Source organism: Aethalodelphis obliquidens, unplaced genomic scaffold (genome assembly GCF_003676395.1).
Source record: "Aethalodelphis obliquidens isolate GAN/ISIS:26980383/991018 unplaced genomic scaffold, ASM367639v1 scaffold1, whole genome shotgun sequence".
NCBI classification, from domain to species: domain Eukaryota; kingdom Metazoa; phylum Chordata; class Mammalia; order Artiodactyla; family Delphinidae; genus Aethalodelphis; species Aethalodelphis obliquidens.
Window position 1 is genome coordinate 82,812,691 of NW_020837945.1, and position 142,052 is coordinate 82,954,742.

The window sequence follows — 142,052 nt, forward strand, 5'->3', positions numbered from 1 at the left end:
CCTCTGTCCCGAAAGGCTCACACTCTGATGAAGAAGGCAAACACACAGTTACAGTAGGCTAGGATGACGGCTGCATTACAGGAATATCATGGATATTATAAAAGCTTTTAACTGAGACCTTTTAGGAGGGGTACCTAACCTGGTGGTTGAAGGGTGGTGCCGTTTAAGTGGAGTCCTAAATGGGAGCTAAGCAGTAAAGAGGAAGATGTTTCAAGCAGAGGGATCAGCTCATCAAAAAATGAAGAGCTAGAGGGACTAAGGAAAGGCTAAGTAGGTGTGCATTTGTTTTTTTCTCTTAGTTAATATTTGTCAAGCACTTACTATTGGCCAGGCACTGCACTAAGCATGCATCACCTCCTTGAATGATTAAAATAGCCCAAGAGACAAGCACTATTATTATCTTACAGGTGAGGAAATCAAAGCCCAGACAAGGTAAGTTGCTCATGATAAGCTAGTAAAGTGGTAGAGCCAGGATGTTGAACTCAGATGATCTACCCTCAGAACACTTGAACCTTTGTTTTTAAACTACTACCATAGACAATAAAATTTCCTTAATGTTTATTTCCTGGTTTATTTCTCTTTGATTTTCCCTAAATCTCTTTTTTTTTCTGAATCTTTTTAAAAATTGAGGGGCTTTCCTGGTGGTCCAGTGGTTAAGATTCCACGCTTCCACTGCAGGGGGCACAGGTTTGATCCCTGGTTGGGGAACTTAGATCCTGCAAGCTGCTCAGCACGGCCATAAAAAAAAAATTATAAATAAATAAATAAATAGAGATATTATTGACGTATACCAATATATTAGTTTTAGGTGTACAATATAATGATTTGATATATGTATATATTGTGAAATGATTACCACAGTAAGTTTAGCTAATATCCAATTAAATTTCCTAAATCTCTTAATATACCTCCTTTTGAAAATTCCCGTCAGTCTTGGCTGACCTCAAAAGAAAGGGACAGGTGGAGAAACAGGTGTAGAGTGGGAGACCTAGTGCCAAGCCAGTGGGCAAAGGTGGGAGCTGGTGGGGCCCAGGCAGAGAATGGGACAGGACAGGTGGTTGAGTCTAGAGCCCACATTTACCTCTTGAGCCAGTGAGAGACCCTGGGAGTGACTCTCTTTCTATCACAGGCCCTGGCACACAGTAGGTGTCCAATAAATGTTGGCTGACTCAGTTACAGGGATGATGTGAGAAAACTCACTGGCTCTGTTAGTGGAATAGACCCTATTTTCTAATCTCTGTGTGGAGCAGGCCGCTGGGCCACTGAGGTCCCTGTCCAGGATACCTCTCACCTTGGCCACCACCAACCTAGCCTGTAGGTTGCTTCTCCTCTGATCTGGCCCAGGACGGAGGATTGAACTTGTCCCCCCCAGGTCAGGAGAACACTGTCCAGGTCAGGGCCAAAATGTCAACAACCTTTATCAAGGGTGGTGGTATAGGGGTGGGGACAGGGTAAATCTAAATGGAAAGGGCCTCAGAAAATGACATTCAGCCGTGTCACTTGTTGCAACTCAGTTGTCTTCTGCTTGTGGGCTGCCTCCCTGCCTTCGGGACCAGTGGTTGTGTTTCCCCAAGCTTCAGAAGCATCTACATGCTCATATTTGAGCTCCAGGAGAATTAGGCCTAGAGAAAGAGTTTTACCTCCTGCCTGTCTCAAGCTCAGTATCCAAAATTCCCAGCCCCACGTGAAGCCCAAATTGGAAGATGGCTTAGTTCATTAGTATTCAGTCAATAAATATTTCTTGTTGTATGTGCTGGGTGGAAGCCACAGCAGGAAACAAGACAGTGGCAGATCCTTCCCCTCATGAAAGACATCAAACATACATTAACATACAGTTAATTTGTAAACTTCTGAATCAGAAATAATTTCCAAATGTGTACAAAAATTGGAAGATTAGCATTTTTTAAAACTAATTTGTTGTTCTGAACCATAGATTGTTCACATCGTGCCTCTTTACCCGTAAATACTTCAATGTATGTTTCTTAAGAACAGGGACATGGGACTTCCCTGGTGGCACAGTGGATAAGACTCCATGCTCCCCGTGCAGGGGACCTGGGTTTGATCCCTGGTCAGGGAACTAGATCCCACATGCATGCCGCAACTAAGAGTTCACATGCCACAACTAAGGAGCCCACGTGCTGCAACTCAGGAGCACGCCTGCACCAACTAAGACCTGGTGCAACCAAATAAATAAATAAATATATTTTTAAAAAAACAAACAAAAAAGAACAAGGACACACTCTTACATAGACACAGAATAGTTGTCAAATTCTGGAAACTTAACATTGAAACAATTCCATTATCTAAACCACAGTCAGTATTCCAATTTCACTAACTGTTGCAAAAATGTTCTTCATAAATACTCCCCCTCCCCCATCCAATCCAGGATCACACATTGCATTTAGTTGATAGTTCATATCATGTGTCAACTTGAAGGGTGGGTTTGGATGAGATTAACATTTAAGTTAGTTAACTGTTAGTAAGCAGACTACCCTCCATAATGTGGGTGGGTCTCATCCAATCAGTTGAAGGCCTGAACAGAGTAAAAAGACTGGTCTCTCCAGCAAGAGGGGATTCTCTAACAGACTGCCTTCAGATTTTGCCTGAACTATCACAGATAATGTTGCCAGATTTGTTCATTGTAATGCTACTATTTTTCTTTTTGTAATTAAATAAGTAAGTACTTTTGTAGAGATTGTTTGATTCTATGTAACTATCCTAATCTTCATCAAAATCTTACCTACAAGTTTTAGCCTCCATTAATGTCCCAGTTAATATTTTATGTCAGTTTTATTGAGGTATAATTTACATTACCATTTTTATTGTGGTAAAATATGCATACATAAAATTTACCATTGCAACTAGTGAAAGAATTCAGCAAGGTAGCCAGATATAAGATCAATCTTCAAAAATCAATAGCATATCTCTACACCAGCTGTAACCAAGTAGAAAATGCAATAAAAAAGATGCTTTCACAATAATGACGAAAACTATAAAGTATCTAAGAATCTACTTAATCAAGATCACATGAGACCTCTATGAAGCAAACTTTAAAGCTCAAAGGACACAGAAAACGATCAAAATAACTAGAAAGATACTCCATTGTCGTAGATGGAACGGCTAAAAAACTAACAATGTTAATTTTTCACAGTTAATCTGTACATTCAATGCAATCCCAATTAAAATCCATGAGGATTTTCTAAAGTGTAATAAACTTACTCCACTATATATACAGAGACAGTTTCAAAATTAGCAAAGTCAAAATTCAAAGTTTCAAAATTAGCAAAATATATAAAAAGAAGGAAGATTGGGGCTTACCTTATCAGATATCAAGACATGCTACAAGACTACAGTAATCAAAAGAGTATGGTAGGGCTTCCCTGGTGGCACAGTGGTTGAGAGTCCGCCTGCCGATGCAGGGGACACGGGTTCGTGCCCCGGTCCGGGAAGATCCCACATGCCATGGAGCGGCTAGGCCCATGAGCCATGGCCGCTGAGCCTGCGCGTCCGAAGCCTGTGCTCCGCAACGGGAGAGGCCACAACAGTGAGAGGCCCGCGTACAAAAAAAAAAAAGAGTATGGTAGTGTTACAAGAACAAGTTGGGAACTCCCTGGTGGTCCAGTGGTTAGGACCTCGGCATGGGTTCCATCCCTCGTTGGGGAACTAAGATCCCGCAAGCCTTGCAGCATGGCCAAAACAAAACAACAAACAAACAAAAAGAACAAGTAGATCAATAGAGAACCTGACTCATGTATGATATGATATAAATGAGAACATAACATGCAACAAATGTGGCATCACCATCACTGAGAAAAGGGTAGCTTGTTTGGTAGATAGTGTTAGAAAAACTGGTTCATTATGTAGAGAAAGGTGAAAAAACATATTCTTATACAACAACACATACATAGTGAATTCTACAGGATTCAACCTAAATAAGAAAAACAAAACTATACAATGAATAGAGAAAACAATGTTGCAAAAAATCTCTGTTCCCTAAGGGTGATGGGGAAGGACTTAAGCATTTTAAAAGAACAAATCACTGTTGCAAAACACTGATGACTTTGATATTATAAAAATTAAGTATTTCTTCTCCACAAGAGTCTTATTAATCACAAAGGGAAAAATAGCAATTTAAAGCATAGAAACCTGGCAGACACCACCTTAACCAAGTAATCAAAGTTAACATCACCAGTAATGGGACAAATTGACATCACATGCCTCCTGATAAGACGTACTGAGAAGGTACAGTCTCACTTCTGTGATATTCCTGCCCAAAATGCACAGCCTGAATCTAATCATGAGGAAACACCAGACTAACCCAAACTGAGGGACATTCTCAAAATGAATGTCCTGTACCCTTCCAAAATGATAAGGTCATGAAAGATAAAGAAAGGTTGAAGAACTGCTCCAGATTAAAGAAGGCTAAAGAGACAGGACAGCTAAATGCAATGTGTGGTCCTGAATCAAGCATATTTTTTTTCTTTTCATATAAAGGAAATTGCTGATACAATTGGCAAAATTTGGATAAACTCTATAGATTAGATAATATTACTGTATCAAGGTTTATTTCCCAATTTTGATAATTATACTGTGGCTACATAAGTGAAGTCCTTGTTTTTAGAAAACAGCATATTGGGTACTTAGAAATAAAGAAACATTATGTCTGCAACTTACTCTCAAATGACTTAGGAAAAAGTCTACACACACACATACACATAACACAGAGAAGGATAAAGCAAATGTGGCAAAATGTTAACATTTAGGAATCTGGCTGAAGAAAAGAGCAGAATTCTTTGTAATATTTTGCAATATTTCTCCAAGTCTGAAGTTATTCTAAAATAAAATGTTACAAAAATTAAGGATTTCTGATTAATGAAAGATACTAAGGAGAGAGTTAATGGTTGCCATGGTGAGAGAAGGTGTTTCCCTACATATAAATTTATAGGTTTACGTGTTCATATGAGTATAAAGTTTGGAAAGATATCTATGAAACTGGTAACAATAGTTTCTTTAGGGAAGAGGGAACTAGAATTAGGAGGGAGAGGAGTATATTAACTATTTGAATATACCACCGCATTTTTCAACTTGTTACAATTCATATATTATTTTTATATTTTAAAAATATATTTTTTAAAAATTTGAAACAATCTCAAGCATACAGAAAATTTTAAGTACAGAACAAAGAACTTCCCACCATGAACCATTTACAAGTAAGTAGCCAATTTATGTCCCATCACTCTTGATATAGTGTGTAGTTTCTACAAACAAGGACATTCTCCTACATAACTACGGCACAGCTGTCAAAATCAGGGAATTAACATTGATACGTCTCTACCATCTAATGATCATACCTCACTTCAGTTTTGCCTAGTGTCCTAATAATGTCCTTTATGATAATAATTTTAAAAATCCATCTCAGATCACGTGTTGCATTTTGTCATCTCTCTGGAGTCTCTTCTTCACTCTGGAACAGTTCCTCAGTCTTTTCTTGACTTTCATGACCTTGATATTTTGAAAGAATACAGGATATTTATTTTGCAGAATGTCCTTTAATTTGGGTTTATCTGATACTTTCCTATGATTAGATTCAGGTTGCACATCTTTGGAGGGAAAATCACAGAAACTATGCTGTGTTCGTTTTTAAAAAAAATTTTAGGGACTTCCCTGGTGGTCCAATGGTAAAGAATCCGCCTTCCAATGCTAGGGGACACGGGTTCGATCGCTGGTTGGGGAACTAAGATCCCACATGCTGCGGGACAACTAAGCCCACATGCCTCAAAGAGAGAGCCCACGTGCTGCAAACTACAGAGCCCACACGCCCTGGAGCCTGCACACGCCACAACTAGAGAGAAGCCCGCGCACTGGCAACGAAAGATCCCACGTGCTTAAAAAAGATCCTGTGTGCCGCAACTACGACCCCACGCAGCCAAAAAAAAAAAAAAAAAGAAAAAAAGGAAAATAAATAAATATTAAAAAAATTTTAAACCATTTTTAATTGAAGTATAGTTAATTTACAATGTTGTGTTAGTTTCAAGTGTACAGCAAAGTAATCCGAATATATATATACATATTCTTTTTCAGATTCTTTTCCTTTATAGGTTATTACCTAATACTACATCCAAGATATTGAATATAGTTCTCTGTGCTGTACAGTAGGTCCCCCTTTGGTAACCATAAGTTTGTTTTCTATGTCTGTGAGTCTATTTCTGTTTTGTAAATAAGTTCATTTGTATCATTTTTTAAGATTCCACATGTAATTGATATCATATATTTGTCTTTGTTGGACTTCACTTGATATGATAATCTCTAAGTCCATCCATGTTGCTGCAAATGGCATTATTTCAGTGTTTTTTATGGCAGAGTGATATTCCATTGTATATATATATACCACACTTTCTTTATCCATTCATCTCTTGATGGACATTTAGGTTGCTTCCATGTCTTGGCTATTGTAACTAGTGCTGCTATGAACATTGGGGTGCATGTATCTTTTTGAATTAGAGTTTCCTTCGGATATATGCCCAGGAGTGGGATTGCAGGATCATATGGCAACTCTATTTTTCGTTTTTTAAGGAACCTCCAGACTGTTTTCTGTAGTGGTTGCACCAATTTATACTCCCACCAAGAGTGTAGGAGAGTTCCTTTTTCTCCACACCCTTTCCAGCATTTATTATTTGTAGACATTTTAATGATGGCCATTCTGACTGGTGTGAGGTGATACCTCATTGTAGTTTTGGTTTGCATTTCTCTAATAATTAGTGACATTGAGCATCTTTTCATGTGCCTGTTGGCCATTTGTATGTCTTCTTTGGAGAAATGTCTATTTAAGGTCTTCTGCCCTTTTTTTTTTTTTTTTTGCCCATTTTTCAAATTAGGTTGTTTGGTTTTTTGCTTTTCTTTTTTTTTATAGTAAGCGGTATGAGCTGTTTGCATATTTTGGAAATTAATCCCTTGTTGGTAGCATTGTTTGCAAATATTTTCTCCCAGTCTGTAGGATCACATGTTGTTTTTGTTTTGTTTGTGGTTTCCTTTATTGTGAAAAAGCTTTTAAGTTTGTCTCACTTGTTAATTTTTGTTTTTATTTCCAATACTCTAGGAGACAGAACCAAAAATATATTGCTGTGATTTATGTCAAAGAGTGTTCTGTGTTAGGAATTCCCTCTAGGAATTTTATAGTATTTGGTCTTACATTTAAATCTTTAATCCATTTTGAGTTTATTTTTGTATATGGTGTTAGGGAATGTTCTAATTTCATTCTTTTGCAGGTAGCTGTCCAGTTTTCCCAGCACCACTTATTGAAGAGACTGTCTTTTCCCTATTGTATATTCTTGCCTCCTTTGTTGTAGATTAATTGATCATTAAGTGGGTGGGTTTATATCTGGGTTTTCTATCCTGTTCCATTGATCTTGTGTCTGTTTTTTTGTGCCAGTATCATACTATTTTGATTACTGTAGCTTTGTAGTATAGTCTGAAATCAGGGAGCATGATTCCTCCAGCTCTGTTCTTCTTTCTCAAAATTGTTTTTGTTGTTTGGGGTCTTTTGTGTTTCCATACAAATTAAAAAAACTTTTTTGTTCTAGTTCTGTGAAAAATGCCTTTGGTAGTTTGGTAGGGATTGCATTTAATCTGTAGATTGCCTTGGGTAGTATGGTAATTTTAACAATATTGATTCTTCCAATCCAAGGACACAATGTATCTTTCCATCTGTTTGTGTCCTCCTCAATTTCTTTCATCAGCATCTTGTAGTTTTCAGAGTACAGGTTTTTTGCCTCCTTAGGTAGGTTTATTCCTAGGTATTTTATTCTTTTTGATGTGATCGTAAATGGGATTGTTTCCTTAATTTCTCTTTCTGATATTTTGTTGTAAGTGTATAGAAATGCAACAGATTTCTGACGCTGTGTTCTTCTGATTGCATCCTATTGGGTGGCACAAGATTTTGATTTTATATTACTGAGGATGTTTCCTGTGATTACTTGATTAAAAGTGGTGTCTCCTAGGCTTCTCTACTGTAAAATCACTCCTTTTCCCTTTATAATGAATAAATGTTTTGAGTGGAAACATTTTGAAAATATGTATCTCATTCCTCATCCAACTTTTAATTTATTCATGTATTTATGTATACCAGTATGGATTCATGGTTTTCTATTTTATTCAGGGGTTACAGTCTTTACCTATCATTATTTATATTGAGCTCAAACTGTCCCTAATTCATCCAGTGGGAGCACTTCAAGCTGACATTTGTGTCTTTTTCCCATGTCCCAAACATTCTTTCAGTACTTCTTTGCTTTCAAGTACAAGATTTCCAGGCTCATCTTGCATCTTTTCTCCTGCAGTCCTAGAATCAGCTATTTCACTAGGGAGCCCTTGTACCTTATAGTGAAGAATGATATTTAGATGCTAGGATTTGGGCCCTGGGTGTGCTTATTTCCATTGGGGTAGAAGTGTCACTTCCCTAAGGCCCTATCAATAGCCAGAGGGACTTCCCTGGCTGTCCAGTGGTTAAGACTCCGTGCTCCCAATGCAGGGGACATGGGTTCAATCCCTGGTCAGGGAACTAAGATCCAGCATGCTGCGTGGCATGGCCAAAAAATAAAGAAAGAAAGAAAATAAAAAATAAAGACAAACTATTCTTAGTTTAAAAAAAATAGGGACTTCTTTGGTGGTCCAGTGGTAAAGAATCCGCCTTGCAATGCAGGAGACACAGATTCGATCCCTGGTCAGGGAACTAAGATCCGACATGCCACAGGACAACTAAGCCCACGCACTACAGCTACTGAGCTCGCACGTCTCAACTAGAGCCCACGTGCTGCAAACCACAGAGCCTATGCGCTCTGGAACCCACGTGCCACAACTATAGAGCCCATGTGCCCTGAAGCCAGAGTGCCACAACTAGACAGAAGCCCGTGCGCTGCAATGAAAGATCCTGCGTGCCTCAATGAAGATCCCATGTGCCGTAACTAAGACCCCATGCAGCCAAAAATAAATAAAAATATATAAATAAATAATCTTAAAAAAAATAGCCAGAGCTGGGACAGAGCTACACACACACTTAATTCTGTACTTATTTCTGTTGTCCATCTCTTTGTATTGAAAACCATGAGTTCTCACTAATATCTCCAGTTTTAATCCAGCATTGCAATGTTCATTTGTTTTCTCCCTTCCTATATCTTTTTAAAGGATTTATTTATTTATTTAGGCTGCTTCGGGTCTTAGTTGCTGCACGCAGAATCTTACTGAGGCATGTGGGATCTTTCATTGCACAGGCTCTTGGTTGTGGCATGCGGGCTTCTCACTAGTTGTGGTGTATGGGCTTTCTCTTCTCTAGTTGTGGCATGCGAGCTCCAGAGTGCGTACGCTCTGTACTTTGCAGCACAGGGGCTCTGTGAGGTGCTCGAGCTCAGTAGTTATGGCACGTGGGCTTAGTTGCCCTGTGGCATGTGGGATCTTATTTCCCTGACTAGGGATCGAACCCGCGTCCCCTGCATTGTAAGGTGGATTCTTTACCACTGGACCACCAGGGAAGTCCCTCCCTTCCTATATTTGTAATTTCCTTCTCCAGCTGTGAGAAAGAAACCTGGCTCCCATTTACCCGAATATATTTATTCACAGGATCAGTCCCCCATTGCCACTGCCCTCTTACACATTTAGATACCCTTCTCACTCTACTTTGTCTCCAACACACTGTGTTGGGTTGCTGCCCCCTTCCACGTCAGTGAGTGCCCTCCTCACCCCAACCTTGCCCAACACCCTGTCCTGGTCATCCCTTCCTCAGGAATGCCCCCTCCCCCTTCTTGGGCTCTGAGTCTCCACACCAGGCTGCACTCCCATCCCCATTGTTGCAGGTACACCATCGTCACTCTGTTGGGTCTCTGGTACCTGCAGCAGGCCATTCCCATGCATGGATGTCCTCACTTCACTTGGGCTCTGACACCTCACGCTGGGCAACCTTCCTACACAGATGCCCTTCTCACCCTGATCAGGTCCTGACATCCTGCTCTGGGTCTCTGAGGGGGATCCCACCTTATTGTGGACAAGTACCTTGCTCTACCCCATCTAATGGCTTCAGGACTGAATTGTTCAGGGAGGGAAGGGAAGGAAAGAAAAAGACTTTTTTAAGTTTTAGAAGTTTAAGGGCACTCTTAGGGCGATGAAACTACTCTGTATGATACTATAATGATGAATACATGTCATTATACATTGTACAGAATGTACAACACCTAATGTAAACTGTGGACTTTGGGTGATAATGATGTGTCAGTATAGGTTCATCAGTTGTAAGCTTCCACTCTAGCGGGGGATGCTGACAATAGGGGAGGCTATGCAAGTGGGGGGCAGGGGGATGTGGGAAATCTGTGTACCTTCCCCTCAGTTTTGCTGTGAATCTAAAACTGATCTAAAAAATACAGTCTCTTTTAAAATGAGATAAGATTTTTACTTCTTGCAAGAAAATTGCATCTCTATGTTGTGTTGATTTATGTAGTATAATAATGATTACTGAAAAATGACTGTATGAGTAACTTGACATTTTACACTACTAATTCTATAAGAAAACCTTTTATAAACTGCAAACAAAATGAAGGGAAACCAAAAGCTGAACCTTATCCTGTCATAAATGTTAAAATGATCACAAAAAGCGATCAAACATTATATTCCATATAATTCCATTATGTTAGTATGTAACACTTATAAGTATTATCCTGGGGTAGGGATGGGGGGTGGGGAGTTCAGGGTGAGGAAGCAGGATTCACAGTGCAGGCAGAATATGGTGGTGTAGAGGAAATAAGGTAAGCCAACATGACATGAAGGATAATTGCTGAAGCTGGGTAATGCATTCATAGGGGTTCATTATTCTGTTTCTCTACTCTTGTACGTTTGCAAATTTCCATAATAAATAGTTTAAAATATATATGCAATATAAAGAGAATATATATCATCATTTAAAAAATTTGAGATCAAAGCTTTACAGTAGCAGAAGAAATGTACAATTAATATCTTCACCAGCAACCTGGTGACAGGGATGTCCGAACAAGTGTTCCACCATATTCTTTCTCCCAAAGGAGCTGCACCAGCTGTTCCAACCAAAAGACCAACACATATCATCAAATTGCACAAATATTCCTGTGGACTTACTGGGATACAGGCCCATAGGCCAATGGAGTTTAGTTATGGAGAAAAGAATATTCCTTTTCACAAAACTTTGAGTTTCACTATTGTTTACCTGGCTCATTGCTGGCACCTTGAAGGATTCCAAGATAAATCCCCTTTCCTGCAACTTGGATACAACAGATGCAAGGTGGAATGAGGCCAGCATTCCAAGGGGTTGGAAGCAAAGTGCTGTGGGAACCCAGAAGGAGAAAGGGGAGATGATTTCAGAAGGAAAGGGTTTTAAGAAAGAAAGAAAGAGAGAGAGAGAGAGAGAGAGAGAAAGAAAGAAAGGAGGGAGGGAGGGAGAGAGAGAGGGAGGGAGGGAGGAAGGGAGGAAGGAAGGAAGGAACAAAGGAAGGAAGGGAGGGAGAAAGAGAAAGAGAGAGAGAGAAAGAGAAAGAAAGGAGGGAGGAAGGGAGGGAGGGAGGAAGGAAGGAAGGAAGTTAACGTTGAGACAAACTATGCTGCTTCCCTTCTTCCTTTATCAGGAATTGCCCTAATTTCTGTTTACTTTCCTGACACTGTCTACCTTGATTTGTCACTGAAGGGTGTCCAAGCTAAATGAAACAGAGTGTTTTTTTCTTGGGGCTGGAATGAAATAACTTGGGTTGGCAAGTGTGATTATTTAAGGCTGATCAGAAACTGTGATTAGTACCATATTACGTCTTTTTTAAAAAAAAAAATTTATTTATTTAGGCTGTGTTGGATGTTTGTTGCTGCTCGCGGGCTTTCTCTAGTTGCGGCAAGCAGGAGCTACTCTTCATTGTGGTGTGCAGGCTTCTCATTGCGGTGGCTTCTCTTGTTGCGGAGCACGGGCTCTAGGCACACAGGCTTCAGTAGTTGTGGCACTCGGGCTCAGTAGTTGTGGCACATGGGCTTAGTTGCTCCACAGCATGTGGGATCTTCCCGGACCAGGGCTCGAACCCGTGTCCCCTGCATTGGCGGGCGATTCTTAACCATTGCGCCACCAGGGAAGCCCCCATATTATGTCTTTGATTACATTTTAATGGGAAAATAATTATTTAATAAATTAGGTTTGTTTCATAGATAAAATCTTTCAAAACACAATGGTATGCTCCAGGTGGGCTGGTAGGCTGCTCAGACACGGCCCCCCTGAGCCCCAGTACCCACTGAGGTCACCCCAGCACAGAGGTGCTCCTCATCAGCTTAGATCCCAAACGTCAGCTTGGTCGGGTGTCTTGCTGTGCTAGACTGGGCAAGCTGAAGCTTTGGGCCCATCCTGACCTCAGGGCAAACCCCAGAGCAGAGACTCATGAGTTGGGTAGACCTAGGCAAGATTAGTTTAGTTTAGTTTTTTAAAACATTTCTGAGTTTCCATTTACTCATAAAGTGCCGATTTTTAAAAGAAAATTATTGGAGTATAGTTGATTTACAATGTTGTGTTCGTTTCAGGTGTACAGCAAAGTGATTCAGTTATACATACACATATATCCACTCTTTTTTAGATTCTTTTCCCACATAGGCCATTACAGAGTATTGAGTAGAGTTCTCTGTGCTATACAGTAGGTCCTTATTAGTTATTTGTTTTATATATAGTAGTGTGTATAGGTCAATCTCAATCTTCCAGTGTATCCCTACCTGCCCCACACACAAGGGATATTAGATGAATGTGTGGTCATCATGGTTGGTACAGTCCATCTGCTTTTTTTTTTTTTTTTTGAATTTTATTTATTTTTTTATACAGCAGGTTCTTATTAGTTATCCATTCTATACATATTAGGGTATATATGTCAATCCCAATCTCCCAATTCATCCTACCACCACCACTCCCGCCGCTTTCCCCCCTTGGTGTCCATACATTTGTTCTCTACATCTGTGTCTCTATTTCTGCCCTGCAAACCGGTTCATCTGTACCATATTTCTAGGCTCCACATATATGCATTAACATATGATATTCGTTTTTCTCTTTCTGACTTACTTCACTCTGTATGACAGTCTCTAGATCCACACACACCTCTACAAATGACCCAATTTCATTCCTTTTTATGGTTGAGTAATATTCCATTGTATATAATCCATACCACATTATTTTGTTGTGAGGATGAAACAAGTTAACTCATATAAAATGATTAGAATAATGCTTGGAACATAGTGCCCAGTAAATTATTATCATTGTTGGATCAAGCCAAGTGTTTTTATCTCCCACTGTTGAAACTTAGAAGAGACTGATGTATAAACCAGATGTCAGTTTATTATCATTAGAAACACAGCCAACAGGGGGCCTAAAAATCCATTTTTACTGGTTAGTACATCCACTCTAGATGAGAAAGGTCACACAAACCAAGTCACAAGCCAAAGAAATCAGATGAGGGTGGAATGGAGTGGGGGAGTTAGTGGATGGAGCTCAGGGGCCTGTGGTGTCAAGCTCTGATGGACGAAGGCATCCAGTGCCTCTGAAGGGCAAGACCTGCTAAAGGGACAAGCCACAAAATAGAGTCTGCTTCCTCTCAGGCAGGTCTGGGGACCCACTGACCAATTCTTGGTCCGTCCATTGCAGGATTCTGGCATTCTTGATTTGAATCACATTTCATGTGCTCTTCACATCACTTGTGTTCTTCTTTGGCTAAATAATATACACTCATCAACCTGATGGTCGTTAAATGTCCCCTCCCGACCCTGAAACACACATACACCAGCAAACTACAATTTACAAACTCTTGAATGACTTCTACATTTCAACCATTGTTTGTTCATTGTTACTAGTTTTACTCTAAGATAACTCTGCTCCCAACTTCTGGGTGTGCCATACCTGGGTGTGTTCTGACTGTAGAGTTCATGCAGGAGGTACAGTAAGAAACCTTTGGTGGGGAGAAGGTTCAGAATGACTATGCTTAAAGGTCTCTAGCAGTAAAGAAAAACCTAGACTTCTACAATGATGGAGAGTCACCAACCTAGAACAAAGTATTGAGTGATGGAACAAACTGAGTATAGAACATTCAGAAAGAACTAGAGGGGCATGTGTGTGTGTAGAAAAATCAAAAGAAAAAGTCTCTGCAGTGGGAGAAGAATCCAAGAAAGGGTCCCTTCTAGGCCCAAGGACACAAAATAGGAGGTGTGGGTACATGTCTTGTTGCTTGAGGCACCATGACTAAACACAGTGGATTTCAGCCACAGGGCATTGTAAGCAATATCTCACTAAAAATCAACAAAGCAGTAAAGGTCGCAACAAATACTAATCATCATCATAATGGCTATCAATTATGGAACTACTAGGAACCACATGAGAGTTTTGCTTATATTATCTGATTTAATATTCACCATAACCCTACCGTGTAAGGACCATTATTATTCACATTTTATAGATAAGGAAACTGAGGCACTGAGAAGCTAATTTGCCGAGTTCACACAGTTATTAGATAACAGAATCCGGAATCAAATGCAATTCTGATTCCAGAGATGGCTCCCTAATTTACAAGTTTAAAACAAATTAAAATAGGTTCATAGTCCCCCTCATTCTGGGTTCAAAATATTTCCCTACAAGGATAGAAGGGCACATGACCCTGGGCATACTCACTGGCATGTGTGATATGAGAATGTCACCCATTGTATGAATAGCTGTGGAACAAAGTTCATTATAGCCGATCCAGAAAGACGTGAGAAGGCTGGGGACGCAGATACTTTGGTTATTGCCCCATCTCTGCATGCACAGCGGTATCTGAACCTAAGCAAGACACTTAACATCTTTTTTTAAAATTCCATTCTTTTTTTAATTTATTTTTTATACAGCAGGTTATTTTTTTTCCATAAATCTATTTATTTATTTTTGGCTGTGTTGGGTTTTCGTTGCTGTGCGTGGGCTTTCTCTAGTTGCAGAGAGCGGGGGCCACTGTTTGTTGCAGTGCGCGGGCTTCTCATTGTTGCAGCTTCTCGTTGCAGAGCATGGGCTCTAGGTGCGCATGCTTCTGTACTTGTGGTACACGAGCTCAGTAGTTGTGGCTTGTGGGCTCTAGAGCTCAAGCTCAGTAGTTGTGGCGCACAGGCTTAGTTGCTCTGCGGCATGTGGGATCTTCCCGGGCTAGGGCTCAAACCCACATCCCCTGCATTGGCAGGCGGATTCTTAACCACTGTGCCACCAGGGAAGCCCTATACAGCAGGTTCTTATTAGTTATCTATTTTATACATATTAGTGTATATATGTCAATCCGAATCTCCCAATTTATCCCACCACCACCACCCCTTCCCCCTTGATGTCCATACATTTGTTCTCTACATCTGTGTCTCTACTTTTTAAAATATTTATTTATTTATTTATTTTTGGCAGCATTGGGTCTCTGTTGCTGCAAGCGGGCTTTCTCTAGCCGTGAGGAGCGGGGGGCTACTCTTCGTTGCAGTGCACAGTCTTCTCACTGCGGTGGCTTCTCTTGTTGCGGAGCATGGGCTCTAGGCACGCGGGCTTCAGTACTTGTGGCACGTGGGCTCAGTAGATGTGGTGCACGGGCTTATGTTGCTCCGCATGTGGGATCTTCCCAGACCAGGGCTCAAACCTGTGTCCCCTGCATCGGCAGGCGGATTCTTAGCCACTGCACCACCAGGGAAGTCCTGTGTCTCTATTTCGGCCTTGCAAACCAGTTCAGATGTACCATTTTTCTAGATATGTGTTAATATACGATATTTTTCTCCTTCTGACTTGCTTCACTCCGTATGACAGTCTCTAGGTCCGTCCACGTCTCTACAAATGACCCAATTTTGTTCCTTTTTATGGCTAATATTCCATTGTATATATGTACCACATCTTCTTTATCCATTCGTCTGTTGATTGGCATTTAGGTTGCTTTCATGACCTGGTTATCCTAAATAGTGCTGCAATGAACATTGGGGTGCATGTGTCTTTTTGAATTATGGTTTTCTCTGGGTATATGCCCAGTAGTGGGATTGCTGGGTCATATGGTTTAGTTTTTTAAGGAACCTCCATACTGTTCTCCATAGTGGTTGTATCAATTTACATTCCCACCAACAGGGCAAGCATTTGTTGTTCATAGATTTTCTGACGATGCCCATTCTAACCAGTGTGAGGTGACACCTCGTCGTAGTTTTGATTTGCATTTCTCTAATAATTAGTGATATTGAGGTTTTCATGTGCCTCTTGGCCATCTGTTTGTCTTCTTTGGAGAAATGTCTATTTAGGTCTTCTGCCCATGTTTTGATTGGGTTGTTTGTTTTTTTTAATATTGAGCTGCCTGAGCTGTTTATATAATTTGGAGGTTAATCCCTTGTCTGTTGATTCATTTGCAAATATTTTCTCCTATTCTGTGGGTTGTCTTTTCGTCTTGTTTAGTTTCCTTTGCCGTGCAAAAGCTTTTAAGTTTCATTAGGTCCCATTTGTTTTTGTTTTTATTTCCATTACTCTAGGAGGTGGGTCAAAAAAGATCTTGCTGTGATTTATGTCGGAGTGTTCTTCCTATGTTTTCCTCTAAAAGTTTTACAGAAGACACTTAACATCTTTCTGCTTCAAGCTTCTGTTCTATAAAATGAGGATAACTCAGCAGGAGCCACATAACACGAGATTATTGAGGAGACAAGACTGAAAGAGAACATTTGTGGAAGCATTTCTCAATGTTAAAAATGCTATAGCATGGGTTGATAAATATTTATTCTAATTTAGGATTTCAAAGGTCTCTCTATATACAGTACGGCAGAAATCCCTTCCAAACCATGCATTTATTTAACATAGAGAAACCTACCTAGAATTACCAACAGGGCATGGCCTATACATGTTATTAGAATGGGCTTTAATTGCAGTGATTTCTAACTCAGCGGGTGCCAGGCAGAGTCTCACGCTGCATTCCTGCTTTCTGATGCTTGGGTTAGCAGATGAGGACTATGGGGTGGCCCTCCTGGGGCCATCATCTTGATGATGGCCTGGAGTGCTTGTGTGTGTATGTGCGAGTCTGCGTGTCTCCACAGGAGACTCCAGGCTGCTCTCCTATCACTCCTCCCATGAAATGACACCCTTTGGATCCACAGCACTTTACAGTGTACAAAAAATTTTATTCAGTTTACACAGGACCTAGTCTTATTTAATCCTTCCTCCTACCCAAGAAGCGGGCAACACAAACTGCGTTATGCCCATTTTATGGATGGTAATTTATTCAGGAGAGATTGATTTGCCTAAGATGCCATCAGTGGTAGAGCTGGCTAATCCCAGTGCATGACTTTTCCACTATACCACAGGTATCGAATCATTTAATGAACTATTCACGGAGCATCTAGCGTGTGTCAGCCACTGTGCCAGGACCTACTCATCAGCTTGTTCTCCCGAGAGAAGCTTCTTCAAGTCCCCCACCTCCCATCCCCCACCCCATGCAATTAATGATGAGTTTTAAGTGACTGAATTAACAAACTCTCACTATTCAGCACATGGTGCTAGGAACTGAGTGATAGGGCAGTGTGGCTACTCAGAGCTGTGCTCTAGAGCCAGACTGTCCTGAACCCCTCCCACTATGTCAACTCCATTTCCTCATCTATAAAATGGGGATAATAACTGTGCCAGTTCGTAGGGTTGTGGGGGTTGACTTAGTGCAAGTAAAGCACTTACTACGGTGCCTACTGCGTAATAAGAGCCCAATAACTATTAACTGTCATTATTTCCTTAACATTGTCATAAAAGAAAACAAGGAGACGTTTGGAAAAAAAAAAAAAAAAAAACCTGGCCCCTTTAATCTGTCTCTTATGTCCCAAAGCTTTGCACCTCCACCTCCGCTGCTCTGACCCCATATCCTTAGGGCTGGGTTTTGGTCATGGCCTGCTTGTCTCCTGGCCTCTGTGCTTTCCTTCTCCAATATCATTCCCTACTTTTTCTCAAATAATTTCCCCCAAATATTCACTTCTCAAGTATTTTTATTGAGCACCTCTTTATGTGCTAGGCACAGTAGTGGTTGCTATAGTGGTTGCTGCGATGAGCTTTCGGGAATGAAGGACTTGCCGCACTAGCTGCTGAGCACTGACTGATGGCAGCAAGTCCTCAGCTGTCACCACTTAGGGGTAACTGCCTCAGCTAAAGGAAACTTCCTCTCCCAATGTCCTCACAGCTCCTTCTGGTGGCAGCCAGCATCCAGAGACTGTTCAACTCAGTGGAATAAGGCCGGACCCACTGCCTCAACTCAGAAGATCCCTGCCAGCTCCAGAATGTGGGGTTGATTGAGGCCTTCATTGGGCCTGCGTCAATACTCAACTTCTCCCTCTGCTCAATCTGGAGCACCTCCTCCCAGTAAACATACCAATCTCCTCTTCAAGCTGCTTCCCAGGAAACCCAACCTGCGACAGGGACAGAAGATGAAAAGATGAGCAAGCCATGGTCTGGCCTTCAAGGATATCAAGGCAAAGTGGGAACTACAACCCTAATAATGGCAAGCAGCTTACATTAAGGACACACAAAGTGCACTGAAGCCCACCTGGAGGGGGGCGGGTTTGAGGGGAGTCCATCACTCCAGGTGGACCCTGTGGGATTTCCCAGACTCTGACATCCAGGCTGCACACCCAGGCTGGTGCCGGGCAGTGGTGCGCTGATGTTGACATTGTTTGGTTTGCATCTGTGGGTGAGCCAGGCCCAGGTCTGGGGAGCGGCTCTTAGTAGAATGTGATGTTCTAAATGACGAACTAGACTGGGGCATGACCAGTGAGGGTAAATAGCCCTTTCTCTACTCGGCTAAAATTTGCCTGGAAACCAGTGAGAACTTACCTAAATGTTGTCCGACGAATCTCAAGATGGCAATTCCACATTGAAATAAACAGTTCTCTGACTGGCACCTTCAAGTGCCTTGTAGACTCGTATGGAGGAACCCATGACCCTTCTGCACCCCTGCACTCTGCCTCCCACAGGGGACCAGCCAGGTTGCCTGAGAAGGTGCTGGTGAGTGTGGTAAGGCCCGGGATCCTGCAGGGACAGCAGGATTTCAATGAAGACCCTGCAGACAGGTCTTTTAACTGGGCCAGCTCCTGACTGGCTTTAAGGCTCCAGTAGAAGAAACAGCTTCCCAATGACTGGGGTTGGACAGGCTCTCCGTAGTGTGGAAAGGGTAGCTTCACCCACTGTGTGCCAGATTCCTCCCTTCTCTCTGCCCTGTGTTTTCTGGAGTGGACATGGCTGACACTGCCTTCATTTTCTACCCATCAGGACAACCAACTTCTCCCAACTCCCCCGCCTCTAATCCCCCAAACTTCACCTTACACACTTACTGTAGGGTCTTTCTCAACTGCTGCAATTCATTCATCCCAACTTTCTAAGGTCTGCAGTAGGCCTGTGTTGTCATATATACAGGCTCTCACATAATGGAATCATAAAATTGGGAGCCAGCTTAGAGGCCATAAGAGCCCTTCTCTAGAGAGCGGTGGGGCTGAACAGTCCCAGAGGCCAGGAACTATCAGAAGGCAGCCTGAACTATTAAGAAAGTTTTTCCTTCTTTTGAGCCCAAACTTGCCTACCTCTGGAGTCATTCAGAAAAAATTCATTACTTTTTCATATGATGGTCCTCCAAATCATAGACTGGTCACAGAGGAATCCATTTGAGTGCTTCTGTAGGTGCCAAGGAGAAGGTGTTCAAAAAGGCCAACTTGCTGTGGCTACCCCGCTAACATAGGTGACCCCTTCTACTACCAGTAACAGAGTTGGGATTTGATCATAGATTCAACTCCAGTGCTCTTCATACACAAAACCACCTCCAAAGAAGCAGATTCTGCCACAGAACCTTCAGCAGCACTTCCAGGGACTCTAAAAGAATTGGGAGAACTCAGACAGGGACCACAAGCTGGTAAGGGGTGAAAGGCCTGAGAGTCTGGCAAACAGGCAGGCACAGACCCTACACCAGCTAGCCCCAACTGGCCCATCTGCAAATCTGAGGTTGGAAGAGAGTGATGGGGCCTGTGAGAAGGCTCTCAGATCAGAGGTCCAGATCAGAGAAAAAGGGTGAGCCTGGGTCAGAGACCACTGGAGAAAGCAGTTGGCAAACCATGTTTGAGGCCAGGTTACAGAATCAGTTTACTCTCTCAAGCAGTGGGGCTGAGACAGCAGAACCCAGACCCCTTCAGCTGAGGCTGAGCCCGGGCCAGAGGGAACAGCACCGCAGTGATGTAATATGCCGCCCTTCATCACTAGCTTGGTCCACTGCAAGGCCAACCCCCAGCAGCTTCAATGACATCTCTGCCCAGGGGCAACACTGATACTGCCATGGCCTCCTCCACATGACCGACACAAATGCCACAGGAAAATGCCAAATCAGAGAGCCTACACTCCTTAACTGTGGGCAAACACTGTAGCCCCGCGCCAGGGAGCAGCAGAGGCGAGGCGAGGAAGATGCAGGGAGATTTAATTTACATGTGGCCACTCAGAGCCCAGTCGCAGCTGGGGCAGTGGGGGAGAACCTAAAATCCCAGAGGGCACCCCCATTCCCTTCCTCTTGGAAGACCAGTCCTTAAAGACCCTTAGGTGGGGCTCCCTGGGTTGCGCAAGAGGACGCTCCAATCAAAAGGAGAGATTTAGGAATAAGGCTGTCCCCAAAGTCGGGGTAAGTCCATGGCCGGAGATGGTTGCCTACGTGGTGGCCCAGGGGTCTGAGAGACCAGTCCATGTCCTGGGCACAGTCCTCAGCTTGGTGGCCCTAGAGGAAGCCCTCACGGCGGAACTGTTCCTGGAGAAGAGCTCGGTACTGGTCAAATCCCCCCTCGACCCGGGTGACGCCGCCTCCTTCACACACCCACAGCTCTTGGCACACCAGCCGGATGAAGCGTTCATCGTGGGACACCAGAATCACACCACCCTGAAAGACAGGAGACCAGGGAGCACTCAGGGGGCCCCTAAGGGGTGCTGAGGCCTGGGAAGGAGTGGGCAGTGTGAAGGTACACTCACCCTGAAACTGTTGAGAGCGCGGCCCAGAGCCTCAATGGTCTCCATATCCAGGTGGTTTGTGGGTTCATCCAGAATGTAGAAGTTGGGGCTGGAAGGCAGAACCCAGGAAGGTGGGAAGTTACGGGGGCTGGGAGAAAAGGAACTCTGATACGAAGGCAAGATAATCATTTTCCATTAGGAAAGAGTGGGAAAGGGGAGGGCAAAGCTCTTGAAAAGGAGGCCTCACCAGGGCATGGTCATCTGAGCAAAGGCCACACGGCTCTTCTGGCCCCCAGACAAGCTGGCAACAGGGCGCACGGCCAGTTCTCCAGAGATGCCATACCGGCCCAGCTGGTGACGGTATTCCTCCTCAGGCCGTCCTGGAATAGGCCCCACCCCACCGTGTGGGTTCTCGGCCCAACTCCCTCCCTTCACATTCCCCCCAGCCCCACCCCCAATGCATATGTCCTCACACCCAGCGTAGGGGGGCTGCTCAGCAACCCCAGGTAGGCCTAGCTGTAGGCGTCAGGCCCGGCCCTCCTTCCCCAACTCAAATCCCTGACGCACCGGGGAACTTGCGTGCCAGCAATTCCACAGCACTGACATTCAGGTCCAGCTGCTCCACGTGGTGCTGGCTGAAATAGCCAATCTTCAGATTCCTGCAGGCAGACGGAAAGGTGGAGAGAGGGCATGGAGGGCAATGGCCATAAAAGAGTGCAGCTACAGCACAGGAGGGTTTGGAGAGCGGCGATGTGGGCCCTACCTGTGAGCATGTCTGATGCCCCGAACAGGTGCCAGATCCCCCATAAGGAGCTTCAACATGGTAGACTTCCCAGCCCCATTCTCCCCAACCTGTAAGAAGTAACAAGAGAATGTAAAGAGCACCCTTGTGCGGGATACAGAAGTGGAGGAGATGAGAATGGGTCTCAGCTAGTCCCAGGGACTCCAACAACTAAAAAAATATTTTTAAGGAACTATAGAAAAAAATGAAGGAAGATGTAAAAGGGACCAATACCTAAGTACCCACTAAGTGCAAGGGAATTAATTCTCCCAATAACCAAGTGAGTTAGACATTATCTCCATTTTAAGGATGACGAGACTACTTAGTAACCAAGCTAGGAAATGGCAGAGTTAGGAATCGAAGTCTGACCCTGAAGCCCATGCTCTCTCCTCTATGTTCCACAGTTTGAGGAAACTCAGAGCTGAGACCAGTAAGACAAAGTACTGCTCTAAGTATTTATAAAATACCACATGCCAGGCTCTCCATCTATGCTGCAGAGCGGCCCTGTGAGGCTGGAGGAGGGGCCAGTACAAGTATAGCAAAGTCCTCCCCCGGGAGGTGGGGCCAAGTATAGCAAAGTCCTCAGCCCAGGCGCTGACTCCTACTCCTGGGGACCTTCTCCCCCATGTGGCCAATCCACACCACATACAGGGGTGGGAGAGTCCAGTCCCAGCTCACGAAACAGAGAAACACCAACCATACCACACAGATGCGGGATTCAAGATCAGCAGAGACGGTGAGACAGCTGAAGATGACATGCTTTGGGTCATAGTAGAAATCCACCTCATCTAGCTGCAGAATTGGTGGTGAGAATTTCTCAAACCCATCGGGGAACCTGCAAGAAGTGGGGGTGAGGAGCACGAGGGCAGCCAGAAACAAGAGCTTCCCCACCTGCCCCTCTGGCCCAGCACTCACTTCATCACTACCTCCAACTCCTTGTCCACGGGTTTCAGCTCCGGTCTGAGGAGAGAGGAGACAGACTAGGTTTACAACTTTAAAAAATAAATTTGTTTTTGTCACACAAGTAATATACATGCCAGAAAAACAGGATTCTTTTTTTTGGTGGTTCTTTTGTCCTCCCTGTTAATATACTGTGACGTATGTTTCAAGGTCACAAAATCCTAAATAAGCCTTATGACTCCCCTACCACCAGCACATCCAGAAATATTGCTTCAAGATTAAACCTCCAGGGCTTCCCTGGTGGCGCAGTGGTTGAGAGTCCGCCTGCCAACGCAGGGGACACGGGTTCATGCCCCGGTCTGGGAAGATCCCACATGCCGCGGAGCGGCTAGGCCCGTGAGCCATGGCCGCTGAGCCTGCACATCCGGAGCCTGTGCTCCGCAACGGGACAGGCCAAGGCAGTGAGAGGCCCGCTTACCGCAAAAAAAAAACAAAAAAAAACGAAAAAAAAAAGATTAAACCTCCAATGCTCTCCTGGGTATGTATCCAAAAAAAATGAAAACACTAATTCGAAAAGATACATGCACCCCAATGTTCACAGCAGTATTGTTTACAACTGCCAAGATACAGAAGCAACCTAAGTGTCTGCACATCCACAGATGAATGAATACACACACACACACACACACACACACATATAATGGAAAACGACTCAGCCACAAAAAAAGAATAAAATTTTGCCATCTGTAACAACATGGATGGACTTGAAGAATATTATGCTAAGTGAAATAAGGCAGAGAAAAAATATACTGTATGGTATCACTTATAGGTGGAATCTAAAAAATAAAGCTAGTGAATATAACAAAAAAGAAACAGACTCACAGATATAGAGAACAAACTAGTAGTTACCAGTGGGGAGAGGAAAGGGGTGGGGGGGGCAAGATTGGGGTAGAGGATTAAGAGATACAAACTACTATGTATAAAATAAATAAGCTACAAGAACATATTACACACCACAGAGAATACCGCCGATATTTTACGATAACTATAAATGAAATGTAACCTTTAAATATTATGAATCACTATGCTGTACAAGTGAAACTTATATAATACTGCATATCAACTGCACCTCAATTAAAAAAACCTCCGCGGCTTCTCTAGTGGCGCAGTGGTTGAGAATCTGCCTGCCAACGCAGGGGACACGGGTTTGAGCTGTGGCCTGGGAGGATCCCACATGCCGCAGAGCAAGTGAGCCCGTGCGCCACAACTACTGAGCCTGCATGTCTGGAGCCTGTGCTCTGCAACAAGAGAGGCCACGATAGTGAGAGGCCCGTGCACCGCGATGAAGAGTGGCCCCCGCTTGCCCCAACTAGGGAAAGCCCTCGCACAGAAACGAAGACCCAACACAGCCAAAAATAAATTAAATAAATAAATTTTAAAAACAAAAAAACCCTCCAATGCTCAACACCATTAGTCATTAAGGAAATACAAATCAAGATCACAATGAGATATCACTTCACACCCACTAGGATGGCTAAAATTTGAAAGACAGATAATAAGTGTTGGCAAGAAGGCAGAGAAATTGGAACCCTCATATATTGCTGGCAGGAAGGTAAAATGGTGCAGCTGCTTTTAGAAACAGTTTGGAGGGCTTCCCTGGTGGCACAGTGGTTAAGAATCCGCCTGCCAATGCAGGCGACACAGGTTTGAGCCCTGGTCCAGGAAGATCCCATATGCTGTGGCGCAACTAAGCCCATGCGCCAACTACTGAGCCTGCGCTCTAGAGCCCGCGAGCCACAACTACTGAGCCCACATGCCACAACTACTGAGCCCACATGCCACAACTACTGAAGCCTGTGCACCTAGAGCCCGTGCTCTGCAACGAGAAGCCACCGCAATAAGAAGCCTGCGCACCGCAACGAAGAGTAGCCCCCACTCGCCACAACTAGAGAAAGCCCACATGCAGCAACGAAGAGCCAACAGAGCCAAAAATAAATAAATAAACAAAATAAAATAAAATAAAAACAGTTTGGCAGTTCCTCAAAAATTTAAACATAGAATTACCATGTAACCCAGCAATTCCATTCCTAGGTATGTACCCAAGAGAATAAAAAACACATGTCTACACAAAAACGTGTACACAAATGTTCACAGCAGCATTATTCATAAGAGCCAAAAAGGGGAAATAATCCAAATGTCTACCACTTGATGAGTCAACAAACAAAATGTGGACTATCCATACAACAGAATGTTATCTGGTCATAAAGAGGAGTGAAGCACTAATCCATGCTCCGACACAATGAACCTCGAAAACGTTATGTTAAGCGAAAAAAGCCAGACACAAAATTCCATTTATACGAAATGTCCAGAATTAGCAAATATATACAGACAAAAAGTAGACTGATAGTTGCCTAGGCCTGGGGGCAAGATTAACTCTCCAAGAGCAGTAACAGAATACCCTGCCTTCCTGCAGGGGAGGAAATTAAAGTTGGTTTGTAGAAAAGAGGAGATCTAAAATGGGAGGGCAAGGGGTGGCCTACAAAATGAGGGAAGAAAATAAGAGACATGAGTCAAAGCCTGGTCAGAGACACCATACTCACAGCTTCTCCAGCATCTTGAGTTTGCTCTGCACTTGAGAGGCTCTATTGGCGTTGTAGCGAAACCGGTCAATGAAAACCTGCAGGTGGATGAGTTCAGGTACTGTTCAGCTCCCTCACTCCCCACAACTCTAATACCCATGGGATGGGGCAGGTCCCCAGCGCTGCCTGCTCCCACACCTGGATATGCTGGCGATATTGCTGCTGGGCCTCATATTCACGCTGCTGATTGAGCAGCCGCTCCTGCTTGCTCTTGATGAAGGTCTCAAAGTCTCCCCGGTAACCATCCAGCCGCTGGCTGTGCAGGTGGATGATGTCTGTGGCTATGGCATTCAGGAAGTTGCGGTCGTGGGAGACGACCAGGATTGTGGAGGGCCACGTCTGAGGGGGGGGGTCACAGGATGGCAGGCCCAGTTTGGGAAGGCAGTCAGCTCCCAGACCCCAACGGTCTTGGAGGCAGACCTTTCCCAGACTTACTCTGGCACCTGTAGGCACTCACCTGCAGGTAATTCTCCAGCCACAGGATGGCCCTTACATCCAGCATGTTTGTGGGTTCTGGAAAAGTGGAGGAGGACACGTTTGGGATAGAAGGGCTAGAGAACTGGGAACTTGGGTGATGGCATGCTTTTGCACCCCAAAGTCAGGGTGCCCCATTTCAAACTCACCATCTAACAGCAGCAGATCTGGCCTGTGGAAAAGAAGAACGCAAGGCTTGAGGTTTTAGGCCAGCGACTTGTTGCCACTCGCCAAGAGCCAAGCCCATCCTCCACAGTATCCATACCCAGGCCAAGGAGACTCACCTAGCAAACAGAGCCCGGGCGAGGGCCAGTCTCATCCTCCAGCCACCTGAGAACTCCCTAAAGAGAGACAGAGCTGCATCACAAGGGCGAGTGTTCACGAGAACAGGCAGAGGCAGAGCCAACAGTGTTCAGAGCCAAGAATGGTAAGGGCCACTCACCGCGTGGGCTGCTGCTGCATTTTGGGGGTAAAGCCAAGCCCAGCAAGAATGACTGATGCTCTAGGAGTGAAGAAATGAAAGAACCTGGTTGGAACAGGTAACAGAAGGGAAGGAGGAAATCTGAAGAAAGGAAGGGAAGTTTAAATACCTGGCAGGTGCTTTGTCAGCCTCAATCTCCTCCAACTTGGCATAGATTTCTGCCAGCTGTGCAGCTTCTGAGCCCTCGGCCCTAGGAATGGGGGAAGGGCAATCAGCCTGAGTGGGCGCAGTCTACTAGTATATCCTGCACCCCAGGACAGCTGCAAAGCAGGCCACTGGCTGCCTTGTTGCCAGGACAGGAACAGAGCACAGGAAGGACTTGCTCACGGCGGTGAGGGCAATGGGCACTGTGCCAGGAACAAGGGATTTACAGCCCCACAGCGCCAAGTTCTAAGATCTGCTGCCTACTAGGATGGGCACACGAATTGTGGATTGTGCCAGCACGGCAGGCACTCTGTGAAGCACAGCCGCTGCTGGTCAATCCCTCGCCAGGAGCCCTCACCTGCCAGCAGCAATCTGGGCGCTGAGCTCCCGCTCCCGACGCAGGAGATCTTCTCGCACAGTATCACTCTCCAGCACACTCTGCAGGGCAGGGGTGTCGTCTCCAGCAACCTCCTGCTCCACGTGCAGCAGGGAAATGTGGGCTGGAACCCGCAGGCTCCGGGTGGCCAGCATCTTCAGCAGCGTCGTCTTCCCTAGTCCATTCCGACCCACCAGCCCATAGCGGCGGCCCCATGCCAGGTTCACATCTGCTCCAGCCAGCAGTACCCTGCAGAGGTGGTAGGAAGGAGACAAAGGGTACTCTAGAGGTAGTTGCACAGCAAGTTTAACAACAGAAACCTAACTATTTTTAGCCCCATTTCACCTCTCCTAATTCTCCTTTAACTGGAAAAAGAAAAATATCACCCGCACTCCCCCACTGCCACTCCCTCACCTATCGCCAAAAGACACATCAAAGTTCTCAATTCGCACATCGTAGGATTTGTTCTTGCCAGATGATTCCAACCGACTCTCCTTTCTGCTGCCTGCCTGGCTGGCTGATGCCTCTTCCAAAACTCTTTTAAAGGGAGAAACGGATGGCTTTTAGCACTCCCAAGCACCCTTCCATCCCAATAGAGACTGCTCTGCTCTCTTCTCAGCCCTTCTCACTAAACTCACAGAGGGCTGCTGGTCTTGAGTGTGTCCTTCTCTGAGCGCTTCTCCTGCTTTGCCTTCAGTCGAGCCTCAGCTTTCTCTAGCTTCTTTGCATTCACTGTCTAAGGGTCCAAACACAACCATTTCATCCTAGGGTGTAGGCTCAGAGACTCAGGAAAAGACAATCAGAAATCCCCCAGAAAGATACTCCAATATTTAGAGACAATCAACTCCCACTCCCCCCCATAGATACAGCCCTCTCCTTTTCTTCCTCCTCCCCCTCCTCACCGAGGACTGTTCCCTCTTTAGCAGGCCTGGAAGTTTGGTGCCACAGTCTGTAAGCGATAAGAAAAGCTGTCACCTTCTCCCTAAGGGAAGGGAAACTAACATTTTGAGTAACTATCACAAACTAAACACAGACACATACATTTAAAGGAAAGCCTTACAAATTCTGGAGATAGGTATCATCCTCCCAACACTTAAAAACAAAACAAAAACTCAATTCACAGATTAAGGATACAGAGACTGGGAGCAGACAGGCAACTCTTACAAGATCATGCAGTTGGTTAGTAAGTCGCAAAATTGGGGAGTGAACCCAAGACTGTCCAGCTGCAAGGCCCATATGCTTCCTACCACACCCAAGAGCTTAGAGAACTCTCCAAACCTAATCCCTTTATTAACGGGCTCATCTGCCCTCTGTAAAGACATCAACTAGTTCCTACAACCTTGTTCTGTGGAACAGAGATACCAAGAGTCCTGAGCTCCAGGGAGCGGAGGCCAAGAAAAGGACACACGGCAGCTAGTTCAATCTTCCCTCACTCTCACCGTAGCTCTCTGTTATCTTTGACAACTGGATGGGGGCGTCTAGTAGCACCTGGCTGTTTCCCTGGGTCTGTGGCTCAGTCCTTGAGGGTAGGGATAGAAAGCAAAGAGTTATAAGTGGAGGAGAAAGCTCTGTGGCCGTCAGACCTTCCTCCCTCACGTCTCCTCTCCTGACCGTCCGCCCTCCCATCTCCCCCACGAATATCCCTGCCCTGGCACGTACAGGCGCAGAGTGTTGTACATGCGCTGGCACACGGCCCTGATGCCCGCGTCATCCTTGCTGTCCCCGGACACCTCTTGCAACAGTTCCCCCACAGCTTCCACCAGGTCATCCACAGACTCGAAGTCCGCACTGCCGCTGTGCAAGACGCCTAGGGCGGGCGTGGCAAGACGAGGAAAATACCAGGTAGGGTGGACATACAAGCAGTTTTAATCCCCGTACCGCGGCCCCAGTCCGGGCTCCAGAACCAACTGGCCCTCGGGACAAGAGGTCACGCAGAGGAGAGGCCTAGCAGCGGTCCCCGGCACTGCCCTCCCTTAGTACTCCCCCCCTGACTACCACTTCGGCATCCCCAGCGCGTTGATTCGGTTCGGCTCACCCGTCACGTAGTCGAAGACCTGTCCGTCAATTTCGGGGAACTCACTCCGCAGGATTTCTGCGCAAGTCGCCATGTTCCAGTTGGGATCCCGTCCGCGCAGTCGCCGTGAGACCTCGGCCAAGGCCCGCCCCCTGCCCGTCCCCGAAATCTCGCCCTTCCTTCCAAAGCGCATGCGAAACGGTGACGTAAGAAATGCGCAGAGTGCGCAGAACCCGGTGGGCGGGGTGAACGGCGCTGGAGGAACGGTGCGCAAGCGCCGCTCAAGTCTACGCTGAGCCACACTCTCTGCGTTTGCGCAACCCTTTCCACTAAAAAATTAGCCACACGTGCGGTGCTCGCTGCCTTCTGGGAGGTGGAGATCCTGCTGGCGGCGGGGGCGGGGTGCAGGGAAGCTCGCGGTTTATCTGGGAACCTCCCAAGAAGGGCGGTTGATAAAGCACTTCGGCCTTGCTAGATTCTGTACGCTCACTTGAGGCGCGTCAGCCGCTGCGCGCCTGTCCGGGTCCATTTTGGAGCTCGCCGAGAGCTTTGCTGACTCAACGCTGGTCCCTGAGCTCTTAGAAGCCCCTGGCGCCGTTCTGTGCAGCCGCGCGTTTTGTTCCGGTTCTCTGGCCCTACGGGCTGCTTGTCTTGGTCAGGTAGCCAGCCCGCCCGCGACCTGCACTCAGTCCTCTCACACTTGACAGCTCAGCTGACTTCAGCGAATTACGTCCTCCCACCACCCCCGGGGCACTGCCTCACTGACCGCCACGGGGCAAGAAAACCAGATCGACAAGGTCTGTGTAAATGCACTATGTATTCCCTACCTACACCCAAAGCAAAGAGACTTCTTCGTACCCTGATGGTGCTACTGCTTCACATTTAATGTGAATATTCTTCCAAGTGGGCTCTAAAATTGTCACCTAAAGTCACAACGTTATCCATCCTTTTGGCATTGTGAGGAATCGATCCTGTTATTTCCATTTTATATGAAACACAGGGAAAGTAATTCTGACGGGGAAACTACAGAACTATTTGGTTTCTTCAACATTGCAAGAGCTAAAGGAAAACCTGTGATTTTTAAGATTTAAGAAGCATTCACCAATCACAATGGACCTTGTTTGGATCCAGATGTAAATTGTGAAAATTTTTGTAGGACACTTGGATTAAGCACGAACACAGATTGGATGTGATATTAAGGAGATGACAAGTTAAACCACCATGATGCGACATGAGGGTTCATTTTATATTTTCTCTTAATAGATGTTTTAGGTTTAAAAAGGTTGAGACCAAGCAAGGGAAAACCAGTGATGGCAAATCTTTATCTGCTCCAACACATCAGCAGAAGATGAAGCACTCCCCTCACGGACTCACTCACCACACAATTCTATGGAGAGGGGGAGGCACAGAGGGAGGAATTTTCTAAGAGGCCTGGGAAGAGTCATTTTTCCTTTTTACAACCCACCGAGGTCTGTGAAGCCTGAGTAACTGCCAGGAGGATGGAATTAAGAGGTCAGTTTCTAAGGATGGCTGGAAAGACCAAACGTAAACCTTGCTTAATCTCTGCTAATTAGAAAAATACCTGCCTAAAGCTGAGAATGATTTTAAGGAAAGAATCTCTACCCTCAGGGAACCGGGGCCAGGTGGGGCTGCTTGTCCTTGAGGCTATTTTCTCAGAGGAGATGGAAGACCTGGGGCTAACACCTGTCAGGGGCTTAGATGGCCCTGAGGGACGTAACAATTGAGACAAAATAGAGTTTGGAATAGAAAATTCTACTCCTGGCAGGCCAAGTAAGACAGGGGAGGACAGTCCCACCAGACCCCCTCCCCGTGTACCTTCCACTTCAACATTTAGCCAGCAACACCATTCTACAGAGTTTATTAGGTTTATAACTGGACAAAGTCACACGTTGTACAAAATGAAGCTCACACTATCCCAAAGCAGAGTAGGAATTGAGGGCTGGGGATCTGTTACTGGCCTTTGGGGGAGCTCCGAGGTGAGGGGCAGCCGACCCTCCCACTCCAGAGATGTGGCCACAGGGGAGGGGAGGAGATGGGGCCCACCTGGCTTTGGTCGCAGAACTCAGAGCCTGGCATGGGGCTGGGGCAGGCAGATGGACGGAGGAGCAGGAACCTCAGAAACCACCCTGCCCAGGGAGCCCAGGGACTGCTCCAACAGTCCCGCTCACAACGTGGTTGGTCCAGACCTAGACGAAGGGGCTGGTGCAAAGGGAAGGCAGCAAAGCAGGAGGGAGACACTGACGTGTGGTGACCAAGGGCACCCAGACCCGTGGAAGAGGGTGGGTGGGGAGGCGGGCTAGCTGCCACTAGGCAGCTAGCAGCGGGTCTCATAAATGCCGCTGCGGCCAATGTAGCGCACCCATTTGATGACGTCGTGGTCGCTGTAGTTCAGCTTCGGTTCAAACACCTTCAAGTAGCGCACCTTGAGACCAGAAGGCGCGAATGGCACCTGGGCAAGGGACAGCTCCAGTTAGGAACGTGACCTTCCTTTCACTGCCGCTCTCCTCCGGGAAGTTCCATAGCCTTGCCCTACCTCATCTCTCTACTACAGGTGTCTGAATGGTTGGGACCCTGAAAGAAGCTGAAGGAAGCTGGGGTGGTGAGGGGTCCTCTAAGAGGTTACTAAGGAAGAAAGCATATCCAGGAGTAACTAGCAATCATTTGGGTTTGAAGTCAGGCCCTGCCTGTGATGACTTGAATCAATTCCTTTAATGAGCAGGTGGCAGCAACCAAAGACCTGCCTTAGAACATACTTATCCTGCTCAATATTAGGGACTTAAACACTAAGGTGGAAAAAATTACATGTCTAACGTGCACAAAGCAAAGTCAGCCCATTTTCCTGTCTGTAAACTTTGTGTCTTACCTGACATGAAAGCTGTTTCAGTTTTCCCTAAGAATTGTTTTATGACAAGCCAAAGGAAGTCAAGGATTTTTGTCGGTGTGAATAGCAATTTCTAGTAGGAGGCCTAAGGTGGGAAGGAATGGGTCTGTGAATTGCAATCACTTCTCTCTGGGCCTCAGTTTCCTCGTCTGCAAGGTGGTAGGTGCAGAGGTTGATCTGAATGATCTCTAAAGCACACCCTGCCGTGGCTCTAGGCCCCTTCTCTGCCATACCTCAAAGTTCATTGAAATGGGGGGTCGAGCCCATTTCTTCTTGTCGTTGGTGGGCAGAAGCTCAATCTCAGCGCTGATCTGCGATTCCTTCATGCCTGCCATGCGCTTGATCCTGGGAACACAGGGGCCCTGGTAGCCTGGAGGAGCTTCAAGGGGGGTTGCCCCTTTGGGGAGGTTGCGGGGTGGCAGGGAAGAGAACCCAGGAGCTTGTGGGAGGTGCTAGGGCAAGGAAATGTGGTGAGGACTCTGATAACCTCTTGCTATGAAACCCTGGGTCTGTTATTCCTTTAGCACTGTGGGCTGCACGCAGTTTCTGCTTAGATACATGGCCATGCTATCCCTTGCTCTCTACTTCACAGAGGTATTGCAAGGGCAAATAGGGAAATGTTAAAGAATCTTGATAAATAAATGCATGCATGCATGCACCCCAGTGCAGGCATGTGCACACTTACACAGAGGTATAAGGGGTGAGAACACAAGCAAAGGCTCCTGGAGAAGCAGTCACCCCCGTTCCCCCCACCACCACACACACACACTCACTCACAGGACGAAAGGTGAAACTTAACAAGAGGGTACACCAAGGCATCTTGAGCCCTGCTGTAGCCTCATGAAGGAAAGACTCACTTCCACACGATGGCGTTCTCGCTGGCCTTGTACTTGGCCTTCCCCTTCATGCAGATCACCTGCACCCCACTGGTGTTCAGGGGGGTTGGGATCCTCACCTAGAAGTGACACACCTGTCAGGGAGCTCTGTCAAACCCTGACATCAGCTCCCTTTATTCCTGGAGACAAGTGCTTCCTCCTCCCCAAGTCCCTTATCCTCACCTCAATCTTCTGAGCCAGTAGTGAGGGCTTGAAGTTGGACTTAATGACCACCTTGACCTCCAGCTTGGTGCGTCCCACTTCCCGAACTAGCGGGATCACTCGGAAAGGAAGGATGATGTCCTTGGTGGTGCGATACCTTTAGGGGTGTGAGACCTTCAGGTTGGCACAGCAGAGCCTGTTCTCCTCCCTCTCTCCCCATCTCTGCCAACAGCAACCCCTGCTCCTCACACCCCAATGGCACCTCATGAGCTCAAATTCTCCGTCTGGTGGGATGAAGCTGATGCTGCGCTCCGAGTCAAACTTGCTGAGTCGCACACACTGGTGGAAGGTACAGTCGTCAATGGCAATTGACTGCTTCCCGCTGCAAGCAGGGACAGAAGGTCTCCTCATTGGTACAAGAGACTAGCACGAGAGAGTCGGGCTGGGAGATTAGCCCACCCCCAAAGGCTGCCAGAGCCTGGACAGGCGTGCACTATAATCTATGGAAAGCTGTCAGAATGCAGCTGTCTGGCTTGCGGGTCCTTGTCCCAGAGTTATGGATGAGTGGGAGCTTTGCAAACTCATCATCTTTTGAGAGCTCTGCTGCTTGGAACCCAAAAGTTTCAGGCACACTGGGCAGGGGCCATCAGTATGTACAGAAGAATCTTGGTCCTTGGGATCAAACAAAGGGGCTTACTCTGAGTAGGATGAGGACAATCCCCTCATCTCTCTTAACACAGATACCAAGAGCAACCAAGCCAAGCACACCCTTAGGAAAAGGGAGTTTGCATTACTGCAAAAATGAAATCCAGAAGGAACCTGTGATTCACCAGGCTCTGCTCAGCCCTCCAAGGTCCACCCTCTCCCACCAGCTCCCCTGCCCCAGGCACCTCTTGCTTGTTTCATCAGCTGTGCCTTTGCCCTGCTTCTCAATGACAATCTTGTCATTCATCCCAAACTTGCACTCGGGCATGCCACTCAGGTAGCTCTTCATCACCACCCGGCCTGACACATGGGCGCTCAGCACCTGCCCTGGTGATGGACAGATAAACAGGAGCAGCTGAGTCAGGACCAATATCCTGCCCTGGCCCCCATCCCGCTTCATCACGAGAGGGCCCTCACCCTGTGGGGACATGAGGAGGTTCACACTCTCCAGCACATCCAGGAAGAGCTCGTTCCGGCGATACTTGATGCCCTCCCGCCGCCAGCCAATCTGCCCGGTCACCTGGCTGGTGATCTGAGACTGCTCTTCTTTTGTCTACATGGGGAATAGAGACAAACAGCAAGGCCTCACTCCTCTCCCCCTTCAATCCACTTGTCTCCATCCCCACTCCACCCTCATCCCCTCTCCCTTCTAGTCCCCACCCTGTGACCCATCTTCCCCCATGGGGCAGCGCCTGGAGGAAACTGAGCAAAGCTGCAAGGGTGGAAGCTGAGGGAACAGCTTACCTGATGCTGCAGAACACAGGGCCAACATGGTGCCCACAGGAAGCAGCAGAGGAGCGCAGATGGGAAGAGGCAGGCAGAAAAGAAGGAGAAGGCTATGAGGCCTGGATCCTAGAAGAGGGCCCAAGCTCTCTCCTCCTGAGGAATGCCAAGCCTCCAGAGCAGTCCACACCCACCCTTCCCGCAGTGTAGAAGGAAACTGCTTGAGCTGTATCCCCAGTAACAGAGATGCTGAGTTGGCAAGCTCCAGGGGTGGGAGAGGGCTACACAGAGCAAAAGAGGCCTGCGGTCATGGCAGGAGGCTCAGGCCAGCACTTCCTGTCAGGGGCAGGCTCATGAGTCAGCTCAGACAACGCTTGGGGGCCAGCGGGGATGAAGGGAGGTTGGGCTCCACCCTGACTACAGCCTGTACAATTTGAGTACCTGGCTCTTGATGCCCTGCTGGGTGATGAAGGTTTTCAGCGCGCCTGTCTCTGAGTTCTGTGGGTAGCCAAAATCTAGGATCTCTGCAAAAGGAAGGGAGCCATCAGCTCCTAGAAAAAGCGGAAGGCTCCTTTGATCCAGTCCCTCCCCTGGCCTGGATATATCTGGCCAGCATAGCTCCAAAAGACATTTAGGCACCATCTGCAGCGAAGTTTTAGCATTTACTCTAGGATTTGTGCTTTATAAGAAAACAATGAAAACATCACGGTTTTTTTTCAAATAGAAAAAATCAGCAGAAGAGTTGCATGGCCAGTGGGTGAGAGGTCAAGAAGCCCTCAGCCCTGAAAAGACAGAGATGTTGGGAAGATGAAAGGACTCTGTTCACTTAAATCATACCCTACAGAGGAAGAGAGGTAACGACGCGCCCGGAGGGGCCTATATCATCTCACCCTTGTCCAGGCTCTGAGGCAGCTGTTGCGATGGAAAGCTGGGAGGAGAGTCAGTGTGGTAAGACCCAAACCACAAAGATAAGAGGATGAAATGTGCTTAACTGAACTGCAGGAGGACCAGCCACCAAAAGACCTTTTGGTCTTCCCCTACCTCCATTCGCTAGCCTATTTTTGTATTCACTTCAGATCAGCCTTTAGTTCTGGATTTGGACTGTCCTCCTCAGAGCTCAAAATACCAGATAGTCAGGAAAGGAAGTTCAGAGGGCACTGGAGCCTCAGACCTGCTCCCACCTCCAGGCCAGGCCCCAGCAGGTGCATCCCCACCCTAGACCCACTGCCCCGCCAGCCTCACCATCCAGCAGCTCATATATGAGCACAAAATTGTTCTTGATGTTCTCTTCGCTGATCTTGCCAAAGTAGGCAGCCATTACGTCACACATCTTATAGAGGAATTCGAAGACCATGGCAGCATTGACATTCTGCTTGGTGACAGCTGCCAGCCAGATGTTGGACCGCTTAACATGGAAGAAACTGGTGCGAGCAATGTTGGTGACGGGGCTGCGCACCTGCTGCCGGGCATGGATAACATTGACCCGAAAGGCGTCCACTGCGTTCCTCCTGAGAGAAAAGGGTGCACAGAGGCTGCTCAGTACATGGGCAAACCTCACTCTGCAGGGATCAACCACAGCTAACAAACAGCCACCCCCCTCTCTGCTGAAGTCTGACATGCACTCTAAAGCCAATGCCTAAACTGTTGGGTGGTTCCCTAGGGCTCCTCCCAGTGGGGGCACGGGGTGGGGCGGCGGGAAGGGCCAGTGCTAGGCTGATATCTGAAGGCCACGAGAGACAGGGAAGTCAAGTGGCAATGACAGGACGGCAGATATAACCACAATAAAGTGAGGTCCATCAGGTTTTGAGAAGTATGTTCCTGACTTCCAGGCCTGGCCCCAGTTTTCCTGCTGCCACCTCTATAGCTTCTCAGTAAGCTCCAGGCCCAGATGAGAAAGAGACGCTGCTGCTTCTCCAGTCTTTCCACTAGTGATCCCACCAGTGGGGAAGGCTGCCTCCTCCAGAAGTTAGACAAAACCAGCATGACTTCAGAGAAGGCTCTAATCTACTGAGGGAAAAGCCGAGGGGCCATGGAGCTGGGCCACCCCATTCTTGTCCAGGATCCAATTCCAGGGCAAGTTCAGGGATGAAAAAGGATGAACAAAACAACGATGTGGGGACTGGGGTGGGGGGACAGGATCCCCCACCCACCTGTGCCTGGGCAGCAGCTTAACAGGCCGCTTACCTATTGCTACGGCAGCCAATGAGATGGGATGAGAGAAATGATGCCAGCAAGAAGAGGAGAGTGACAGCAACGAAAGAGAGGATTAGACACCAACACACTGGGGTGGGCAGCACACACCACGAGGTGGAAGCAGACGGGCAACAGGCAAGGGGTGGAGAGCACAGCAAGGCATGCAAGATGGTGTATGTCCTGGCCTTGGCTTAACCAGGCCCATCCAGGGTGCGAGTGGGGTGTGGGTGGGTATACGCAAGCCAGGCACTGCCACAACTCTAGCCCATGCCCCACCACCAGCCAACGGACAAACAGCCACAAAGACCAGGCTAGCCCATTAGCCAAGAAACCAGGAGCCACTGCAGCAGGCCCATCTCTGACTGTCTATTCTAAGCAATTCCAGGAAGAAAAACAGGGCAGCATGAACCAAAGGAGCCTAATCTCGTTAGAGCCGCTGAGGCTGGGGTAAGTCCCCTCTGTCAGGGAACAGCAGTGGCATGCAGGGTGGGGCAGAATGAGAAGTGAGGCTGTGCCTCCTTATAGGGGTCTGAGGCACACAGGACAAGGAGCTGTTCCCAGGCTACTCTGATAGGCCAGAAAGGCAGCACAGCCTCCCTGCTCATCCCTCAGTGACCCGGAGAGTGTCTCAGGCTTGCTCACCACCTCTCCTCCAGGAGTAGCCCAGAGGTACTGAAAACAGCTGAGTCAGCAGCCTGACTCCTGAGAAAGGGAGAGGCATTCAAGAGTCCAGTGAAGACTCTCACCATGAGAAGGGCTTGTGAGAGCAAGACTTAGGTGGATTAGTACCACCAGCCTGACCACTGACTCCACCCGCTGGAGACAGATCTCCCTTCTCCTCAAAGGAGGGATCAATCTGCCCGGCCAAAAGCACTCAGCTCCAGCAACCAGGTCTGTCACTGCAGCAAACAGGAGGCAGGAAGGGCAGGAGTTCCTAAGACTGTGGGGGGCCTGCCTTTTCACAGGTCCCCCCAAGCAGCCAGCAACTGGCTGCCTGGCCAACACCACCAGACCTAATGGGAACCAGGCTGTATTAGCTGAGCTTCCAGGATGAAGCAAGGGGTGGGGGCGGTCCCAATCAAGCCTCTGGGAGAAAGAGACCTGGTCCTGCATGCTGGGGAGGTGGGTGGGGGTGGGGGCACAGCTGGCTCAGCCAGGGGACTCACCCGATATCATCTCGGTAGACTCGGGAGATGAGCACCTCCCCCTTGTGATTATAGATGAATAAGCCTCCAATCATGGCGGCAGCTCAGTCTCCGCGGCCCATCGCTCTCAGAACAGACCTAGGATGGGGGGGTCAGGGTAAGGGAAGGTCTCAGAACCCCTGCCAATGTCCCCTGTGGGGCTGTGCAGGTCACTGGCTGGGCTTTTTTTCTGACTTGATCCTCCAGCAAGTGACCCTGCAACCCTCCCAGGCATGCCCCTCCCCTTAGCCAGGCTCCAGTTCCTGTTTATCCCATACTGGAAGGGAGAAAAGGGAGAGGGACTGAGGCCCAGGATTCTAAGGCCATTTTGACACCCCCCCCCCCCCCCCCCGGCCCCTTTTCTGGGGCTGAGCCCAGAGTAGCCCCTCCCCCATTTCACAGTGCTGAGCTCAGCAAGGCCCCTTCCTGTGCAGACTCTCACTCAGGCTCTAGCTGGTGAGTCACGGTGAAGGCCTGCCTGTGGCTGCAGGAATGGTGGTAGGAATGACTCCAGTTGGTTCAGGCCTGGGGCCCCCAGGCAAAGCTTTAGGAGCGCCCAGTCCCTCAGGCTCCACTACCCTTCTGAGAAGGCACCAGGGCCCGAACCTCCAGCTCTCTAATTCACAGAAGTCTAAACATTCCAGGAAAGGGTGTGCAGGGTGTGGGGAGGAAGAGAGAAGGGAGGCCTTAGGCCCTGACATGGACCCTGGAGTGTGGCTCCAACCTCTCCCAGGCAGTCAGATAAACAGCAAAAGAGCAGAGTAGAAAGGCCCCAGCTCTGACAGACTACACTTCAGTGACCCAAGCTGCTTATTAGTTATTTTTGACCACCTCTCTTTTAAAAAGAAAGGCTCCCTCTCAGCTCCCAAGTGCAATGAAAATACAGGGGTGTGGGGGAATGGGGTGGGTGCAGGTTCATAAAAATCAAGAGGTCCTTCCAGCTGAAATTCTGTGATTCCAGACCCACAGCATAATTCGCTTCTGACCCGAGTGCCTATAAACGAGGGGCAGAATCCCTGAATTATCCAAATTATTTGGGTCAAACTAATTTAGACTGTTTGCAGTGAGAAAAAGGGTTAATTTAGTTCTAGATTTCCTGGATTAGCCCTGGTGTTAATTTCACCGGGGGCAGTTTAGCAGACTTTTCTAAACTGGAAAATAAAGCCTATTACTGTGGCAGTCAAGGTCTCCCAGACTGCGTGAGAAGTCTCTCAAGGTGGTGGACACATCCCATTCCTCAGTCCCAAAGAGACTGGGAGAGGAAGCGCAAAATGGAGGTAGAGCCCTGGTCAAAGAACCAAGTCCACAGGTATCAAATGGTAGGGAGCTCAGGGCATCAGAGAAGCAGAGGTGGGGCCCAGGAAAGGAATGGCATATTTAGTTAAGGGACAGACTGGCAGCAACAGCCAGGAAGTATACTCAGGTGAGCCCACAGCGGCAACAGGTATGGTGGGGGCACCTGGAGAAGAGAGTTTCCAGTATGTCAAAAGTCAAGGCTTTAAAGAGGAAAAAACGGCAGGGAGAGACTAGTAGTGGTGAATAAGGGAAAGCTGGGTAGACGTAGCTTGCTGTGGCGTGCAGGTGTAGAAGCAGGCGGGGGTGGTGGGCTTTTCGCCCTGGGGAGGAGAACGTCGCGGGTAAAGATGGTTCCAGGGAGTGCGGGGGCTGTCACTCAACTGCGAGGAGGGGTGCCGCAGGGTGGGAAGCTTGTCCCTGCGCCGAGAGGAGGAGGCGCCGCGGGGTAGGGGGTTGTCACGATCCTAGGGAGGGGGCCGTCGCGGGGCATCCCTGCTCTGGGAGAATTCCAGTAGGGTCCCCTTCTCACAGGAAGCTCCGGGCGGGTCAGGTGGAGGGCACCGCTCAGCGCCCTTCCTGCAACCGCGCCCGGGGCGCCCCCGCCCCGCCGTCAGCTCCCTCCCGGATCTGAAGGCTGAGGCCACTCCCGGGTGTGGACTGCTTTCCGCGTAGCGCAGTGTAGGGAAGAGCAAAGCTGGGCAGCCAGGCAGGCGTCTTCCTTCACCCCGTACGGCTAGATCCCTAACTCACCTGGTGTCCGCAGGCCCCTGCTCAGCCAGCCTGGCCACTCTCCGGATCCCAAGATGTCCGCCCGCCCCCTGCTCGCCTGCCCGCTGCCTCGGCTTTCACTGCAGTGCCGCGGCACCGCCCCGGCCTCTGCTGCGCGTGCGCATCCGCCGAGGCAGCAGACTACAAATCCCGTCAGGCCTCTCGGCCTTCTCGCTTACAATTATAAACCCCCTAAGTTTGGCAAAACTACAACTACCGCGGCCTTTGAGAACCTTCGAAGGAGGGGGTAGGCGTGCCTTGGGGGAGGGGTAGGAGTGGCCTTATTCAGCCCTACCCGAAATACACAATCCAGAATACGCTGCTACACTCCTCACTTCATTTTCCCCATTGAGCATTCTGGGGATTGTAGTCTCTGCAATCCCTCCTGTTCCTATTTCAGTGTTTCCGAGAGCCTCAGAGGATTAGTGCTGGTTGTTGAGGCCCGGCTGTTAAGCCTTGAATCGCTGTAGGCCTTTTCAGTCTCCAGAGCCCGAGGACTGGTTGTTCTCACTTTACACACACGCGCGCGCGCGCGCACACACACACACACACACACACACACACACACACACGACTTGGCAGTAGAAGAGTTTGTACTGAGTTTACTGCTTTATAACACCACCTCAGATTTTCCCAAGCTTTTTTGCATGATATATTTGTTCTAGACATGAGCCTTTTCCCAGGGATCAATACCCAAGGTAGGGGGCAGGGTGTGAGGCGGCAAATATTTGGAAGAAACTAGCTAAAGCTTTTCAAAAATATGTCTGTTCTACCTCAGCTATACCTATGTGACTGTGAGCTCCTCAAGGCCAGGAGGACCTGTGCGCCTTCTAGTGACAGGCATATATATTGCTTAAAAAACCGTTGGCAAGTTGAATTTAATTTGACATGGGATTTGAAATCCCTTCTCTGATGGAGTTAATTTTCACATCCAAGCTGAGAAGAAGAGACAGAGCCAGTCCTGGCACATGAAAGGCCTTCCTGGCTCTTGCAGGACCTGCAGAACATCTGTTGGCTCTTCTCTTTCTGTAGGAAAAGATACCCTGCTGCCTTCCCTAGGCAGGGCTGAGCCCATCATGAGAAGAACAAAGGGCACCAAACGGTAAACCTAGTCGCAAACCTTACTGTTCCTAGCATCCTCCTGCTAGAAGCCAGAATATGGCAGGATGATCTGACTTCCTGCAAATCGGGGTCACAGCTTTAAGCCATTAAATGACTGAATACAGGCACTTCTAATTCTTGAATCAGCACTCAAGGTTTACTTCTACCTTTCCAAAACCTTCGTCCTCAGTACATATCCTAAACCCCTACCAATTTAGAATAAATAATAATAATAGTAATAATAACAATAGCTACCATTTATTGAGCACCTATTCTACTGTGTGCCAGGCACTGTGCTAGGCACTTTTCGTACAATATCTAACTTAAATCCTCACAACAACCCTGTGAGGTAGGTATTATTATCATCATTTTACATATGAGGAAACTGAGGCTCAGAGAGACTGAATAACTCTCTTATCACGTAACCAAAAAGTAGTAGAGCTGGGATTCAAACCCAGAATAACCTGACTCCAAATCCCATGCTCCTGTGAACTAGAGTAGAGGCAGAGGGGAGAGGAAGGGCCAAATTCAAGAAAGATTGTTGGAGTGGAATGGATATGATATACTGACTAGTAAAATATGGGAAGGAATTTAAGCCCATAAATGTTTCTAGCTGGTGAGCCTATGAAGAGTGTGATGAAGGTAACCAGGATTGGAATTCAGAAGGAATACACTTCGGGGGGGGGGTGGGAAGGAAATGAGTTGAGTCCACGTGGACACGTCCATGGAGAGGTCCAGCGGGTGATAAAAATACAGATCTAAAGATAAAGGGAAGTTAGGGCTGGAGATACATATTTGGGAATCACCAGCATATTAATGGCAGTTGAGGATGTCAGGATGGATGATACCGTTTCGGGAGTAAATACAGAGGAAAGAGAAGTGGAACAGAGATAAAATACAGGGACCCTGAAGGCATGAGCAATAGTGGAGGAATCCTCAAGAGAGTCAGAGACAGAAGAATCAGAGGAGGAAGAGAAGTACAGGAGGCAGCCCTATAGTGGTGGCTAGAGGAAACCATGTTCTGGGTTGGGAGCAAACCTAGAGCTCCCAGAAGAAAGGCAAGACTGAGTCACACTTCTAACACAGCCCTCATGCACCCCAAATCCCAGGGAATATTTGTTAAATGAATGAATGCCAAAATACCCCTACCCTGGATTGCTCCAAGACCTGGAGCTTAGGACTTCATCTTACGCTTGACATCCCAGACCTAAAAATATGGAAGCCTAGGTGAGCCAGAATTTATAGAAGAGGCTCACAGAGAAAGTTGTGATTTGCTTAAATGGGAGAATAAGGTAAAAACTAAAACTTGGCACTCTGTCTGGAAGTCCCAGAAGTCCCCCTGCCTAACCTTGCTCTGGGTTATCATGGTGATGGTGAAAACACAGGAGGGTGTGTGGGGCGCAGGGCAAGGTGAGAACAGCCTGTCAGTTGCCTGGGGGGTCCTGCGCTGAGCCCAACTTGAGACCCAGATTATGGGCTTTAACCAGATAGAAATATTATGGGGACATGTGTGGGAGGTTTGAGGGCTATGAAGAAAGGGAGAGAGAAATCAGGGGACCAGCCCCATGACCTAGGAGTGGACTGGGAGAGAGGGTCCAGCCCTCTGGTCAGGGACCAGCCCTGAGGCTTAAGTGAACTTGCATAGGCACGTGTGTGTTGGGGCAGGGGGTGGGGGAGGTGTGTGTGAGAAAGAGGGAGAGAGGGAAAGAGAGTGAGTCTCTCACAAATGGGCGAGAGGCTGGGTGCTCCTCAGAAGCCTAGTGACTCAACGGGTTAAAGTGTGGGTATGGGGGCTGAAATATCCTTGGGAAGCCCTGAGGGGCTGCTGAAGCAGGGCTCCTGGTCTCCTCGGAGGCTGGGCCTCCCCTCGCTGGGGGCTCACAGAAAGTCAAACAGCCCGAAATTCTTGGCTGCTCCAGGCCCAGGAAAAATTGGGGGAGGAAAAAAGAAAGAAAAGAAATGTTTCAGGCCCCGAGGTGAGATGAGCCTGCTGGTTAGTAGGGTTAGGGTCTGAAGGAACCAGCACACCGGGCAGGCATGGGGCAGCGGTGGGGCTGGGTATAGAGCACAGATGCTCCCTGGAATCCACTAGCAGCTCAGGCAACTGAGGGGGCCCGCTGGGCTTCTGCTAAGGTTGAGCGCAGGTGGAGTTAGTGTGGATGGTTACTGGAGGTGACTACAGCTCTAGGGTGCGGGGCTGAGGCAGTAGCAAGGGCAGTTAGGAGGAGGGGCAGAGGAAGCAAGTTTTTTTTTTTTTTTGTATCAGTATTAAAGGGAAAAAACAAGAAATCGGCACGCATGCTTGAGGGGATGGGTTAATAGAGGGATGATGCAGCTGAATGAATGGTGAAAAAGAACTGAGGGAGGGAAAGTGGGGATGAGGGGTATGCAGGCCCTCAAGGGCACCGCTGGGTCAGCTCCTGAAGTCTGTGTGGTGGTGACGGCGGGTGGTAAGGAGCAGCACCAGCAGTTCGGGTCCCAGGAACACGAAGGATCCCGGGAAGTCCTGTGCAGCGGTTAGTGGGCAGAGGAACAAGCCGGGGCTGGTGGCAGGTTAGGGGCTGCAGTGGCGATCAGGTGCACCCTGCCCTCGCTGCACCCAGCGAGCGGTTAGCGGGCCTGGATTTAGTTCCATTTATTTCCCTTTCAGGTACCAAAGTAAAAATGACGGACGGACGGAGAAAGGGACGCGGCCTGCCCGGGGCGGGGTGGGATGGAAGTGGGGAAGGGGCCCTGCTCACATCACATCCACAAAGAACTCACTGGGGTTTCCCATGGCCATGCGGAAGGACTGTCTGCTGGCGGTCAGTTCAGGGGGCACGGAGGCCAGGTCGCGGCCCGGAGGGGCTCCCGGGGGCCCCATGGCCGCAGGCGGTGGGGGCATCATCAGCATGGGGGGGGCCGTAGAGAGGGGGCACCCCGGGGGGGCCGTAGCTCGGGTGCGTGTGATGGCTGCGCAGGCTGCTGGCCAGCGAGTGGTGGCTGCGGTGGCTGTGCTCGCTGGCGGCAGGACCCGAGCGCTCGCTGGGCGCCCGCTCCCGCGCCCCCCGCAGGCTGCTGCGGGTCGTGTGGTCCGACTCGCTGCCGCTGCCGCCCGACTTCGAGTCCCCGGTCTTCGGGTCCTTCTCCTTCCGCCGGTCGCTGCCGCTACGGTTGGAGCCACTGCTCCGGCTGCCTGCAGGGGACAGGCAGGAACGGGGTGGGGGACACTCAGAGCTTGCAGAGGAAGCCTGGGGCTCGCCTGGGGCTCCCTCCACGACCCCCGCCGCCTTACCTTCACTGTGCTGACTGCTGGCGCTGCCCCCGCCATAGCTGTACCCCAGCTCGGGGAAGCCTGGGTGCGGGTTGTAGGGGTGCGGGGGCGGCGGGTACTGGTAAGGGAAAGCCATGGGCCAAGGGGCAGCCCCTGGGTGCGGCAGAGGGGCCAGCGTGTCCTGGTCGGAGGCGCCGCTGGAGCCATCATGATCGTGGAGGGAGAGGTTGGCCATGTCTGTGGAGGGGAGGGGAGGGCATCTGAGCTGGGTCTATCCCATGCCTTCGCACCCGCAGTCAGCAGAGAGATGCCCAGCCTCGGCCCGGTGGGTGCGTTTGGGAAGATAGTGACAGCAGTGGCAGTGTCCCACCAGAACGGGAGGAGGGACAGGCCAGAGATCTCTCACTCCTTCAGACCCCCTCTGTCACCCTCCAGAGGTGGTGGGGAGGGAGATCCTGCAGAGCCAGCCCCCGAGAAAACCGTCCCCAGGAAGGCCCTGAGTCACCACTTCAGATGCTCAGTGCCAAATCCCAGTTTCTCCTCCTTCCTCTGTGGGCTGGAGGAAGGGGCAAAACTCTTGCTTGGCAATCGCCGCCCACCCCCGACTCTGTTCCCTTACGGGAAGGGTAGGGTGGGGAATATGGGAGGCCGAAATACCAGACAGCCACCAGCTACTGCATACCTGCACTTCCTCAGGTACAGTGCAAGCACTTCATCTCACGCAAACGTTACCACCCCATGAGGAAGGTTATTAGTCACACTTTTTCCAGATGAGGAAAGTGAAGTCCAGAGAGGTTAAATGACCAGCCTGAGGTCAACCCAAACTGCAGCCAGAGCAGAAGCTAAGAGTTGCTTACTTTCTCTTTACCTTTCCAGATGAGGGCATTAGTAAGGAGGAGGGGGCAGTTTGGGGAAATTTAGGTGAAATTTTGCCCTCCTCACTCACTTAGGACTAAAAAAACACCCATTAAAAGCCAGAATGAACACAGGGCCTTTCAGAGCCTCCCCACACAGAAGGCCCTTGGCCCAGATCAATTTTCTGGTGCTTCTGGGGAGGGTGGGAGTGGGGTGGAAGGGTCCAGAAACAGAACAACTTAGATGCCTCCTCTGTGCTCTCCACCCCATTCCCAGCCAGGCCTAGTTCTTCACAGCACTTGAGTCACTGCACTAACATTACTTCTTTCATGACTCTGACTCCCCAGTAAACTGTGCACAGGCAAGGCTGCTCCCACCAATGTTGGAACTATCTGGAAGGGAGTATAAGGGGCCACTAGATCTGCCTGCCTGGGACACCCCTTGTTCACAGGTCCCTGGTTCTCTGGGACCACCCATACCAGGTCCCAGAGCTCTGAGAGAGCTGCAATTGCCCAGGAGCCAGCTGCTGGATACAGACTGAGCCCTTTGTTGCAAGCCCTTAAGGGAGCTGAGCCAACCTTACAGGGGAGAAGAGGTCAGGAGAGGGGGCTGAGGCAGCCTACGGAATCTACCAGCCAAACCATCAGTCAAGGCCGGCAGCTAGCATGAGAGGTGGTGGCGGTGGGAAGCAGGGGCGTGCCTCGGTGACCACTTCAGCTGCCAGGCTGTCATCCCATGGGGAGCGACTGTGTGCTCTGGGGGTTACCCAGGTCCCCAGCTATTCCCTTTGAGCCTGCTGTACTCCCAACTGAGGAGACCTCACCAGTGAGAAGGAAAAGACCTGTCCTGTCAGCATCTCCCTGAGCTCGGCTTCTGCTGGACTTGGTCCATGGGTAGGAGACCCAGAATGCCCCTGGGATGGAACAATGTCTCTCTGAGCAAAAGCCACAGCTATCCTGAGAAGCTTTATGTACCCATGAAGGTTTGGGGCCAGGGCTCACTTCTACTAATGATGATAATAATAGCCGTATTTGACTGAGTCTAAGAAGCCATTGATTATAAGATGCACCCCAATTTCAGAGATACTGGAATGTGAAAAAAATGTTCATCTTAGAATTAAATATATGATAAATGGACAACTTTTTTAGAGCAATTACTGTGGGCCAAACACGGTGCTAAAAGCATTACATACATTATCTTATATCATTCTCAAAACAGATCTATAAGTTTTACTGTTACCTCCATCTTACAGATCAAGAAATCAAGGCACTGAGAGGCTGTGTCACTTACTCATGTTCACACAGTAAGGGTGGAGCTAAAATCTGAACTCGAAACTAACTCCAGGGCTTCCCTGGTGGTGCAGTGGTTGAGAGTCCGCTTGCCGATGCAGGGGACACGGGTTCGTGCCCCGGTCTGGGAAGATCCCACAGGCTGTGGAGCAGCTGGGCCCGCGAGCCATGGCCGCTGAGCCTGCGCGTCTGGAGCCTGTGCTCCGCAACGGGAGAGGCCACAACAGTGAGAGGCCCGCGTACCGCAAAAAAAACAAAAACAAAAACAAAAACTAACTCTAAAACCTTATGCATCTATTACTACCCCATGGGGCCATGCCAGAGCTGCTGAGGGACAGGGACCCCATCCAGCCTCCACCAGGGACTTATGCTCCACAAGAACAACCTTTCTAGCCCCTAGAACCTAATCTGAAGCATTTTAAGGGCTAGCTTTTGGACTCCAGCCAGCACCACTGGGCTGAGAGAAGCCTCCCTCAGACAGGGGTGGCTGCTGGGGCCGTGCTTCAGCTCCCAATCCTGAGCACTGCTGCCCTGTTTTGAGGACTCCTCTTCCCGAGAGCTGTCCACAGGCTCCGGAGAATGGGGGATCCCTACATACTTCTGCTTAATAACCCTCATTGGCTTTGTACTCTCTCAGGATCAAGTCCAAATTCCTTGGTACAGCTTACAGAGTCCTCTACAGCCTGGCCCTGACAGCTTTTCCAGCTTCACTGAGAGGCACAGCCCCACCCTGAGAGGTCTGAGGAGGCTGTGGACTTGAGGCCTCAGGCCAGCTCCAGGACGTCCTGCCTTAGTGGAAGCTGCTTGGTGCTGTGAAGGTGAGCAGGGGCCAAGGCTAGGAACTCTGTTTGGCCTTGCTGGGACAATGTTTCTGCAGCACCACACACCTAGGACAACCCTGATGGTGGGAAGAACAAAGGATCTGGAGCCAGAAAGACCTAGATCCAAGGCCTAGCTCCTCTGCTTCTAGCTGTGAAACGTGGGATGGACTGCTTAACTTCTGTAAGTCTCAGTTTCCTCATCTGAAAACAGGGATAGTAATCCGTCTCCCCAAGGGTTGTGGGGAGGTTGTGAGGCTTGAATGAGAGTGAGATGATGCTTCAGAAACAATCAGCATGGTGCCGGGCACAGAGCAGGCACTTAGAAAATGCCAGCCCCCAGAGGGGGATGTAGGGCAGGTAAAGAAGCTGGACTGGGCTCTGCCTCTACCACAGAACTGTCCGGTCTCGAGATTCCCCCAGCTCTGCTACCCCCTCATCTGGGTTCCCTAGAGTCTGCTGCCACATCCCCGGGCAACTCTCCACTTCCAAGCAGGAGACAGGGCAAGGAGGTGGGGGAGGCACGTACTGCCACAGAGGTCGCCGAAGATGTAATAGCACTGCTCAGAGAAGGTGATCTTGTTGACAGTGTGGCGGATGAAGCCGGCCTTCAGCAGGTTGCTGGCGTATTTGCGGGCCTCTCGCCGGTCAGTGAAGCCTTCTACGTTGTGGTACAGCCAGTCCACCACATCCGAGCCTGAGGGCAAGGCTGCCACTTGACTGGGAGGCCCACCTGACCTGGGCTCTTCTGGCCTCACAGAAGCCATGAGGCTAGTGCTGATTCCAGCTCAAAGGAGTGGCCCAAGGGAGTTCTTGGCACCCCCCCGCCACAGCCTGCCCTGCCCCACTGCTCTCCACCCTATCCTTCATCCCACCATGGGGCCCTCTCACCGATGAAAGCATTGGGGATGGTAATCTTGAGCCACATCCTGTCACGGACCTCCAGCCCAGATTCAGGGGAGGCCATGGCTTTTACGATGGCGGCCATGTCACTGTGGATGGACAGGTGGAAGTCGTCTAGGCCTGGGGGTAGGAGGCAGAATGGTGAGGCAGAAAGGGGCTATGGAGCTAGGTACACAGAAGTTTGCGTTCCAGCTCTACCACCTAATAGCATGGACCAATGTCGAGCAAATCACCGATTTGTTGGACACTCAGTTTCCTCTTCCATAAAAATAGGGACTTTAGTATCTATTTCACAGGATATTTAAAGAGAGAATTAAATAGTGTAAATGAAGGGGCTTAGCCCAGTGTATAATGCGTGCTATGATAATAAAAAGGCAGTCATTTACTGAGTGCTTACTTTATGCCACACTGTGACTGATGCTTTACTTGTATCCTCTCATTAAACCCCCAGGAACCTGGTAAAGTGCATATCATTAGTCCCATTTCACGAGAGGAAACTGAGGCTTACTGAGTGCTCAGGACAGGTTCAGAAGCAAACTCTGTTTGGTGAGGGTCAGCATCCACTGAGGAAAACTGCAGAGTAAGGTAGCTGGAATGAACCGAGTCTCCTCCTCTCCAGCCCCCTCTGACGCTCAAGCAAGAGGCTCCAGGTGGCCTTCAGCAGTCCCTCCCAGCTGGCCCTGTCTGCTGGGCCCAGGGGTCAGGGCTGGACACTCACGCTCTGTGTCAGGGATGGAGCTGGTGATGGAGGAGCTGGTGGAGGTGATGGTGCTCAGGGAGGGGCTCATGCCGTAGGCAGGGAAGGTGCCGGTCATGGCTGCAGTGTGGGAGACCCAGGCCGCGGGGTCAATGGGCCGGATGGGCTCGCCTGCAGGGAGGATGAGGAGTCAGGGGCTGCCTGCCCTGCCTACTGCTTGGCCCAACAGGGTAGGTATGAGGGTTCAGGGTAACACGGAAGGAAGGAGAGATAGGGCTCACATAGGTCAAGCACCAGCTTTAGGGCCAACTGCCCCATCCACTTACTCCTGGGCAGTGTGAAGCACCCACGTGGACTTGGGTCCCAGCACTTGGCTACAGTCAAGGTGATGGGCCTGAAAGCAAGGGTGTCCCTAGTAAGCGCAGGATGTGCGGGGGCCAAACCAAGCCCCTTGCCTGATAGCCAGAAATACCTGCCCCCTCCTCCCCAATGCCATCCATACCCTGGTTTGTGCACGATCTCCCGCAGTACCCGGACCGCGTCGTCATTACTCATGTTCTCAAAGTTGATCTCGTTTACCTGGGAAAGAGGACCAGGAGTGGGATAAGCAGCTGTGCTGGGGAGGTGGGTAGGGAAGCTGAGTTTGGTGGGCCAGGGGGTCTTCCCCTTACCAAGAAGCAGGGTACAGACGGCATGGACATCTCCCCATCCCTATCCATACCACCACCCACGGTGGGCAATGGTACCTGTAACAGCATATCTCCTGGCTCGATGCGTCCATCAGCAGCCACGGCCCCCCCCTTCATGATAGAGCCAATGTAGATGCCTCCGTCACCACGCTCGTTGCTTTGGCCCACAATGGAGATACCCAAGAAGTTATACTTTTCTACAGGGAGTAACAAGACCTTGAGAGAGGAACCAAGTTCCTACCCAAATTCCAAGCCCCATATTAGAAAAGGGTAGAAAGGGACAAGAACTAACACTTATTGGACCTGAGTCAGGCACTGTATTCCACATGCTCAAACATGCTTTCACTTGATCCTCGTTGGCTATGAGGTAGGGACTCAGTCCTGTTTTACAGAGCAGACAACTGAGGTTCAGAGAACTTAAGTGACTTTTCTAAGCCATGAAGTGGCAGAGTCAGGATTCAAACTCAGATTTAAATTCCAAAGTTGGGGCTCTTTTCCCTACATCCAGCTATCTCCTAAAGAAGAGCACCTAGGGTAGAAATCAGAGAGCAAGAATGCAGTGCCTGAAAAATGGAAAGCTGGGAGGAATCAGAAATCACTTCCTCTAGGAAGTCTTCCCGGATGCCATTCTCTGCGTCCATAGTTCTCTGTGCTTATCTCTCTCATAGCCCTGATCATGAGATACTGAAGTGATCAGTGTATGTACCAATTTATGCTTATGAAAGAGAACTTCTTGAGGGCAGGGAACGTAGCCTGTGCCTCTCTGAACTCCTCGAGTCTGCCCAGCGTCTGGCACGTAGCAGGTGCTCACGAGAGTTGTTTCACCAGACTCACCCATGTTGAGAGTGACCGTGATGATGTTGAGTGACATGGTGGAGTCCGTGATGCTGCTGAAGGATGAGGACTGGAACAGACAGAGGCCCTGAGTAGCAGGCAGTGCTGGCAGGAACTCACTGCTCCCACCTGGCTCCGCCTCAAGGTGAGCCCTCAGCACCACCTCCCCTCTCAGGTTCTAAACCCTGACCCAAGGGGAAGGATCTAAGGAAGCACAGACTCTGGCCCTGCCTGGGCAGGAGGGCTCGGTCTGCTCCCACCCACCCTAACATCTCAGCTCCATACCCTCTCAATCCGCGAAACCTTCTGCTTCCGCCGCCGCCGCTTGTGTCTTCTCATCAGGCGTGAGGCGCTGCTCTGCTCTGTGGAGCTGCTGAACCTGTGGGGCCCACAGTCATTCCCCACCGAGCTGGCCCAGCCTTGCCCCATAAGAGGCACCGCAGGGCCCAGGTCCCCCCCACCAAGCCCAGGTCCCGCCCAGGGGCCCAGCATCCTCAGGGTTCAGGGCTCCTCCGGGGTCACCTGTCCCACAGTACCCATGAAACCAAAGCCCCACCTGCTGGTGGAGTCATCCTCATCTGAATCAAAGAAGCTGGTGGTTTCCAACTCGCTGCTCATAAGGGTGGATGAGCTGTCATACCCCCCTGGCTCTCGCCGCCGCTCCCCCTTTGCAGTTCCATTTAGCCGGGTTGCTGCAGGAGATGGAGGCAGTTGGGTTCACAGATGCAGGAGAGAAGGAGGAGCAAGGAAGGAGCAGGGGCTGCACTGGGGCCAGGCGTACCCAGAACTCAGGAAGTAGGGCAGAGAGGTGGGTAGCTGAGTGGAAGCTGCGGGGGGGCGGGGTGGGGGTGGGGAAGGTGTCTGTTCAGGGAAGACGCACTGTGCTCTGGGCCATCCCTCCGTCGTGGCCGCTCTCGCTGGGCAGACACCAAGGAGTCAGTCTCTGTGTCATTGTCCAGGTTCTCCTGGCTGCCCCCACCAGCATGAGGGCTGCAGGGAAGAGAGGACTTGGTGGGGGAGGGGGCAGGCTGGGGGCTCCCTCCCCCAGCCCTGAGCTGAGCTGACGCAGACCTCCCCCATGGGCCCTCCCCACCCTCAGGTCACACTCACTGGAAGGATGGGGGCCGGGAGTCCCCAATGCCTCCTGTGCGCTCCATGGGCGGTGGCAGTTCCGATGGGTTGTCAGCACAGAAGGGAGCTGGCTCTGGGTGTGAGCCCTCAGCCGACACCAGCTGATGGGGAGAAAATGCATGGATAGTAGGGCGCAGGGGCCCAGGGAAAAGGGGATAGTTGGCTTCTGGCAGGGCATGAGACTTGGGGAGAATGAAGCAAGGGACATGCAGGGAGAAGAAACAGGACTGTGTTAGGTCAGCTGAGATGAGGAATGGACCCACTGCTGGGCTGATGAGGAGGCTGGGAGGCATGGGTTGGTGAAGTGGGATGGGGGCAGAGAACAAGAGTCAGAGGTCCAAGGTAGAGGTCAGCAAGTGACAGAAGGGAACCTGAGGCAAAGTACCTCAGAGGACATAGGAGACGTTTTTGTCTCCAACGTGTATTTCTGTCTCTCTTTTCCCCCTTTTCACCACTCCCTCACTTTTCACCAAAGCTATAGAGTCTGGGGTGAGAGTCAGTTCAGTTAGAAAACTCAAGGAATATTCAGATACTGAAGCATAAAACCACAGTCTCAGCAATGCCTTTCCTCCATCCAGCCCACTGCAGGAATGCAGGTGGAGAGGGCTGAGGGGGGCTCCTTACCCAGGACACCACCCGGCCATTGAAGCAGGGCAGCTTGGCATTGTCGTCCGAGATCTCCTCCTTCACCACTCTGCAGGGAAAGGTGGGTGTCAGAGCGAGCTTTCTGAGGTGGAATCGGAGGCATCCTCACAACCCCAACTCTCAGGGGCTCCTCTTCCCTAAACTGGGAATCAAACCACCAGCATAAGCCTGTTCAAATGCGAGCAGGGATGGGCTGACCAGGGACAGCTCTTTGTCACCACCAGGAAGACACCAGCCATGCCCAGGCCATCTGCCTTCCTGGGGCATCCTCTTGGTCATCAGGTGATTGCAAATTACACCTGACAAATCACTGTCCCCAATGAGTGCAGTCGCCCCCTAGAATCTCGAGAGCTGTACCCATCCTAACAATGGCTCTCCTGGGCTGGACTTTATCTTTCCCTCTGACCCTAAACTAGGAAAAAGCACACCCATATCACTGTTCTTCCCTTCTCATTTGGGAATCCTAATATTATTCTGGGAGATGTGGATGAGGAATTTAAGGAAATTAGGAAAGAGAAGGGGAGAAGGCATTTACCAAACATCCTCTACTGCCACTATGACATTAGTAACAACTGCTTTTATATATTGAGCATGTATTGGGTTGGCCAAAAAGTGCGTTCGGATTTTTCCGTAACATCTTATGGAAAAACCCCAAGGAACTTTTTGGCCAACCCAATATTATAGGCCAAGCACAAAGCTAAGTACTTTACTTGTATCACTTCATTTAACATTCATAGTAATGTTATAAAATAGATACAGATGGGGAAACCAAGGCTCAGTAGGTTCAGAAATTTACCTACAGTCACACGATTAATAAGTGAAGAGATGGAATTTGAATCCTGGTCAGCCTGATTCCAAAGCCTTTATTCTTACCTATTATACCATCTTATCTCCCTATAGTTAGAATGTATAATCTTCATATCACCCTCATTGTATAGACCATATGATCCTGATTTTATGAATAAGGAAACTGAGAAACAATCAGTAACTTGTTCAAGGTCACAGAGCTAGATGTCAGAGCTGGAATTCCACCCCAAGCTCGTCTGACTCCAAACCCCATATTCTTTCCATGGTATTTCACATTCTTTCCCGTACAGTGAGAGAGGTGATGTGGGTCTGTGTGGAGGGTGACGGTGTGGGAGACAGTGATGTGGGACATGGGGTGGCGGATGGGGGGAGGGTAGGATGTAGTCTCAGGCATGTAGTTTGGCCTGGGGCATGCAGTGGGGCAAGAAGTCAGACCACAACTACAATATGGGGCCAGGAAAGGAGATAGAAAAGCTTGAGGCCTGCACCTCCAGACTGATCAAATACCCCAGGAGCACAGAGCTAGAAAGCTGTGATCAGGGGCAAGAGGAAGACACATGCCTGGAGTTATGAGCAGAGAGGGAAGACAGCAAGGAAGGAGGCTGGGAAGCCCAGTCCTCCCTTTTTCTTAAAGCAGCTCCTGCCCAGAGCTCGGGACGTGCTTGGCTTCTTGTGATGCTCACATTCTTGGACTCACAGCCAAGTTCGAAGGCTGAGCCTGCCCTCCTCCCTCCCCTTCAGCTTTGGCTCCTCCACTGTTTCCAACCCCACAGCAACCCCAGGAAAGCAGCTCAAATCATCCTGCTCAGGCCCACCATGGCAGAAAGCCTGGAGACAGAACAAGCTAGAAAACAGGGACACAGAGATAGCTCAGACCCACCAGCCAGTCTGACCACAGGGCACCCCAAGCTCGCAGCCCCCATGGGAACTGGGGCTCAAATTAAAAGGAGGTATGTGGGTCACGTGGCAGGGACTGTGATCTGCTTTGGAGAGGGTCTCAGCAGCCCTGTGGTGGGAAACTGCTGCTGAGGCCCCACCACACAGCTCAGCACTACAGATGTTTCCTCTCTTTCTGGGGGTCACCGACAGGTCACCAAGGCTCTGCTGACTCACAATGATCAGCTGATCTTCGGGAGCCTTGGGGGACCTCAGACAGGCCTCCCCTTCCCGCTGTGGAGCTGAATGGCTCAGGGTTCTGCAGCATTTATGCACTCACATACACACACACACCCCAAGTGGAGTCGGACAAATCTGGGTTCAAATTCCAATTCTGCTACTTATTAGCCCTCCTATCTTAGGTTTCTTGACTTTTCCAAGCCTTTGTCTCATCCTTGTAAGTGAGATTTGAAAGTGCCTGGCATGGTCCAGGCATACACTAAAAACTAGTTACTAACTTTGTCAATGTTTTGTGGGATCCATACTCTCTTTCTAACTAGGTGTAAGTTTCGAAGGGCAGGGGCCAAATAAATCTGCTTATCACTCCTTGTTCATTCAATTAAAAAGCCTTTGCCAAGAGCCCAGTGGGCTTTAAGTTTTGTGCTTGCCGTTGCATGGATCTCAAGAAGCATTAGACCTGGAGCCTGTCTTGTCCTTGGAGGTTACTGTCCAATGCATAGTTCACATGAGTATATTGCAAGTGGGAAGTGATCAGAGCTGTAAGAGCAGCAGATGTGTTCACTGGACAGACATCTACTGAGTACTATTTAGTGTTAGGTCCTGGCTAGGAGCTGGGTAGGTATAGGGATAAATAGGAATAAGTGCCATAACTTTAAAAGTGCAACCCAGAGGAAAGGAGAATTTGGACCTGGAGAAGACAAGGGAAAAGAAGTACTCCAGGTAGAAGGCCCAGAGACAGGCTAGTGTGTGACATGGAGCGGGGAGCCAAACAGTTAGTGGCCTGACTTCCCATGTTACTCCTCCCATGGCTCAAGGCCCCTCAAATGGTGGTACCTTGTTCTTCCATCCACTATCTCCTCAGTGCTGAAAATATTTAATTCTTCTTCTATATCCCAAATAATTTAAGAGGGCTGGACCTACCCTGAGCTTGACAAATACTTCTGGAGACCAGATGGGAGTTGGGAATCCTCAAGTCTTACACACCAGAACCCCAGAGGGAGAGCCTGTAAAGCTGGAGGAGATGGCAGCCTTCCTCCTCTGACCCACTTTCCCATCTGTCAGCAGAGGTTGCTGGCCCCTGCCAGACCTCCCTCTCATGGGGCTGGGATAAGGGGCAGCCCTATCACCTATACAGTTTGCCAAGGCTCAGCATCTCCCTCAGAGAGGATGTCCCTGTTAAATGATGATGATAATACCTACAATTGTGTGATTAATGCCTTAGACTTTGGAACCAGGTTCCTAATAAGCTCTGCCACTTATTAGCTGTGTGACCTTGGGTAAGTAAGTTACTTAAGTTTTCTGTGCTCTAGTTTCCTCATCTATAAACTGGAGATATTACTATCTATTCCACAGGACTGTAAAGAGAATTGAATGACTAAAGATTTGAAAGTCATTTAGATCAGTGTCTGCACACTGTAAGCACCATAAAAAGAGTTTGATAAATAAATGAAATACATATATAAATATATATTCCTCAGCTGTTAGTCCTCTGTGACAAGACAGCCCTACCAGGTCTCCTGATCATTAATCCTTCTAGGAATAAAAACAAAATCAATCTCCTCCACTTCATTTTTACCATAGTTCGCAACCCTGCTAAAATGGCCTACTATAATATTTTGCAAAAGATGGTTCAAGTTCCAGTACCACTGATGAATGCAAGATGGCTTCAGGTGTATCTGAACGAATGTTTAATTCGAGGGTTAAACATTTATTTTTAACATATTTTAGAAAGAAATATAAATAGAATGTCAGACCTGTGGTTTCATATTATTGACTAGGTCAAACTAAGAAAGCGTGAGTGGGCTGACAGTGGATTTAAAGAACAATATTAAGTCAACAGTGAGCGGATATAATGGGGGTTAGGCCTGGCTTGACAGCAGCCTGGGGAGAGTGGGAGGCAGCCCACAGAGATCTAGGTTTAGGAGGTGGGGGCTAGGCCCAGTGGACTCTGGGATGAGTGGGCGGTGGAGACACAGGTCTAACCCAGTCCCTCAAGGCACCTGACCCCAGGGTGGCCCCAGCGTACTGAAATGCAGCTGATTTTCTCCTATCCCATACACTGAGGCAGTATCTTGGTCTCTTCTAACTCCATTCTTCCTTTATCAGACCAAGGCATCTGCCCACCTCACTCCCACCCCTTGCAGATGGATCCCTCTTCAGCATCTTCCAATCAGGGGTCTCTGTCTCTGGACTGAAGCCAGACAATCATTACTACACTAGGAGTACCCAACCCCAAGGCAGGAACAACAACAGAAACAAGAATAGAAGCCGCATAGCACTTCCCACTGTACAAAGCACTTTCACACATATGAGCTCTTGGGCTCAACAAACCCTGAGTTCCAAGGGGAAATGTGACAGCAAAACATGCAGAAGACAGAAAAGGTGCTAGCGTCCCAGAGCCAGGGGTCCTTGGAGAGAAGCCAGGCTGATGAACACGGGGGAGAAGAATTTCTCCCCTCACTCAGCTCTGGGCCTCTGCTCTAAAGAGCAGCGTAGGCCTCAGGCTAGGCTGGAGAGGCGGCCTTTAGGCCGGGAGGGCCCGGGAAGGCCTTCCCCACAGGCCTCCAGGCCCAGTGCCCAGTTAGTGAGGGGCAGGCTAGTGTGGGGGGCCTCCCCCTCCCCCAGTCCCCTGGGAGTTGGGGGGGGCGGTGAGGGGATCCACCAGGCTCCCCCTCCCAGGCCAGCTGCTACAGAACCTTCCGGCTCCAACATTCCATCCCCTCTTAAAGGGGAAGTAACTGCTTCCAAAACTCCGCCCGTCCAAAGCCCTGCAGCTGGGTGGATAAGACCCCTCCAGGGAGGGGAGGATGAACATCAAGAGACCCTTCCTGGCCCTCCCATTAAGAGGCCCCAGTTCTGTGAGGGACTCTGCACCTGGGCTAGTGGGGAATCCTCCTCAGAAGTGAGGTGCTCTGCTCCCTGACAACATCCCCAACAGCCCACAAGGGACAGGGGAGACAGCTAAGTAAACATCAGAGCTGCAAGCCTTAGCTTACAGCCTAAGCACCCCCAGCCAGTGCTAACTCCCACAGCATAGCCCTTAGATGCTCCATATTCCAAATATGGCTCTGAGTTGTGGAGCTGAAAAGATGGAGAAGGCGAAGGCCGAGTGCCGAACACCCGAAGTCTCTGCTAGCAAGGTGGCTCTGTTGGCAGGAGGAGGGTTGGGAACTGTGCTCTGGAACGGGTGGAGGGGGGGAAGGTGTGTCTGTGTGGGCCGCTGGTCTCTGAGGAGGTGAGGAGGCTTGACTGCGCTGGAACTGACTGCTCTTAGGGAGTTGGACGTCCCCTTAAACGAGGGGACCAAGGTCCCCCACAAGAGGGGAAAGGAGAGTCCCTAGAGGGGCTGGAACTCCAGCCTCTGAAAAAGCCAGTGAGGACCAAATGGCCGAGTCGCCCCTAGAATCCAGAGGAGGGGTAGAAGCCAGTGTAGCAAGGGGAGTCCGAACTGGCCGAGTGGGCCCCTAGAAGCCGGAGGGGCCGGGGTCCCCCGGAGGCGAGGCGGGGCCATCCTCACCCGAAATCGTCGTCCATAGACTTGAAGAAGAACTTATAGCTGGGTCGCTGCAGAACGCCCTTAAAGTCCGCCAAGGTGACGCGCTCGGCGGGCAGGGGCAGCTTCACCAGGTACGGCGTCTCCTGCCCGTCCAGGTGGTAGATGATCTTGGTCTCGCCCATGGCTCCGGCCTCGGGCCCGGCGGCCCGCGCGCTGCCTGCTCGGGCGGCGGGGCCGGGCCTCTCCTGCGGCGGCGGCGGCGGTCGGCGCGGCCCAGCGGCTCAGCCCAGCTCCGCGGCCGGCCGCGGCGCCAGCTCCCTTGTTCTCCGGCCGCTCCCGGGTCCCAGCGCCGCCTGCCGCCGTCGCGGCCGCCGCTTCCGCTCCCCACTCTCCCGGCTCTGCTGGCGACGGCGACTCTTCCGGTGGCCGCGGCCCTCCCGGCTCTTGGCTGCAGCCCGGTCCACTCCCCGCCCCAGACCCAGGCGCGGCTCCGCCCCGGCGCAGGCCCACCCCCGGCTGCAGCCGAGCCGCGCTAGCCGCGCGGCAGATGGCCTGGCCCTCGGCCGTACCCCGCAGACACCCCGCCCAGCCACCCTGCGGTGCTCAGCTCCTGCGCGCTGGTCCCAGGCCCAGAGGGGAGCGTGGCGGCGGTCGCCTACGCCCCCAAGGATGGAAGGGGCAGATCTCTCCAGCCCACGTTCCCGGACTCTTCAAGGCCCTGGCTCTGGACCCAAGGGGGATCGGCTGCTTCTCTGCAGCTGGGGAGGGATGTAATGTAGGGGTCGCTTTGCTTTCTGAGAAGGGACAGGGGGCGCGGTTTTGACCATGTATCGCTGGAGAAAAGGGACCTCGACATGGCCTTTTAGGGTCTGTTGAGAAGCACAGCTGCTATCACTGAGTCTACCAAACAACTCCTTAAGGTCAGAACAAGATCGAATTGATTCCTTCTTATAACTTCAGTACCTAGGTGTAAAGCAGTGGTTTAATAAATGGGTTGAATGCAGAATGAGTACAGGAATGAAGATGCGTGTGAGACTGGGACATGAAGTCTCAAGCCAGAACTATAACAGGGGAAAGAGTAATATGGGTGGTCAGAAAAGGCCTCTTCCATTTGAGTTAAGACCTAGAACTAATGAGGAAGCAGCTATAAGAAGGTCTGGTCTGGGGGAAGAGCATTCTAGGCAGAGGGAACAGTGAGGTATAAAGGCCCAAGGCAAGAATAAACTTGCCAAATTTGAGGAACAAAAAGAAGGCCATTGTGACTACAATGATAGTGGTAGATGAGGCTGTAAAGGTAGACTGGGACCAGACCACATAGGTCCTTTTAGGCCACAGTAACAAATATGGGCTTCTCCCACTCCATTTTGTATACTGTTGCCAAATTAGCATTTCAAGATGAAGGACCTCTTTCAGACACCTCTTCAACTCAGAAACCTCTCCATATTTCGCAATGCCTTCCAAATATCCTTAGCATGATATTCAAAGCTCTCCATAATCTAACCTCTACCTACCTTTACAGCCTTTTTTTCATTATATCCTGACTAAAGTTTTGACTTAAGCAATTCAACCTACTTGCCAGCACCTGCACACACCTTGTATATTTTTATTTCATACCTTTCCCTCTACTTTAAAATTTCATCAAAGTAATATGTGTGCATAGACAAATATTAAGAAAACTTACAGCAGTCCTGTCTCATTTCCCTCCCCCCCCCCCCCCCCCTGTACCTTTTTTTTGCTCATATTATTTCTTGATATATGCATTCTAGACATTACTTATTGATTTCCAATTTTGATTGATGGATTTACCTTTCTTCCACCTCTCCCTAACCTCTTAAAATGATAAGATCACATTTTTTGGTTAAGATAATACAGTACTTATATTACTTATAATATAGTATTGACATTTTGACTATGAATAAATGCTTCCTTTACAACTTTTCCTCCTGGCATAATCATTTTTTTAAAAAATTAATTTTTGGCTCCATTGGGTCTTCGTTGCTGCGCGCGGGCTTTCCCTAGTTGCTGCGAGTTGGGGCTACTCTTCGTTACAGTGTGTGGGCTTCTCACTGCGGTGGCGTCTCTTGTTGCAGAGCACGGGCTCTAGGCACGTGGGCTTCAGTAGCTGTGACTCGTGGGCTCTAGAGCGCAGGCTCAGTAGTTGCGGCGCACACGCTTAGTTGCTCTGCGGCACGTGGGATCTTCCTGGACCAGGGCTCAAACCCGTGTCCCCGCACTGGCAGGTGGATTCTTAAAAACTGCGCCACCAGAAAGTCCCAGCATTAATCATTGCCTTGCTTTTTCATTTTTTTTTCTATAGTGTACCTATCATTAAATCTTTCCACATACTCTAATAGGTTCTCAATTCATATTTTATTCATTCAGCCCAATGTATTAGATAATCCGTTTTCTTTCCTGGGGGCTTCCATTCCATTGCTCTGGTCTGCACTGCTGACTGTCTCAGCCTGTGAACAGCTGTCATCCTGGGACTTCTCTGCATCATTCTCAGAACTCCCTTTACCTCTCATCTGTGTTGGATCCCAGTTTCTTGGATACTTTACTCCTTTGTTTAGTAAAGCACATCCTTTGGTAGTTCCCCTTGAAAGCATGGGAAATAAAAACTTGTGGCGGGGGGGAACTATAATGGAAAAGAATCTGAAAACAGTATATATTGATATAAAACTGAATCACTTTGCTGTACACCTGAAACTAACACAGCATTGTAAATCCACTATACTTCAATAAAAAGTTTTGTTTTGAAAAAAATTTTTAAATTTGGGGAGAAACCTGAAAAGATGAAAGTATGATTCTGAGTTGAAAGTAATTTTCCTTCAGAATTCTGAAAGCATCACTCCATTGTCTTCTAGCTTCCAGTGTTGCTATTTAGTGATCAGTTTGATCTCTTTCCTAGGCTCTTGTTTTTAACTCTTTGTAAGTCTTTAGGAAGTTCTATTTATCCCTGAGGTTCTCAAATTTCTTGGTGATGTGCCTTGGTGCTCACTCACTGTGCTAGGCATTGGGCGAGCCCTACCCATCTAGAAATTCAACAATATTTTCTTGAATTATTTAATAACATCACTACCATTTTTCCTTTCTTTCTGCAACTCCTGTTAGATGTTGTACCTTCTGGATTGATCCTTTTATCTTTTTCTCCTTCATCATCCATTTCATTTTATTTTCAAATGATTTCACCTTTTTGTAAGGTTTTAACATTACTTCCAAACTTTCCCCTATCCAACTGTATAGGTAAAATATTCACAATTAAAAATTCAATAAGTATATAAGGATGGACATATAATTTCCCTATTTGGTTCTGTAGTCCTCCAGTTCTCAGTAGGAAAAGAAAATTCATATAGTTTTTTAATTTCTAAAAGCTCTTTTGTTCTCCAATTCTTTTCATAGCACTTTATTCATAGACACAATATTTTCCCTGAGTTTTGAGAATTATAGCCATTTCCCCCCCTAAAATTTTCGAAAAGCTCCCTACTTTGTCAGTTTCCTGGGTTTCAATTTTCTGTTTGTTTTGGTCTCCGCCTTTCATACGTTGGAAGTTTCTTCAAATGTTTGGTGGCCTTTAACAGTCTATTCATATGTAAGAGTGAGATACTAAAAATCTGTTTGGAAGTTCTGTCCATGTACGCAGGCTAACAGGCTTCAGTGTTCAGGATACGGCAAGCAGAGGAAGATGGCTTTTTTTTTTTTTTTTGAAACAAAATTCTAAGTATTTGTAGGCCTTTGGTCTGCAATTGTTTAGTTAGTTTTGGCCTGGGGGTATAAGCCAGTGTGTGCTGACATTCAGAGCCCTACCACTCATATACTTTCATTTAATCCCTCATTTTCAATCTAGCCCCTCAATCCCATCCCCACCACGTCTCCTATTGAATCCAGAGGTGCTAAAGATTTATTTTCCCTGAGGTTCTGAAATTTCGTGGTGTTACTTTGTTCATTATGCTGGGCACTCATGGGCTCTTGTCAGTGTAGAAACTCATGACCTTTGGGTTTAGGAAACCTTCATAGATATTTCTCTGGAAATTCCTCCCCACCATTTCTCCAGACTAAATCTCCCATTTCCTGCAGAGGAGAAGTAGGGGTAATCACTTGGTTGGATCAGATAAAGTGGGGACCTGGGGGAGCTTTTTCTCATACAGATCTTTGTCTGATTCTCCTCCATTCCACCCCCAGTTCTCAGGACCCAATCCTTAACCCCTCTACTGAGCCTTTTCTGGGTTCAGAAGGGCACACTGGTTTGCTTCTTGTTAATAACCACCTCAGCAGGTAGAGCCCATCTCATTCTGCTCTGCTAGGTCAACTTTCACCCTTCCATTTATTTTTTTCCCCAAAATGTTGATGTCTCTCATTCATTGTTGTCACCTTCTGTTTTCCTTATCATCGAGTCACGTGCCTTTTTTGAAGAATTCCTTTGCTACCATTTGAAAGTGGTTTTGGAGTAAAAAGCTCATGAGTTTTTTCTCTTTTTTTTTGGCCGCTCCACAGCACAAGGGATCTTAGTTCCCCGACCAGGACCAGGGATCAAACTCGTGCCCCCTGCAGTGGAAGCACGGTGTCTTAACCACTGGACCGCCAGAGAAGTCCCCAAAGCCCATGTGTTTAATCTGCCATATTTAAATGGAAACCCTTTGCTTTGCTCATAATGTTCCCTCTACCCTTTCTATTTTTTAGGCCACTCAAGTGTCACAATCCTGTAAGCCTTCCCTAATCACTGCAACTAGAAGGAATATTTTCCTCCTAAAAAGTTCTATAGGCCACTTCTGATCTCTGCTACCCATCAGGTATAAATCAGAGGTACCCTACAGTTGCTTGTATTTAACTGCCCCTATTAGGTCCATGCCATAACCTTCAAATGCTCTCTAGTCACTAGGTCCTGTATTTGACAAAGGAGAAACTGAAATTCACTGAATAAGAAAAGTAAATTAAGTCAAACCCTGGCCAGCCTGTTTTTTCCTCTTTAGAAATACTGAGTAATGCCCCTTAATACCCCTTAGTACAGTTCAGTATCCCCTTCCTCATCTTACTCCTCTCCACCCAACTGAAATGAAGAAAAGGCAACCATTTTACCTGTGATGTCCAGGAGGGCCACTTGTTACCAAAGACATCTGCTACAGTTTAAGCGTTAACAGAGTAAGGTTGATAGGAAAGCAACAAAGAGCTCAAAAAGGTGAGATAGAAGGGCCTGTCTCATGTTTGAGGTTAAAGGAGACAATATAGGTGACAAATTCCAGCTCTAGAGTCCAATAACAAATCCTTGCTCTATCAATTACCAGTTACAGGACCTCTATGAACTTCAGCCTCTTCATCTGAAAATGGGGATAAGACCTACTTCATAGGGCTGATGTGAAGGTTAACTAAAATAACACATGAAAAGTATTTAGCAAAATGACTGGGGACTTTCCCTGGTGGTCCAGTGGTAAAGAATCTGCCTTCCGATGCAGGGGATGCAGGTTTGATCCCTGGTCAGGGAACTAAGATCCCACATGCCTCGGGGCAACTAAGCCTGTGTGCCACAACTACTGAGCCCATGTTCCTCAAGTATAGAGCCCACGTGCTCTGGAGCCCGCACCACAACTAGAAAGAGAAGAAACCCGCACGCCACAACTAGAGAGAAGCCCGCACGCCGCAATGAAAGATCCTGCATGCCGCAACTAAGACCCGATGCAGCCAAAAATAAATAAATAAATGTATATAAAAAACAAATGTCTGTCATGCAGTAGATACTCTCTCAATATTAGGGGACAGCCCATTTCACAGGTTCTTCCTCTGTTCTTAGGATATCCATTGCTGGCTTGTGGTTGTATTTGCCTCTGGGGGCAATTTCCCTTCACTGAGACACTGAATATGCTAAAGGAAAAAGAATTCTGGATTATGAGGCTCAAGTCCTTAGCTTTACCCCTCAAGAGTCATGAGACCTTGAGCAAATTCCCTTATCTATAAGATGAAAAGTAGCCCAGCTTCTCTTGACAGTAGTACTGGATCAAATGGACAGAGCATGTGACAGACTGGCAGTGGTTAATGGACTTTACATATGGTTGGCATCATCACCTTCTGACAGAAAAGTGTTTGGACTAGGACTCTCTACAGAACTAGGTTCAGGCACACCACTCCAGGACCACAAATTGGCCCACAAAGTCTGGAAAAGAATCTAGGCCCTCTACCACCGTGGCCATGGCAATGGTCAACTAGCGAGGCACCACAGTCCCACCTAGTGGCCATAACACCCCTCTTCTCCCTCTCCACCAGGTGTTAAGAAAGGCTACCACATCAGAGGTTGAGAACTCTTGTTGACCTACTTCAACTGCTGATCAGTCAGAGTTGCAGAGAAACCAAATATACCCCTCTCTCTGTTTTTTAATATTAACAAATACAAGCAACAGAGAGGGCCAACTGCTCTCTGCTGTTCCCTGAGGGGAAACTAGAGCACAAAGCTGTTTCTCTGGCCTTCCTCTAACTGCAGGGCCTGCCTAGCTCCTCCTTAGGCAGAGTTGTTATCCAGCCCAACTTCCCTTATCTCAACTCCCCAGTCAGGATGGGAGGCACATGGCTGCTGGCGGTGGGAAGAATACTGTAGCTCCAGCCTCTGCTCCTTTAAGTCTCAGCTCAGATGGTGGTCACTCATCCTTCTGCAACTAGCCTCTCACTTGCCCTGGCCCAGAAACCAGGAGGGCAATCAACCACACCCACAGGAGCAGGTAGTGCGACTTCAGTCATCTTCAGATGACTCCTCTTCTGCCTCTTTTAGCCACTGGATGAACCTCTGCAGCTGTAAGGAAGCAGAGCGGAGAGCTACTGAGGGAGGGGCACATAACCCTCCTTTTCTCCTTAGCAGATAAACAGCTCTAACAACCAGAGTCCCAGGGACCAACCACCTGGAGTCTAAGGTCAGGAGCCAGGGAGCCAGGCAACCACTGCAGTGACAGGAAGGCAGCCTGACTTACCTGCTGGTTCTTGCGCAACTGCCGACCCTTGTCAGTTGTATCCCTTTGGCTGAACCAGCTCAGGATTGTTTCCTCAGCCAGGATCTCCAGCTGGTAGAAAGCCATCAGTACCTGCAGAAGGCCAGCAGAGGAGATGAGATCTCAGGGGCCTTGCAGGGTTCAGCGAGACATAATGGATAACAGAGGAAGAGGAGGCAAGATCTAGTGCCTCTCTACCAGGCCCTCAGCCTTCTTCTACACACGGAGCAGCCTCCTCCAAAACAGGTAAGAATGAGCTCTTCACTCTGATACTGGGACAGGTTTGACTTCTGGAACTATTGCTGGGTAGTGCTTTGCACATTCCCAGGGTAACCTCCAAATGGTTGCCTTACTAGTTTGGCTCCAAGCTGTACTATCCCAGCAATAAGCACAACACTAGGGGTGGATGAAGCTGTTAACCAAACTCCATACGGATTCATGTCAGTCTATTTTGTGTCTCCACGGAGGTCACCAAGGCCTGTTTCAAAGTAAGTGCAGGACTTTGGGGCTTGACGTGGTATTCACCTTGGCCATGGAAGTACTAAGGGCTTCATGCTCCAGGAAGAAGTCCTCAATGGCTGCCAATGCTTCCAAATGATCAGCTGCACGCTTTATGTAGTTCCTAAAAACAGGGCTCCAGGTCTTGAGCAACTGTGGAAGAAAGGAGAAGTTGCAATATATTCCTGAGCATGCACCTACACCTGGACAGCAAAGAAAATCAATATTGATAACATGGGTCTTTCAAGACAAGATGGGGAGTTCCCTGGTAGTCTAGTGGTTAGATTTCGGCACTTTCACTGCCATGGCCCAGGTTCAATCCCTGGCTGGGGAACTGAGATCCTGCAAGTCACATGGCAAGGTCAAAAATTTAAAAATTAAAAAAAAAAAAAAAAAAAAGACAAGAGGGAGATGATACAGGTCCTGTGGAATTATGTCAGAGGGACTTGGGAGTGCTGGCAGTCAGGACTGGGGAAAAAGAAATTTCCTAGGGAAGGTGAAGGGGGTCAGATGCTGCAGGCTTCCTCAGAATACCTGTTTCCAGCCTAAAGGTTCACCTCATTCTGGTCAAATCATTTTCAGTCAGACAATATGACAGTCCAGGTCTATTCTGGGTATACCTTTGGGGTCTAGTACTGTCTGAATACTGGAATCTCAAAGGCCACTCAGTATTGAACCTAACTTGACTCCCCTGGACCAGCCAAACCTGCTCTAGAACCTAATCTGTGTCCAGAGGCAAGGAGAAAGGAACCACAAGTAACATATATCTCACAAGACCTTCTACTCCTGATTTCCTTTAAAGTCAAGCCCAGTAAGGATGTGTACCTGTCTCCACCCAACCCCTTGTACCCAGCCCCAATCTTTGCTTACGGGAATCAGCAGGGCACAGTAGCGGTTTGGGTCAAGTGGGGAATCCATGTGTTGCAGGGGGAACTCCAGGACCACATGGCTTAGCACCTGCATCACCTCCTTCAGGCTTATGTTGTAGGCGTACCTGTGGGGAGACTGGGGTGACACCAGGGCCTTCACTGGCCCTTTCAGCATACTGTAGGACTATGACTTTGGCAGGACACTGGGGGAGAGAAAGTCAGATGGAACAACATGGAAAGAGAGGGTTTTGGAAGGAGGAAGTCTATGCTGAGGCAAAAACATAATGTTCTCCTTGCTCCAAATGCTACCGGCCTTGTCCAGTTGGGATGTCGAGGGAACAGGTTCCTATTTGGAGAAGAAGTAGGAGAGAACCTACACCTGCCTGGGATTACCCCGAGGAGATGAGAATAAGGAGGAGCTGCTCTTACTTGAGAGAGTTGATCTCTAGGACTAGATTGTCACAAGAAATGTTCTCCTCCTTGCCCCGCTGTAGAGTTCCCAGGACTTCATTCTGGAACACTAAAATCAAAGCAAGAGTAAGTTCATGGGCCAATATCACTCCAGGATGCTTTAAGTCATCCAGTTCTGACTTTATGCCCAACCAAACTGGAGGCTTTCCTCTTTTGTCCCAGACACTGCTCCCCTGGCCACTTACCTTTGATGTCATCCATCTGTGGGGAGCCTGCCCGGCTATCTAGCTCTTCAGAATCCATACTTCGCTCACTTTCAGTTTCGCTCTCTTCTTCCATGTTGATTTTGAGTCCTGAGAATCCATAAAGGGTGAGAAAAGAGAAAAATACTGAAAGAGCCATTGACAGAGAGCAATATATCTGCTCAGTCTGCATAAATAAAGTAATGAACAAGTAGTCTGATTCTGAAGTGTTCAATTTCCCTCAAAATAATCTGATTTAGAGGGTGGGTGGCAGGAATAAGGCTTAGCTCACCCCACAGATTCTGCCGTAGTTCCTCCTCTTCCTCCATGTTCATGTCTGCTGTTTTCCAGAGGTAGCCCTGGCCTGCAACTCCGACTTCTGCTGGATTGTAACCTGGAAAAGGCACGGATCTTTAGCAAAGGCCCAGTAGAAGCACCAACCCCTTAGGGGGAACCTTGGTTTTTCTATGGGGCAGAGAGACACACAGATAGATGCCCCACACCTGCTGAGCCTCACACCTTTCAGCTTCACTTTCTCCTTTTCTTGGTCAGCCCCAGAATCATCACTGAACTGACCATCATCCTCATCATCTTCTGCATCGGGAGGGTGCAAAGAGATCACCGAGCCCTCAGGCAGCGTGATATCTGGGCCTACCACCACCTGGAGGAGAAAAAAGGAGTGGGTGCCACAGACTGATTAGTGTGTTGGGGAAAAGTACATCCTGAAAATCAGAGTGACTTTTATTTACCAAGCCAAATAGAAGGTAAATGAAACCACTGGATTGGGACTCTCAATTCAGGGTGGACTGGGTGGACATAAGGCCCCTTTCTGGCTCAGCATAACCACCACTCAACTTGGGGCCTATGTGCAGTGTGGAACAGGTCTTACCTGGGAAGTGAGGACACAGCGTGGCTTCAGGATAACTTTTTCCTTGACCTCAGCATTGTCACAGAGCACAGACTGACGGATCTGTGCTCCAGCAGCCACTCGGACGCCCTGCCATAGGAAGGCCTCGTCCAGCACCACATTATCACCTGGCTCAGGACAGGAAGGATTCCTGGTCACCCAGGGCCCCAATTCCAGACCAGGGCCGTTTGTGGAGAATGGGGCTGACTGACATCAGCACAGCTCCCACCAAGCTCTACTACTCCCTCCCCAATTCACCAGCAATACCCTCTCCCTAAACTTGGGCCAGAGACGCCTGACTACACTCCACCAGGTTTACAACAATTACAGACTATATACTGGACTTAAGAACCTGAGAACCCTTAAGATTTCTGGAGACTCCTTGAGCTCAAGAACCTTATTAGAATTAAATCCATGCCTAAAAGTAGAACCAAATTATTCCACCTCTTCTTGTACATTTTAGAATTAGAATCTTATTGTTGTTCTTTTAAAGGGGTGGTTCCATTACAAGCATCACTTTCTTATAACCAAAGCAAGTTACTAAGAGTAGAAAGGACACTGGATTTAAAATCAGAACACTCAGATTCAAGTCCCAGCACTGCCTCTTATTAGCTATGACCTTGGGTGAGACAACCTTACAGCTTTTTTGTTTATCTATAAACTTATCTATAAATAATACCTACCTCACAAGGTTTTTAATAATGTATGCAGAAGCCCTTTGTAAACTGCAATGCACTAAAGAGATGTTATTATTGCATGTTAATTATCCAGTTGGTCCTGAATGTGAATATAGGGTACCCTGAAATGTGAAGAGTCACCCAGTAACAGGCTCACAGGCCACAAATTAAAGTATCACTGTTTTTACATCCCTATTTCTTCCTTTATTAAGGCAGCCACTCTAGTTCCTTATTCTCTGGGACTATCCCTCTGTATCCTTTTCTAGAGACATGGGGTTCCCCCAGGTTCCTGCTCCTAGGATGGCCAGCTTGACCTCCCCACCTGTACTCACCAATGTGACAGCCGGGGCCAATGACACTGTTGGTGATGGAGCAATTGCTGCCAATGACAGTGCCAGAGCCCAGGAGCACATTTTCCTCCAGTATGCTGCCATGACCCAGGCTGACCTCAGGCCCTCGGTAGATGTTGTGTCGGGAGTGAGTGCAGCTTTGGGTTGTGCTGTCAGTGAAGTTCGCCTCTGGGGTGAGAGGGTAGACCCATCGGCGGATGACATCAGCGCAGATAGCAGCATACATGTGTAGGTTGGAGACCCGGGCACCATATTCCTTAGTTGTCACATGCATGTGGATCTGGTTTCCTAAGATCTGAATGAGGAGAAAAAGAGAGAGGTCCCTCAAGCAAGCAAGAGAGAAAGAACATCCCAGGTATAATTCTATTCTAACTTTCTTAAGTTTCCTACTGCCTCTCAATGTCACAGCCAAGTGGCCTGAGACTTTTCTCTGTATACTGCTTCCCTCTCCTCTCCAGCTCTTTTCCTTTCTCCTAAGGTTTAATAAAACATAAAAGGGGACCAAAACTCCCCCAACCCTTCCCAAGGGAAAAGAAACTTTCACATTATGGGTAATGGTGGATGTTCATGTTTTTAGCAATTTATCTGTTGATCTTGAGATGTTTTTAGCATGTCACTGGTGGTCAGATGGTATTGGGGATCTGCCAAAAATCACAAATGAATCTTTTGCTTTTGTGTGTCAGTAGGGTCTACTGTGCCCTAAAAATGGGCAGAATAAAAAAGCAAATGGAGAGAGAAAAAAAGGGGGACCAAATTTATCAGCATTGAGATAAAATCACAGCCTTCTTCTAACGAGGCATTGGGAGCTTTTCTTACCTCCTCATTTACTAACAGGCCTCGCACAAAGTCATCTCGAGTTTGGTAGTCGAAGTTGTCTGTAAAGAGTTGAGCCACCTGTGTGGGGAAGTCAGAGGGGGCCAAGGTTAAGCATTATTCTCTGGAAGCAAACACAAGCCCCCCAGAGACCTATCAGACACTATGACAGCAGGATATGGGCCAGAATCCCAAAAAAGTCTGCCAATAAGATACTGGGGTCAAGATGATAGCACCTATTTGCTGTAGATAAGAGAATGAAGGAGAAGAAATATACCCTGGCCTTCTAAGGGGGTGATAATAAACCCTCAGAGTTCTACTCTTTAGATGTGCAGGCTTGGCCCTGAGGAGCTCACCTGAGGAGAGCAGATGCTGATATGACAATCAAGTAAATCATAGCGAATCTCCACTCCATCTCCACTGCCCTGGAACAAGCTCTGTGGGGAGAAGTTACAAGGACTTATTATTATTATTTTTTAATAAATTTATTTATTTTCTTTTTGGCTGAGTTGGGTCTTCATTGCTGCGTGCGGGCTTTCTCTTGTGGCGAGCAGGGGCTACTCTTTGTTGCAGTGCGCGGGCTTCTCATTGTGGTGGCTTCTCTTGTTGTGGAGCACGGGCTCTAGGCGTGCAGGCTTCAGTAGTTGCAGCGCGTGGGCTCAGTAGTTGTGGCTCACAGGCTCTAGAGCGCAGACTCAGTAGTTGTGGCTCATGGGCTCTAGAGTGCAGGCTCAGTAGTTGTGGTGCACGGGTCTAGTTGCTCCACGACATGTGGGATCTTCTTGGACCAGGGCTCAAACCCGCGTCCCCTGCATTGGCAGGTGGATTCTTAACCACTGTGCCACCAGGGAAGTCCCTACAAGGACTTTAACTCATCTCTTCTGCTGAAGCCTGTCACTTTCCCACCTCAAGGACCCCAGATACCCACACACCAGAGGAAAAGAAAAACGTCGGAGGCCTTCGGTCTTCTGGAAATGGAGCACCCGGTTTGTGGCACTATCCACAGCCACTACCACATTGTCCTCATGGCAACGAGTTGGGTGGCTGGGGGATGACTCCTTGAAGATCATTGTCATCACAGACACATTTTTTTCCAGCTTCCGCCTTAACCTGTAAAGGATAGGAGGGAGAGAGTTGCAAAAAAGCAGTCTTAGGGCTCTGCTGGTCCCAAACCTCATCTCTACCATTTTCCCATCCTGACCTGTGTTCTTCCAGGGCTCTGGTAATATTGATGTTTGAGATGACATCCCCATACACCAGAAGGAAGTCAGAGCGCACCAAGGCCTTAGCATCAACATCACGGAGAATATCCCCCAGTGATCTATATAGCTCTGATGTAATTATTCGAACCACGTTGAGGGATGTAGGGCGGCACCACTTGGATTTCCTAAAGGAAGGGAGGTGAGGGGGATGAGTAAACCAAGCATAAACATCATGCAGAGCTTCCCTATTTTTTCTCCCCACTCAACATTCACACTCCTTTGCTATGGCTTTTTCTGGGTTCCTGTCAGCATCCTTGACTTCAAAGAGGTTTATGAACTATAATTAATGGTTTCAGCATAGTCTGTCACTAGTCTTGTTTTATGGGTTAGAGAAACATGGCTATTTCCTCTCCATACCCTGACCCCTGTCCCTAAACACGGATTTGAACTAAAAATCCCGCTGAGACTTAGGTTATACAAAGTATCCTGGGAACACACATTTCATGCCACTTTTCTCCTTCTAAACCTCATACCAAATTTAGGAGCTGTTTGATGGAGACCATGCTAACATCCTAGTCTTTATTTCCTAAGCTTCCATAAATCCTGAGATTCACTCTTTTTCAAAAACACTTCGCTAAACATTTGTTAAGTGTTTACTATGTGCGTGGTACTAAGCTAGGCACCAGGAATACAAAAATGAGGAAGAGCTCAATATTTAGAAGCTCAGTGGAAAAACAAAGATATTACTCTTGTAACTTGCATATTGGAGCCACTAAATAAAAAGCAAAACCCATTGGGTACAAACTTTGTGAGATTCAGAAAAAATCCAAATGCTATTCTTTAATCTTTGTCATGGCTTCAGCTGCTCACCTCCTAAGTGAAGAGAATGCCCTTAGACCTTATGATGGGATCCAAACAAATACATTTTTCTCCCTCATAATCTCCTCTTATTTAGTTATATCCATCCTAAGAAAACTGGGAAAAAATGGTGAAACATGGAAAGAAAAGTTGCAGAGCCTTACAATAAATGTTCCTTGATTTGGGCAGCCTTCCAGCAACAAAAGACAAAGGTTTCCTGTACACCTGTGGCAGTCAGAAATTCCAGAGTGTAGTCAATTAGCGCCACATTGGCCAGGGGCAAGAGGACCTGAGGGTAGGAGATGAAAAAAAGTCATGAGGGTCCTCTGAGCATCATTCTTTTCCCCATTCCAACCACAATTTTCACTCCTCTATCAGTATTTTCAAACACTAGTTTTTACTTTATCTTTCCTATTTAAAACTAATCAGGCTGCTGCCTTTAATGTTCATGGCATACTCTAAACATCAGAGTCTAATGGGTTGCAATTGGGATATAGTAGGCATGGAATCTACTTGCTTAGCATCAGACACAGAGCTGGTATAGAACAGCAAACTATCCCTGACAAAGGATAATATAGAAATCAATTACATCTCCAGAAGCTTAAGTACCACTCATGCTTTTTTTCCCATAAAATTTCCTTCCTTGATCCCTTTCTAAGAGTCAGGGGCTAGCCATCCCAATCAACTGTACAAAATAAACAGCCATTAGACTATTTAGAGGGAGTGATGAGTCAAAGAGATTTTTCCTGAACTGAATGCAAGTCCTTTTCTTTGAACTGGGGACTGCTGAATGACCCAGCAATCCCTAGGACTAGCTCAGTCCAGTTCCCCAGTGTCTGGACAATACTGGGGACGCGGGCAACCAGCCACTGAACCTGTTCTGTTCTCCTTTTGACAGATAGCACTAGCTGTCACTAAAACCTGAAAAGAAAAAAAGCACACTACAAGAGATCCAAAACAGCTGTTACTATGGAATCAGACCAGCCTGCTCTTTTTTCAGGCACATGACTTCCCTTTTGGAGGCAAAAGGAGGTGACAGTCCCTTTCACCTAAGGATTTTTCTTTCCTCTACATAAGTGCGGCGCAGCCTCCTCTTGAGGCACTGAATCCCCGTGTGAAGGCTTCTCACAAGCACTGCTTCTTCATTAGCCCCTGCAGGCCTCCCAGACCTGAGGTGGACAGCATTACGAGTGCCCAAATCTGCCTGCCATTCACTTGGTCAGCCAGTCGTCAGGGCTTTAGACGGTCTCTCCGCCTTTTTCCTAACCAGATAAACCCGATTTCTGGGAAAGACCGTGGACACAAGTCCTTCCAGAGCGCGCCTCACTAGGCAGCCAAAAAGATAACTTGGTCTAGCTCCGCCACCTCCGGACCCTCTGGCAGCTTTCGCGCGCGGCGCTCACCCGAGGCTGGTCCTTGGAGATGGGGAAGAAGCGGCGGTTGAAGCTGTCGGCCACCAGAACTGCTTGTAGGGGCGGCGGCTGTTCCTCCTCCGCCCCTCTGGCTGCTCCACCGCCGCCGCCGCCGCTGCCACCGCCTGCCGGCCCGCTGCCGCTGCGCTTGTTGGGCCGACCGGCCACCACACCAGGCGGCGCCACCACAGAGGCCGCCATCTTCTTCTCTCACAGTCACCACTTCCGCTCGGAAACTGACACGGCACGCAGTAGGGGACAAAAAGATCCAGCACTCGAAATGCGAAGCACTAGCGAAGGGAGGCCGGGAGGAGCTGAGGAGAAAGGAATGCGCATGCGTCTCCCCTAGACCTGCCTGAAGGCTGAGCAGGAAGGAGCACGGCCTGGGGCCCTGCGGCGCTCGTGGCCGCATGTTGAGGCGCCCGGGGTTGGGGTCCTGTGGACTGCAGACTCCATCTGCAAGTATTATCGGCTGTCATTTGTTCGTGAGCAAGCTGAGATTCTTGGGGGATAATGAGACACGTGGTCTCTGCGAAGCGGCCAGATCCTTTCTGGATGTGTAATCTTCTTCGCCCCGAGCATGTTAAAAATTGTGGTCCTCCGTCTTCATTCTCATCACCTAATGTGACCCAGCACCCTGGGGAGCTCAGAACCGAGTCAGACATTCCTTCCCTCAGGGCACTCACAGTCTACATAAATACAGAACGTGGAATAGAAGGGAGAGTAGTAATTCTATTAAGCGCTGATCGTGGCGGGGAATGATACAAGCATTATCGCACTTAGTTCGTCACACGTCTCTGAGAGAACATTTTATCCATTCGTTCAACAAACATTTCTTTTTCTTTTTAAATTTATTTTATTTATGTATTTTTGGCTGCTGTGGGTCTTCGTTACTGCGCGCCGGCTTTCTGTAGTTGTGGAGAGCAGGGGCTTCTTTTGTTGCAGAGCACGGGCTCTAGGCACACGGGCTCCAGTAGTTGTGGCACGTGAGCTCAGTAGTTGTGGCTGGTGGGCCCTAGAGCACAGACTCAGTAGTTGTGGCGCACAGGCCCAGCTGTTCCGCGGCATGTGGGATCTTCCTGGGCCAGGGCTTGAACCTGTGTGGCCAGGGCTCGAACCTGTGTCCCCTGCATTGGCAGGCGGATTCTTAACGACTGTGCCACCAGGGAAGCCCCAACAAACGTTTCTTCAAGTCTCAGTGGGGTGAAGTTCACCCAGCTAGTAAGTGGAAGAACTGGTGTTGGAACCCAATCCATATGATGTCATAGCTCCACAATCTTTCTGCCATGTGTGGATAAAAATTTATTATTTTATGATGTCTTCATTTATTCACTAATTCAGCCTATCAGGATTTATTGAAGCTCTACTCTGTGCCTTAATCAGATTGGAAATAAAGGTGGAACCACGAACACTCTAAAGTTGAGTAGGCCTGGAAGATGTAAGCCGCAAGGCCCGAGTCTTGAGAGGCGCGGCACCAGATGGGGAAAGAGGCAGTGGGCTGCAGCGGGTAAGCCAGGCCTACGGAAGTGCGGGACCTTGGGGACGTGGTGGAAGCGAGGTGAGGCAGCTTGGGTGTCCTTAGGTGGACAAGGAACTTGCCAGCAAGGCACCGTGCTCTTCCAGCACAAGAACTGTCGGAGTTCCACCATCGATTCCTCAAAGTTTCTGCAAGCGTCGTTACCACCCACGGCCGCGTTGCATGTCTGGATTCGGAGTTCCAAGGGCTGAGGTTTGTTTCCATCTGGCGGCTGTGGCTTGGCCCGCGTTACTCAGGCACCCTCCTCGTGGGTCCGAGGAGTCTGTCATTTCTTCCCTCTACCAGTTAATGAGAGTGCTGAGCGAAAACTGTTTCTTCAGAATTTTGGAAAATTTAGCCTGGAGAAGGAAAGGCAGAAGGCAACTCAGTAAAAGTTTTCAATTAAAATGAGCGTACATTGTAGAAGAAGGTGTTCCACTGTCCTACAAAAGATGGGTGAGTAAACAAACAGGACTAGTAATTTGTGCGAGTACACACACGAGGGGGTTGCGTGGGGGTGTGTTGAGGGTATGGGAAATAGGTCCAATTGTAGAAAATTTTAAATGACTCCTGACACCTCTGAAAATGTGAGTGGTAAATCCAGGCCTTGTAATTCTGTAGACAGGTAGCTGGATGCATAAGATTTTAATGGATGGGTCTTAAGGAGACTCTTTCTCGACCGGTTGTTATTTTTTTTATTTTTTATTTTTTGCTTCAAAACTTAACAACAACGAAACAAAAATGGGCAAAGGACTTGAATGGACATTTCTTGAAAGAAGGTATACAAATGGCCAACAAGCACATGAAAGGTGCTTAACATGACTAATCATTAGGTAAGTGCAAATCAAGACTGCAGTGAAGTATCATCTCATGCTCATTAGGATGACTGTTATCAAAACAAACAAACCAAACCCCAAACCAAAAACCAGAAAGTAAGAGGCATTAGTGAGGATGTGGAGAAATTGGAATCCTTGTGCACTGTTGGTGGGAATGTAAAATGGTACAGGCACTGTGGGAAACGGTATGGTGGTTCTTTGAAAAATGAAACACAGAATTACTATGTGATCCAGCAATTCTACATCTAGATATATACCCCCAAAAAGTGAAAGCGGGGACTCAAACAGATATTTATACATCTGTGCTCATAGCAACATTATTCATGATAGTTAAAACATGGAAGCAACCCAAGTGTATGAATAGGTAAGTAAAATGTGGTACCCTAGCATATAATCCTCAGAGCTGGGTTCCATTCCAGCTTCTAGTCATTTACTAGCTGTTTATTCTTGGGCAGGTTACACAATCGCTCTATGCCTGGACTTCCTCATGTTTGAAATGGGATAATAACAGTACTTACGTCATAAGGTTGAAAAGCCCTTAGAACACTGTTGACACATTGTCAGTACAACTTAAGTATTAGCTAATATTATGATGATGCATTTTTGTCTGCAACTTAATTTTTATTTAATATGTGGTGGAATGTAGACAAACCTAGCTATTTTCAATGATTCCATAACATTCTGTAGTATGCGTATACCATTATTTATCCAACCGTTTCTCAACTGGTAAGCATTCAGATTTTTTTGCAGTTTTTGCTATTACAAATAATGCTGCAACTAGCATCTTCCTATTGATATCTTTATACATTTGCATTTATTTCTTAGAATTTGTTCTTAAAGGAGAGTGACTGGTTCAAATTGAATTCAATTCCCATGGCAGGAGATATGCTGTTGAACTCACTGGGAAACCTGCTGAGACTTAATTGCTCATGGTGTTATATTACTTAATGGCTATCCATGGAAAATGTGCCATTTTGCCCTGACACTGGCAGTGTATGAGAGTGCCTGTTCCCCTACAGCTTCACAGAGTGTGTTGTCAACAGTTTGGACTTTCTGTCAATCTATAGGGGAATGAAGTGTAGTTTTAATTTGTATTTCCCGTTTTTAAAAAAATAATTTTATTTTATTTTGATTCTTTTCTCTCTTTTTTTAAAAAAATTAATTAATTTATTTTTGGCTGCACTGGGACTTTGTTGTTGCACGCGGGCTTTCTCTAGTTGTAGAGAGCAGGGGCTACTCTTTGTTGCAGTTGCTTCTCTCATTGCGTTGGCTTCTCTTGTTGCGGAGCACGGGCTCCAGGCATGCGGGCTTCAGTGGTTGTGATTTGCAGGCTCGAGAGCATAGGCTCAGTAGTTGTGGCACATGGGCTTAGTTGCTCCATGGCATGTGGGACCTTCCTGGACCAGGGCTCGAACCTGTGTCTCCTGCATTGGCAGGTGGATTCTTAACCACTGCACCACCAGGGAAGCCCTGTATTTCTCTTAGTTTGAGTGAGGTTGAACATATTTTCATATGTTAAAAGACCATTTGGTCAACTGTCAGTTCTGGTTCTTTTTGTAAATTAATATATTGCCATTAAGGTTTCAAAATGAGTCTTGAATATCACCCAGTCTAGAATGCAAGCTCTGTGAAAATTGGGGCTTTCTATCTGTTTTAGTCACTACTGTATCCCAGGTCTAGAAGAGTACCTGGCACATGGCACATGCTCAATAAATATTTGCTGAATGAATGAGTGGTTGTTGCCACTCAGTAAGTGAGAATCTCATCAACTTTAGACAAATAAGTAGAAGTAATTTCAGGCTCCTCAAGCTGAAGCTTATGGTTTTTTTTTTTGCGGTACGCGGGCCTCTCACTGTTGTGGCCTCTCCCGTTGCGGAGCACAGGTTCCGGACCCGCAGGCTCAGCGTCCATGGCTCATGGGCCCAGACGCTCCGCGGCATGTGGGATCTTCCCAGACCGGGGCACGAACCCGTGTCCCCTGTATCGGCAGGTGGACTCTCAACAACTGCGCCACCAGGGAAGCCCTGTTTTGTTTTTTAAATTGTGTTAAAGTACACATAACATAAAATTTACCATCTTAACCATTTTTAGGTGTACAGTTCGGTGCTATCAAGTACATTCACATTGTTGTGCTACCATCACCACCATCCATCCACAGAACTCTTTTCATGTTGCACAACTGAAGCTCTGTATCCATCCAACAATAATTTCCCATCTCTTCTCCCCTCAACCCTGGCAACCACCATCCTACTCTCTGTCTACATGGTTTTGACTACTCTAAGTACCTCATATAAGTAGAATCAAATAATATTTGTTCTTTTGTGACTAGTTTACTTCACTTAGCATGGAAGAATGCTAAGTGAAATAATGCTTAGCATGAAATGTCCTCAAGTTTCATCCATGTTGTGGCATACATCAGAATTTCCTTCCTTTTAAAGGTTGAGTCATATTCCACTGTATGTATACACCACATTTTACTTATCCATTCATCTGTAATGAACACTTGGGTTGCTTCCATGTTTTAGCTATTGTGAATAATTCTGCTCTGAACATGAGTGTATAAATATCTGTTTGAGTCCCTGCTTTCACTTTTTTGGGGGTATATATCCAGAAGTAGAATTGCTGGATTGTATAGTTTAATCTTAAACCACCATACTGTTTTCCAGCACCTGTAACCATTTTACATTCTGGCCTACAGTGCACAAGGGTTCAAATTTCTCCATATCCTCACCAATGCTTGTTATTTTCTTTGAAAAAACGTTTATTTTATAATGTCCATCCTAACCGGTGTGAAGTGGTATCTCACTGCGGTTTTGACTTGCATTTCTCTAATGACTAGTGATGTTGATCATCTTTGCATGCACTTATTGACCATTTGTCTATTTTCTTTTGAGAAATGTCTATTCAAGTCCTTTGCCTTTTTTTTTTTTTTTTCTTTGCCCTTTTTAAAATCAGTTTTGTTGGGACTTCCCTGGTGGTCCAGTGGCTAAGACTCTGTACTCCCAATGCAGGGGGGCCTGGGTTTGATCCCTGGTCAGGGAACTAGATCCTACATGCCGCAACTAAGAGTTTGCATGCTGCAACTAAACATCCTGCACGCAGCAACAAAGATCCCGTGTGCTGCAACTAAGACCCGATGCAGACAAATAAATAAATAAATATTAAAAAAACATCAGTTTTGTTGTCATTGAGTTGTAGGAGTTCTTTATATATTCTGGATTTCAATCCCTTATCAGATATATGGTTTGCAAATATCTTCTCCAATTCTATAGATTGCCTTTTTACTCTGTTGGTTGTGTCCCTTGATGCACAAATGTTTTAAATTTTTTTTTAAAATAAATTTATTTATTTATTTATTTATTTATGGCTGCGTTGGATCTTCGTTGCTGCACGTGGGCTTTCTCTAGTTGCGGTGAGCGGGAGCTACTCTTCGTTGTGGTGCACGGGCTTCTTATTGTGGTGGCTTCTCTTGCTGTAGAGCACGGGCTCTAGGTGCGCGGGCTTCAGTAGCTGTGGCATGCAGGCTCAGTAGTTGTGGCTCGGGGGCTCTAGAGCGCAGGGTCAGTAGTTGTGGCACACGGGCTTAGTTGCTCCGCAGCATGTGGGATCTTCCAGGACCAGGGCTTGAACACATGTTCCCTGCATTGGCAAGCGGATTCTTAACCACTGCACTACTAGGGAAGCCCGATGTTTTAAATTTTGATGAAGTCCAACTTATCTATATTTTTCTTTTGTTGCCTGTACTGTTGGTGTCATATTCAAGAAATCATTGGCAACCCTGTGTTTTCTTCTAACTTTTATAAATTTACTTATTTTATTTATTTATTTTTGGCTGTGTCGGGTCTTTGTTGCTATGCACAGGCTTTCTCTAGTTGTGGCGAGCAGGGACTACTCTTCGTTGCGGTGCGCAGGCTTCTCATTGCAGTGGCTTCTCTTGTTGCGGAGCACAGGCTCTAGGCGCGAGGGCTTCAGTAGTTGTGGCATGTGTGCTCAGTAGTTGTGGCTCGTGGGCTCTAGAGCGCAGGCTCAGTAGTTGTGGCACATGGACTTAGTTGCTCTGAGGCGTGTGAGATCTTCCCAGACCAGGGCTCGAACCCGTGTACCCTGCATTGGCAGGCTGATTCTTAACCACTGCGCCACCAGGGAAGCCCCTCTTCTAACTTTTAAATGGCACTTTTTTCAGGTTCTACCTGTAAAGATGTCAAAATAATGGTATGATATGTCCCCTTCAGGGCACCCTTGATACATATACAAGAGCTAGACTTTTCTAGACATTGCTAAACAGTCAGTGCTCTGTTTATTGTATGCATCGAACCGATGGATTAGAGCACTTTCAGGGTAAAGCTTAAGGCCTTTCATGCTTCTCAGCTGGGCTTACTTGCTGCTTAGTGATAAGAGCCAATTATTCACTGCATGAGTGTTTATTTTTCTAATAACTTGCAGGTCTGGAGTATTTGTTCTGAAAGTTGAGGGTTGTTAATATGCTATCGGATAGCTGAGGTTTTTACTGTTCATGTCCTAGCTTGCTGGTCTCTCTCTGTCTCTTTTTTTTTTCCCCCTGGAATCTTCACTATCACCTCCAGAGGTGTAACTAGTCTCTAGAGGTATGACAATCCTCTTTGTCCAGGATGAGAGTTGAGGAAAAATATTCTTTAAACTTTCTCAAAAGTTCAGTTGAGGGCTTCCCTGGTGGCGCAGTGGTTGAGAATCTGTCTGCTAATGCAGGGGACACGGGTTCAAGCCCTGGTCTGGGAAGATCCCACATGCCGCGGAGCAACTAGGCCCGTGAGCCATGGCCGCTGGGCCTGCGCGTCCAGAGCCTGTGCTCCGCAACAAGAGAGGCCACGACAGTGAGAGGCCCTCGCACCGCGATGAAGAGTGGCTCCCGCTCGCTGCAACTAGAGAAAGGCCTCGCACAGAAACGAAGACCCAACACAGCCAAAAAATAAATAAAAATAAATAAATTAAAAGAAGGCTCAACATTAAAAAAAAAAAAGTTCAGTTGAAACAGGTTGAGGTTATTCAAAAGAAACTGCACTTAAAAACTTAAGGGAGGGGGCTTCCCTGGTGGCGCAGTGGTTGAGAGTCCGCCTGCCGATGCCGGGGACACGGGTTCGTGCCCCGGTCCGGGAAGATCCCACATGCCGCGGAGCGGCTGGGCCCGTGAGCTGTGGCCGCTGAGCCTGCGCGTCCGGAGCCTGTGCTCCGCAACGGGAGAGGCCACAACAGTGAGAGGCCCGTGTACCGCAAAAAAACAAAACAAAACGAAACAAAAACCAACAAAACTTAAGGAAGGAGAAGGGTGTGGGAAAAAAAGAAAGCGATTGACACACATAAAACAGTACTTTGGCTAGACCCTGAGATACTGGAGGGTGGCCTGTGGAGTTAGGCAATACCACCCCCTAGAGGTAATTGCCGTGCACCAACCTACTCACCAATTGTTAGTAGACCTTTCAGGCTGGATGGGAGAGCCAGTAGGGTTCCTGAGGCAGTATTGCCAAGAGGAAAAAAAGTGTGGCCAAGCAGACCAGCCTGAACATCAAGGTCTTGAATCCAAATGAGCAAGGATTGTAGGAACAGTGTGCGAACCTAGAATTGTCTTCTCAGAGAAATGATCTTTCAAGAACAAGAAATAAAGACATTTTCAGATAAACAAAAACTGAGACAATTGATCATCAGAAGACCTTGACTAAAGGACTTAGACCTTCTAAAGTTACACTGTCTAGTGCAGCAGCCACTAGCCATATATAGCTATTAAAATTAAAATTGTATAAAATAAAAAATCCAGTAATGTAATCACATTTGCCACATTTCAAGTGCTTAGTAGTCACATGTGGCTAGCAGCTAGTATACTGGAAAGTGCAGATATAGAAAATTTCCACCATTTTGAACAGTATATTGAACAGCACTTCCTCAAGCAGAAGGAGAAAATTCCAGAACAAAGGTCTTAGCTGCAAGGTGGAAGATCTAGTAAACAATATTGTAAATATATGAGTAAAGTGAAACAAATATTGATACCAAAAATATTAATGTCTAAATTGGGGAGGATCAAAAAAAGAAAGTACTAAATTACTTATATGTATAAGTCAGGAAGGAGGTGATCAGAGTTAAAAAAATTCTAAGATCGTTATTCACATAAAGACTGGACCAAGAAATAGAATGCAGCAATATGCTGTTTACAAGCGATACACTTAAGACATAAGGACTCAGAAAAGCTGAAAGTAAAAAGATGGCAAATGTTGTCCAAAACTAATCTGTCAGTAAGCTGTGCTAGAAATAGAACTGGTCATGTTATAATGATAGAACTTTAATTCACAGGAATATAAAACATTTCAAATTCTGTGCACCTACAAATGCAGCTTTAAAACATATGAAGTAAAAATTTACAAAACTATAAGAAACGGTTGACAAATCCACTCTCAGAGTAAGAGATTTAAAATGTATTTCTCTCAGTATTTGGTAAGTCAAGCAGATAAATGAATAGGATACAGAAGTCTTGAATATCACAATTAATCATGTTGATCTAATGAATTTATGTAGAATACTGCACTCAGTAATGAGATAGTATGCATTATTTCCAAATGCCGGTGGAATGTTTGTGAACATTAACTATGCATAAAGCAAATCTCAACAGATTGCAAGAAATTGGTGTCAGATAGACCCTTTGAAAAGTATGGTTCATAGAGCAGCAGCAGCACAAAAAAGCCTGTTAAGAAATGTGGAAGCTCAGGCCCCACTTCAGACCTCCTGCATCAGAACTGCATTTTGACAACACCCCCAGGGGATTCATGTGCACATTCAAGTTTGACATGTGTTGACACAAAGTATATTTTCCGACCACAGTGTAATTAAGTTAGAAATCAGTAATACAAAGATAATTTAGAAAACCCCATGTATTTGGAAATTAAGAACATACCTCTAAAGATAGTTATATATGTGTACATATATGTATATATAAATGCCTGTTTATATATATAATGTTGTTTTTTCCATCTACAGGCATTACTTGGTATACTTGTGCATTCGTCAACCCCACAGGTTGGTTCCCTGGGTCCACAACCCCCAAATTGGGAATCACTGTCTTAAACTTTGTGACAATAATACTAGTTTAATTGTAGACAATATTTTGAGAGCCAGTAATGTGCTTTTTTCTTTATCTTTCTGAATACATGACATCATTATGGTTGGTTTGAGGCTTGCATCTGCCTGAGAAGAGATTAGGATTTGTAACAGAAAGGAGGCAAAGAGAAAGAAACAAGCAGTGAAAAAAAATTTTCATAATGAAAAAGTTAAACATACACAAAAGTAGAGAAAATAGTATAATGAATCCTAGATACCCATCACCATATGAAACAGTGATCGACTTATAGACAGTCTTATTTCATCTGTACCCTTCAGCGTGCTCAGAGTCACCAAGGCCACCAGCACCAAGAAGCAATTCCAGAATTTCTGAGACTGGACACCTACCACTCCCCCAAACAAAATAAAGTTATTTTCCCAGTAAAAACAAAAACAAAAAACAAAAATCTTATGATTTAATCTGTAAATATTCCAGCATTTATCTCTAGAAGAAAAGAATTATTTAATAAAAATAACTACAATGTCATTATCCTGCTGAAAATTAACAGTGATTTTTTGATATCATTAAATATCCACTCTGTTCAAATTTTCCCACTTAGCTAATAAGTGTTTTTTCTTTCAACAGTTTATTGTTTAATTCAGGATCAAAATAAATTCATACATTGCAATTGGTTGAAATATCTCTTAAGTTTCTATCTTTTAAAAAATAATCATTTTGAAATAATTTTAGATTTACAGAAAAGTTGCAGAATAGTACAGAGAGTTTCCTAATATACTTCCCCTAATGTTAACAATTTATATAACCATAATATAATAGTACATGAAATCCATAAAATTAATACTGGTACAATATTACTAAGTAAGCTATAGACTTACTAGAATTTCAACAGTTTCCCCTTTCAGTATCATTTCCTGCTCCAGGATTAGATCAAGACCCCCCATTGCATTTAGTTTTCACTTCTCCTTAGTCTCCTCACATCTGTGGTGACTCCTCAGTCTTTCCTTGCTTTTCATGACTTTGACACTTTTTGGTAAGTACTGGTCAGTTATTTTGTAGAATGTCACTCAATTTAGTTTTGTTCAGCAGCTTTACTGAGATATAATTTACATACCATATAGTACACTCATTTAAAGTGTGCAGTTCAGTGTTTTTAGTATATTTACAGAGATGTGCCTCTATCATCGTAATCTAATCTTAATACATTTTCATCATCCCATAAAGAAAGCTTGTATCCATTAGCAGTCACTTCGCATTCCTCCCAACCCACCGCTATCTCCTCCCCCACCAACTCTCGGCAGATATTAATCTACTTTTTATCTCTATGAATGTGCCTATTCTGGACATTTCATATAAATTATATGACACAAGGTGGCCTTTTGTGTCTTTCACTTACAGAAAATTGTCAAGGTTCATCTATGTCGTGGCATGTATCAGTACTTCATTCTTTTTTATGGCTGAACAATTGTCCATCATATGGATATACCACATTTTGTTTATCCATTATCAATGGATGGACATTTGTTTTTTTTCCATTTCTTGGCTGTTATGAATAATGCTGCTATCAACATTTGTGTAAAAGTTTTGTGGGGTTATGTGTTTTCATTTATCTTGGGCATATACCTTGGAGTAGAATTGTTGGGTCATATGGTGACTCTATGTTTAACATATTTAGGAACTGTCAAACTATCTTCCAAAAAGGCTACACCATTTTGCTTTCCAATCAGCAACACATGAGGGCTCCAATTTCTTCATGTCCTCACCAACACTTGTTATTATCTGTCTTTTTGATCAGAGCCATTCTCATGAGTGTGAAGTGGCCTAGCATTGTGGTTTTGATTTGCATTCTCCTAATGACTAAGATGTTGAACATCTTTTCATGTGCTTATTGGTCACTTGTATGTCTTCTTTGGTGAAACATCTATTCAAATTCTTTGCTCCTTTTTATATTTTATTATTTTGGCTGTGTTGGGTCTTCGTTGCTGCGTGCAGGCTTTCTCTAGTTGTGGCAAGCAGGGCCTACTCTTCGTTGCTGTGCGTGGGCTTCTCACTGAGGTGGCTTCTCTTGTTGCAGAGCATAGGCTCTAGGCATGCAGGCTTCAGTAGTTGCAGCACGTGGGTTCAGTAGTTGCGGTGCACGGGCTCTAGAGTGCAGGCTCAGTAGTTGTGGCGCCTGGGCCCAGCTGCTCCACGGCAAGTGGGATCCTCCCAGACCAGGGATTGAACCCGTGTCCCCTGCATTGGCAGGCAGACTCTCAACCACTGCACCACCAGGGAAGTACTATTTTTTATTTTAAAAAAATTTTATTTTATACTGGAGTAGAGTTGATTAACAATGTGTTAATTTCAGATGTACAGCAAAGTGATTCAGTTATACATATACATGTATCTACTGGTTTTCAAATTCTTTTCCCATTTAGGTTATTATAGAGTATTGAGCAGAGTTCCCTCTGCTATTTATTATTTGCTCCTTTTTAAATTGGTTATTTGTCTATTTATTTTTGGGTTATAAGAGTTCTTTATGTTTTCTGGATACAAGTCCCTTATCAGATGTATGAACCTCAAATATTTTCTTCCAGTCTGTGGGCTCTTTTTCCCCCGCTTCTTGATGATTCTTTTAAAGTACAAAAGTTTTCAATTTTGATGAAATCAATTTATCTATCTTTTTTATCATTTGTGCTTTTGGTGTCGTGTATAAGAAATCATTGCCCAACCTAAGATCATGAAGATTTACTCCTATGTTTTCTTCTAAGAGTTTTAGCTCTTGCATCTAGGTCTAAAGATATGATTTGAGTTAATTTTTGTGTATGGTGTGAGATAGGGATCCAAACTCATTCTTTTGCATGTTGATCTCTAGTTATCCCGTCACCATTTGCTGAAAAAAAGAAAAGATTCTTTTCCCTGTTGAATTGCCTTGGTCCATTTGTAAAAATTAATTGATCATAAATGTTAGGGTTTATTTATGAACTCCCAATTCTATTTCATTGATCTATATGTTTATCCTTGTGTTAGTACGACACTATCTTGATTATTGTAGTCTGTAGTAAGTTTTGAAATCAGAAAGTGTAAGTCTACCAATTGGGTTCTTCTCTTCCATGATTATATTGGCTATTTTGAGTCTCTTGCATTTCCATATGAATTTTAGAATAAGCTTCTCAATGTCTGCAAAAAATGCAGGATCTTGATAGGGATTACGTTGAATCTGTGGGTCAATCTGGGAAGTATTGCCATCTTCACAATATTAAGTTTTTCCAAATCTTGAACATGGTATATCTTTTCATTTATTTAGATCCTCTTTAATTTTTTTTAGCAATGTTTTATAGTTTTCAAGATACAAATCTTGTACTTCTTTTGTTAAGTTTACCTAAATGTCTTATTTTTTATAATTCTTAATTTTATTTTCAGGTTGTTTATTGCTAATGTATATAAATAGAATGTTTTTGTATACTGATCTTGCATCTTATAATCCTGTTGAACTTATTTATTAGTTCTGATAGATGTTTTAGTGGATTCCTTCAGATTTTCTATTTATAAGATCCTGTCATCTGCAAATATAGTTTTACTTCTTCCTTTCCAATCTGGATGCCTTTTATTTATTTTTCTTGGCAATTGTCCTGGCTAACATTCAGTACAATGTTGACTAGAAGTGGAAAGAATGGACATCCTTATCTTGTTCCCAATTTTAGGGGGGAAAGATTCAGTGTTTTGCTATTTAGTGTGATGAAAGCTGCAGGTTTTTCATAGATGCCCTTTATCTAATGATTGAAGAATTTCCTTTTTATTTTTAGTTTGTTGATTTTTTTATAATGAAAGGTGTTGGATTTTTGTCAAATGCTTTGTCTGCATCTGTTGAAATAATCATGTGGGTTTTGCCCTTCGTTCTTTTTTTAAAAAATAAATTTATTTATTTATTTTTATTTGTTTATTTTTGGCTGCACTGGGTCTCCGTTGCTGTGTGCGGGCTTTCTCTAGTTGCAGTGAGAGGGTGCTACTCTTCGTTGCGGTGCGCGGGTTTCTCAGTGCGGTGTCTTCTCTTGTTGCGGAGCACGGGCTCTAGGCACGCAGCCTTCGGTGGTTGTGGCTCATGGGCTCTAGAGCGCAGGCTCAGCAGTTGTGGCCCACGGGCTTTGTTGCTCCGCGGTATGTGGGATCTTTCCGGACCAGGACTGGAACCCGTGTCCCCTGCATTGGCAGGCGGATTCTTAACCACTGCGCCACCTGGGAAGCCCTACATTAATGTACTTTCAATATTAAATCAACCTTGTATTCTTGGGATAAATCCCACTTGTTTATGGTGTATAATCCTCTTGATATGTTGCTGGATTCAGTTTGTTAGTACTTTAGTAGTTTGAGAATTTTTGCTTTTAGATTCATAAGGGATATTGATCTGTAGTTTTCTTTTTTATAATGTCTTTGTCTGATTTTATTTTATTTTATTTCATTTCATTTCTTTTTTTTTTTTTTTCTGGCTGTGCTGCACGGCTTGTGGGATCTTAGTTCCCCCACCAGGGATTGAAACCGGGCCCCCAGCAGTGGAAGCATGGAGTCCTAACCACTGGATGACTAGGGAATTCCATGTCTTTGTCTGATTTTAGTATCTGGGTCATAACACTGGCCTCATAGAATAGTTATGAAATATTCCCTCTGCTTTTAATTTCTGGAAGAGATTGTGTAGAATTGATATTAATTATTCTTTATATATTTGACAAAATTCCCCAGTGAAGCTATCTGGGTCTATGGGAAGTTTTTTCAAATTATTAAAATCAGTTTAGGTTTGTTTGGTATTTTATCACGATTAAAGTTATGCATCTTAAATCTCTTTTACTTTGTAGATTCCTTTTCTCCCTTTCTATATATGTTTGCAGTTTGTGAAAAAAAAAGTTTTGAATGAAGCAACATTTAATGGCTTACATTTGAAAGTGATTATATAGCAAGATAATAGGCAGTTTGAGAGTGAAAGGAATTTCTATATATTTTTATATCCCTCTTTAGCATATCAAGGACTAGGCCTAGTTGGTCAGATTAGGAGTTTTTCTCATAGTGTAGAGAAGATAATGCTGTCATTTTGTCAAGAAACTAGAGTTAGAAAGAATGATGATGTGACATAGGGAAAAACCTAACCCCTGAGATCCTAGGGGATTGTAGGGAAAATAAGAGGGTCAAAATATGTGAGACAGTGGCAAGCAGGGAGATGGTCAAATGCGTGCCTTTGTTTCCCCTCTCTGGGCCCCAGTTGAGTGCTATGTACCAGTAGCAAGGAGAAAGCTTGCCTCTCTTTGATTGATTGTGAAGATCAGAACATTACAGTTCTCTGAGGGGATCCCAGAGGTAGAAGCTTGGGGAAGAGCTGCCTCTAACTGCTTGCTGCTATGGTCGTTGGCAGACCTGCCTGATGTGTGTGTGTGTGTGTGTTTGTGTGTGTGTGTGTGTGTGTGTGAGAGAGAGAGAGAGAGAGAGAGAGAGAGAGAGAGAGAGAGAGAGAGGTAGCTACACTAATGTGTTTAATTATTTCCAGTCCCTGCAGATGGAAGGGGATTGCTACCTGGTCCTAGATTGACCTGGGAATTAAGAAGCACCCTCCATGTGCTTCAGCAGAATAAAACTGTTTCATCACTGGTTCATAAGAGCAGTCTATTCCAGGCCGTCCACAGTTAAGGTGGTTTGCTCTAGCTCAAAAGACTCTTACAATGTGACCTATATAGGTGCTGAGGGAACACAAAATCATAAACAGGCAAAGAAAATTGACAATTTACTTAAGGGGATTCAGTCTCAGGAAGAATGACTCTATTAGTCAGGGATTATAGAGAAACAGGATATTTATATTCTGAGGAAAAAATATATACAGAGAGAGATTTTAAGATTTTAAGAAATTGGCTCTTTCTTTTTTTTTTTGGGCCACCCTGCGTGGTATGCGGGATCTTAGTTCCCCGACCAGGGATCGAACCCGTGCGCCCTGCCATGGAAGTGTGGAGTCCTAACCACTGGACCACCAGGGAATTCCCAAGAAATTGGCTCTTGTGATTCTAGGGGCTAAATCTGTAGAACAGCCTGAGAGGTTGAAAGTTTGGGAAGGTGTTGATGTCGAAGTCTTGAGTTTGAAATCTGCAGGGCAGGCCAGGAGACTGGAAACTCAGTCAGGGTTTCTACGTTGTACTCTTAAAAAAAACTCTTCTTTATTGAGGTATAATTGACAAATATGTTGCACTCTTGAGGCAGAATTCCTTCGTCAGAAATGTCAGTCTTTGCTCTTAAGGTCTTCAATTGATTGGATGAGGCCCACCCACATTATGGAGGTTAATTTGCTTTATTTAAAGTCTATTGACTGTAAATGTTAATCACATATAAAAATACCTTCACAACAGCATCCAGACAATTATTTGACCAGACAACTGGGTTCCATAGCCTAGGCAAGTTGACACATAAAATTAACCATCTCAATGACCAAGATGGATATTTAGGACAGAGGCTCCTACTGAGGTAGAAAAGATAGAAAAAGAGAAGGTAATGTTTAGGGTATGCGATCAGAATATTTAGAAGCCTTTATGAAAGTAAGAAAAGTATTGTTTTTTAAAAAATTATTTATTTATTTTCGGCTGTGTTGGGTCTTCATTGCTGTGCGAGGGCTTTCTCTAGTTGCGGCTAGTGGGGGCTAGTCTTCATTGTGGTACGCGGGCTTCTCATTGCTGTGGCTTCTCTTGTTGCAGAGCACGGGGTCTAGGTGCACGGGCTTCAGGAGTTGTGGCACGCAGGTTCAGTAGTTGTGGCTCACGGGCTCTAGAGCGCAGGCTCTGTAGTTGTGGCGCACGGGCTTAGTTGCTCTGAGGCATGTTGGATCTTCCTGGACCAGGGCTCAAACCCATGTCCCCTGCATTGGCAGGCGGATTCTTAATCACCGTGCCACCAGGAAAAGTGTTTTTAATTAAAACATTCAATAGATGAACTAAGAGTAGAAATGGTCACTACTGAGAACTGAATTAGTTGTCTAGAAGATTGGTTGTAACACAAAGCCAAACTACAAAGAAACAAGGGAATGAAGAAAAAGAGTTTGGAGGACAGGTGTGCTAACCTGTGTATAGGAGAAACTCCAGAACAGATAAAGATTAGATGGAGAGGAATGTTGCTTAAAATAAAACATCTTGGTGGGGACTTCCCTGGTGGTCCAGTGGTAAAGAATCTGCTTTCCAATGCAGGGGACGCGGGTTCAATCGCTAGTCGGGGAACTAGGATCCCACATGCTGTGGGGTGCCTAAGCCCACGCGTCACAACGAGAGAGAAGGTGGCGTGCCACAAGAAAGAGCCTGCGCCGCCACGAAAGATCCCACAAGCCTCAGCGAAGACCCCACATGCCACAACTAAGACCCAGCGCAGCCAAAAAATAGATAAATAAAATATTTTTAAAAAAAGAATTAAAAAGAACCCATCTTGATGGGGGATCAGCATAATAATTTAGTTTTGGAAATTAATGGAAATATATTGGTCTAATTATAACTGTTAGGAAGATCAGCATGAACATAATTAAAAAGCATTACAGGACTTCAAATTTATAGGAGGAAAAAAAATTAATAGAAATTAGACCAAGCCAGCCAAAGTAAGGGAATGGAAAATAGAGAAAACAACACCAAGGAATATAAATCATAAACATAAAATGTATGGAAGGAATAAAACCAACTGTATTTTTTCTAAATGTAAATAAGGCTGAATTCATCTATCAAAAGACAATATTGAATTAAATAAAATGCAGCTTTATGTTGTTTACATAAAATGCACCAAAAACAAAGTGACAAGGAAAGATGGGAAATAAGTACCCTGAAATATGCACAAGAAAATGGAGAGCTAGGTGGCTGGAAACAAAGATAGAAGGGAGACATGTTTTACTCTATTGTACCTTTTAATATTTGTACCTTGTATGTGTAATACCTTTCAAAATTAACCAAGAATTAGTAAAATAAATATGCAAAGATACCAGGCCAAAGCAAGAGTGGCAAGATTATTGTCATACAAATAGAAATAAAGTTCAGAACACATTGAACAGAACACATTGAACAGATGTTATTTAAGGATAAAATCAGGGACAATTCATGAAGAAGATGGAATAACCATACACTTTTATGCATCATATGAGGTAGCAGTCAAGTATATAAAAGAAAAACTACAAGTACTCAAAGAAATTGAATAAAATACTTCTAGCACACACACAGAGGATTTGAATAATCCAATCAGTAAGCTCTATTTATAGATGTACATATAAATAGGGAATATATACTTTCTTTAAAGAAAAGAATTATTTATTTGGCTGTGTCGGGTCCTGAAACAGTTGCAAAATCAATCATGAATCCGGCCAGAAAGAAACTATAAATTCAAAAAGTTTCTGATTTAAAGACCATGCTCTGTGATGATAATCCAAGAAACTGGAAATTAACAATGAAAAGGTAACAATAACAAAACCCGGTTATCCATGGATATAAGAAACATGCTCCTGGGACTTCCCTGGTGGTCCAGTGGTTAGATTCCATGCTCCCAATGCAGGGGGCACGGGTTCGATCCCTGTTCGGGGAACCAGATCCCAAATGCATGCCACAACTAGGAAGTCCTTATGCCACAACTAAAGATCCCACGTTCCACAATGAAGATCCCGCGTTCCACAGCAAAGACCCAGAGCAGCCAAAATAAATAAATATTAAAAAAAAAAAAAGAGGGCTTCCCTGGTGGCGCAGTGGTTGAGAGTCCGCCTGCCGATGCAGGGGACACGGGTTCGTGCCCTGGTCCGGGAAGATCCCACATGCCGAGGAGCGGCTGGGCCCGTGAGCCATGGCCGCTGAGCCTGCGCGTCCGGAGCCTGTGCTCCGCGATGGGAGAAGGCACAACAGTGAGAGGCCCGCGTACCGCAAAAAAAAAAAAACAGTCTCCTAAATAGTTTTTAGATCAAGGAGGAAATAAAAACTGAAATTATGAACTGTCTAGGAAGTAATAAAGAGGAGAACGCTTCATTATAAAACCTATAGAATGCAGCTCAAACTGTGTCAGAGTAAAATTTATAGAAAGACTAAGAATATTTTAATTGAGAATTCAACTTAGAAAATAAAAGAATAGGGCTTCCCTGGTGGCGCAGTGGTTAAGAATCCGCCTGCCAATGCAGGGGACACGGGTTCGATGCCTGGTCTGGGAAGATCCCACATGCTGTGGGGCAGCTAAGCCCCTGCGCCACGACTACTAAGCCTGAGCTCTAGAGCCTGCATGCCACAACTACTGAAGCCCGCGCACCTAGAGCCCATGCTCTGCGACAAGAGAAGCCACTGCAATGAGAAGCCTACGCACTGCAATGAAGAGTAGCTCCCACTCCCCGCAACTAGAGAAAGCCCATACACAGCAATGAAGACCCAAAGCAGCCAAAAATAAATAAACAAATTAATCTAAAAAAATTTTTTTTAAAAGAAAATAAAAGAATAAAATGAAACAAAATAAATTAGGAGAGTATTAAGATGAAATTAGTACAAGATAATGAAAAAGATGAATAAAAGGATCTACAAGTAAGAAGTACATATTTAAAAATGCCTAAGAGAATTAAAACTTCTCAGACAGGAATTCCTCTTTGTTCCTGCATTCTCTTCCCTCAGCCCTCCCCTGTGGTTCTAGACTCCCCTCTGTGTCTTCTGCATAGCAGTCCTACCTCCTCTGTCTGCTTAACTTGTCCCGGTAAATCATTTTGCAGAGAACTCTGGCTCTTTGTCATGTTTTGGGGTAAAAAGTTAACTATCCAGGACTGATAGTTTCAAAATATCATCTGTGCATCCCTCTGCCTGTGATAAAGCTTTGATGACAATCCAGTGTGACAGGCAAGAAAAGAGGGTTCTGGCCTCTGGAAGAAGTGGTAAGACTGAGAAACCCTGAAACTTGGGAGATACCATTTGGTAGAGATTGTAGGCAACTCTACAAGCAAGCAAGGAAGGAAAAAACAAGGGCCTCTGAGCTCACATAGAAGATGATCTGATCATATAGGTTGGTGCCCACAGACATCTTTGGGGTGGCCTCGTTGATGCCCAGGAGCTCCCATTCTCCATGGGTCTGAACCATGTCCTGGGATGTGTCTGCTATTTCCCATACTTCTTTTTCCATGCCCAGCAACATGTTCTGCACTGAAAGAAAGATCCAAATAACTTTCCAAGGGTAAAATCTCCTGTTGACTCGACTGCACTCTCTTCTTTCATCCTTTCATTCAACAAATATTTTTGAGTTTCTACCACATGTCACGAAATTTTCTAAGAGCTGGGGATGGAAACGCACAAGGTAGACTTGGGTTCTGCTTTTACGGAAAATATTTAAGCATCCAAAGAGCCTTAAATTTTGCTGCTGTTGGTCACCATATACTAATAATTTCTTTCTTTAAAAAATAAATTTATTTATTTATTTATTTTTGGCTGCGTTGGATCTTCACTGCTGCGCGTGGGCTTTCTCTAGTTGTGGCGAGTGGGGGCTACTCTTCGTTGCAGTGCGCGGGCTTCTCATTGCGGTGGCTTCTCTTGTTGCAGAGCACGGGCTCTAGGCGCGTGGGCTCTAGTAGTTGTGGCTCGCGGGCTCTAGAGTGCAGGCTCAGTAGTTGTGGCGCACGGGCTTAGTTGCTCCGCGGCACGTGGGATCTTCCGGGACCAGGGCTTGAACCTGTGTGCGCTGCATTGGCAGGAGGATTCTCAACCACTGCGCCACCAGGGAAGCCCCTCATAATTTCTTTATATTTTATTTTCTGTTGCTTTATTGGTTGCTCTCACTCACCCCCACCCCTGAGACTCTACTGCAACTCACCTGTGCAGAGAAATGAGCTGAAGGTGGGGGGGCAGTTCTGCTGGTCAAAGGGGAAGTAGAAGATGTCCAGGCTACAGATCCTCACCACCTTCGTGGGTTTCTTATACCTGATGCGACCTTCATTATTTATATATGCCTGGAGGCCTTTTGGGGTCTTATCCACATCCATGCTGTAAGAGATAGACTTGAAGTTCCTTGTGTCCATTTCTTCATAAACTTTGATCCTTCTGCTTTCCCACTTCTGTGTGAAATTACCGGTGATCAGAGAAATCCTCTCATTTCTGCAGAAGGAATGCGATTCAGAGTTGAAAGATCAACTCTGAACTAGAATTTCCTTAGTGTGAAATAAGGGTAGTAGTGGGATTTAATAAAATAAGGCATGTGAAAGGATTTTGTGGACTGTAATGCTGTTTATAGGTGTTATGTATTAGTCTCTAGTGTGGTTTCAACTGTCTTCAGGCCCCTTTCACCAGTCTCTACTGAAAGGACACCTTGAACAAGCCCTTGGGTGAAGCCAAGAGACTTAGTGGTCATCCTCTCCTTGGCAGGTGCCACACACCATCCTTTCTTGTCTCTGGGATGACCTTTCCAAGCTCTCCTTTCCGAAGCTGGCAACCTTCTCTGGAAACTGTTTTCAAGGATTATCCAATTCTGTGGGCTGGGGGGCTTGTCTAGTCTCAGGGCATTTACAACGGCAGCAGCTGCAGTTTGTGGAACCACAGCCAGAACAGAGAGCTCTATGCACATTAAATAAAAATTTGTACCAGATCAGCACTTCTCAAATCTCATTGTGCATACAAAACACCTGGGCATTGTGTTGAACTGCAGATTCTGATTCACTAGGTAGGGTGACTAACTCATCCTGCTTTGCCCGAGACTTTCTTGGATTTAGTGAAGTTCTATGTTCTGAGAATTCCACAGTCTTGGGCACCCTGGGATTGTTAGTCAGGCTAGGAGGGGCCCAAGATCAAGTGCATTCTAAGCTTCCAGGTGGTGCAGTCAGCCAGTGCTGCCCATCTGGGAACTACACTTTGAGAGCAAGGTTAGATGATCATGACTATTCTTCCGCTCCACTCTCCTTCCTTTCAACCAGGGCTTTCAAGTTGGAAACTTAATTCATTTACTTTCATTTTTCCCTTCATTTTCTAATTAAAGAACCTAAGATAGAAATTTTCCACTGAGTTATATTGATACTTTGGCTACATTTCATAGACCTTTGTATGTAGTGCTCTTCATTCTAGTTTCTACTTAGTTGTTTTATTTTCTCTTTAGTCCAACATATTTAGAAGTTTAATTTTAAATTTCTAAGAAATAAGGTTTTGGGGGGGTGGGGGCTATCTTTTGTAGTTTCTATTTTCTTGTATTATAGTAAGAGATTGTGGTCTAGATAATTTTTGCTTTCCTTCCTTTCCTTCTTTGTGGCCCAAAGTATGGTCAGTTTGGGGGAATATTCCATTTGTGTCAGAAAATACCAATGCATGTTCATTGGTACCAAGTTTGATATGTTTATTAAATCAAGTTTCTTAAAAATCACTATATGTTTATTCTTTTTGACTTGATTTTTTTTTTTTTTGCGGTACGCGGGCCTCTCACTGTTGTGGCCTCTCCCGTTGCAGAGCACAGGCTCCGGACGCGCAAGCTCAGCGGCCATGGCCCACGGGCCCAGCCGCTCCACGGCATGCGGGATCCTCCCGGACTGGGGCACGAACCCGTGTCCCCTGCATCGGCAGGCGGACTCCCAACCACTGCGCCATCAGGGAAGCCCTTGACTTGATTTTTGAAAGCTGTTTATTGATGCCCTTCACCATGATTGTGGATTTTTAAATTTTTCTCTCATGCATTTCAAAGTTATGTTCTTGGGTACATAAAGGGTCATAATCATTATATCTTTGTTTAAAATCCATTCTGACTGTAAATGAAGGCAGGGAATAAACAGTGTTTCCAGCCACAGAAATGACAAGAGCTGTAGCTGTTCATCCTGCCAAAAGAATTTCCTGTTTCCAGCATGTTGCTGGTACAAAGACTGTCCATCTCACCCACTACCCATTTTTGTTTATCAACCCCCAAGGTATATAAAAGTTGTACTGTGATCAAGTCCAACATTATAGGTCAAGGACAAAATCTTGATCAAAACAGAAGTGTTAGGCCATGGGCAGGTGAGTTCACGGCAGGATTGGATTAGAGTAGTGCTTCTCAACCCTGGCTCTATCTTAGAATCACTTGAGGGGCTTAAAAAATACTGATGCTTGGGTTCTATCCCGTCAGAACCTCTGGAACTGGAGCCTGGACACTGGTGTACAGCCAGGAGAGAGAATCACTGGGTGAGAAGAAAAGAAATTATCTTCCTTGTGCTCTAATACCTCATCCTGCTGAACCGGACAGAGCTTCTTTGAGATCCCCATGAGGCAAATGCCATATAGGAACGATGGAGGAGGCTGCAATGTGGTTAAGGGCTTTGGGGGCTGCCTTGCCAGGGGCTGGGAAAAGATTAAGGATACTGAGGAGGGCTAGAGGGGTCAGTACTCACCACATCTAGGATGGCGGACATAGTGAAGGAGATGGGTGGGGGTGCTGAAGTTGGTGGCTGGATGGAAGGCCTTCCTGTCAAACACTGAATCCAGGGCAATGGTATACACCCCATGCTGGCCAAACCCTGAGCAATCCATTATGAAAGTACGGCTCCTTCCTGTAGTCAACACAGAATGTGTGAGAATTGGGAGAGAACTCTTGTGTTCTCTATATGAGAGGGGTCCCAGGGCAGGAGCTTGAGGGTAGCCTGTGATATTAATGATACCTAATATTTATTGAGCATTGAAATGTGCCAGGTATAATCTAAGCCCCTTAAATGGATTACCTCATTTAATCCTCCCAAGCTTCTATCAGGTAGAAACTATTTTTAACCTCATATAATAGATGAGTTAACTGAGGTGCAATAAGAGGAAGTAAATTTCTGAGGTCAAATAGATAATAAGAGGCAGAAACTGGACTTGATTTAAGCCTGGGTTTGTCTGCTGCTTCTGTACCCTACACCCCCAGGGATGAGATGGAGAATGGGGGAAGAGGATCACCGTGATTCAGATGCTGGGCGTTTCCCATCAAGGCCAGGGAGAATGGGTTGGGTGGAAGGCAAATGATGGAAGCTAATGTGGTAAGCTGAGTTAGGGCTCCAGCCTCCTTGCTAATGTTTCTGTCTCCATGCAAAGCATGCCCAAATCTGTATGCAAATTGAGCCCTGGGGCAGTGATAGCCATCAGATAGGATTACATTCCTGGAGCCCCGAAGAGAGCACATCTATTTTACCTTAACTGCCCGAACCTGCCTTCTCCCTATCTTGCCACTCAACCTTATATCAGCTTTCTAGTTTGAGCTTTTGAGGTGTTGCCTTCCCCTTTGTTCTGACTAATAGAGATTCTAATTTTCTACTGGTGGAAATTCATTACAGGAGTAACAACCTGGAATGAGAAAGATGGTTGATGATCTCTGTGCCAAGGACATCAAGCCTTATCCTTTTCCAAAGTGACAGTACTCTCCAGGCAAATCCTTGAATCATTCTGTGAGCTTGAGGTTCAGTTTGCTTTTAAGACTTTCTCTCTCAGCTGTTTCACTACAATGTGTGTGGTTGTGGATTAGCTGATATTTACTGTATTCAGATCTTGGTGTGATCTCTCAGTGTGAAGTTTCATCTCCTTAATTCTGGAAATTTCTCAGTTATTAAAAAACATTGTATTTCTTCTATTATTTCTCTAATTAGACATATCATTCCTTCTATCTCAACATGCCTCTTAACCTCTTGTATTAGTTTCCTATTTCTTTTGTAACAAATCACAAACTTACTGGCTGAGAAAAACCCCATATTTATTATTTTACAGTTCTGTAGGCCAGAAGTCTGAAATTAGTCTCCCGGGGCCAAAATCAGTGTTTTGGTGTGGCTGCATTCTTTCTGGAGGCTCCAGGAGCAAATCCATTTCCTTGTCTTTTCCAGGTTTTAGAGTCTACCTGCATTCTTAGTTCAGGGTCCCATTTCTCTGTCTTTAGAGCCACCAACATTGGGCCACTTCTCTCATTCTAATGCTCTTCCACTTACAAGAATGCTTGTTGTTATATTGGGTCCACCTGGATATCCAGGCTAATCTCATCTCAAGGCCAGTGTTAAGAACCTAATTCCATCTGCAACCTTAACTCCCCCCTTTCCATGTACCCTAACATATTTATAAGTTTTAGAAATTAGGATGTGGACATCTCAGGGGAACCATTATTCTGCCTACCACACCTCTTTCCTATTTTCCACCTCTATATCTGTGTCCCTCCTGATTTCCTCAGAGCTAGCTTCCGGGTAACAAATTCTCTTCTTAGCTGTGTTAAACTACCACCTAATTTGTCTACTGAGTTTTCAATTTCGATGATTATGGTTTTCATTTCTGAAAGTTCTATTTGGTTCTTTAAAAAATCAATTTCTTATTTTTTCTTTCTTCCTTTCTTTTGTCTTTCATTTTGGTTTTTAATCCTTTTTAATCTTTTATTATTTGGAACTGTTAAAGAAAAACCAAAGCAGAGGCCACAGTTTGAATATACCCCTAGACCAAACACTCATAGTCACGTAATCAAAATTTAAAACTGTTATGATTTCTCTGAGATGCCTACTTTGACGTTAAATGAAACGTCAGCTTTCTTCATGTCAATGTGACCTTACAGTTTCCTAGCTAATCAGCTATAAACACTGCAAGCTTATGCAGTGACAAAGAATGTAAGTTTCTAGTAACCAATCACAATAGAAAACAATGTACTATTCATGCTTTATAAACTGAGCTGTAACTGCTGAGGGCCAAGCTTCCTAACCACTTTTGGTTGGAAGTCTCCGTATTCTCAGTTAGTTTCTTGCTCAATGAAATATTCACATCAAGTAAAGTTCTCTGAATTTTCTTTTGACAGAACATATTTATTTTACAATTTCAGATTGTTTTATTACAACTAGTTCTTGGTATGCTAAGAGTTTTGCTAACTTTGTCTCATTGTGGTTTGTTTCCTCATGTGATTTGTAATTCTTGATTGTAAACTCATCTTCATTAGATTATTTCAGTGGGTGTTTCATGTGCCTTGGGTTGTGAAGCTTCCCTGCAGAGAAAGTTTTCATTTGCCTCTGTCATGGCCTTGAAGGTTTTACCAGGTCTAAGCCATTTGTGTGTGTGTGTGTGTGTGTGAATTTTTAAGAATTCTGCATCATATGATTAATGTAAATTCAGACTCCATACCAATATGTGAAACAGCTTTGGTGTCTCAATTCCTTGCATATGACTTTTCCTCGCCACCTCTGGCCCCAAGTCCTTGGCTGCATTTTAGATTCTGAGATTGGGTGAGTAGTGGATGGCATGTTGGAAAACCCAGAGCTGGTATGTTAAGAACATGTAGATTATGACCTGCTGAATAAGGAGGAACAAACCACCCACACTGGTCAGCAGGTAGCTGCTCCCTTTGCATCTGAGACCCCACTTTAGGGAAGTGAAAACCCCTGGGGCCATTTTGATTGAAGGCTTGGTTTCAGTGCAGTCACATAAAGGAAGTAAAGCTGCAAGGTTTATTACTTACAAATCCCAGAACAAGGGTGCAGTGAGCTGGGGAAGGGCAGTCCTTCCTCCGAGGTCACAAGTGAGCAGGAGATAAGAGCAGGGTAGCAAGCACCTATTACTCATGAGATGGTTGGGGCAGAAGTCACTAATTTTGAAAGTGGGTCCACAGGCTCAACTCAGAGTGGTCTTTTTTTAAAAAAATATTTATTTATTTAATTTTGGCTGCATTGGGTCTTAGTTACGGCATGCAGGATCTTCCCTTGCGGCACAGGGGTTCTTCGTTGCGGCACGCGGGCTTCTCTCTAGTTGTGCCACCTGGGCTCAGTAGTTGCAGCGTGCCGGCTTAGTTGGCCCGCAGCATGTGGGATCTTAGTTCCCCAACCAGGGATCGAACCTGCGTCCCCTGCATTGGAAGGCGGATTCTTAACCACTGGACCACCAGGGAAGTCCCCGAGTGGTCATTCTTAAAGGTGCCTGGGGAAAAGCATGGTGGGAATCCTAAACTTGGGTCCTTATCTAAATGTCCAGACCCTGGGTGTAAGCAGGGTTGTCATACTGTAAAATGCCTAGGCAACAATTCAAAATGACTGTTTTCTCATCACAGATGGCCAGCTCAGAGACATATCAGTCTGCAGTCTGGGTGCTAATGATGTCAGAAAATGTATGATAAAAATCTCATTGTGAAAAAAAAATGGGAATCTGTATATTTCGGTAATGTTGAGGTCATCTATTACAATCTTTCAGCCAATGTAGTTTTTCCCTATGAATCTTTGATCAATGGTCATCTAACCTCATGTGGTTTAATATTAATGCTTCCAGTGACACTGCCCATTACTTCTTAGATTATCCTATTTTATATTTGAACAAAATATCTGTTTACTTAAAAGTTTTTTTTTTAATCCAAATTTGCATTTTTGTAACTTACACCACTGGTGTGATTTTTGCCTGATAGAGAATAAAGGATAAGTTATTTCTGTCTTCAGCATCATGCCTTTCAAATATTTCAAGACAATTATCATGTGTAATGGAGAAATGTCCAAAAACATTAACGGTCCTTATGAAATTTTCAGTCCTCACTGTTCCCTCCCAACACACATATATCTGTCTCCCTGCAGCCCCATAAATCAGTTCCCTCTGTAGCCCTTCTGCTATCATAGACATAGGGGAGGGCAAATGCTACTCCCAGAAGAATGTGACTTACGCAGAATGTCTGCTGCAGTAGATGGGGACTAAATCCTGTCTGTCTGGCCTTATTGAATACAGGACAAAGGAGAGAAGAGAAAGAGGGAGAGAAGCCCTCTCCCAATACACACACACGGACACACACTCTCTCTCTGTCTCTCTCTCTCTGACTCTCTGTGCTGAAATCTGAGTGTGTGTGTGTGTGTGTGTGTGTGTGTGTGTATTGGGAGGGTGTTAGGTAAGTTGAGAGACAAGACAGAAGCGGAGGGGGCTTATGTCCCACCACTCCTCTGGGATCCTGGAAAGGGACTGCCATTCCTTGTGGCCCAAAAGGACATGTGGAAACTGTTGGAGTACAGAATGCTTAGGCAGAGAGAGGGCCTGAGGTAGCGCTCCTGCATCACCCTCTGTGCCCAGGAAATGTAAGGGCACCAGAAATTCCTCTGTGCCCTGCGTGGAAGGTGGATGAAGGCTGCACGAGAGCCCACAGAGCTGCCGTGGAGTCAGGGATGGACGAAGCAGCCCTGCAGTGGAGCCTGTGGGGTTGACTGCCAAGGCCAGACAGAGGCCCTGGGTGAGGCTCAGAGGGGTCTGCAGCAGGTGCGATTGCTGGGGTGGGACAAGCCAGTGAGTGAAAGCTCTGTCAGAGCTAAGAGTCAGACCAAGGATTCACCAGTGGCAGACTTCAAACAGCAGGGGCCAGCAGAGCGCCTAGTGACCAAGAGATAAGGGACATCACCATGGAGACGAGAGAATTTAGAGGACCTACAGGGCCTGCACATGCTGATCGGAGGCCTATCTTTTTTCCAAATGTTTTGAAATCTTCTCTCCTAATGTACGTTGTCCATGTTTGATTCTGCCCAGTTTTATCTCGATTTTGAAGTTCTGAAAGCTACATTGTGAGAAAGAAATAATGCCCTGATGTCCAGAACTGGTCATTTTGTTCTCCTGTTGGAGGTAAACAATCTCAAACAGTCTGAGGAATACCAACCTCAGACATGATTACCCCGGGAACATGATAGAAGGAGACAAAACAGGGCCATTTCATACGTCTGTCTAAGCACACACAAAAACAAGATAACTGTGCAACCCCACGAAATACCAAACATGCCCTCCACTTGCTAAATGAATGACTTATACTTCTTTATCCACTCATACCCCTGATTTCTGATAGTATTCAATCTTGAACAAATCCCTGCTTCTTTATGCTCTCCCCAAATCACTCGATGGAAGCCCAAACCTATAACAGGTTCTCTCTAATACACTCTTACTGAGACACCCACGGTTACCTATGGTGTGTGTCCTCCCTTGTTGCAATGAATAGTAAAGCCAACTTGTTTAACTCTATGTGTAGTCCTGGTGTTCTTTGGCAGAGGGCATTGACAGATGAAATGGTCACTTTCCCCCAGTTCCTGTCATTGCCGTATCACCAACTACTGCTTTCTTCTTTGTTGGTCTATACTAAGTCCAAGCAACTTGAGCATCAAAATAAATATTCATAGTAATAGATTGTAACTCTTTGAATACAGCAGGGATTCATGAATCCATACTGATGTAAATCAATCAATGAGTAAAAGAAGAGGGAAAGCAGACCCAGATAAGATGGTTTATCGGAGACACTAGTCTGCCATCTTCTCGGTCTGCTGGCTTTCCGAATAAAGTTGTATTCCTTGCCTCAGCACCTGTCTCCGATTCATTGGCCTGTCGTGCGGCGAGCGGAGCAAGCTTGGACTTGGTGCCAGCCTGAGGCCCTTTCTGATGAGGAACATGAACAAGACCCCAAAGAACCTAAAACTCCAATTTGCATGACTAGAGCCCATCCTTCCAACCTGTGATACTGAACAGAGAAGAACATCTGTGCTTATTTGGGTAGACTCCTAGGTACTCCAGAACATGGGAAGGAACCAAGAGGGAAAAAACTCCCCTTGAAGAAAGAAATGCTGTTTCTTGGAGGGAGGAGGTGGTTTTCAGGCTGAGAGATGGGAGGGGGATTGGATAAAGGCAGAGAGCAAATCAAAGGTGACAAAGCCAGGTATGGGGGAAGACAGATGCAGGGGAGAGAAGCATCTACGTTAGCTGTACTGTCACTGTCTGATAGAAATAAAATGTAAACTTTAAAATAGTCTTTGTGAAATATGCTAATTTTAAGAGGTTATTTTGGAGAAAATTATTAAAAGTAAATTTAAGCCAGCCACACATATAATCTTAAATTTTCTAGCAGCCATAATTTTAGTCTCCGGATGCGCAGGCCCAGCGGCCATGGCTCACGGCCCCAGCCGCTCTGCAGCATGTGGGATCTTCCCGGACTGGGGCACGAACCCGTGTCCCCTGCATTGTCAGGCGAACTTTCAACCACTGCGCCACCAGGGAAGCCCCATAATTTTTTAAAGTAAAAAGAAACAAGTGAAATTAATTTGAACAAGATGCCGAAAATATCATTTCAACTTGTAATAAATATGAAAATATTAATGGAAAAAAAAAGAAGAGGGAAAGCTCTACTTTACATTAGAATGCCAATGAATGAGTGTAGAAGAAATGATAGAATTAGAAAATCACAATTTTGAAAAGATCATAGAATAAGTAATTCATAACAAGTAAATCATATTGAGAAATAATTCATGATGAGAAATGGGATAATTACATAGTCTAAAGTTTCTCTCCACAAAACACTTATAAGTTACTTATTAAGTAGTAAGTATGGCATACTTACCAATTATCTTTACAGTGGAGAAACCTGGCAGACATCATTTTAACAAGTGATAACAGTTAATATCACCAGTAAAGGGACAAATTGACATTTTGCACTTCCTATGATATGCTGAGAAGAACCCAGCATCACTTCTGGGGTATTCCTGCAAAAAATGCATAAACTATGAGTAAATATTAGACAAATCCAAATTGAGGGGCATTTTACAAATAAATAGCCTGCACTCTTCAAGAAAAACAAGGAGCTTGAGGAACTATTCCTAACTGAAGGAGACTGAAGAGGTATAACAGCTAAATGGATCCTGTACTGGTAAGAGACATTATTGGGCCAAGAGGCAAAATTTGAATAGAGCTTATAGATTAGATAGTAATATTGGACTGATGTTAATTGTCTCATTTTGATGGTTGTACTGTGGTTATATAGGAGAGTGTCCTAGGTTTTTGGTTTTGTTTTTACCTGCGCTGCGTGGCTTGTGGGATCTTAGTAGTTCCCCGACCAAAGATTGAACCCGGGCCCCGGCAGTGAAAGCGCCGAGTCCTAACCACTAGACCGCCAAGGAATTCCCAGAGTGCCCTTGTTTTTATGAAATACACCCTGAAGTATTCAGGGTTAATGGGTCATCAATTCTGCAACTTATTCTCAATGATTTAGAAATATTTACCGTTGGGGAATCTGGGTGAAGTGTGCACAAGAGCTTTTGTACTATTTTTGCAACTTGATGTGAATTCTAAATCATTTTTTTTATAGGAAAAAAGAAACATAGGAAGGAAGGAAGAAAAAGCTAAGTAAGTCTGGAGGTTCTGCACGCATCCTCTCTTTCCTTGGAGCCAGAGTTGAATCATGGGGTATCAACCTCCAGGAGAGGGCAGCAGATCTCGTGGTGGTGTGGTTGTAGCCTTTGGTCAGTTATTATTTCTTTTTAATGTTTACATGGTCACATTTTTACTTCTTTAATTTGAATCTAGCATCTTCTTGGCTTCAGCTGGGGATTCATATAACCGATCTATATAATTTAATTAATATACGGATATCTAGGAGTTAAGACTTAGTGAATCTTTTTTTTTTTAAATAAATTTATTTGTTAGTTTTGGCTGTGTTAGATCTTCGTTGCTGCGCACGGGCTTTCTCTAGTTGCGGCACGCAGGGGCTACTCTTCGTTGTGGTGCACGTACTTCTCATTGAGGTGGCTTCTCTTTGTTGCAGAGCACGGGCTCTAGGCGCACAGGCTTCAGTAGTTGTGGCACATGGGCTCAGTAGTTGTGGCTCGTGGGCTCTAGAGCGCAGGCTCAGTAGTTGTGGTACATGGGCTTAGTTGCTCCGCAGCATGTGGGATCTTCCCGGACCAGAGTTTGAACCCGTGTCCCCTGCATTGGCAGGTGGATTCTTAACCACTGCACCACCAGGGAAGTCCAAGACTTAGTGAATCTTTACTTGATATTCTTGATATGTTCTTGATATTTTCTTACAGTAAGCTTGTATATTCATGGTATATAAAGTCAGGATTATTATATGTTGTGTCTTAATATTTTTTATTTGTAAAGCTTATATTTGTCTCTTTTTATAAATTAGATGTAATGTATACTGTCTTTGAAAATAGAATTGTTATGCTTATGATTATTTTGTCTAAAACTTCTTTTTGGATTGACTTTATCTTGTTTTGCATGCCACAAAACAACTAAATTTCCTTGTCATCTGTGTAATTCTTGTACAGTAATGCATTCTTTTTATATATATATAAATTTATTTTATTTTTATTTTTGGCTGCGTTGGGTCTTCGTTGCTGCACCCGGGCTTTCTCTAGTTGGGGCGAGCAGGGGCTACTCTTTGTTGCGGTGCACGGGCTTCTCATTGCAGTGGCTTCTCTTGTTTCAGAGCACGGGCTCTAGGTGCTTGGGCTTCAATAGTTGCGGCACGCAGGCTCAGTAGCTGTGGCTCCCGGGCTCTAGAGCGCAGGCTCAGTAGTTGTGGCGTGCGGGCTTAGTTGCTCCGCGGCATGTGGGATCTTCCCAGACCAGGGCTTGAACCCGTGTCCCCTGCTTTGGCACTTAACCACTGCGCCACCAGGGAAGCCCAGTAATGCATTCTTATCAGACCTTTCACTTTTGAAAATTATTAGTAATAAGCTAAAAAGCTAACTACAGCCATTTAAAGTCATCTGCAGACAGTGTTTTATATGATGCTTCCCTGAAAGCTTGATGATCTACTGCAGGCCAGAGTACTTTGTCTTCAACAAAGGAATGTCTCAGTGTCCTGTGGAAAAGGACTATGCCATATACTTTGGGGTACAGGCTTCTGATGGTACCACTTAAACAACTTTGAGGCCATGTAGTAGACTGAGCAGGATTTCTAGAACTGTAGTCCAGAGGCCCATGGGTTCATGAGACTGCTAGCCTGAGATATAGTGAAACAAGAATTCATTACATAAGACTGAATGAACTCATGAAGGATGATTACAGTTTTTGTTTGAACTATTGTTATTTTTTGTAATGTTCTATTTTCTGGATATTTGAGGAAGACCTTTTCCTCTCCTGTTAAGCTAGCTATATCTCATAATTTAGTAATTATAACTGTTTTTTTTTGACTCTGCTTTTGTAAACTGAAATGAAATATTTGTAAATGATACCTTTCTCCTTGCCTGACCCCTTCAGAATTTGGAAACTCTTGTTGAATATTCTTAATTTCATGACATATAATGATCATATTTTCATAACAATATGGTTACTGGCATAGATTTAGTAAGAATCTGTTTCCTTTTTACCAAGACATAATTGGAAATATTGATTATACAACCAAGGCTATGCCTGGAATGTTATGTTTGAGAATGATGCTCATTCAATCAAGTGTGGTCAGACACTTCTAAGGAACTAAGGTTGACTTTATGGAGCCAGTGCTTACAAACCCTTCTAGGAAAACTGGTTGCTACCTGGCTTACAGGGTTACCAGCTTCTAGGTAGGTAAGGCCACCTTCTGCCAGACACAGGAATCTTAGGTCTTCAAGAACAGAGGAATTCACCCAATGGGTACTACAGGTGAAAACTTGTGGTGAGTTCTTGGTGCAGCTGCCTAGCCTCAAGAGGCTTTTAAAAGTCAAATTTGAGATTTTTTGAAAACCTACAGCAAAGCAAACTTAAGCAAACTTAAGAACGCCTAAATAGCAGATTATCACTCTTTTTGCACCAGTGTCAACAGTGAAGACAAATGTTATGAGACCAGCCTTATTTTGTGATCAAGAATAATCTTCCACTGAGATTATTTTTGATTAAAAGGGAGGAGATTATAGAAAAAAAATTGTACTTCAATGCGAAACTATGCATTGTCTTGAGTAAGTGTTCTCAGCTGTCTGATTCTAGCCCTGTTCATTGCCTTTGAATTATTTTGCAGCTCTTTTAAAATTGCAGGTAACTGAGGAATATTGTTAAAGACAAAATCAAACGATTAAGAAGGTTGACTTTATTCAGGCTATTGCAATAGGGAGATCACCCAGATCCTCGGCAGGGTGGTTTTACTTAGACTTTTTTATAGAGAGAAGCAGACAAATTATAGGTGGAATGATTTACAGTTGAGATTGTTTCGTAATCAGGGAAAGTCTCAGTCAGTTGAGCAGGAAATGTTTACCTCTGTGTCTAGCTAGTTTCAGGGGATAAACAGTGCTAATCTCAGTTAATCATCTATGTGACAAAGAGCTGGTAGTTGGAGACTGTGTGCCTGGCCTTGTTGTTGGGGTCTGGACCAAAGGGGAAAAGTTCGTGACTGGCCTTGTTACAGGTAAACAAAGGAGAGGTGAGAGAGAGTGGACAGTGCATCTTATCTAAGTCCTGGGGGAAGAGTGGTTCTTTGCAGTTAGTCATTTCCCGGAACACAAAAGGGGATTTCAGAAAGCAAAAGAGTGGGAGGTGGGCTTCTTAACCATTGTTGTTTTCTGGGAGCACAGGGCTCAGGTAAAGTTCAATATTGTCAAATGCAAACTCAATCTCTTCCTACAGAGTTCCAGTGGACTTCTTTCTCCCTCTTGTTGAAAAATTGCCCTTATTTGCAATTCAGAATCTTTTCTCCGTATAGATTTGTGCTTCTTGACTTTTGAACCAGTTATAACATCTGCCTGGTTCTCTCATATCTTATGAATTCAATTAATTCTTTTTTTAAATTTATTTTTATTTATTTATTTTTATTGAGGTAACTGATTTATAACATGTTTCATGTATACAACATTATATTTCTAATTCTGTATACTCTACATTGTGCTCACCACCAAAAGTTTAGCTTCCATCTGTCACTGTAAAGTTGATCCCCTTTACCCATTTTGCCCTCTCTTTCCCCCCCACACCTTCCCCCCTGGTAACCACTACTCTGTTCTCTATATCTACATGTTTGTTTTTGTTTGTTTTCTTCATTTATTTTGGTTATTAGTTTTTTATATTCCAAATATGAGTGAAATCATCCCATATCTGTCTTTCTCTGTCTGACTTATTTCACTTAGCATAGTACCCTCAGAGTCTCTCCATATTGTCACAAATGGCAAGATTTCATCTTTTTTAATGGCTGAGTAATACTCCATTATATATATATATATATATATATATATATATGTATACATATTATATGTATATGACATATGTATATACCACATCTTCTTTATCCATTCATCTGTTGATGGACACTTAGGTTGCTTCCATATCTTGGCTATTGTAAATAATGCTGTGATAAACATAGAGGAGCATATATCTTTTCAAATTGTTATTTTTGTATTCCTTGGATACATACCTGGAAGTGGGATAGCTGGATCATATTGTAGTTCTATTATTAATTTTTTGAGAAATCTCCATGCTGTCTTCCATAGTAGCCACACAAAGTTACATTCCCACCAACAGTGTATAAGGTTTTCTTCTCCACATCCTCTCCAACACGTGTTGTTTCTTGTCTTTTTGATAAGAGCCAGTCGAGCAGGCATGAGGTGATATCTCATTGTGTTTTTGATTTGCAGTTCCCTAATAATTAGTGATGTTGAACATCTTTTCATATGCCTGTTGGTCATCCATATGTCTTCTTTGAAAAAGTGTCTATTTAGCTCCTCTGCCCATTTTTAAATTGGGCTGTTTGGTTTTTTGTGTTGAGTTGTATGAGTCCTTATTGGATATATCATTTGCAAATATCTTCTCCCATTCAGTAGGTTGTCTTTCGTTTTATTGATGGTTTCCTTTGCTGTGCAGAAGCTTTCTAATTTGATGTAGTCCCATTTGTTTACTTTTTGCTTTTTTTCTCCTTGCCTGAGGAGACATATCTAGAAAGATATTGCTAACACTGATGTCAAAGCGCTTAGTGGCTAGGTTTTCTTCTAGGAGTTTTATGGTTTCAGGTCTTTCATTCAAGTGTTTAATGTATTTTGAGTTATTTTTTGGGTATAGTGTGAGATAGTGGTCTAGTTTCACTTTTTTTTTGCATGTGACTGTCTAATTTTCCCAGCACCAGTTATTGAAGAGACTATCCTTTATCAATTGTATGTTCTTTGTTCCTTTGTTGCAAATTAATTGTCCACATATGTGTGGGTTTATTTCTGGGCTCTCAATTCTGTTCCATTGATCTACGTATCTTTTTTTTTTTTTTGCCAATACCATGCTGTTTTGCCAATACCATGTTGCCAATACCATTACTATATTTTGTAATATAGTCTGAAATCAAGGAGTGTGATATCTCCAGCATTGTTCTTTTTTTTCCGGATTAGTTTGCCTATTTGGGGTCTTTTGTAGCTCCATAAAAATTTTAGAAATTTTTATTTTATTTCTGTGAAAAATGTCCTTGGGATTTTGATAGAGATTGCATTGAATCTGTAGATTGCTTTAGGTAATATGAACATTTTGACACTGTTAGTTTTTCCAATCCATGAGCATGGAATATCTTTCCATTTCTTTGTGTCTCCTTTCATTTCTTTCAACACAATACCTTATAGTTCAGTGTTTAGGTCTTTCATCTCTGGTTAAACTTATTCCTAGGTATTTTATTCTTTTTGTTGCAATTGTAAATGAGATTGTTTTCTTAATTTCTCTTTCTACTAGCTCATTGTTAGTGTATAGAAAGTCAATAGATTTTTGTATATTGGTTTTGTATCCTGCAACTTTACTGTATTTGTTTATTATTTCTAATAGTGTTTTTGATGGAGTCTTTAGGGTTTTCTGTATATAAAATCATGTCATCTGAAAATAGTGACAGTTTTACTTCTTCCTTTCCAATTACGATACCTTTTATTTCTTTTTCTTGCCTAATTGCTCTGGCTAAGACTTCCAATACTATGTTGAATGAGTGGCAAGAGTGGGCAACCTTGCCTTGTTCCTGATGTTAGAGGGATAGCTTTCAATTTTTCACCATTGAGTTTGATATCAGCTGTGAGTTTGTAATATATGGGCTTTATTATGTTGAGGTACATTCCTTCTATATGCATTTTATTGAGAGTTTTTAAGCATAAATGGGTGTTTAATCTTGCCAAATGCTTTTCCTGCATTTATTGAGATGATCATATGGCTTTTATCCTTCCTTTTATTAATGTGGTGTATCACGTTGATCACTTTGTGGATGTTAAACCATCCTTACATCCCTGGAATAAATCCAACTTGATCATGGTGTGTGATCCTTTTAATATATTGTCGTATTTGGTTTGCAAATATGTTGTTGAAGATTTTTGCACCTATGTTCATAAGATACATTGGCCTATAATTTTCTCTTTTTGTGTTGTCTTTGTCTGGTTTTGGTATCAGGGTGACGTTAGCCTTGTAAAAGGACTTAGGAAGCATTCCCTCCTCTTAAATTTTTTTGGAAGAGTTTGAAAAGGATAGGTATTAAATCTTTTAATGTTTGGTAGAATTCACCTGTGAAGCTGTCTGGTCCTGGTTTTTTGGTTTTTGAGAGCTTTTTGATTACTGTTTCAATCTCTGTACTTGTGGTCAGTCTCTTCAGATTTTCCATTTCTTCATGATTCAGTCTTGGAAGGTTGTACAATTCTAAGAACTTGTCTGTTTCTTCTAGGTTGTCCAGTTTGTTGTCATATAGCTATTCATAATATTCTCTTATAATCCTTTGTATTTCTGTGGTATCTGTTATTTCTCTTCTTTCATTTATGATTTTATTTATCAGAACCGTCTCTCTTTTTCTCTTAGTGAGTCTTAGCAAAAGGTTTGTCAATTGTGTTTATCTTTTCAAAGAACCAGCTCTTAGTTTCATTGGTCTTTTCTGTTGTCTTTTAAATCTCTATTTCATTTATTTCTGCTCTGATCTTTATTATTTTCTTCATTCCACTGACTTTGGGCTTCATTTGTTCTTCTTTTTCTTGTTCCTTTAGGTGTAAGATTAGATTGCTTATTTGAGAGTTTTCTTGTTTCTTGAGATAGGCTTGTATTGCTATAAACTTCCCTCTTAGTACTGCTTTTGCTGTATCCCATAGATTTTTAAAAAATCAATTAATTAATTAATTAATTTTTGGCTGTGTTGGGTCTTCGTTGCTGCATGCAGGCTTTCTCTAGTTGCAGTGAACGGGGCTACTCTGCATTGCAGTGCGCGGGCTTCTCATTGCAGTGGCTCTTGTTGCAGAGCATGTGCTCTAGGTGGGCGGGCTTCAGTAGTTGCAGCCTGTGGGCTCAGTAGTTGTGGCTCATGGGCTCTAGAGCGCAGGCTCAGTAGTTGTGGCGCACGGGCTTAGTTGCTCCGCAGCATGTGGGATCTTCCCAGACCAGGGTTCAAACTGTGTCCCCTGCATTGGCAGGAAGATTCTTAACCACTGTGCCACCAAGGAAGTCCCCTGTATCCCATAGATTTTGGTGTGTCAAATTTTCATTTTCATCGGTCTTCTGGTAATTTTTTATTTCTCCTTTGATTTCTTCATTGACTCATAGTTGTTCAGTATCAGGTTTTTCAGTCTCCATGTATTTGGGATTTTTTCCAAAAAATCCCTGATGGTGCAGTAGTTAAGAATCCATCTGCCCTGCCGATGCAGGGGACACGGGTTCATGCCCTGGTCCAGGAGGATCCCACATGCCGCGGAGCGGCTGGGCCTGTGAGCCATGGCCGCTGAGCCTGCGTGTCCGGAGCCTGCGCTCCGCAATGGGAGAGGCCACAACAGTGAGAGGCCCGTGTATCGAAAAAAAAAAAAAAAGAATCTGCCTGCCAATGCAGGGGACATGGGTTTGAGCCCTGGTCCGGGAAGATCCCATATGCTGTGGAGCAACTAAGCCCATGCGCCACATCTACTGAGCCTGTGCTCTAGAGCCCGAGAGCCACAACTACTGAGCCCACATGCCACAGCTACTGAAGCTCGCGTGCCTAGAGCTCGTGCTCTGCAACAAGAGAAGTCACCGTGATGAGAAACCCATGCACCACAACGAAGAGTAACCCTCACTCTCCGCAACTAGAGAAAGCCCACCCGCAGTAACGAAGACCCAACACAGCGAAAAATAAATAAATAAATAATAAATAAATTAAAAAATCCTGTGGTTGATTTCTAGTTTCATACCATTGTGATTGGAAAATATGCTTGATATGATTTCAGTCTTCTTAAATTTATTGAGACTTGTTTTGTGTCTCAACATATGGTCTGTCCTTGAGAAAGTTCCATGTGTACTTGAGAAGAATGTGTATTCTGTTGTATTTGGATGGAATTCTATACAAATCTTATTAAATCCATTTGGTCTAATGTTTCACTTAAGGTCATTATTTCCTTGTTGACTTTCTGTCTCGATGACCTGTCCATTGATGTCAGTGGGGTGTTAAAATCCTCTACTGTTATTGTGTTGTTGTCAGTTTCTTCCTTTAGGTCTGTTAATAATTGTTTTATATACTTCTATGTTCCCATGTTAGGTGCATATATATTAATCACTGTATGTCTTCTTGATGAATTGTCCCCTTTATCATTATATATTGTCCATTTTTGTCTTTTGTTACCTTTTTGGCTTGAAATCTATTTTCTCTGATATGAGTATGGCTACACTCATTTTCTTTTGGCTGCCATTTGCTTGGAGTATCATCTTCCATCCCTTCGCTTTTAGCCTATATTCGTCTTTAGTGCTGAGGTGAGTCTCCTGGATGCAGCATATAGTTGGGTCTTGTTTTTTAATCCATCTAGCCACTCTGAATTTTTTTTAAAATTAATTAATTAATTTTTGGCTGTGTTGGGTCTTCGTTGCTGTGTGCGGACTTTCTCTAGTTGCGGTGAGCGAGGGCTACTCTTCGTTGCGGTGCACAGGCTTCTCATTGCGGTGGCTTCTCTTGTTGCAGAGCATGGGCTCTAGGTGCACAGGCTTCAGTGGGTGTGGCACACAGGCTCAGTAGTTGTGGCTCACGGGTCCTAGAGAGCAGGCTCAGTAGTTGTGGTGCACGGGCTTAGCTGCTCTGTGGCGTGTGGGAACTTCCCGGACTAGGGCTCGAACCCACGTCCCCTGCATTGGCAGGCGGATTCTTAACCACTGTACCACCAGGGAAGTCCCACTCTGTGTCTTTTGATTGGTGAATTCAATCCATTTACGCCTAGGGGGATTATTGATAGATGAGGCCTTAGTAATGCCATTCTCTCTTTTGTTTTCTGGTTGCTCTGTTTCTCCATTGTTTCTTTTTTCCTTGTATTTCTGTCTGCCATTTTGGTTTGGTGGTTTTCTCAGTTTCCTCTTTTTTATGTTTTGTGTCTCTGCTCTATATTATGTTTTGTGGTTACCTTGAGGTTTGTATAAAATGTCTCATAGATAAAATCGTCCTTTTTCTGCTGATAGCATCTTATCTTCACTTGCCTATACAGGTTGCATCCTTTTCCTCTCCCACTTTTATGTTTTCTTTTTTTCCTCAAACTATCTCTTTTTATGTTGTGAGTTTGTTACCAAATTGAAATAGCTAGAGTTATTTTTATGCTTTCCCCCCTTTAACCTTTATCCTATAAAAAGTGCTTGCAAACCTATTCTGATAAAGATTTGCAATTTTCTAATTCTGTTTATCACCTTGCTCAGAACTCTGTTCTGTGTTCTTTTTTGTTCTTTTGCGTTTTTGTTTCTGGTAGAAGAGCTCCTTTCAAAATTTTTTGTAAGGCAGGTCTAATGTTTATGAATTCCCTCAGCTTTTGTTTGTCTGGGAAGGTATTTATTTCTCCTTCATATCTGAATGATAACTTTTCTGGACAGAGTGTTCTTGGGTGACAGTTTTTATCCTTCAGAATTAAAAAAATGTCTTTCCACTCCCTCTTGGCCTGTGGAGTTTTTGCTGACAAATATGCTGATAGACTAATGGGGGTTCCTTTGTAGGTTACCATTCTTTTTTCCCTGGCTGTCTTTAAAAAACATTCTTTGTCATTGACATCTGACAATTTAAATACAATGTGTCTTGGAGAAGGTCTCTTGGCATTGAGGTAATTAGGTGTTCTCTTAGCTTCATGGACTTGTATGTCCAGTTCTTTCCCTAGGTTTGGCAGATTCTCAGCTATTATTTCTTTAAATAAACTCTCTGCTCCCTTTTCTGTCTCTTCTCCTTCTGGGATACTCATTACCCTAATGTTGCCCTTCCTAAAAGAGTCAGATTGCTCTTGTAGAATTCCCCTCATTTTAAAAATATCTTATTGCTCTTTCCTCTTCCACTTTTTTCATTTCTAGGTTTCTATCTTTGAGCTCAATAATTATCTCTTTCATATGGTCTGCTCTATTTCCATTGCTTTCTTATGCATCCTCATCTTGTTTATTGAGTTCTTTACCTCCAGCATTTCTGTTTGGTTCTTTTTTAGAGTTTCAGTCTCTTTGGTAAAGTATTCCTTCTGTTTGTTAATTTTATTCCTGAGCTCATTAAACTACCTTTCTGAGTTTTCTTGTAGCTCATTGAGTTTCTTCATGACAGCTATTTTGAATTCTCTATCAGTTAGATTAGTATTCTGTGATTTTAAGTTTAATTTCTGGAGAATTGTCATTTTCTTTTGGTGGTATAATGTGAACTGTGGCTTTTCATAGTACTTGATGAACTATTCCTCTGCCTGTGCCTTTGAAGTAGTGACAGGTTAGAAGTTAGAGGCCCTTCTCTTTTTCTAGTAGGTGGTGCTATAGTACAAGTTTTTGGTTTCTCTTACCTGAGCTGCCTTCAGTTTTATTTAGGAGTCAATGCTTTCCACCATCTCTGTAATAGGTGTGGCTCTGTGCCTTCATTATAGCTTCTTATGCCTCTGGGTTCGTTGCTGCTTTGCTTCTGCCAGTGCTGCTGTCGTTGCTTCCTGGTGCACTGGGATGATGGGCTCTTCCCTTGCCACTAGTTTCCCCTGAGTCACAGGATCTGCCCTGTCAGGGGAGGCCTAGGGAGAGCGGGGAGCCCAGATCACTCAGGCACCTCTGTCCTGGCTGGTGTTTTAAGGTTCACGGGCTCTGCCACTGCGAGTCTGGGGGCAAGGACCAGGAGCATGGGTGCCTCAGTAGCTGGAGGGACAGGGTCCCAGGACCCACTGCTGCTGCCGCCCAGTTACCTGTGGCTGCCGGGGCTGCTGGAGTTGTGTGTTGCCTCCCCTGCTGCTACCAAGTTCTCTGGGGCTGTGGACTCAACTGCCGTGGCCGGACGGCCAGGATTGCAGCCACTGACTCTGCTGTTTCCTCAGTTCTGCCTCTTGTATGTGTTCCACTCCACCACCTTTAGATGTACAGGTATTTGGAATTCTCTGGTGTCCTGGTGTGTTGGGCAGAGGCACCTTTGTTGAATTTTGGATGTCTTACTCATTGTAGATTGAATGGGAGAGGCAAAGGGAGCTTTGACTCTGCCATGTTGCTGACATCACCCAGTCAGTTCTTTAATACGTATTCCTTTTTATATTTGTACGAGAGTCATGATTTTGCCTTTTTTCTGAAAATTGTCTTTAAACAGTATAATCCCTAGAGTTTATTCAGATTTCATCAGTTATACACACATTCATTTGTGTGTGTGAACAAGCCAGTTTTGGAGGGTTCCAGTGAGAGGCAAGGAAATCATGAGAACTTGGAAAAGTCCAAAGGCTGATGTTGGCCACAGTGAAGACTGACACCCTGAGGTTAAGGGTTATCAGAGCGAAATGGGATAAATCTTTTGGTGGGGATCATTCTGGATACAGAGTCTAATACTTAGTTTTTCATTTTCAAGAATTATTATTTCTTCATTCCTTGGCCATGACCTGGATGTGTTAAAACATAGGATTAAGAGTTAGACAAAATTGGATTAAAAATGGTTCTACCACTTACTTGCTATATGATCCTGGGGAAGGATCTTATTCTCTTTCTACCTAGATGTCTAATGCTGATATCTGCCTCATAGAATTGTTGTGAGGATCAAATGAGATAAAGACTATAATGGGCTTGGCATATAGAAAGTACAGTTGACCTTTGAACAACACAGGAATTAGGGGCACCCACCCTCTGAGTACTTGAAAATCTACTTGTAACTTAGAGTGGACCCTCCATATCCATGGTTCCTCCATATCTGTGATTCTGCATCTGCAGAGTCAACCAACCCCAGATTCAACCAACCTCGTATTGTGTAGTACTGCAGAATTTACTATTGAAAAGAATCTGTGTAAAAGTGGACCTGCTCAGTTCGAACCCATGTTGTTCAAGGGTCAACTGTACTCAGTAAATGATAGCTATTATTATTAAAACAACTTTCTATGTTTAAACCAACAAAAGGCCTTGGTTTAGACATAGAAAACTGCAGAAGCCACCATGTCTTTATGTTACTGTAGACCCATTAATACTCAAATAGGCAGAGTTCTTTCTCAACAAGGACAAATGGAATAATAGTTCATCAAATCATCAACCTCAACAATAGGTCAGTGATGAAAAGCACAGGTGCATGTTAGTTGATACCTGCTCTTTGTTTTCTTTGCAACTTTTATATTTCTTTTCATGTAAGAAAGGATTTATAAGGCTGTTCATATAAATGATTTTACAAATCAGAAAAAAAAATCTGACAATGTGTCCAAATTCTAGTCAGGAAAATATGGGTAATGTGGGCATCTGTGCTTAGTATGTTCTTCTGACATATCCTAGGTCCACTAATGATCTCAGAGGGGTCTGAGTAGTGTCCCCACTAGAGGGTGGTGAGGGACTCCTGAAGGGCTGACAAATCCACGTCCTTTCTTCAGGTCTTTCTTTCAGCTTCATGTATCACTAAGGACCTGCTAATTCAGGATTGCTAAAATGAGACATTTGTAAACTAAAATTTGCACACTACTCAAGTGTCATCAGGATTCAACTATTGATTCATTCTACTAAGATCCTGTATTCTCTGGCAAAGTTAAAAGTCTCCTGCCTACAAGCAGACACCCCCATGTTGGAATTCTCTCAGTTTCCAGGGCTTTTTTTAATCAGTGCATTAGCAGCATTGACCTGAGGTGGTTGAGCTGCTATTACTGCTTTTTTTTTTTTTTTTTTTTTTTTTTTTTTTTTTTAGCGGTATGTGGGCCTCTCACTGTTGTGGCCTCTTCCGCTGCGGAGCACAGGCTCCGGATGCGCAGGCTCAGCGGCCATGGCTCACGGGCCCAGCCACTCTGCGGCATGTGGGATCTTCCCGGACCGGGGCATGAACCCACGTCCCCTGCCTTGGCAGGCGGACTCTCAACCACTGCGCCACCAGGGAAGCCCTATTACTGCTTTTTGATAATGAACTGGTAGCTTTGTTTCGTCATCATCTATTCAGTGTCATGTAAATTGTTTGATTTCCCCCTTCAGGGTATTGCAATGCATATTTGCATCAAAAGTAGCTCTGCTTTTAAGAAAAAAGTAGTTTTGCTTTCTGGTTCAGGTATCTATATCTTATTGTTAAAATGGACGTATACAAATTTTAAATCTACTTGTGTAGTGACACTACATTGGTGATATACTTTCAGAGAGTGTAAGCTAGTTAAATAACTTATAATATCAAGACAAGTATAATAAAAATATTGCCTATTTTAAAGTTTATAGGGCATTGTTTTCTGATTAAAAAGACTCAGGTAAACTCATATTCTCTTATATAGTACATAGTAAACAAATTCACATGTAATTATAGCAACAAGTTTGCTGCAACTTTTAATTTTGTTCCTTTTCAATTCTGTATTGTCACTGGTTCTTTTTAGAGTGAGGCATTATGCATGGGTGAGTAAAATAGATTCCATGATCAAAACCATTTGAAAGATACTTTTCTAAATTCTTTGATGGGATTATAAATGCTTACCCTCACAATCCTCAAACATTACACAATAGCAACAAAATAACCAACATGGGACTCCTCCTCCAATTTCTCACCTTGCTCATCCAGAGATCCTGGCTACCTTGACCTGCTTCCATAAATGTAGAGCCTGTCTATTAGGCTTCATCCTGACCTCTTCTGATGAATAAATACATCAGGATGATATCCCAGGACACATCTCATCATGATCTTATCATTCATTTCTCAGCTGCCACAAATGTCATTTTCTCAGGGAGGCCTTCCTGGAATATACTGTTAACCTGTGTGTCATTCTCTGTCCTATTACCCTGTTTATTTATTTTAGAACAGTTATCATTGTATCAAATCATCAGTCTCCTCCTGTCTCCTCCTCAGTCTCCTCCTGTCTGTCTTGTTCATTGCCATATCCCCAGCACTTAAAAAAGTGTCTAGAACATAAGTAAGCACTAAGTGAAGATTGGCTAAACAATGAATGAGTGCTTTACTCATTCATTCATTCCATGTTGCTGTTCTGGGGACCAGATGACTGGAAGGTCCATGGAGGCAGAAGCTCTCATTTAAGCCTGATGGCATGTTGCATGTACAGGAGGTCCACCTGCCAGCTGACCAGTGGGGATTATCAGCTACCCCAGCCCTGTATTTTTTTCTTCAATTGCAGAAATTGAAGCAGGGCTGCTGTTCTTCATTGCATCCCCCAACCTCCTCCATCCCCATGAGAAGTAGTCCAAAGCTCTGGAAACTCATCTTAGGTGTATTGTCTGAATCCCCATCTCCTATCAAGGAGCACTGAGCTGGTCTGGCTGTGAGGGTTTCATATAATTAGAAATGGTGGAGGCTGTGTGTGAGCTGAAGCTGTGAGTGATGTCAACATCAAGGAAGCATGTAGAGCTGATAGGTGGGTGGGGAGCTGAGGTCCTTGAGCCCTGGTGATTCATCCGAAGGTAGAGGAGGGCCAGGGCAGACACTGATGAAAGTTGAGTATATGGATCCGGGAATCAGAGAGTCTGGGAGGTGACAGTGGGGAGCAGTGGAATGAGAGAATAAGCCAGAAGTGGTGAACAGAGAGAATTTTGTGGGGGGTTATTTATTTTCTGTTGCTGTTTAATTCCTTTATTGAGATATAATTTACATACCATAAAATTCACCCATTTGAAGCACACAATTCAATGGTTTTTAGTATATTTGCAGAGTTATGCAATCATCACCAGTCTAATTTTAGAACATTTTTAAAAATCATCCCCCAAAGAAATCCTGTACTCATTAGCAGCCATTCCTCTTTCACCTACCGTGTTCCCCACTAAGTCCTAGGCAACCACTAATTTACTTTCTGCTTCTATAAATTAGCATATTCTGGTCATTTCATATAAATGGGATTATATAATATGTGGTCTTTTTTTTTTTTTTTTTTGCGGTACGCGGGCCTCTCACTGTTGTGGCCTCTCCCGTTGCGGAGCACAGGCTCCGGACGCGCAGGCTCAGCGGCCATGGCTCACGGGCCCAGCCGCTCCGCGGCATGTGGGATCTTCCCGGACCGGGGCACAAACCCGTATCCCCTGCATCGGCAGGCGGACTCTCAACCACTGCGCCACCAGGGAAGCCCCATAATATGTGGTCTTTTGTGACTGGTTTTTCTTTTACTTAGCATGTTTTTAATGTTCATCTATGTTGTGGCCTATATCATGTGCTTCATTTCTTTTTATGGTCAAATAATATCCCATTGTATATATATGTAACATCTTATGTATTCATTCATCAGTTGATAGACATTTGGGTTGTTTCCACTTTTTGGCTATTATAAACAATGTCACTATGAACATTTGAATACAAGTTTTTGTGTGAACATATGTTTTCATTTCTCCTGGGTATATATCTAGGAATGGAATTGCTAGATCATATAGTAATTCTGTGTTCAACACTTTGAGGAACTGCCAAGCTGTTTGCTAAAGTGTGCACCATTTGCATTCTACTGGGGGCTATTTCTGGCAGATGGTTTTATGAGTTTGTTCTGGACACTTTGAGTCCCCTGAGTACCACGAGAATGAGTGTGTTGGGATTCCGCTTGGATCCCACTATTTAACTATTGCTGCACAAACCCCTGGATCCCATGAGGCCCATTTGCTATGATTTTACCTATATGTAACCCCAGAGGTGTATTGTGACCAGTGAGTCCTCTCAGGCCTCATGTCCCTCCATCTGTTCATACATTTTGTTCACTGCCTTCTCCACATGAAGCTCTCCTAACCTCTAGCCCAGTAGTTTCAACTCTGGCTGCACATTAGAATCTCATGGGGAGCTTTCAAATGCACCAAAGCCGTGGCCCATGCCAAAAGTTCTGATTTAATTGGTCTGGGGTAAAGCCTGGGTATTAGGATTATTTGAAAATCTCCTCAGATGATTCTAACGTGCAGCCAGGATTGAGAACCATTGCTCCAGCTAGAGGAATCCTTTCTCCTTTGAACTCTTATAACAGTTTCTCTCTCTCTCTCTTTTTTTTGGCCATGTGGCGCTCTTGTAGGATCTTAGTTCCCCAACCAGGGGTTGAACCTAGGGCCCCGGCAGTGAGAGCACCAAGTCCTAACCACTGGACCACCAGGGAATTCCTGCAGTTTCTCTTTAATGGTGATCAACAAAGCTTTAAAAACATGTTCTACATTTCATTGAAATTATTTACATATGTATTTTAGTTCTCCAGCTGTGCCACAAGCTCTTTGAGGACAGACATTGTATTTGATTCCTCAAGTCTCCCACAGGGTTACCCAAGGACATTTGTTTATCCCCTCACCTGGGCTCAATAAACATTCATTAAGCACAGACCCGAAATCTATCCCTGAAAAAATGAACTAAAAATAGCAAGAACTGCATGACTTTGGGCAAGTTACATAACCTCTGAGCCTCTCGTAAAAGACTGGGTTACAGCAGTCTCCAGCTGGCATTATTGTGGAACAATGCACAGGACCCAGCCCGGCAGGAAGTTATCATGAGGTCTAACTTGGCCACCCTCCTAAACTTTCAGCCCCTCCGCACATTTCCCATTCTGCCTTCCCTGATTTGCTTTTTCTCCTTGGTACTTAGCACATACTCTATGTTTCTCTCACTTATCTTTTTTACTGTCAGTCTCCACCCACCCCCAAGGTAAGCTCCGTGTGGATAGAGATTTTTGCCAGTTTAGTTCACTGCTGTATCTTCACAATTCAGAACAGTGCCTAGCAGGTAGTAGATGCTCAATAAATATTTATTAAAACAATAAATAAATATTTCAGCCTATTTTTCAAGAGGTTTAATCCCTGTCCTCTATTCCAGCAACATGAATTACTTTTCGGTAAATATTTGTAGCCTTTATTATAAAGCCTTCCTTTTCCAGTAAAAATGATATTTCTAACATAAACATGTATATTCTGAATTCATTGTGTTTTGGAAATATAATGTCAGTTCTGAGAGAGTCGGCAGTAGGTCTGTTTAAGCCCTGGGAAGTCTGGAGCAGGGATCACGGGCACATTTCTGGGACTGTTGTATGTGAACTGGAGCAGGGGAACAGGGCCTGGGATGGTTAGTTGAAGCCAAGGAAACCTGAACACCAGGTGTTCTTGCACCGTTAGAACACTACTCCTAGGTGTTCCAGAGGATGATGGAGGTGGCCAAGAAAAGCAGGTAGATGCGGAAGAGCAGGGTGTCCATCATGTGGCTGAAATGCACCCACAGGTCAGCTAGCCGGGCCCTTGTCCATCCTGAGCCACCATTCAGTTCTGCCTCTCTGGGTCCCAGCTCCTTCCCTCCCAATTCCCCTGGCTCCTTCTGTCCTGTGGAGAGGGCAGAGACGCAGCTGTGAAGTGGGAAGGAGACAGGATTAGAGAAATGGGAAGTTGGGCCCAGTGCAGAGAGTGTGGGCAGTGCAGATTTCTCTTACCAGACAGGTGGGTGGGTGTGAGGCCCAGGCCCACATCCTCCTTCCAGAGAGCGGCAGGGCAGCATTTCCTTGGGCTGGTGCAGTGTAGAAGCAGGGAATGGAGGCAGCGAGGCCTGGGTGGGGGCTGGGTGGTGGCCAGGTGCAGCAGGTAGGTGATGAAGATGGTCTTCAGCAGGCTGACCACCATCAGTGACAGACACAGGGCGAAGTAGACACCTGGGTGGCGGGAAGGAGCACACCTGAGTGAGTCAGGTCCAGAGGAACCACCAAGCCCCCCTTTTTTCTGTCTCACACACTGAGCCCTTTCTAAGATGACCACTGTCTCCCTCTGCTGCCTCAGCAGATCTAGCCAGTTCACCCGCCTACCCTGCCTCTTTCTTTTTTCTTTTTTCATTTTTCAACAGTGGGGTGGGGGCCATACTGATGAGGGAGGTGCCACTGGCAGGGAGTAAGTCATTCAACGTCATGAGCAGGAAGACGTTGTAGCCCAGCAGGAGTGTCATCTTGAATGGGGCGCGGTTCTCGCTTTCTACTGGCAGGAAGAAGCTGAGGGCATCGATGGTGATCAGAAAGCTACTGGGCATCAGGGGACTTATGACGTAGAGGCTGGGCCTGTGCCTGATGGCCACCTGGTGGGGAGGAGAGAGCAGAGAACCAGGTGAAGCTAGAACTGAAGGGAAACCAAGAGATGATTCCAGACTCTTCCTTTCTTGATGTCCTCACTCCAGCAGGGGCTCTTTCTGGGGCTGGATGAGGAGCAGCTTTCATATGACTAATAGGACTCCCCCATACCCACCAAAGCAAACCTAGGCCAGAGCTGGCAGGTGCAGAGAGGGGGACTTCTTTGGGGGACTTGGGAGAGAGGAACGCTATGAGGGTTATGGTGCCCAGGGACTTTCTGGTCTTAGGGCAAGAGGTGAGAGGCTCTGAGATTTAGAAGTGTACGATGAGAAAGATATGGGGGTTGGACAGCCATGCCAGAGTCTCTGGCCTTACATAGAACATGATCTGGTCAAAAAGGCTGAAGCCCACAGGTATCTTCGGGGTGGCCTTGTTGATGCCCAGGAGCTCCCACTCCCCTTGTGTGTGGCCAGTGTCACGCGAGGTGTCTGTTATGTCCCACACTTCCTTGTCCATGCCCAGCAACGTGTTTTCCACTGCAGGGGAGACACTCACTCAGCACACATCTGCTCAGCACCTACTCTGTGTGGGGCTCAGAGAGGTGATTCAACAACTGCTTTAGCTACCTCTTTCAGACAGTCCTGTAATGTGACTTCCTTGCTGCCCAACTGCCTTCTTTCAATTCTGGGCTTTCTCAGGAAGTCTTGTTCTCTCTTAAGTTCAACTTCCCCTACCCCACCATCCACACACCCCCAATTAGCAAATACTCCACTGTCCCTTTTTATGCATTAAAAAAAATGACCGTGGGCTTCCCTGGTGGTGCAGTGGTTGAGAGTCCGCCTGCCGATGCAGGGGACACGGGTTCGTGCCCCGGTCCGGGAAGATCCCACATGCCGCGGAGCGGCTGGGCCCGTGAGCCATGGCCGCTGAGCCTGCGCGTCCGGAGCCGGTGCTCCGCAATGCGAGAGGCCACGGTAGTGAGAGGCCCGTGTACCGCAAAAAATTAAAATTAAAATTAAAAAAATGACTTTGCTTCTGAGTGTTTTTTTGTTGCCCCACAGTTGATCTCAGTTTACCCCGTGCCAGAACCACCACTGCAACTCACCTGTGTAGAGGAAAGAGCTAAAAGTGAGGGTGCAGTTCTTCTGGTCAAAAGAGAAGTAGATGTCCAGGTTACAGATGCTGGTCACCTGCAACCTGTTTGTTGTACACAACGCGACCTTCATTAGTCACACAGGCGGAGAGGCCATCCAGAGTGTGATCCACATCGTTGCTAAGCGGTGGAAGGGGAGGGGGCGCAAATGCTCTGGGTTTCACATCAGTTTATGTTTTGCTCTTAAGGCAGGGCTTCCCAATGCTGCCACTCCGCCATCTTTTCTCCCTACTGCTTTCTCATTTCTAGCAGAGAAGTTGATGAGCTGTGATTGTGCTCCTCTCTGAAATAAGTTTTCAGTGGTCCCGCTGAATGGGTTTGCCCTGCAGTGCCCTCGCCTGCTCCTTGCAGAAGGGTCTTCCCCCAGCTTTTCCCAGCCCTGATACCCACGATTCCACGATGAAGATGTCTCGGAGCCACAGGTTCTCAGATGTCACAGTGAGTTTATTGATATCACCACATTCTCCTGGGTCCCAGCTGATGAATGCGTGACTCCAGATCTAGGGCATAGGGCCCAGAGGGATGGTTATGGCTGAAACCTGGAGCTAGTTTATGTCAGCATCTCCTGCCCTTCCAGTCCCTTAAAAATATATACATATGTATGTATTTTTTTCTAAAGGTATGTACTATGGGCATATGATAAAATTTCAACAATTCCAGAAAGGTATAATATAAAGAATAATTTTTTTCCCTCCTTAATTTAGTCCAACTCAGTTCATATCCCCAACTCAGGTCCATTATTAACAGTTTTTTATATATCATTCTAGAAAAAAATATATCCCAGCATTCATTTTTATTTACACAGATAGAATGATACTGTGCACATTGTTATGCATCTTGCTTTTCTGTTTTGTTTTGGTCTTTTTTTTTGGCCACACTGCACGGCATGAGGGATCTTAGTTCCCCGACCAGGGATGGAACCTGTGCCCCCTGCAGTGGCAGTGTGGAGTCCTAACCACTGGACCACCAGAGAATTCCCTGCGGGTTTTTTTTTTTAAACCACATTTCCTTTTAAACTCTGATTCCTCTTCTCTTTCTGGTGATAATGTGCCTCTTCTCTAGCTAACAAAGTCTTACTGGCCTTTCACTTCCTGCTCAAGGGAAATCTTAAGCTGGGTGCTGGATACATTTGGACCTTGAAGCTTACTTAGGGGCTTCCAACTGTGCTGCCCTCCATCTTTCTGTTTTTTTTCCATCTGAATTTCAAAGTTGATTGGCAGCCCAGAAAGCTATTTGTCACCAGCACTGGCCCCATTCTGGTTGGCTTTGTGTATTTCCTTGGGCACTGTCAATTTCAACAAATGTGATTTTTGCAAGCAAAGCCAGAAAATCAGGCAAGGAGAAAAAGAGAAGAAGAAAGCTGAGCTTACATACCAACTTTAACCACAGAAATGACATCAGCAGCTGAAGTTGTGCATCCTGACCAAAAGATCCCCGTCCCGGATCATTAATGCCATGAAATCAGGTCCTAGTCTACCTCCTTCCTTTGTTTCCTAAGTGGTCCCATGTGACAGTTCAGCTTTTCAATTACAAGTCTCAAAAGAAAGTAGTTCAGAAAAATGCAGGTTGCATGGAAAATATAGGGGAAAAAACAGCATGGGGGCCCATTGGGAATGTTTTCTTAGTATAATTTTCCTATAAGGGCAGGACTCAAGGACAAACGTTACCTGCAGAAATGTCACAGCAGCATTCCCCTTCATGTCTCTCCACCCCATAGGATGAACATTTAACTTGTACAGAATTCATTCAGGGGACTCTTTGCTCACTACTGGACAGGTGCAGTGTTGGATTGACAGGGTAAAGAGTTCTTGTTTCCTATTAGCAGGCTATGGAAAGAATGTTATCAGTCAAAACTCACCACTTTAAGGATGGCAGACAGGGTGAAGGAGATGCTGATATGAGTGGGGATGCTGTAGTTGATTACTGGACGGAAGTCCTTCTGGTTAAATATAGCCTGGAAGACAGCAGGGTCTACGCCACGCTGCTCAAAGACTGAACAATTGATGCTGAAATGTTTGCCCTTTCTGTAGAGAGTAGAGACCCCGTGAGATGGGAATAGGGCTTTTCTGTTTCCTAAGTGAGAGGAGTGCCAGGGCTGGGACCCTAGAGCCTCTCTGCAGAGAAAGAAAATGTGGACATGGGGTGGGCATGTGAACCCCTCCTTCTTAGGCCAAGATTCCCGGATGCCAAGTTCTTCCTGCCAGGGCTGTGGGGGGGGCTGGTCTGGTCTGGTAGGCAAATGATGGAAGTTGATGTGGTGAGCTGAGTCAGGGCTCAGCCCTTTCTTCCTGTGGTTTTGCTCCCATATAAATCCTACCCAAATCTGTATGCAGACTGCCTCTCTGGGGAGGCCTATTCCTTCCATAGTCATAACCCTAAAGGTTTGGCCTTTGTCTGACCATACTTTTTTCTGTCTAGCTCTATTGTGATTCTTCCTCATAGACACTGAACAAAACTCCCCTAAAATTTTGTTTCTCAGTGGTCCGTTCCCACTTTCATGTTTTCTCATTTCCTGAAAGGAAAAGTTTGGGGAGAAGTAAACATGAGTGTGATGTAAAACATGTGGGAACTTAAGGAACGTTGTATTCAATGTAAATTTATTGACTACCTACACTGTTCTGGGCTCTGTGCCCTTCTCAAACCCGATGACTTCCTCTAAGATCTGTGGGAGCCATTTTCATCATCACCATGTTGAAAAGATCTCATTGATCATCTACCACGTGACTGGTGGAGCTATGTGACGAAACGTAACAGCCCTTCTGCCCACCTCACCCACACGCCAACCGCAGGTGACTCCGGTTATTCCTGTAGCTGAGCCCAGCAAGTTCTTTCCCATGCCTCTTCTACTGTCTCCCCATACCAGTTAACTCATAAGGTACATCTCCAGACTGAGGAGAAGCATATCTGGGGGAAAGCAAACATTGTCCTTTCCCCTCCACATTACCTCCTCTACAAGATCTTCCCAAGTGAGGTGGGAAAGGAATTATATTATTATTAACAGGACCCAAACGGCCCTGTTCATAGTTACTAATCCTGGTATAAAGGAAGAGTTGAACATTATAAAGGGGTGGAATCAGAAAGGTGGTAAAAAGGAAGGACAGACAATTTGGTAGATGTCTATGCAGGCAAATGAGACGGGCGCTATGCGTACTGATCAGTGAAATGGGCGTTTCATCTGTTTCCCAAAGGAAACCAAAATATAGATACTACAGAGAAAAGCAATGTATAATCCAGTTATTTTAGATGCTTTCTAGTTCTGGGGAATGAGGGGGTTTCTGGAATTTTCCCAGAACAGTATTCCACTCTTTCCCTGTTCTTGCCCCGTCTTACCTTGAAGCAGAAGGCTGACAGGGAGGCAGAGGAGGAATTCCCCTGTCGTGGGCCACCCCCCTTCCATCCTCCTCTTCTGGACTCTTCTCTTGGGACTCACCAGGAACCCCCAAACTCTGAAGCTTAAAGGAGCCCAGACCACACCTTGGTTCCTGGTTTTGAATACTGCTCATGACAGGTAACCACTCCCTGGTGAGAGGCTGTGGCCAGAGAGATCACAGCAGAGTGTCCTGCTTTGCCCCTGTCCAGGTATGCCTTCTGGGCTCCAGGCAGGGAGGAAGTTAGGCCAAGACTAGGAGAGAAGTGCCTGTTTAGCCGCCTTGTCTAGATAAGTGGTTTAAATTTGAGTAACAAGGACCTTTCAGGAAAACTGGGGGACTTGGGAGATGGGGCAGGTGAGGCCATTGATAAAGGTCGCCTCAGGTCCTTCTGGAACTAACTGTGCCTCAGAGAAAGTGCAGGACCACCAGGAGGGGATGGTATGCTCTCTTGTGGCGGGGACACTTGCTGATTTCACGAGGCAAGAACATGTAATTATTTTGTTGCAGACCTAAAAGTATATCCTCTATCCAACTGTGGACATTAGGGATTACTGTCAATACTTAGTTAAGAAGCTTGCTTGAGAGGTTAAGCTCCTTTTTTTAAAATTAATTTATTTTATTTAATTTATTTTGGCTGCATTTGGTCTTCATTGCTGTGCATGGGCTTTCTCTAGTTGCGGTGAGCAGGGGCTACTCTTTGTTGCGGTGTGCGGGCCTCTCATTGCGGTGGCTTCTCTTGTTGCGGAGCACAGGCTCTAGGTGCATGGGATTCAGTAGTTGTGGCACACAGGCTCAGTAGTTGTGGCTCGTAGGCTGTAGAGCACAGGCTCAGTAGCTGTGGCACACAGGCTTAGTTGCTTCACGGCATGTGGGATCTTCCGGGACCAGGGCTCAAACCCGTGTCCCCTGCATTGGCAGGCAGATTCTTAACCACTGCACCACCAGGGAAGCCCTAAGCTCCTTTTCTGAGACATAAACCTCTCAGAACTCTGTCCCCGCAGCTAGCACCACAGTACAGAACTGCGTCATCCCTTGTATGTACTGTTGGAATAGCTTCTTCATAAGGTTTCCTCTATCTAGTTTCCCCCAACCTAATCCTTTATTTTGCCATGCTCCTAAAACAGAACTCTCCCACTTACCCTTCCTTATCTAATGTCTATAAAGGCCTACAGCCCTGGCACTGTCAGGTAATGTGTGTGAGTAGAAAAATCATTTGGAGGTTTGTGTGTGTATGTCTGAAAGCTCCCCGGATGGTTCTGGTTCACACTCACATTATTGAAAACCTTTGGGATGGGCTATATTGAGATACAACAATCAGGATATTGCTATTGCTATTGCTACACTCATGATACAGAACATTAACACCAGGATTCTTTCATGTCACCCTTTTATAGCTACAACTACCTCCCTCCCCATTCTTCCACCACCTGGCAACCATTCATTTGTTCTCCATTTCTATAATTTTGTCATTTCAAGAATGTTATATAGATCAAATCATGCAGATGTAACCCTTTAGGATTGGCTTTTTTCATTCAACAAAATTCTCTGGAGATCCATCCAGATTGCTGCCTGTATAAGTACTCACCCCTTTTACATTGCTGAGTAGTAGTCCATGGTATGGATGTACCACAGTTTGTTTTTCACCTGGCGAAGGACTTCTGAGTTTTAAGGGAAAACACTTATTTCCTCTGTTTTACTCACAACATTTTGGACACCAAATGTGTGGTTTTTCTTCCCCCCTCATACCAAGCAATTCTGACATTAACTACCCAGAGTTAGTGCGGATCCCACGGGTAAAAGTCTGATTCCCACAAGACTGCCCCCTTCTTCAGATGCCAGTCACAAACCCAGGCCTCCTGTACTTCTGAACAACTGACTATAAATTAGGGGTTCCCACAGCCCCATCCTCAGGTTTGATAGTTTACTATAATGGCTCATAGAACTCATGGAAACACTTGTGTTTACTGGTTTATTATAAAGTATATAATAAAGGATACAGATAAATAGCCAGATGAAAAGACATACAGGGCAAGGTCTGGAAGGGTCCTGAGCACAGGAACTTCTGTCCCTATGGTGTTGGGGTGTGCCACCCTCCCAGCACGTGGATGTATTCGTCCATCCAGAAGCTCTCCAAACTCCATAGTTCAGGATTTCTTATGGAAGCTTCATTACATGGGCATGATTGATTTTTTTTTTTTTTTTGCGGTACGTGTGCTTCTCACTGTTGTGGCCTCTCCCGTTGCGGAGCACAGGCTCTCGACGTGCAGGCTCAGCGGCCATGGCTCACGGGCCCAGCTGTTCTGTGGCATGTGGGATCCTCCCGAACCGGGGCACGAACCCGCGTCCCCTGCATCGGCAGGCAGACTCTCAACCACTGCGCCACCAGGGAAGCCCGGCATGATTGATTATGAACTCAATCTCCAGCTCCTCTCCTCTTTTCAGAGGCTGGGGTTGGAGCTTCTAATCATGGCTTGGTCTTTCTAGTGAACAGTCCCCATCCTGAAGCTATCCAGGAGTCCACCAAAAGTCACCTCAGGAGGGCAAAAAGTGCTCCTATCATCCAGGAAATTCAAGGGATTTAGGAGGTCTGTGTCAGGAACAGGATCAAAGACCAAATATCAGAACAAAAGATGTTCCTAACACCCCTATCACTCAGGAATTTACAGGGTTTTAGGAACTCTGTGTCAGGAACTGGGAGCAGGGGTCAAATATGTTTTTCTTCACAGAGTTGTTTATAGTTTTTGTCTATTATGCATAAAGCTGCTAGAGACATTTGTGTTCTGGTTTTTGTGTGCACATAAGTCTTCTGGAATAAATACCCAGAAGTGTAATTGCTGGATTGTATGGTATTCTCATGTACAATTTTTTGTTTGTTTGTTTGTTTGTTTTTGGCTGCCCCACGTGGTCCATGGTAGTGAAAGCCTGGAATCCTAACCACTAGGCCACCAGGGAACTCCCTGCATATACAGTTTTTAAAGAAACTGGGATACTCTTTCCCAGAGTGGCAGTACCATTCTACATTAGCACCAATGATGGGGGAGTGATCCAGTTTTTCTGCATTTTTAGAAGTTTCAGATTTTGGATAAGCAAGGATTTATTAACACGGGACCCTAAAGTGATAAACATAAATTCAGCAATGTTGAAAATTTAAAACTTTTGTTCATTAAAGGACACTAAATATGAAAAGTCAGGTCACAAACTGAGAAAATATGTTTGCAACACATACATAACTGACAAAACAATAATAGAAAAATATGACATGCCTATAAATGAATAACAACAACTACCTCCCCTATGTATTATAAAAATGTACTGAAGCCATGTACTGAGTTGGCATTTTACAGAAGGGGAAACACAGTCACTAAACAATAAAAAGAAACTCAATCTCATTTGCAATTATGGAAAGCAAATGAACTTAAAATCACAAGAAAATATAATTTCACACTCAATAGATGGCAAAATTTTAAAAGTCTGATAATAGAAGTGTTGGTGAGGCTGTAGAGCCACAGAAACTCCTACGCACTGTGGGTGCACTGTGGGTGGGAGTAAAAGCACTTTGGAAAACAATATGCTGTGGAGATGTGTGTATTGTAAGAACCAGCAGTTCTGCTTCTAGGTGCATACTCTAGCAGCGCACTGTTTAGTATGTAGCTATTAGTCACATGTGGCTATTAAAATTTAAATTAACTAAAATTAAAAATTCAGTCTCCCAGTCATAACAGCTGCATTTTAAGTGCTCAGTAGCCACATGTGGTTAGCGGCTATAATATTAGTGCAGATAATTATGTAATGGAATACTATGCAGCAAAGAGCTGAATTCACTTCATCTATCAACATGGTTAAATCTCAAAAGTATAACGTTGGAAAAAAAAGTGCAATGTTGAATAATAAAAAACAAGTTGCGTAATATAATACAGTATGATATTATCTAACATATGTGTATTCTAAAATATACATATTTAAACAACAGATTGTTTGAAATATGCTTATGCAGTAAAACTAAAACAAAAAGTAAGAGAATAATAAATACAAAATTTAGAAGAGTTATTACCTCCTTGGAGGAAAGGGAGATGGATATGCTTGGGAAAGTTCTTATGGGAGACTTCAAAGACATTAGTAGTGGCAGGTGGGGAATGCAGAAGGACTTTTCACTTTACACCCTCATATAACGTTTAAGTTTTTTTCCCTATGGGCACATTTATAAAATTGTTTTATTGAGGTATAATTGGCATAAAATAAACTGTTCAAAGACTCCACTTTGACGAGTTTTGACATATATATATATGCACCTGTGAAACCATCATCACAACCAAAGAGTGGTTATAACCTTTGCAACCACTCCCTCCTGCCCTTCCCCACTCCATTCTGACCCCAGGTAACCACTGATCTGTTACTACACATTACTTTCACATTTCCGAGAATTGTGGCATCCTTTCTTCTTTTCATTTATATTTATTTATAAATTTATTTATTTACTTTAGGCTGTGTTGGGTCTTCATTGCTGCGTGCAGGCTTTCTCTAGTTGCGGCGAGCGGGGGCTACTCCTCGTTGTGGTGTGCAGGCTTCTCATTTCGGTAGCTTCTCTTGCTGTGGAGCACGGGCTCTAGGCACGTGGGCTTCAGTAGTTGTGGTGCACGGGCTCAGTAGTTGTGGCTCACGGGCTCTAGAGCACAGGCTCAGTAGTTGTGGTGCACAGGCTTAGTTGCTCCGCGGCATATGGGATCTTCCCGGACCAGGGCTCGAACCTGTGTCCCCTGCATTGGCAGGCGGATTCTTAACCACTTCGCCACCAGGGAAGTCCCTATATATTTATTTAAAGTTGCACATTTCCTTTGAAATATTTATCTCCCTCAAGTGTTGTTATGTACTAGTTTCAATTCTAAGGGATTAAAAAAATCAATTATTTTTTTGATCTATGAGTTATTTAGAAACATACGTTTTAGTCTACAAATGTGGAAAAGTTTTTTGTTTCTAGCTTGTGACTAAAGAGGCAGCATAGAAAAGTGGTTAAGAGCATGAACTTTAAAGCTTGACTCCCTCAGTGTGAATCCCAGGTCCACCATTTACAAGCTGTGTGATCTTGGGTGTAAGTTACTTAAGTTACTTCACCTCTTTGCCTCAGTTTCTTCATCTATAAAATGGATGATAGTAATAGCTCTTATCTCATCATGTTGTTATAAGGATTAAATAAGGTCATAATTATAAAATGCTTAGAACAGTGCTGGTACATAATTAGTACTATTTAAGTGTTAATAATAATAACAATAATTTCAGAGAATACAGTCTGACTGCTACTAAATTTTGAGACATGCTTTATAGTCTATATATAGTTAATTTTTGTAAATATTCCAGATGTGCTTGCAAAGAATGTATTTTCCAATTGTTAACTGTAGAGTTCTATATATTCTCATTAAATCTAATTTAACTGTGTGGTTAAAGTATATTATTTTTTCAATAATGTGTTATCACCTTGAGATGTGTTGAAATCTATTATAATTACAGAACTGTCACTTTATCTTTTTAATAATTCTTTCTATTTTTGCTTTATATATATTTGAGGCTATTTTATTAGATGCATTCAACTTTATAATGTTTATATTCTCCAAGTGATTAAACATTTTATCGTTATGTTGAGATTCTCTTTATTCTGAATAATTATTTTTGTCTTAATGACAATTTTGTCTGATGTTGATAGAACCGTTCCAGCTTGCCTCTTTTTTTTTTAATAGATCTTTATTGGAGTATAATTGCTTCACAGTACTGTGTTAGTTTCTGTTGCACAACAAAGCAAATCAGCCATATGCATACACATGTCCCCATATCCCCTCCCTCTTGAGCCTCCCTCCCATTCTCCCTATCCCACCTCTCTAGGTCATCGCAAAGCACCGAGCCCGATCTCCCTGTGCTATGCTGCTTCTTCCCACCAGCCAACTATTTTACATTCGGTAGTATATATACGTTGATGCTACTCTCACTTCGCCCCAGCATCCCCTTCCCACCCCAAGTATTCAAGTCCATTCTCTATGTCTACTTCTTTATTCCTGCCCTGCAACTGGGTTCATCAGTACCATTTTTTTAAGATTCCATATGTATGCGTTAGCATACGGTATTTGTTTTTCTCTTTCTGACTTACTTCACTCTGTATGACAGACCCTAGGTCCATCCACCTCACAACAAATAGCTCAATATCGTTTCTTTTTATGGCTGAGTAATATTGCACTGTATATATGTGCCACATCTTCTTTATCCATTCATCTGTCGATGGACATTTAGGTTGGTTCCATGTCTTGGATATTGTAAATAGTGCTGCAATGAACATTGTGGTACATGTCTCTTTTTGAATTATGGTTTTCTCAGGGTATATGCCCAGTAGTGGGATTGCTGGGTCATATGGTAGTTCTATTTTTAATTTTTTAAGGAACCTCCATATTCTCCACAGTGGTTGTGTCAATTTACATTCCCACCAACAGTGCAAGAGGGTTCCCTTTCCAGCATTTATGGTTTCTAGATTTTTTGATAATGGCCATTCTGACCAGCATGAAGTGATATCTCATTGTAGTTTTGATTTGCATTACTCTAATGATTAGTGATGTTGAGCATCTTTTCATGTGCCTCTTGGCCATCTGTATGTCTTCCTTGGTGAAATGTCTATTTAGGTCTTCCACCCATTTTTTTAAACTGGATTGTTTGTTTTTTTGATATTGAGCTCCATGAGCTGTTTGTATATTTTGGAGATTAATCCTTTGTCTGCTGTTTCATTTGCAAATATTTTCTCCCATTCTGAGAGTTGTCTTTTTGTCTTGTTTATGGTTTCCTTTGCTGTGCAAAAGCTTTTAAGTTTAATTAAGTCCCATTTGTTTATTTTTGTTTTTATTTCCATTACTCTAGGAGGTGAGTCAAAAAAGATCTTGCTGTGGTTTATGTCAAAGAGTGCTTTTCCTATGTTTTCCTCTAAGAGTTTTATGGTGTCTGGTCTTACATTTAAGTCTTTAATCAATTTGGAGTTTATTTTGTTGTATGGTGTTAAGTAGTTTTCTAATTTCATTCTTTTACATGTAGCTGTCCAGTTTTCCCAGCACCACTTATTGAAGAGGCTGTCTTTTCTCCATTGTATATTCTTGCCTCCTTTATCAAAAATAAGGTGACCATATGTGCATGGGTTTATCCCTGGGCTTTCTATCCTGTTCGATTGATCTATATTTCTGTTTTTGTGCCAGTACCATACTGTCTTGCTTACTGTAGCTTTGTAGTATAGTCTGAAGTCAAGGAGCCTCATTCCTCCAGCTCCGTTTTTCTTTCTCAAGATTGCTTTGGCTATTCGGGGTCTTTTGTGTCTCCATACTAATTTTAAGATTTGTTGTTCTAATTCTGTGAAGAATGCCATTGGTAGTTTGATAGGGATTGCATTGAATCTGTAGATTGCTTTGGGTAGTATAGTCATTTTCACAGTATTGATTCTTCCAATCCAAGAACATAGTATATTTCTCTATCTGTTTATGTCATCTTTGATTTTTTTCATCAGTGTTTTATAGTTTTCTGAGTGCAAGTCTTTCTCCTCCTTAGGCAAGTTTATTCCTAGGTATTTTATTCTTTTTGTTGAAATCATAAATGGGAGTGTTTCCTTAATTTCTCTTTCTGATTTTTCATTGCTGGTGTATACAAATGCCAGAGATTTCTTTGCATTAATTTTGTATCCTGCAACCTTACCAAATTCATTGATTAGTTCTAGTAGTTTTCTGGTGGCATGTTTAGGATTTTCTACGTATAGTATCATGTCATCAGCAAAAAGTGACAGTTTTACTTCTTCTTTTCCAATTTTTATTCCTTTTATTTCTTTTCTTCTCTAATTGCTGTGGCTAGGACTTCAAAACTATGTTGAATAAGAGTGGTGAGAGTGGACATCCTTGTCTTGTTCCTGATCTTAGTGGAAAAGCTTTCAGTTTTTCACCATTGAGTATGATGCTTGCTGTGGGTTTGTCATATATGGCCTTTATTATGTTGAGGTAGGTTCCCTCTATGCCCATTTTTCTGGAGAGTTTTTATAATAAATTAGTGTTGAATTTTGTCAAAAGCTTTTTCTGCATATACTGAGATGATCATATGGTTTTTATTTCTTAATTTGTTAATGTGGTGTATCACATTGATTGTTTTGCATATATTGAAGAATCCTTGCATCCCTGGGATAAATCCCCACTTGTTCATGGTGTATGATCCTTTTAATGTGTTGTTAGATTCTGTTTGCTAGTATTTTGCTCAGGATTTTTGCATCTATGTTCGTCAGTGATGTTGGTCTATAATTTTCTTTTTTTGTGACATCTTTTTCTGGTTTTGGTATCAGGGTGATGGTGGCTTCATAGAATGAATTTGGGAGTGTTTCTCCCTCTGCAATATTTTGGAAGAGTTTGAGCTGGATAGGTATTAGCTCTTCTCTAAATGTTTGATAGAATTTCGCCTGTGAAGCCATCTGGTCCTGGGCTTTTGTTTGTTGGAAGATTTTTAATTATGGTTTCAATTTCATTACTTGTAATAGGTCTGTTTATATTTTCTAATTCTTCCTGTTTCAGTCTTGGAAAATTGTACCTTTCCAAGAATTTGTCCATTTCTTCATGGTTGTCCATTTTATTGGCATATAGTTATTTGTAGTAGTCTCTTATAATCCTTTGTATTTCTGCAGTGTCAGTTGTGATTTCTTCTTTTCCATTTCTAATTTTATTGATTTGAGTCCTCTCCTTTTTTTTCTTGATGAGTCTGGCTAAGGGTTTATCAATTTTGTTTATCTTCCCAAATAACCAGCTTTTAGTTTTATTGATCTTTGCTATTGTTTTCTTCGTTTCTATTTCACTTATTTCTGCTCTGATCTTTATGATTTCTTTTCTTCTACTGACTTTGGGTTTTGTTTGTTCTTCTTTCTCTAGCTGTTTTATGTTTAGGGTTAGATTGTTTATTTGAGATTTTTCTTGTTTCTTGAGGTGAGGTTGAGTTGCTATAAACTTCCCTCTTAGAACTGCTTTTGCTGCATCCCATAGGTTGGGTTCTCATGTTTTCATTGTCATTTGTTTCTATGTATTTTTTATTTCTTCTTTGATTTCTTTGGTGATCTCTTGGTTATTTAGTAGTGCACTGTTTAGCCTCCACGAATTTCTGTGTTTTACAGTTTTTTTCCTGTAATTGACTTTCAATCTCAGAGTGTTGTGGTCAGAAAAGATGCTGGATATGATTTCAATTTTCTTAAATTTTCCAAGGCTTGATTTGTGACCCAAGATGTGATCTATCCTGTAGAATGTTCCATGTGCACTTGAGAAGAAAGTGTATTCTGCCACTTTGGGGTGGAATGTTCTATAAGTAGCAATTAGATCTATCTGGTCTCTTATGTCATTTAAAGCTTGTGTTTCCTTATTTATTTCCTATTTGGATGATCTGTCCATTGGTGTAAGTGGGGTGTTAAAGTTCCCTACTATTATTGTGTTACTGTCAATTTCTTCTTTCATGGTTGTTAGCATTTGCCTTATGTATTGATGTGCTCCTATGTTGGGTGTATAAACATTTATAATTATTATATCTTCTTCTTGGATTGATTCTTTGATCATTTTGTAGTGTCCCTCCTTATCTCTTGTAACAGTCTTTATTTTAAAGTCTATTTTATCTGATACAAGTATTGCTACTCCAGCTTTCTTTTGATTTCCATTTGCATGGAATACCTTTTTCCATCCCTTCACTTTCCGTCTGTATGTGTCCCTAGGCCTGAAGTGTGTCTCTTGTAGATAGCATATATATGGGTCTTGTTTTTGTATCCATTCAGCCAGTCTGTGTCTTTTGGTTGAGGCATTTAATCCATTTACATTCAAGGTTATTAGTGATATGTATGTTTCTATTACCATTTTCTTAATTGTTTTGGGTTTGTTTTTGTGGGTCTTTTTCTTCTCTTGTGTTTCCCGCCTAGAGAAGTTTCTTTAGCATTTGTTGTAACCCTGGTTTGGTGGTGCTGAACTCTCTTAGCTTTTGCTTGTCTGAAAAGCTTTTGACTTCTCCATTGAATCTGAATGAGATCCTTGCTGGGTAGATTGACTATTGACTATTTCCTTTCCCATGTTATGGAAGTTTTCAACTATAATCTCTTCAAATATTTTCTCAGACCCTTTCTTTTTCTCTTCTTCTTCTGGGCCCCCTATAATTTGAATGTTGGTGCATTTAGTGTTGTCCCAGAGGTCTCTGATATTGTCTTCAATTCTTGTCATTCTTTTTTCTTTATTCTGCTTCTCGGCAGGTATTTCCACCATTTTGTCTTCCAGCTCACCTATTCGTTCTTCTGCCTCAGTTATTCTGTTATTGATTCCTTTGAGTGTATTTTTCATTTCAATATTGTGTTGTTCATCTCTGTCTGTTTGTTCTTTAGTTCTTCTAGATCTCTGTTGAACATTTCTTGTATTTTCTCAGTCTGCCTCCATTCTATTTCTGAGATTCTGGGTCATCTTTACTATCATTACTCTGAATTCTTTTTCAGGTAGATTGCCTATTTCCTCTTCATTTATTTGGTCTTGTAGGTTTTTACCTTGCTGCTTCATCTGTGACATATTTTTTTGCCGTCTCAGTTTTTTTCTTTTATGAGTGGGATTGTGTTCCTGTCTTACTTGTTGTTTGGCCTGAGGCTTCCAACACTGGAGTTTTTAGGCTATTGGGTAGAGCTGGATCTTGGTGCTGATATGACGAACTCCGTGAGACCTCACTCTGATGAATATTCCCTGGGGTCTGAGGTTCTCTGTTAGTCCAGTGGTTTGGATTCAGAGCTCCCACCGCAGGAGCTTCAGCCCGACCCCTGGCTTGTGAGCCAAGATCCCACAAGCCACGTGTGGTGGCAAAACAAAACAAAACAAAACAATAACAAAGTAAAAAATAAATTAGGCTAGGAAACTAACAGATATGTTAGGAAAAATATAAAAATAAAAATATAGATAAATCAACAACCAGAAGGTACATCAGTACCACAGTAGTAAAAAAGAGGAGGGTAAAGAAAAAAAAAGGGGGTGAGGGGGAAGGTCTTGGCTGTGGAGGGCGGGGCCTAAGCAAGGGTGAGGTTTGGGTGGTGGGTTGGGCCTGTGCTTAGGACCCACAGGGCTGGAAGAGGCCCTGGGGGCTATGGGGGTTGAGGCTTAGGCTCAAGGAACAGAAGGGGCCCAGGTGTGCCCCCCACCCCTGGTCTCAGAGGGCAGGGGACCTCGCCTGGGAGCCCAGCAGGCTTCCTGGGCTCGAGTGGGCAGGGCAATCGCCCTCTGCTCCTCTCTCGCTCCTCCCAGATGGCTCCTCCTGCCTGCCTCTCCTGATCTCCCCAGGCCTCCCTCCTATGCCCCCAGGGACCCACGTGGCCTGGTGGGGGCCTTGGGGGGGGGTACCAGCTTGGGAGCTCAGCAGGCTCCCTAGCCCCAGTGGGCCAGGCGATCGCCCTCTGCTCCTCTCCCGCTCTTCCTGGAGAGTCCCTCCCACCTGCCTGTCCTGATCTCCCTGGCCTCAGGGGCGCTGATCCTGTCTGGCCTCCACTTCTCCTCCCTCTCAGTCCCTCTGCTTCCTACCAGTTCACTTTGGGGTTCCTCCCATCTGCTTGGGCAACAGAGTCCCCCACCAGCGGCCAGCAGGCGTCCTAGTTGCGGGGAGACGGTAAGTCCGTGTCTTCCCACACCGCCATCTTGACTCCACCTCCCAGCTTGCTTTTAATTAGTATTTGCTTTACATAAATTTTCCTATCTTTTACCTTTAGCTTTTCTGTGTCCTTAGATTTTAGGTGTGTCTTTTAAAAATCCAACTAAACAAATACTAACTACATTGTTGAGTTTAGTACATTTAGATTTATTTTTATTACTAAAATATTTGGGTTTATTTCTGCCATCTTATTTCACACTGTGTTTCTTTTTTCTTCCTTTTTGACTTTTGGTTTCATTTAGGATTTTCTTTCCTCATTTCATTCTCCTTCTCCATTCCTTTGTCTCTCTCTGCCACTTTCTTGCAGAGAAATATTTTCAGCCTTTTCTTCTAAGTCACCAATTCCTTTTTATCTGTCTCTAATTTGCTTTAACTTATCCACTGAAGTTTTTTTTTCAATAATTATATTTTTTGTTTTTAGAAATTATATTTGCTTCTTCTAATACACCTGGTTATTTTTATAGTCCCTTGTTCAGTGTACAAAATCTTTGCTTATCACAGTGTTGCAGTATGTTTTGCTCTAGTTTCTTCCAGAAGTTTTATAGTTATAATTTTATATTTATGCTAGCTGAGTGACTCTCACATATCAGGCAAATGAGAAAATACCCACATGGAAATGGGTAGGAAAGATGGAGACATACTCTCACTGTAAACCAGTTCCTCCTCCCAGCACAATATCATATGGTCAAGAGGGAACCCTCAGCTCTTGAGTGAACCCTCTCCTGAAGAGAGAAGGCTTTGGACCATGCATCTAGCATCCCAACTTTTTTTCATCCCCTTCCTTGTTACAAGAAGGATTTAAGATATTATACCCTTTAACTGAGGGTATAAAGGGAGATAAGCAAGTACTGTTAAATTATCTAGTTTAATGCATGATTGAAGGCAATCTGCTGATGTTCTTTTATTTTTATTTTATTATTTTTTAAACTTTTCTTTTGGCTGTGCCCTGCAGCATATGAGATCTTAGTTCCCTGACCAGGGATAGAACCCACACCCCTGCATTGGAAGCATGGAGTCTTAACCACTGGACTGCCAGGGAGGTCCCCCAATGTTCTTTTAATATCAATAAGTGAGCAGTGATTTTAACTAATGTAAGTTTGAGTCTGTTAACTCCTAAATAAGACTACAATTACTAACCTAAAAGTAGTTAAATGAAAACCTATACAGCAATGAATATGAACAAACTATCGCTATTCACACAACATAGCTAAATCTCACAAACATAATATTGAGGAAAAAAAGCCAGACATAGAAGGATACGTACTGTGATTCCATTCATCTAAAATCCTAAAACATGCTAAACGAGTCTAGAAGTCAGGTTAGTGATTATCTTCAGAGAGAATAAATGGGAGTAATGATTGGGAGGGGCCCCAAGGAGTGTTTTTCCTAAAGTTGTTCTATTTCTTCACCTGGGTGGTGGTTATGCAGGTGTGATCAATTTTAAAAATTCATTGAGTGGTACACATAGATGCATACACTTTTCTGTATGTATGTTGTATTGCAATACAAAGTTTAATTTAAAAAGTTATGTGAAGGAAGAAAAACCTTCTTTATTATGTAAGGTTTCGGCATGCCAGCTGTGTGTTGCACTTAATATGTTAAAAGGCTGAGTTAAAGATTCAAGATATTGCTTAAGAATTATTGAATACTGAAATAAGAAACTACTTTGGGTGACTAAATGTCTCAGACTGGCTTAAATAATACATGAAAGATGGAATGCCAAGATGGGATAAAGGGATTACACCTAGAGCTAATAGACACTGATTCTTGGTTGGCTGGTGTTCATTCATGCATTTAATAGTTCAACAAGTCTATTAAGCCCTTATGATGTGTCAGGCATCATGATCATGGTACCATATACTGAACTGTAAAAATGGATGAGACATTATACCTGACCTTTAGGAAGGCACACTCTCCAAGTGGAGGCAGAAATATAAATAAATCCCTGAAATCTGTTCATCTAACTGAATATAATTAAAACATAATCCAGATATTCATCCTTCATATTCTTTCATTTCCCTTTCAATTTCTCTCTCTCCTCGGGTCCTTGCTCCCAGCTAGCTGTTAAGAGTCCTCCACAGGATATCTGCTGGTGGCGGTGTGAAGTACTGTTAATACGGAACTCTTTTTTAAAAAATAGGTTGTTGTTGGTTTTTTGGTTTTTTTTTTTTGTAAAAATAATACATGCTCATTGAAAACACAGACAAGGATATAAAAGAAGATAGCAATCACTCATAATCCTATTATGCAGGACAAAATTTGCTCTATTTTTTTTTTTTGGTGTCTAGCCACCCATACCTTTTTCTCTGCATTTCTATCTAGCACTCTATTTTTTAAAAGAGAAATTATGTATACATAGTGTTTTGTAACTTGTTTTCTCCACTTTATATATCATGGACCTGTTTCCATGGTTTTAACAGAGATCTGTATTCTCACTTTAAATGGCTACAAAGCATTCCATTGTGTGGCTGTACAACTATGTAACTTGAACCCTTTAATTGAGGCCCTTAACTAGTCTTCCTGGCCCTCCTCCAGGCATGTATATTCATAAAGCCCTCTCTATTTGATTTTGTGAAATCAGAAGAACTGTCAGAGTAAAAAAATGATACAAAAGAAAATGAAATGGAAATGGTTGATGAAAGGGACATTTTGCAATTGTCAGTATTTTATAGTAATTTCTTGCAAATGAGATTGACCTTTTCATTCTTTTGAATCTCTGAAAGTGTCTCAGAGACTTAAAATCAAATCAGATTACACCTGTTTAGGGTGAAGTATCAAAGCTTCTGCAAGAGAACTCTTTACCTCAGTGTTTATGGAGCTATAATAAATGTACTGAGGAGCCAGTGCTTCCTGGAAAGTCATTTTTGTTTTTGTCTTCTTTAATTTATTTAATTAATTAATTTATTTTTGGCTGTATTTGGTCTTCGTTGCTGTGCCTGGGCTTTCTCTAGTTGAAGCAAGCGCAGGCTACTCTTTGTTGCTGTGTGTGGGCTTCTCATTGTGGTGGCTGCTCTTGTTGTGGAGCACGGGCTCTAGGCGTGTGGGCTTCAGTAGTTGTGGAACACAGGCTCAGTAGTTGTGGCTTGCGGGCTGTAGAGCACAGGCTCATAGTTGTGGTGCATGGGCTTATTTGCTCCCCGGCATGTGAGATCTTCCCGGACCAGGGCTTGAACCCGTGTCCCCTGCGTTGGCAGGTGGATTCTTAACCACTGCGCCACCTGGAAAGTCGTTTATTGGGACAGTCAATCAGGGAGAGACTCCACTGACCCCGATCTTCAGTGGTAAGGGAGTCAGAGGTGTAGCTAAGAAACACTGAAAGTGTGCGGGATTGAGGACTGTGCATATGAGAAGTCAGGAGATTGTCTAGGGCTGTTCTAAACCTGCTCAGTAGGGCCCTGTTGGAGTTTTGGGAATATAGAGGGGACATGGTAGTCACTGGGGGTGTTTAAGATTAGGAAGGGGCCTGTGTCTGGCTGGCCCTAAGACCAAGAGAAACTTCAAGCTGTGGTTTGCAGGGAGAGGTGGGTGTGGATGTCTGCCTAGGTGTTCCAGAGGATGATGACCGTGACGATGGAGGGGGCCAGGAAGAGCAGGTAGAGGCTGAAGAGCAGGGTGTCCATCATGTGGCTGAACTGCATCCACAGGCTGACCTAGTGCTGCTTCTGAGCCTCGTCCTCCTGCTGGGCCCTCGCTGACCCAGGGCACCCATTTAGCTCTGCCTCCCTGGGACCTGGCGCCTTCCCCACCAACTCCACGGGCTCCTTCACACCTACGGAGAGACAGAGACTCAGCTGTGGGCTGCCAAGGTCAGCTGGGGGGTTGTGGGGACAGGAAGGAGGCGGGAGCAGAGAAGGGGAGGTGATGGGAGAGGACGCGTGGGCCGTGCTGATTTCCCTCACCAGGCAGGTGGGCAGGGCTGAGGCCCAGGCCCGTGTTCCCTTCTGGGGTGCAGCGGGGCAGCGTTTCCTTGGGCTGGTGCAGTGTAGAAGCAGGGAACGGAGCCAGCGAGGCCTAGGTGGGGGCTGGGTGGTGGCCAGATGCAGCAGGTAGGTGATGAAGATGGTCTCCAGCAGGCGGACCACCATCAGTGACAGACACAGAGCAAAGTAGACACCTGAAGGCAAAGCAAACTATAAATAAATCTGGGCAGATTCCTCACTACAATTTTTTTCCCCAAATCCAATCTTTCCTCAGAATCCATTCCCTCCTTAAGTGGAGAGGCAGCGGTTCTCCTGCTACCTGCCTCCCACCATGTCCCCTGCTGCCTTTGCTTCCCTGGAAAGTGGGAGGGACCATACTGATGAGGGTGCCACTGGCAGGGAGTAAGTCATTCAACGTCATGAGCAGGAAGACGTTGTAGACCAGCAGGAGTGTCATCTTGAATGGGGCGCGGTTCTCACTTTCTGCCTGCAGGAAGAAGCTGAGGGCGTCGATGGCTATCAGAAAACTCCTGGGCACCAGGAGGCTTATGACGTAGAGGCTGGGCCTGCGCCTGATGGCCACCTGGTGGGGAGGAGTGTGGAGGATGTGGCAAATAACCGATGCCAGAGGGCTCAACTCTCTCTCTCTCTCTCTCTATATATATATATATTTTTAAAATTTATTTTATTTATTTATTTTTGGCTGTGTTGGGTTTTCGTTGTGGTGCACGGGCTTCTCATTTCAGTGGCTTCTCTTGTTGTGGACCACGGGCTCTAGGCGTGCGGGCTTCAGTAGTTGTGGAACGCAGGCTCAGTAGTTGTGGCACACAGGCTTAGTAGTTATGGCTCATGGGCTCTAGAGCACAGGCTCAGTAGTTGTGGCGCACTGGCTTAGTTGCTCCGCGGCATGTGGGATCCTCCCAGATTAGGGCTCGAACCCGTGTCCCCTGCATTGGCAGGCGGATTCTTAACCCCTGCACCACCAGGGAAGTTCCTCAGCTCTATATTTGATTATCCAATCCTTGCTGATGTCCAGTTAGGCTGGCCATGGGATGACCTCGTTGGGTAACAGATGCATTTAATTGTGATCTCTTCCAAAGTGCCC

The 142,052-nt window shown here is 45.1% G+C and overlaps 5 protein-coding genes and 1 pseudogene across 8 annotated transcripts; all 6 read right to left on the reverse strand.

The window, feature by feature from the left end:
* Positions 1-20,451: 20,451 nt before the first annotated feature.
* Positions 20,452-29,108, reverse strand: ABCF3 (ATP binding cassette subfamily F member 3). Of its 3 annotated transcripts, none has more exons than XM_027110376.1 (21): positions 28,817-29,108; positions 28,441-28,588; positions 28,221-28,300; positions 27,684-27,730; positions 27,420-27,517; positions 27,196-27,318; positions 26,764-27,030; positions 26,371-26,451; positions 26,223-26,282; positions 26,065-26,121; positions 25,930-25,952; positions 25,764-25,819; positions 25,445-25,645; positions 25,268-25,344; positions 22,683-22,727; positions 22,470-22,602; positions 21,750-21,838; positions 21,554-21,645; positions 21,234-21,366; positions 21,008-21,095; positions 20,452-20,918 (listed from the first exon to the last, which is right to left on the reverse strand). In XM_027110376.1, the coding sequence occupies exons 1-21, from the start codon at positions 28,986-28,988 to the stop codon at positions 20,760-20,762; spliced, it is 2,229 nt and encodes a 742-aa protein (XP_026966177.1). In that variant the 5' UTR covers positions 28,989-29,108; the 3' UTR covers positions 20,452-20,759. The 3 variants fall into 3 exon arrangements, with proteins under 3 accessions (XP_026966177.1, XP_026966187.1, XP_026966197.1); XM_027110386.1 differs by having other exon boundaries at positions 20,455-20,918; positions 27,684-27,763; positions 28,817-29,021; XM_027110396.1 differs by lacking the exons at positions 27,420-27,517; positions 27,684-27,730; positions 28,441-28,588; positions 28,817-29,108 and having other exon boundaries at positions 20,455-20,918; positions 28,221-28,276.
* A 1,551-nt stretch (positions 29,109-30,659) lies between these two features.
* AP2M1 (adaptor related protein complex 2 subunit mu 1) lies at positions 30,660-39,748 on the reverse strand. 2 transcript variants are annotated; one of them, XM_027110425.1, is made up of 12 exons: positions 39,586-39,748; positions 37,522-37,638; positions 35,405-35,670; positions 34,604-34,686; positions 34,184-34,189; positions 33,857-33,992; positions 33,625-33,766; positions 32,997-33,116; positions 32,756-32,891; positions 32,555-32,652; positions 31,931-32,042; positions 30,660-31,265 (listed from the first exon to the last, which is right to left on the reverse strand). In XM_027110425.1, the coding sequence occupies exons 2-12, from the start codon at positions 37,593-37,595 to the stop codon at positions 31,131-31,133; spliced, it is 1,308 nt and encodes a 435-aa protein (XP_026966226.1). In that variant the 5' UTR covers positions 37,596-37,638; positions 39,586-39,748; the 3' UTR covers positions 30,660-31,130. The 2 variants fall into 2 exon arrangements, with proteins under 2 accessions (XP_026966226.1, XP_026966237.1); XM_027110436.1 differs by lacking the exon at positions 34,184-34,189 and having other exon boundaries at positions 39,586-39,698.
* Positions 39,749-41,250: 1,502 nt separating this feature from the next.
* Positions 41,251-57,656, reverse strand: DVL3 (dishevelled segment polarity protein 3). The gene is given in 16 exon segments (XM_027110410.1): positions 41,251-43,601; positions 43,603-43,879; positions 43,979-44,194; positions 47,449-47,616; positions 47,811-47,942; positions 48,541-48,690; positions 48,846-48,913; positions 49,022-49,098; positions 49,266-49,405; positions 50,043-50,112; positions 50,328-50,421; positions 50,599-50,734; positions 50,923-51,032; positions 51,153-51,274; positions 51,798-51,867; positions 57,259-57,656. Coding segments are annotated over 16 exon segments (2,151 nt in total). The 5' UTR covers positions 57,420-57,656; the 3' UTR covers positions 41,251-43,441.
* A 5,261-nt stretch (positions 57,657-62,917) lies between these two features.
* On the reverse strand, positions 62,918-72,737 carry EIF2B5 (eukaryotic translation initiation factor 2B subunit epsilon). The gene is made up of 16 exons (XM_027110446.1): positions 72,433-72,737; positions 71,194-71,318; positions 70,171-70,356; positions 69,902-70,079; positions 69,326-69,406; positions 68,973-69,050; positions 68,139-68,451; positions 67,112-67,257; positions 66,742-66,883; positions 66,515-66,616; positions 66,226-66,333; positions 65,999-66,089; positions 65,571-65,694; positions 64,728-64,853; positions 64,185-64,295; positions 62,918-64,009 (listed from the first exon to the last, which is right to left on the reverse strand). Exons 1-16 carry the CDS (start codon positions 72,640-72,642, stop codon positions 63,950-63,952), a joined length of 2,181 nt encoding a protein of 726 aa, XP_026966247.1. The 5' UTR covers positions 72,643-72,737; the 3' UTR covers positions 62,918-63,949.
* A 47,076-nt stretch (positions 72,738-119,813) lies between these two features.
* LOC113622338 (5-hydroxytryptamine receptor 3C-like) lies at positions 119,814-125,362 on the reverse strand. Its single transcript, XM_027110643.1, is given in 10 exon segments — positions 119,814-120,084; positions 120,192-120,407; positions 120,613-120,820; positions 121,188-121,348; positions 121,918-122,008; positions 122,010-122,085; positions 122,356-122,465; positions 123,340-123,384; positions 123,824-123,989; positions 125,286-125,362. Coding segments are annotated over 10 exon segments (1,341 nt in total). The 3' UTR covers positions 119,814-119,893.
* A 15,204-nt stretch (positions 125,363-140,566) lies between these two features.
* Positions 140,567-142,052, reverse strand: part of LOC113628441 (5-hydroxytryptamine receptor 3C-like) — a 3,378-nt pseudogene continuing 1,892 nt past the window's right edge.

Excerpts from the sequence above, each read along its gene's own strand:
- EIF2B5 (XM_027110446.1), bottom strand. The coding sequence starts at position 72,642 with ATGGCGGCCTCTGTGGTGGCGCCGCCTGGTGTGGTGGCCGGTCGGCCC. Across the intron at positions 70,357-71,193 it reads CAAATCAAGGAACATTTATT|GAAATCCAAGTGGTGCCGCC; the intron begins GTAAGGCTCTGC and ends CCCTTCCTTTAG. Across the intron at positions 66,884-67,111 it reads GCTGTGTCCTCACTTCCCAG|GTGGTGGTAGGCCCAGATAT; the intron begins GTAAGACCTGTT and ends TTTCTCCTCCAG.
- ABCF3 (XM_027110376.1), bottom strand. The coding sequence starts at position 28,988 with ATGCGCTTTGGAAGGAAGGGCGAGATTTCGGGGACGGGCAGGGGGCGG. Across the intron at positions 27,319-27,419 it reads CTCAAGACCAGCAGCCCTCT|AGTTTTGGAAGAGGCATCAG; the intron begins GTGAGTTTAGTG and ends TCCCTTTAAAAG. Across the intron at positions 21,839-22,469 it reads TTGAATCCCGCATCTGTGTG|GTTGGGGAGAATGGGGCTGG; the intron begins GTATGGTTGGTG and ends TACTTCTTACAG.
- AP2M1 (XM_027110425.1), bottom strand. The coding sequence starts at position 37,595 with ATGATTGGAGGCTTATTCATCTATAATCACAAGGGGGAGGTGCTCATC. Across the intron at positions 35,671-37,521 it reads GTCTACCGAGATGATATCGG|GAGGAACGCAGTGGACGCCT; the intron begins GTGAGTCCCCTG and ends CTTTTCTCTCAG. Across the intron at positions 33,117-33,624 it reads GCTGATGAAACAAGCAAGAG|CGGGAAGCAGTCAATTGCCA; the intron begins GTGCCTGGGGCA and ends CCCTGCTTGCAG.